At 39.1% G+C, this 144179-nt stretch overlaps 4 protein-coding genes and 1 pseudogene across 7 annotated transcripts; 4 read left to right on the top strand and 1 right to left on the bottom strand.

Moving 5' to 3' along the window:
* The first annotated feature begins 11384 nt into the window (after nt 1–11384).
* LOC132099138 (zinc finger protein 239-like) lies at nt 11385–30734 on the top strand. 2 transcript variants are annotated; one of them, XM_059505601.1, is made up of 3 exons: nt 11385–11437; nt 11994–12320; nt 29690–30734. In XM_059505601.1, exons 2-3 carry the CDS (start codon nt 12062–12064, stop codon nt 30616–30618), a joined length of 1188 nt encoding a protein of 395 aa, XP_059361584.1. In that variant the 5' UTR covers nt 11385–11437; nt 11994–12061; the 3' UTR covers nt 30619–30734. The 2 variants fall into 2 exon arrangements, with proteins under 2 accessions (XP_059361584.1, XP_059361583.1); XM_059505600.1 differs by lacking the exon at nt 11385–11437 and adding an exon at nt 11477–11623.
* Nucleotides 30735–37635: 6901 nt separating this feature from the next.
* LOC132099143 (gastrula zinc finger protein XlCGF8.2DB-like) lies at nt 37636–63966 on the top strand. Of its 2 annotated transcripts, none has more exons than XM_059505608.1 (3): nt 37636–37692; nt 38323–38479; nt 63157–63966. In XM_059505608.1, the coding sequence occupies exons 2-3, from the start codon at nt 38395–38397 to the stop codon at nt 63777–63779; spliced, it is 708 nt and encodes a 235-aa protein (XP_059361591.1). In that variant the 5' UTR covers nt 37636–37692; nt 38323–38394; the 3' UTR covers nt 63780–63966. The 2 variants fall into 2 exon arrangements, with proteins under 2 accessions (XP_059361591.1, XP_059361590.1); XM_059505607.1 differs by lacking the exon at nt 63157–63966 and adding an exon at nt 49877–50889.
* Nucleotides 63967–69504: 5538 nt separating this feature from the next.
* LOC132099251 (THAP domain-containing protein 6-like) lies at nt 69505–71634 on the bottom strand. Its single transcript, XM_059505690.1, has 6 exons — nt 71449–71634; nt 70930–71107; nt 70729–70833; nt 69952–70162; nt 69721–69874; nt 69505–69644 (listed from the first exon to the last, which is right to left on the bottom strand). Exons 1-5 carry the CDS (start codon nt 71526–71528, stop codon nt 69834–69836), a joined length of 615 nt encoding a protein of 204 aa, XP_059361673.1. The 5' UTR covers nt 71529–71634; the 3' UTR covers nt 69505–69644; nt 69721–69833.
* A 2941-nt stretch (nt 71635–74575) lies between these two features.
* Nucleotides 74576–77001, top strand: LOC132099148 (C-type lectin domain family 12 member A-like). Of its 2 annotated transcripts, none has more exons than XM_059505613.1 (5): nt 74576–75744; nt 75878–76144; nt 76269–76396; nt 76630–76735; nt 76820–77001. In XM_059505613.1, the coding sequence occupies exons 1-4, from the start codon at nt 75618–75620 to the stop codon at nt 76726–76728; spliced, it is 621 nt and encodes a 206-aa protein (XP_059361596.1). In that variant the 5' UTR covers nt 74576–75617; the 3' UTR covers nt 76729–76735; nt 76820–77001. The 2 variants fall into 2 exon arrangements, with proteins under 2 accessions (XP_059361596.1, XP_059361597.1); XM_059505614.1 differs by having other exon boundaries at nt 75884–76144.
* Nucleotides 77002–86623: 9622 nt separating this feature from the next.
* LOC132099126 (NACHT, LRR and PYD domains-containing protein 3-like) overlaps nt 86624–144179 on the top strand; it is a 476979-nt pseudogene continuing 419423 nt past the window's right edge.

The raw sequence follows: 144179 nt of genomic DNA on the forward strand, positions 1-144179 counted from the left end.
GAAGTGCACACACACAGAGCAGTGAACACACACACACACTGTGAGCACACACCTGGAGCAGTGGGCAGCCATTTATGCTGCGGCGCCCGGGGAGCAGTTGGGGGTTCGATGCCTTGCTCAAGGGCACCTAAGTCGTGCTATTGAAGGTGGAGAGAGAACTGTACATCTGTGCACTCGTCCCCACCCACAATTCCTGCCAGCCCGAGACTCGAACTCACAACCCTTCGATTGGGAGTCCGACTCTCTAAGCATTAGGCCACGACTTCCCCACAAAGTTATCACTTCCTTCCATTTTGCAGGCTGTGCCTGCTCCCTCAAATCAAATCTCCGCCAACTCCTTGCATCTCCATATGCTTTGTGGGTGATGTAAGCGCATTTTGTCACAGTAAAAAAATTTAGGACCAAAAGGTCAGGAATAAGTTTAAGTTAATACATTAAATATATCTCTCTAAAACCACATAGGCCTATTTAATTTTTGATCTACAGTTTTGAAATATTCAGAAGCTCTCCCACATGAAAAACTACTATAGTAATTCATAGTGAAGTACTTGAAATAACTTGTTGTGGTAATTCTAAAGATTCCTGTGGTAATATAACAACCATACTAATATAAACAAATTACTTTACCCAATACTGTACTACGTTTTCTACAACACATCCGTAACGCACACGGACTGCATACGCACTGCAGACGGAGTATGTGTGAAACAGGCGTGAGCAGGGCCGTAGCTGGGGTCAGAGGGGCGAAGGGGTGAAGGTTGTACCAGTGGGCCCTGTTTGAAATTGTTTAATTTGGATGTTCGTTTATTTTTATTTATTTGTGCTATTTACACAATGTTTAAGTTTTTTTTCAAGTTTGTAGGTGTCCAGGTACAGAAACCAAATAATTAAATGTAAAATAGCACTGGATAGTCTTCAATGTAAAAATGAAATATACAATCAAACCTACATTTATTCAGACACCTTCAACATTTCTCACATTATTACAGTTTTGCTATATATATCAAAAAATATATCTGATGTCTGAATAATTTTTGGTTTGACTGTTAAAACTACAAAGTAATTCAGTCAAGAGCAGTGAGTGATTTTCATTTTCTTGGATTAACATTACAGCAGCCAGTAGCTAAATTAGGCGCGGTCACTTTAAGAGACAATGAACGCATCCAATATAATACACATCCCATTTTTTTCCTCAACTGTTTACTTTCACTTAAGAAATAACTGACAGTTTTTTCGAGCATAATTTCCAAGGTGGATATTTCGACATGTTTTGTATGTATTTGTCGACACAAGAGCAAAAAGAAGCAAAGTCGGTGTTCAAGTGTTTTGAGACGCCTTTCTCTGCGTGAGCCCTGAACACCAGAACACGGCGGTGCTGAATTGGGCTCTTTCACATCTTTTTGTTTGTTTAAACTGCGATTTGTATTTGTTCGTTCAGGTGCAGGAGGGACTTCGAGGAGAACTTCGCAGAAGAGAGCTCGGTTCAGTGTCGCTGTCCGTGATACGCGGCTCTCAATCTCTCTCGTGCACACCGAACACAGCGCACGAGTGACCAGCTACTCTGTTCAGCTTTTCCGCGTCTTGTTTTTGGATGCTTTAATGTTTAAATCGGTAAGGCTTAAAAAGATAAGCTTTCGTGACGATGCGCAGCAGTGGCCCGTCAACTGTCCTGAGAATCTTTTTAGGCTGGCCTCAGCCAGTCGGTTATATAAAATATCAAGTTGAAAGTCATCATAGCTTGCTTAGTGTAGATCCAGCTCCCAACCCAACTTTGAGAATAGATTAACGGCGATATTTTTTTTTTTAATCGCCTGATAAGAGTCTCACGTTAACGCAGCACGTTAATGCCGATAACGGCCCACCACTAGTACTGATACAACTGAACAGATGTGAAATAGTAAGCACTTTAGCTGCTGGGTTTTGAACCAACTAAAGCCTATTTATTGATCCTGCAACATTTCTATGGTGAAAGAAGGCTGTCTGTTATAAATCTGTATGTTTAAATCTGTCATTTATTTCTTCCATTAATTGAAGAATGAAATGTGCTTCCTTTTCATTGTTTTCTATGTAAACATGCTACAAGGACATTGAACATTGTGTCTTTTGAAGACTTATGCTTGATACCGCTTTCTAAAAATGTGTGTGCGCCAAGATTTTTATTTTTATTAACTTTTTTTTTTTTAATCACAAAAAAAAAAAAAAATTGTGAACCTGAACTTAATCTGCACTTTGTCACTATTAAGAAACCCTTAATCACTTCCATATAATTGACGTTGTGTTACCTTTTTTCAACAATTTTACTGCATTGACATTGAAAGTTCTGGTAGTGATACTGACTTGCATCTAAACCGCATGGTCTCATTCTGACTTGTTTCAGTAATTACTGACACTACCATCAGATATAGTGGCGGAAATTGATTTATTCCATTCTTTTGAATATGATAACCAAAAAAAAATTTGGCTACATATTTACATGTCATTTATTACATTTTTACTCCCATAGGTCACTAAAAAAGTAAATCAGAAAAACCTTGATCACAAATTCGATTATTGATTGAGGAGCCTTCGGCCCTGATTACACCTGATATTAAGATGCATTTCGGTCGATCGGATCACAAGTGGATGACACTGAATACAGATGTGGACAGGGTCTAAAATGTTCTTGTGCTTGTCCACATTCAACCACTTCAAGAGGTAGTCAAAAACATGTTTGACTGAATAGCTTTTGCAGTGTAGACGCTTATGTGGACGAATAAGTTTAAACTGTTTAAACTCTCTGTATGTTTTTCCTTCACCTCCGGCTACATTCATATGTAAATTGCAAAAGCTAATTTTGTCTATAAGAATGAAAAAGATCCGATAAACCCCATCCATTTACCCACCCATAGAATCTTTCCACAAAATAATTAGGACAGAAGTGGTTGAAAGTGGACAAAAGAGACTAAATTTAAACACCAGCTGTAAAAGGAAATCTCTTCCTTGTCTACTTGTGATCTGATGACAGAAACGCTGCTTAATTCCAGATGTAGACCGGGCCGTAAGAGCCCACTGGCCAATACTTACACACTGACACAGCCAAATCTGCACCATCATTTATCAAGACTGCATGGACAGGTGAACTTGTGACCTGGGGTTAATTCGTTCTTGTCTCTTTGTTCACCTTAGACCCAATGGCGCTGAAAAAGGAGAGTCAAGAAATCAATGAAGTGGAAGAGAAAAATCAGTATGAGATGCACCATGATTTCTCGACTGGTGAAAAACCCAGACAGACCAAAAAGATTTCGTCACGAAAAGGAGCTCAGAAGACCCAATCTAACAGTTCTAATCAAACACGAAAACAAAACCTTGAAATCCACAGGAATTCACAATGCATGCAATAACTCACACGGGAGAGAAACCTTTCATGTGCCACCAGTGTGAAAAGACTTTCCAATTCAATAAATACCTTGAAATTCACATGAGAGTTCACACCGGAAAGCCTTTTGGTGACGATTCGCACATCAGAGAGACACAGGGAGAGAGCGAGATCCAATCGCAGATGTTTATTCAAGGGGTAATCCAAATCGTTGTCAATACAAGCAGAGGTCAAAGCCAAACAGACCGTCCAAAAATAAAAAAACAAACAAATAGGGAACAGGAAAGGGAACTCGGAAGACGAGAGGTTAGGGTCAATCTCAGGAGACGAGAAGATGAAGGGGAAACTCGGATGACGAGAAAGCTGCATACACGACTGGTAAGGACTCCATACAAACAACAGGGAAAGACAGGTATTTATAAGGAGGCTAATGACAATCAAGTGACTGCACCTGGTGCAATTAACCGGAGTGCAATTACTGTGAAGACAGGACCAGACTAGAGGAATTCTAGTGCTTACGGTGAAGTGCCTAAGGGGAAGTGAGCCCACTAGTGGACACCCAGGGAAACAGAGACTAGACAGCGTGACATTACCCCCTCCTCCACGGAGCAGCTGCCAGATGCTCCTCCCGAACCCAAGGGTAAACCAAACAGACAAAGAGACCAGGAGGGAGGTGGAGCGGTGGAGGATCAGGGGGAGGGACGGAGGGCCAGGTCCATAGGAGGAAGACAGACAGAAAAAACAAAAAAAAACAAAAACATAAGTCCATGAAGGACATCACGTGACGCCCACCAGGGCAGAGCAGGAGACCACCACCTCCGTGTGGTCAGGGCGGAAGCCCCCCAGGGCGGAGCAGAAGACCACCACAACCGTGTGGTCAGAGTGGAAGCCCCCCAGGGCGGAGCAGAAGACCACCACCTCCGTGTGGTCGGGACGGATGCCCCCAGAGCGGAACAGAAGATCACCACAACCGTGCGGCCAGACCAGCAGGAGGACAAGTCTGGTTGGGCAAGTCTGAAACATAGAACAAGAACATGTTAGGGGTAGCCTCCGTGGCCACAACAGGAACAGTCGTGTGCTCAGAGAGTTCGACTGAGACTTGATGACTCTCTGGAAGTTCCGCAGAGGCGAGGAGAGACTCTGGTAGTTCATCAGAGCCGTGGAGAGGCTCGGGTAGTTCCACAGAGAAGTGACGAAACTCTGGGAATCCCATGGTGTTTATACTGGATTCCAGAAGATCGGTGCTGACTTGACTCTGCTCATGAAGATTATTGGTGACTTGAATTCTCCCATGAAGAACCCTGGTGACTTGACTCTGTCCTTGAAGATCACCAGTGACTTGACTCTGTCCTTGAAGATCACCAGTGACTTGACTCTGTCCTTGAAGGTCGACGGTGACTAACCCTGACTCTGGAAGGTCGACGGTGACTAACCCTGACTCTGGAAGGTCGACGGTGACTAACCCTGACTCTGGAGGGTCCATGAGCACCTGACTCGACTCTGGAGGGTCAACCGGAACCTGACTCAACTCTGGAAAGTCAACGGGCACCTGACTCAACTCTGGAAAGTCAACGGGCACCTGACTCAACTCTGGAAAGTCAACGGGCACCTGACTCAACTCTGGAAAGTCAACGGGCACCTGACTCAACTCTGGAAAGTCAACGGGCACCTGACTCAACTCTGGAAAGTCAACGGGCACCTGACTCGACTCTGGAAAGACAACGGGCACCTGACTCGACTCTGGAAAGTCAACGGGCACCTGACTCGACTCTGGAAAGTCAACGGGCACCTGACTCGACTCTGGAAGGTCAACGGGAACATGACTCGACTCTGGAGGGTCAACAGTAATCTGACTTGATTCTGGAGAATCAACTGGAACGTGACTCGACTCTGGAGGGTCAACGGGACCCTGACTCAACTCTGGAGGGTCAACAGGAACATGACTCGACTCTGGAAAACCCACTGTAGCTGCCATCCTCTGCAGTGGCTCTGGGCTGGCGGCCACCTTGTGCAGTGGCATTGGACCGGTGGCCATCTTGGGCAGTGGTGATGAGCTGGACTTTAGAAAAAGACTTTCCAATTCAATAAATACCTTGAAATTCACATGAGAGTTCACACCGGAAAGCCTTTTGGTGACGATTCGCACATCAGAGAGACACAGGGAGAGAGCGAGATCCAATCGCAGATGTTTATTCAAGGGGTAATCCAAATCGTTGTCAATACAAGCAGAGGTCAAAGCCAAACAGACCGTCCAAAAATAAAAAAACAAACAAATAGGGAACAGGAAAGGGAACTCGGAAGACGAGAGGTTAGGGTCAATCTCAGGAGACGAGAAGATGAAGGGGAAACTCGGATGACGAGAAAGCTGCATACACGACTGGTAAGGACTCCATACAAACAACAGGGAAAGACAGGTATTTATAAGGAGGCTAATGACAATCAAGTGACTGCACCTGGTGCAATTAACCGGAGTGCAATTACTGTGAAGACAGGACCAGACTAGAGGAATTCTAGTGCTTACGGTGAAGTGCCTAAGGGGAAGTGAGCCCACTAGTGGACACCCAGGGAAACAGAGACTAGACAGCGTGACATTACCCCCTCCTCCACGGAGCAGCTGCCAGATGCTCCTCCCGAACCCAAGGGTAAACCAAACAGACAAAGAGACCAGGAGGGAGGTGGAGCGGCGGAGGATCAGGGGGAGGGACGGAGGGCCAGGTCCATAGGAGGAAGACAGACAGAAAAAACAAAAAAAAACAAAAACATAAGTCCATGAAGGACATCACGTGACGCCCACCAGGGCAGAGCAGGAGACCACCACCTCCGTGTGGTCAGGGCGGAAGCCCCCCAGGGCGGAGCAGAAGACCACCACAACCGTGTGGTCAGAGTGGAAGCCCCCCAGGGCGGAGCAGAAGACCACCACCTCCGTGTGGTCGGGACGGATGCCCCCAGAGCGGAACAGAAGATCACCACAACCGTGCGGCCAGACCAGCAGGAGGACAAGTCTGGTTGGGCAAGTCTGAAACATAGAACAAGAACATGTTAGGGGTAGCCTCCGTGGCCACAACAGGAACAGTCGTGTGCTCAGAGAGTTCGACTGAGACTTGATGACTCTCTGGAAGTTCCGCAGAGGCGAGGAGAGACTCTGGTAGTTCATCAGAGCCGTGGAGAGGCTCGGGTAGTTCCACAGAGAAGTGACGAAACTCTGGGAATCCCATGGTGTTTATACTGGATTCCAGAAGATCGGTGCTGACTTGACTCTGCTCATGAAGATTATTGGTGACTTGAATTCTCCCATGAAGAACCCTGGTGACTTGACTCTGTCCTTGAAGATCACCAGTGACTTGACTCTGTCCTTGAAGATCACCAGTGACTTGACTCTGTCCTTGAAGGTCGACGGTGACTAACCCTGACTCTGGAAGGTCGACGGTGACTAACCCTGACTCTGGAAGGTCGACGGTGACTAACCCTGACTCTGGAGGGTCCATGAGCACCTGACTCGACTCTGGAGGGTCAACCGGAACCTGACTCAACTCTGGAAAGTCAACGGGCACCTGACTCAACTCTGGAAAGTCAACGGGCACCTGACTCAACTCTGGAAAGTCAACGGGCACCTGACTCAACTCTGGAAAGTCAACGGGCACCTGACTCAACTCTGGAAAGTCAACGGGCACCTGACTCAACTCTGGAAAGTCAACGGGCACCTGACTCGACTCTGGAAAGACAACGGGCACCTGACTCGACTCTGGAAAGTCAACGGGCACCTGACTCGACTCTGGAAAGTCAACGGGCACCTGACTCGACTCTGGAAGGTCAACGGGAACATGACTCGACTCTGGAGGGTCAACAGTAATCTGACTTGATTCTGGAGAATCAACTGGAACGTGACTCGACTCTGGAGGGTCAACGGGACCCTGACTCAACTCTGGAGGGTCAACAGGAACATGACTCGACTCTGGAAAACCCACTGTAGCTGCCATCCTCTGCAGTGGCTCTGGGCTGGCGGCCACCTTGTGCAGTGGCATTGGACCGGTGGCCATCTTGGGCAGTGGTGATGAGCTGGGGCCACCTTGTGCAGTGGCGTTGGACCGGTGGCCATCTTGGGCAGTGGTGATGAGCTGGCGGCCATCTTGGGCAGTGGCGTTGGACCGGCAGCCATCTTGGGCAGTGACGATGAGCTGGAGGCCATCTTGCGTTGTGACGCTGGGCTGACGGCCATCTTGTGCTGTGGCACTGGGCTGGCGGCCATCTTGGGCAGTGGCGCTGGACTGACGACCACCTTGTGCTGTGACACTGGGCTGGCGGCCATCTTGGGCAGTGGCTCTGGGCTGGCGGCCATCCTACCGGAAGAGACAGGAGTGGCTGGGGCATCCCACGGAAGCCGATGCTGCAAGTAGCACACAAACTCCCAGAACCCGAATGTGTCCAATTGATCCAGTTCCTTCTGAGGAACCGGGTCATCCAGTCGAGTATTAAAATAGTCCTTAAGGGCCGCATCATTGTACCCCATGCCCTCGGCCAGGGACCAGAACACCAGTGCCATGGCACCCACATCATTGCCCTCTTGGCGGAAGGAGGTTAACTTAAAATATTTTGCCCTCCGCTCCACCATGCTGGTTGTAAGGGGAAGTGAGCCCACTAGTGGACACCCAGGGAAACAGAAACTAGACAGCGTGACACCTTTCACCTGCACTCACTGTGGAAAGAGTTTCAGATTTAAAGGAGACTTTAACAGACACATGAGGTTTCATGTGTTTTCAGTATGAGAAGAGTTATACAAATCAAAGAGACCTCAAACATTTATAAAATCATCAGGGAAGTAAACTGCAGTTTTAGTAGTGTGTCAAAAGGTTTTTGAAATAAAGCAATATCAATAACATCCTGCTCATTAACTTTGGAAATTTGGAAGTTTATAAATATATATATACATTTTTAATTAGGATATGAGTAATTAAGATGTATTTTGCCTTCACATAGAGATTGTTGCATTTGGACCAATTAGACACACAACTATTTGTTATATTTAACAAATAATATCTAACGCTTCCTCATCTAACCAAAGGGTCTATGGACCCATCCCCCAAAAGGCAGCTATCACCTCTAAATGGACAGAACAGGCCTCTGGTTCTCTAGCAACCAAAGGCCCACTATCTGATAACACTAGGTTTACGACGCCCAAAAATGTGTCTAAGCCACTCTTAACTCAAGTCTTTCAGAAACAGACACAAAATGCACATAAAAAGGGACTCTTCTCTAATAAAAAAATAATAATACACTTTAGGGCATTGTGTATGCTGTTACTGTTCTTGTATATTGTTTTTTATGTAATGTATATGTTTTATATATGCTTATGATGAATCACTAGTTAATATAACCTCATCTATATGATGTTTGGTATCTATGAGTTGGTATTATCATGATCTAAATGAGAGTGTACACTCACCTAAAGGATTATTAGGAACACCATGACCCCCTTTCGTCTTCAGAACTGCCTTAATTCTCCGTGGCATTGATTCAACAAGGTGCTGAACGCATTCTTTAGAAATGTTGGCCCATATTGATAGGATAGCATCTTGCAGTTGATGGAGATTTGTACATATATTTGCACATCCAGGGCATGAAGCTCCCGTTCCACCACATCCCAAAGATGCTCTATTGGGTTGAGATCTGGTGACTGTGGGGGCCATTTTAGTACAGTGAACTCAATTGTCATGTTCAAGAAACCAATTTGAAATGATTCGATCTTTGTGACATAGTGCATTATCCTGCTGGAAGTAGCCATCAGAGGCTGGGTACATGGTGGTCATAAAGGGATGGACATGGTCAAAAACAATGCTCAGGTAGGCCGTGGCATTTAAACGATGCCCAATTGGCACTAAGGGACCTAAAGTGTGCCAAGAAAACATCCCCCACACCATTACACCACCACCACCAGCCTGCACAGTGGTAACAAGGCATGATGGATCCATGTTCTCATTCTGTTTACGCCAAATTCTGACTCTACCATCTGAATGTCTCAACAGAAATCCAGACTCATCAGACCAGGCAACATTTTTCCAGTCTTCAACTGTCCAATTTTGGTGAGCTCGTGTAAATTGTAGCCTCTTTGTAGTGGAGATGAGTGGTCTCTGTCCGTGCACCAGGGTTCAGATGGCAGTGTTCACACTTAATTAAACGAACCGCACTAACAGAGTAATTGCACCAGAGTTCATTTTAATTGAACCAAACATGACAAGTGTGAACACATCCTGAGTAGGTGCAGCTGTACACACACATAAGTACTGAAGTACTGAATTAAGTTCTTTTTCACCTCTCTTTGACCAGTAATGGTTTAAATTAATTTGAATGTGTGAGCTTTGACCAACCCCACTGACATTCTGCATACCACCTTCCAGATAATGTCAGGACAGTCCTTCTTTCCCAGTGACAAAAAATAAGACTTGAGGGCAGGCCAACACTCCAGGATCCGCTGAATTGCAGGCAATAGAGATAACCAATGGGTTGGAACATGCCTCAGTAACTCTTTGTACTGTACTGAAATAAACTCACAAAACTGCTTCAGAGATTCTACTTTTTTGGCTGGGCATGAGAATTCATTGTAGATTTTTAGGACAATGGATTCAACATCATAACCTGCGGCACTGAGAATTCTGTTCGTATTTTTCAGGGTGTTGTGGATCAAGTGGCATTTACAGATGTTTGATGCATTAGAGCAGACCGAAAAATATATTTATATAATATTTTGACAGAAACAGAAACAAAATCAAATTTTATAGTTCCGAATCGAAAATTTGAAATGGCCATTAACCAGTTAATAACGTTGTTTTATCGTTCCATTTAATATTTGAAATTTGCTGTCAACCAATCACGAATCCAGCAGTACAGCATATGCAAATGTGACGCTGAAGCCAACAAGTGGAATGTCCGCTCAGCTGTGAACTCATCATAGCTAAGTCTCAATGGCAATGCACCGCTTCAGTGCCAGATTAAGACCAAATTGGGCCTGAGATGCTGCAGTGCAAAAAGGGCTTATTTTTCTCGGCGTTGGTGCATGTGCATTCGACGCTCAAGCGCCGGCGCATGCTTAGCCTTTCCTGCCCAACTGAGGACCGCAGCTCTCCTTTGATTATTCCCAACTCCACTCGACGGAGGCATTGGACACCATCATGCACAGATAAATGCGCAACCCGATTTCGACATTTGGAAACGTCTGAGAAAGATTCAATGATGATAAAAGCTCGTACTAGCTCTACTGATTCGTTTACAGTCACCGGTTTCTGAGTGCGCATGATGCAGCAAACTGTATCAGCAAATTTTGACCGATTTATAATCAGTTAAAAGGTTTAAAAAGTCATTTATTTTCAGTAAATTATCAAAATATTTAAAAAGGTTTGCTGCATGGTTAAAATACGCAACGCATATATATATATATATATATATATATATATATATATATATATATATATATATATATATGTATCCTGATGTATCCGAATTCCTTAGCATATCCAAAACGTCAGAACAACTTGATGACGTCCCCTTGGAATTATAAGGTTATATCTGACATTTTTGTCAAAATCGAGTTATTCACATATTCTTATTCAGTGACAACTTATTTATATTGTGTGATAGATTTTTTTAATGTTATGTGCATTTTAGGACTTTTTTAATGTTATGTGCATTTTAGGACTTTTTATTTAAATAAACAACATCTATACAGTTGAATGGAATGCAAAAAACTTTGAAGCTTGTACTGGCTACTGTATACAGTATAGAAGCTATATGATATGTACTTTTAAATGTATTATTATTATTAATAAACAGTTGTTGCTAATTGTTATCAAGAAAAAAATAGTTTTAATCTGCCTGTTTGCAACCCCAGTAATGAACTGTTTCTGCACCTAAATATGACTTTTTCTTTTTTTTTATGGCCTTTTAAACATAATTCAACATGCTACTCTTTATTTTTAATAAATAATTATGCTTTTCTGTAAGTTAATTTCTATACACCATTCCGGACTTTTAATTTGGGCTGACGATGTGACGTCACAAGGCTGCGCCGCGCTGCGGTTCGTCTGAAGAAAGGTTTGTGTCATTAGCATTGACAGTGTTTAAATCGATACAGAGCGCTCAGTCTGTCTTACTGTTTTTACAAGCGCTGTAAAATGAATTACATTTCATTGAATGTAACGTTTTAGTGCTTTGTCTAGTGTTAAAGCACGTATATATATTTTTTGTGAGTAAAGCGCATCCACACATGAGTAACAAAAGGTGCGTGTCATTTCGCTCCTTATATCGTGAATCAATTCATCATAAACACGAACTCGGTGACGGGCGAGTAGTGACGGAGAAATTGAGTTTAAAATAATAGTAAAAAAAATTGTATTGAATGAACTAATTTTCAAATCGTTTCAGTGATTCGAATCACGTTGACCAAAACAGTGTAAATGCAACGAGAACAACAACAACAAGGGGGTCTAATGAGAGTTTAATGCAACCAACTAATCATTCAATCATGAACTCTCACTGTGACAGTGACTCCACTTACTAGTGTACTGATTACTGAGCAAGAGAGCAGATTGAGACGCACAGATGTAGACCTTAGTATTTATTATTAGTTATTTTTCTTCATCTTAAACAGGACAGTGTCCAAACACAGAAAAACTCCCGCTGAAGCAACTGAGATCCACGTGACGCACCATTATAAAGATGGAGTTTATTAAGGATGAGACTGAAGAGGAAAGGATTGTAGAAGTATTCCGTGTGAAACAAGAAGATACTGAGGAACAAATAAAGATTGTGTTTATTAAAGAGGAGAGCGAAGACACGAGTAATGAAGAAGCTTTCGGAGTCCAACATGAAGATATTGAGACACAAACAGAGATGGTGTTCATTAAAGAGGAGAGCGACGACATGAGTGATGAAGAAACATTCAGAGTCCAACAAGAAGATACTGAGACACAAACAGGTTGGTTTTCAAAGCTGAACTCATTTGATTCTTATTGAAATGTCCAGCTGTACAGAAATGTCACATGAGTGTCGTAATCGGAGTGGTTTTGATTTAAATGGAGCCTCGTGGACAGACATGTTGGGATCACATGACCCGACAAACACTAACGCTGCCTTCAACCCATCCGACTTCCACAATGGACATCAGGTATTATGACGTTCACACATTTAAATCTAAGAAGAAATACATACGTATAAACAAAATAAAAAACTTAGAAAACAATTACTTTGAATAACATTAAATTTAGTATCTACTTTAGAAACAAAAACCATTCATTTCTATTAATTCTAACATTCTTTTGCAATAAGCAATGTGAGTAATTATATTTTATATGTCGAGTTACTGCTGCTGTCTACATTTGCTATTTCTTTGAAGGGCAAATAAATGGCCAGCAGGCACGAAATGGGTGATTTCAGCTGAATGTGTGTTACTTAAATGATTCACTATTGAAAACATCTGTTGTGACTTTCACATCTTCTCTTTGGTCGGTTAACCGATTTAATGTTGGGTTGCGTCGGGCCCATGGGTACTCAACACGTGAGAGCGGCTGTGAGTGATGGTGACACATCATCATTCACAATGTACAAATTAAGCTTTTAATATGATTTAAACTTTAATAGTACATTAACATAGAAACAACACAAAAGTTATTCAACATGGAAAGCAATTGAAATGTAGTAATAAAGTAATTTCACCAGATAATTATTTCATATTGTGCGCTCTGCACGGCTGCGGGACACATGACAGATGGACTATTCATTCCTACAACTTATTTTGTTCCTAAGACTTGTGAATTTGTGGCAACTGTCCATGTTTCATTAATTTTGTTCCCTAAATAACCCATGATTTAACTGAAATAAGTTAACGAAGGTTTTCAAGCCCTGGGACAAAATGGGATGCTTTAAGGAAAATGTATAGCCTATGTAAGTAATAGGACTTACATAAAAATAACAATTTGTTTTGTCATAATATATGTATTTTTTTAAATATGCAAAAATATATCAGACTTAATTAATATTGGATTGGATTTAAAACAGAAAGTTAGTTCACGGAAAGAAAATGATGATAATGCACATTCTGTTTGTTTGCTTTATTTTACAAGAGCACAAATCTTCTGTTTTTTTTGTGAGTAAACACTTTTGCAGAAAAGTTTTGTTTTTTTTCTGTCTCAGTTGTTGATATGAAGACGATCATCTTTTCCATCTATATGCGAATGTGTGTAAAGTACAAGCCTAGTTTACATTATAAATAATAGTTTAACATTCAAATACATTGCGAATATGGAAACATTTGGATTTGTTGCGAATGAGACATGAGCAATAACCTCCAAATAAATCTAAAAAGCTGTGCTCGCTCGTCCTCGTCTGCACCCATGCACGCACTGTCACGATCTAATTCACTAGATGCTGGATTTTTTAAAAACAAATAGGCCTACTTGAATGCGAAAATAAAAAATCGGACATTTTCCAGAACAGAATCCAGCAGGATTAGATTACTTTGAGCAGCTGCGCCAAAGGAAGCGGTTCACTTAAAGGGTTAGTTCACCCACTAATCAAAATTATGTAATTAATAACTCACCATCATGTTGTTCCAAACCCGTGAGACCTCCGTTTATCTTTGGAACACAGTTTAACATATTTTAGATTTAGTCCGAGAGCTCTCAGTCCCTCCATTGAAACTGTGTGTACGTTATACTGTTCATGTCCAGAAAGGTAAGAAAAACATCATCAAAGTAGTCCATGTGACATCAGAGGGTCAGTTAGAATTTTTTGAAGCATCGAAAATACATTTGGTCCAAAAATAGCAAAAACGACGACTTTATTCAGCATTGTCTTCTCTTCCGTGTCTGTTGTGAGAGAGAGTTCAAAACAAAGCAGTTTGTGATATCCGGTTCGTGAACGAATCACTCGATGTAACCGGATCTTTTTGAACCAGTTCACCAAATTGAACTGAATCGTTTTAAACGGTTCGCATCTCCAATACGCATTAATCCACAAATTACTAAGGCTGTTAACTTTTTTAATGTGGCTGACACTCCCTCTGAGTTCAAAAAAACCAATATCCCGGAGTAATGCATGCACTCAAACAGTACACTGACTGAACTGATGTGAAGAGAGAACTGAAGATGAACACCGAGCCGAGCCAGATAACGAACAAAAGACTGACTCGTTCTCAAGTCAAGAACCGTTTGTCAGACGCGTCCGATTCGAGAACCAAGGAGCTGATGATACTGCGCATGTGTGATTCAGCGTGAAGCAGACCGACAAACAGGGCGTTTGAAATGAACTGATTCTTTTGGTGATTGATTCTGAACTGATTCTGTGCTTGTGTTATGTGTAAACCGAAGGCTTGAATCATCGGCAATGACGCCATTATGTCGAGCGCAAAAGAACCGGTGAACCGTTTTCTTCAACCGGTTTATTGAATCAAACTGTCCGAAAGAACTACTGGTGATCCGAAAACCGATGCAACCGGTTCTTGAAAAAGAAATATCCGCATCCACACGAAACCACAAAACGATGTAGTATACATACCAGACCAGCATGTGGTGCTGTAATTCTGCAACAGAGATACACTTAAAACGGAGAAGACATGGACTATGCGCATAAGGCAAGGCAAGTTTATTTATATAGCACCTTAATCATGAAGAAAAATAACAAAAATAAAACAAGCAATTTTAAAACTTTAAAAATATTTAAAATGTACTTAAAATTAATTTAAAAGCAGTTAGAAATAGAAAATGATTTTATATAAACAGTGCAGTTCGGACATTGCACAGTGCTCATTCAATAAATGCACAGCTAAACAGATGGGTTTTGAGTCTAGATTTAAATGTGAATAGTGTTTTAGCACATCTGATCTCTTCTGGAAGCTGATTCCAACTGCGGGCGGCATAGTAACTAAAGGAGGACTCCCCTTGTTTTGTGTGAACCCTTGGTATTTCTAACTGACTCGATCCTAATGATCTGAGTGCTCTGTTAGGTTTATATTCAGTGAGCATATCTGCAATATATTTCAGTCCTAGGTCATTTAGTGACTTATATACGAGTAGAAGTACTTTAAAATCAATCCTAAATGTAACTGGAAGCCAGTGTAAGGACCTGAGGACTGGTGTGATATGCTCAGATTTTCTGGTTCTAGTCAGAATCCTGGCAGCAGCGTTCTGGATGAGCTGCAGCTGTCTAATGGTCTTTTTGGGAAGGCCGGTGAGGAGCCCATTACAATAGTCCACCCTGCTGGTGATAAAGGCATGAACAAGTTTCTCCAAGTCTTGGCTGGAAACAAAACATCTAATTCTTGCAATGTTTTTTTAAATGATAGTATGCTGATTTAGTTACTGCTTTGACATGACTACTGAAACTAAGGTCTGTCTCCAGAATCACACCAAGATTCCTGACTTGATTTTTAGTTGCTTGACCCCTGGAGTCAAGGTATGCATTCACCTTGAGAACTTCATCTTTGTTTCCAAATGCAATGACTTCAGTTTTTTCCTTGTTTAACTGAAGAAAGTTCTGGCACATCCAACTATTAATTTCATAAATGCATTGTTAGAGGGAGTCAATGGGGCTGTAGTCATTTGGAGATTTTCCAGGGCATTTATTCATATTTCTTATCAGAAGAAATCATAATTGTGTATCAAAAAGAGCAGTGACACACGGTAGTACTTTTTGCCTTTTATTTTTCAGTGATCAAACATTTTTCACACAGTAAATATATCAAGAATGAGCAAATGTACATGAAGAACAATATTCAAAGATAAATAGGGTAAAATTGTAAAAATTGTTTTAGGGTCATTTACCTCAAATTAGAAAAACAAAAACTGATCTTATTGTAAAAAATAATTGTTTTGCAAATTTGTTAAAAATAATACTACTAATAAAAAAACTAAAAACAAACACTGTGCAAACATTTCTTTTTTGTTTACATAAAAATAAACAGCAAGAAAAGAATAAAAAGTAGTTCAGACTTCTGGAGTTTAGACACATCAGTTGACTTGAGTGTCCCTCAGTGCTCCAGCGCTGGAAGCATTTCCGAGATGAGACAAAGCACAGTGGAACGTTGCACTTCACACAGTATACAGGAGTCTTCACTTTCTTATCTTCTGTTTTGCACAAAACACAGATTCTCCTGGCAGCTGTGGTATCATTGCCAGTTCTTTTGGGTCAGAGGGGTCTTGTTCTGGAGTTTTGACAGTTCACTGTGAATAATATAGCTGTTCACAACAGCAATGTCAATGAAATGAAAGAAGAACGTTTTATACCAATCATGTTTTGTGGAGCACATTGTAATATCCAATGAGTGTGTCCGAGAGGTCGACACAACCCATGTACTTGATGTACTCCATAACTGCTAGTCCAATCACCCTCTGCAGTCTTTACCCGACGGTTTACATTGTCACCATTGTACGATTTGTGAACTGTGGAACACATGGTGACCTCCCTGGTGTCCTTCCATCTTACAAAAAGTAGCTTCCCATTTCTGATCCAACGAATTTCCCCTCTTTTGGCCTTTCTGCTGAGGTCCTTGACTTTAGTTTTTGGAAAGCCCTGCCTGTTTGGACATATGGTGCCACATGCCTGGGTGTGCTTCAGGAGCAAATCAGAAAAGAGGGTCAGGCTGGTTTAAAAAATATCCATAAAAATGTGATGTCCAAGAGGATTCAAATCCAGAATTTGCATCACAGATTCATAGCTCAAGCCTTTTTATGAAGAGGATTTTCCTTCGTAAACATAAAATTTCCAAATGTATCCTCAAATAGAATCCCCAAGGACAAACAATTTGTAGCCCCATTTGGTAGGCTTGTCCTTCATTTATTGTTTCAGTCAAATCCTGGCTTTAGGAGAAACGTGGATGAAAATATACCTGGCAAGCGGAAACAATGTCAATATAGAAGGGGTTTATTTTATGCAGTCTATCATAGTCCAGGGTTCCCTTTTTTCTACCATTTTCTTCTTCATCTTTTAGATTGGAAAGATGAAGATTCCAAAAAATAGACTGGAAATGTGATCTGGACATTGCAAACTGTGGGAATGGAAAATTATAAAAAAAATTTAAAAAAAAAACTTCTTTGCCCAGTAGTTAGCAATAGTCTTTGCATTCACCAATCCCATATAGATGACACTGCCAATATTAGTATAAAAGTCTTTCACAGAAAGCACTCTCCAAAGAAATTTCTTACCAGCCTCAGGCCTCTTTGCAGCAAATTCATTTGTATTTTTTAGGATTAACCCTATAACAGAGTATGTGAAAAAGAGCTGAAAAAGCTCAAGAGGTGAGAATGTGGCTGTTGTGATCAGCTGAAGCCCTGGTGCATGCTTTGGAATGAAGTTGATGACAGCTGGGTCCTCGTCTGCATTTGATATGTCATGCCACCATTCATCAGAAGAAGCAGTCTGTTGTGCACTTCTCCCCTGTACTGAAAATCCAGCTCTGCCTCTGCGCTGCCCAGAAGGTGGTTGGAGTTGTGGTGGGGAAGGTGCCGAGGCCAGGTGTGCTTAAGGGAGCTGAAGGACTTGTGTGTCGTGGCCTTTTTGAAGGAACCCACTCCTCATCTGATGAACTCAGACTGTAATACAAATAAAAAGTTTGTGAATGTGTTCATTTGCAAATGATAAACTAATAAACATCTAAATTTTGACCCATTTCTGTGTTGTTTTTGAGGTTTGTGTTTGGATTATTATACAGTTATACAAGGGGAAGTTGTGGCCTAATGGTTAGAGAGTTGGACTCGCAATCGAAAGGTTGTGAGTTCGAGTCTTGGGCCGGCAGGAATTGTGGGTGGGGGGAGTGCATGTACAGTTCTCTCTCCACCTTCAATACCACGACTTAGGTGCCCTTGAGCAAGGCATCGAACCCCCAACTGCTCCCCGGGCGCCGCAGCATAAATGGCTGCCCACTGCTCCGGGTGTGTGTTCATAGTGTGTGTTCACTGCTCTGTGTGTGTGCACTTTGGATGGGTTAAATGCAGAGCACAAATTCTGAGTATGGGTCACCATACTTGGCTGAATGTCATGTCACGTCATGTCAGTTGGAAGATGCAAACATGACCCATTATAAGATTTCTAACAGAGTCAGTCACTTACTGATGTTTTATCTGTTGGTATTTGATAGAATCCATGATGCCATGTGTCTAAACAAGATGTCCAAGACCTCCAGCAGAAATATAGGCCAACAATAAAAGTTCAGCTGTATATTTCATTTTACACGTGGTACTTTTTATCTCTGTGTTCACCAAATCCATCTTGAGTTTTTGCTGCTAAAAAGCTCATTTTTAGTTTCATCTGATCATAGAAGCCAGTCCCATCTGAAGATCCAGTCATGGCTGATAACTGAATATGCTTTAGTTTGTTTTTGGATGAGCTAGGATACTTTTTCTTGTAACCCTCCCAAACAACATGTTGATGTAGGTTCTGTTTGACAATTTTTTTAAGGTTTTCTGACCCCGAGACTCAACTATTTTCTGCAATTTTCCAGCTGTGATCCCTGGAGAGTCTTTAGCCACTCAAACTCTCCTTCTCACCGCATGTTAGGACGATATAGACACACGTCCTCTTCCAGGCAGTTTTGTAACATTTTCTGTTGGTTGGAAATTCTTGATTATTGCCCTGATGGTGGAAATGGGAATTTCACTGCTCAAGCTCTTTTCTTAAAGCCACTTCACCAATTTGTGAAGCTCAATTATCTTTTGCTGCACATCAGAAATATATTCTTTGGCATTTCTCATTGTGATGGATGATTCAGGAAATTTGGGCTTTGTTTTCCCTCCTCTTTATATTTCTGTGAAACAGGAAGCCAGAGCTGGATGATTTCATGTTTATAATCATGCTGGAGTGCTCAAAATTGTGAATATGAATGGGAATATAATTCAGAGATATTTTACTCATAAGAATTTCTAAGGGGGCCAATAATTGTGTCCAATGAGTTTTTGAGAAAAACATTTATTTCTTAATGGTCCCCCCCCCCCCCCCCATTATAAATTCTTATTATCCAATGAAAGGATACATTTTTGTGAATTTTTTTAAAATAAAAAAATCAAAAGGATTAACAATGCAGATGAATTTTCACAGCCTTCTTTGATCATATTTACCAAGGGGGCTGATATTTTTGGCCACGACTGTATCTAGGTGTTGATGCACCATCTGGACTGGATATGTACTGGATCTGGGTGACCGCAGGGACAATCTGATCTGGATACAGACTGGTGGCTACGGTGACCTCGGAATAAGAATAAAATGGGTTAATATCTGAATTCTAGAATTTTATTTTAGAAAAAATAATTCTGAATGCACATGTGATATTTTACAAATAAAAAAATCAGAAGTTAGGTACAGATGTACAGGAGATCTTATGTGTTGTTCAGCTGGAATATGGTCTGGAGAGAAAAAGCATTTTTTTTGTCTGAGTGTTTTGGTGCACAGTGATCTGTAGTGCCGGCCAAAAGGCAACAATTCAAAGAGGAAGTGTGCTGGGTGTGAGGGGTCCAGAGTGATTCTCTTAGCCCTTTTCCTCACTCTGGATGTGTGAAATTCTTGGAGGTTGGGGAGGGGTGCACCGATAATCCTCTCAGCTGTCCTGACTGTCCGAACCAGCCAAACCAGACTTTTATAGATGAACACAGGACAGACTCAATGACGGCTGAGAAGAACTGGGTGAGCCATTAGCCATGTTTCCACTGTCGAGCTTAAAGCGGGCGTGCCAGGGCCAGTCACGTTTTCACTGTCACTTCTGGGGTTTGATCGTGCCTTGTCGGGGGTTCCTCGGGGCCAACGGTTGGGGTTTTTTGGCCCGACGAAAGCCTTCTGAATAATGGTTCTGAACAATGGCGGAGTTTCTCCGCATCTGGAGAGCATCAGCCGCGGATCATTTCAGAAAAATAACAGCTTTAACACCAGCATTAAAGACTTTATTAAATAACTTGAGCTCAAAACTCACTCTTAGTCAGCAGAAAGTGTTTGAAATAACTTGATCTGATTTGGATTATAATCACTAAACAAAGCAGAAATATTTATAAATGATGCAAAAGACTATGCACGGTAAACATTAACGTTACCATAATAAACATGGTCAATGCAACCTTTTATCATGTTCGTTTTGTGATCGCGCATGTTCCATTGATTTATTTCTTAGTTTTCTGATAACTTCTCTTTGTTGGTGAAATGATGGGGTAACGTGACGTTCTGAGAGGCGTGTAAAGGGCGTGTTTTAGTGAAGCACAGTGGAGCTTCAGGCCCTGACTGTGGAAACTCTGCGCTATTTCGGCCTTGGTGCTACTGGCCCGAGGCTATGAGCCCCGCCCAGCCCGCTTTAAACCCTGACTCGCACTGGCCCAACAGTGGAAACACGGCTATTGTGAAACACGCATTTATATTTTAGATGTCACTTCCAAATTTATGCAGCATGTAACTGGCCATCAATTTTCATCCGACAGCATGAAAAACAATAATTTTATTTAGTGGATTATAGATACACAGCCTCAAAAGTGCAAAAGACCGCTCACTCTACAATCACTAAACAGCTCTTGCTCGTTATCTGCACTGCATAATGAATCTCTTAAGTCATGTCACTGTTTTTTAATGAGAGGATTCGCAAAACAAAAACCATGACAAAACACTTGACATTTTGAGAGGGGAGTGGATTTTAACTTGAACTCCTCCGATTGGCCATTGCATTCAAGAGCGCAACAAACATGTCTGTGATTGGCCAAATTTCTCACCACTGCAAAAACACGCTGTAAATAAGAACTTTTTTTTCCTCTATCTATAGCTCAAATGCAAAAATGCAATGGAGCATTTGCTAAATCTGTTTTGCTAGTAATATTTTATAACAGTATCAACTATGCTGATAACTAAGGCTTTTGTTTCATTGTTTTATTTTTCACCCAAGTTTTATTATTCTTGAACAATAAATTATTTGATCAAACACTAATTGGCGGACCCTGATGCACTGCTGCAGACCCCCAGTTGAACACAAAAAAAGTTAATAATTAGCAATATGGTGAAGTGCATCGGTTCTCAACTCTGGCCATCAAGGTCCACGTGTCTATGTTGTGGCCAAGTATCCCCCTACCAGGTATCTTGTGATAAGCTTGTTTTTAGGAAATTTCTTACTGCACCTGGCAGTGGTGGATCCTGACATGTGTAGGCAGCTGCCTTTCTTGTCTTCTTTATACTTCATTTTAGGCAGTTTCTATGGCAAATATCGAGAGCCCATAAAGTTATGTGATCCAAATTATGTTTCTACAATATTTAGTAGTAGCTCATAAGTGGTGACTGTCAGTTTGTGCGCATATGACAGGATTTGTAGAAAAATTAATACAAGACGTAGTCAGCCAGATGATGAACATTATTAATATTATTAATAATTATTATATGATGCAGTCATACTTGTAGCAATATTTGTTAGTTCTGTTGTTGATTCAGGGTTAGCATCATCTGGGGTCCTCTGAGGGTCAGCATCATCTCTTCTCAGGTGTTCTGGATCCAGACTGGAGCTTGTGTAAATCCCGTGGCAAAACATAGAAACAAATAGAGACATCATTAGCATAGCTGCTGTTCCAACAAAGTAAAATTAATTAGTTTAACCCAAGCTAATGAATAAGAATGCACATTTGATCAGATGCAACTACACTCACAAAAGATACATTATTCCAATGCTTGGCGAAAGAGATGTGTTTTTAATCTAGATTTAAACAGAGAGTGTGTCTGAACATTATCAGGAAGGCTATTCCAGAGTTTGGGAGCCAAATGTGAAAAAGCTCTACCTCCTTTAGTGGACTTTGCTATCCTAGGAACTACCAAAAGTCCAGCGTTTTGTGACCTTAGGGTGCGTGATGGGTTGTAGCGTGGTAGAAGGCTAGTTAGGTACGCAGGAACTAAACCATTTAGGGCCTTATAGGTAAGTAATGATAATTTGTAACTGATACGGAACTTAATAGGTAGCCAGTGCAGAGACTGTAAAATTGGGGTAATATGATCATATTTTCTTGACCTGGTAAGGACTCCTTTTGGATTACCTGTAGCTTGTTTATTGAAGAAGCAGGACAACCACCTAGAAGTGCATTACAATAGTCCAGTCTAGAGGTCATGAATGCATGAACTAGCTTTTCTGCATCAGAAACAGATAACATGTTTCGTAGCTTGGCAATGTTTCTAAGATGGAAGAAAGCAGTTTTTGTAACATTGGAAATATGATTTTCAAAAGACAAATTGCTGTCTAATATAACACCCAGATTTCTGACTGTAGAGGAAGTAACAGTACATCCGTCTAGTTGCAGATTGTAATCTACAAGATTCTGTGTGGTGTTTTTTGGTCCAATAATTAATATCTCTGTCTTATCCAAATTTAATTGGAGAAAATTATTTGTCATCCAATCTTTTACATTTTTAACACACTCTGTTAGCTTAGATAATTTAGAAGTTTCATCTGGTCTACTTATTGTAGTTAAGTGTTTAACTTGTAAATATGCATTAATAATAATAAAAAAATAATATATATATATATATATATATATATATATATATATATATATATATATATATATATATATATTAAGTGCCTTTTTTATTTTGTTGTTATTGTATGCAATAAAAGCGTATCAACCAGTTTCCAGAAATAATCACTGAGGGTGCTTCTGAAATTAGTGAGGGTGCTCTCTTGAATTCATATATTTTGTCCTGTCTATTGCTATGGTTATCACTGTCAATAACTGATACTTTGAGAGCAAATCCCACATAAATATGTATTTCCTGAAACTTTGCAATGTGTGTGTGGTCAAAAAACTTCTACTTTTTAAATGGATTATAGACTAGAAACCTTGCAAAGAGTGCTCATACACTACATACTGTATTATATAACATACATTGTGTCGCAAACTCTGAACCCCCCCCCCCCCATATGATCTAAATTTCATGTTAATATTTTGATATCTGTTGTCCTGTGCTATTAAACTGCTGTTGACTTTTCTTTGTTTTTCACCTTAGACCTAATGATACTGAAAGAGGAGAAAGTAGTACTTAAAGAAAATGAAGAGGAAGATCTATATAACAAACATCATGATTTCATAACTGGAGAAAAATATTTTTTTGTTGCTCACGAAAAAGAGCAAGTTACTTTAATTGCATGCAGTTTGGAAAGAGTTTCACTCAACAAGGAATTCACACTGGAAATAAGACTTTCACCTGCGAACATTGTGGATAAAGTTTAAATCAAAAAGGAGACCACAACAAGCACATGAGCGTTCACACTGGAGAGAAGTCTTTCACATGCCCTCAGTGTGGACACAATTTTGCTCAAAAAGCACACCTTACTGTTCATATGAGACTTCACACTGGAGAGGATCTTTAATCTTGTCCTCGGTGTGGAAAAAGCTTCTGTCAGCATGGAAACCTTACAGTCCACATGAGGATTCACACTGGAGAGAGTCCCTTCACATGCCAGCAGTGTGGACAAAGTTTCAATCATAAAGTTAGCCTTTAAAACAGGCACTTTAGTGAAGTGACATTCAGCCAAGTATGGTGACCCATACTCGGAATTTGTGCTCTGCATTTAACCCATCCGAAATGCACACACACAGAGCAGTGAACACACACACACTGTGAACACACACCCGGAGCAGTGGGCAGCCATTTATGCTGCAGCGCCCGGGGAGCAGTTGGGGGTTCGATGCCTTGCTCAAGTCGTGGTATTGAAGGTGGAGAGAGAACTGTACATGCACTCCCACCATCCACAATTCCTGCCGGCCCGGGACTCGAACCCACAACCTTTCGATTGGGAGTCCGACTCTCTAACCATTACGCCACGACTTCCCCTCACACTAGAGAAAAGCGTTAAGAGATGCCAAAAGAGTAAAGAGTGTGCTTTGCCCCTCATGTAGAAATCTCCACGTGAGAGTTCACACTGGAGAGAACTTTCACCTGCCAACAGTGTAAAAATGTTTCAATTGAAAAGGAAACCTTAAGTAACACATGACAGTTGCCTCGAGAGTTGCCTTAACCCTTTGAAATGTCATTATTACACGGCTCTGTGGAACCGGTAAAAGCTAATAACACAGGCTCATCTGGGTAACAGCAGTCGGCACTGTACTCTTGCTTGAACTTTTTTTTTCTTTATAAAAATCGCTTTGCATTTGTTTAGCTAATAAAATATTAAACCCCACTGCTGCCATTTTGCTACGATTGTTTTGTACGCTGTAATGGATTGTAAGAGAACTAGTAAACTGGTAAGGTTTTAAAACATTTTCATCTTAATAATTTGTTGCCTTAATTATTTTGTGGATAAATGTTGTGGTTTGACTGCACCGTTTCCCTTAAATGTCTTGACTATAATCTTCACTATTGACAATTGAAACAACTTCCTATTGTCAATATTCAGGTGCATCTAAAAAAAATTGAATATCATGGAAAAGTTCTTTGTTTTTTTGTAATTCAGTTCAAAAAAGCTAACTTTCTTAAATTCTAGATTGATTGCACACAAACTGAAATATTTCAAAAAATATATATATATTTTTAATTCTGATGGTTATGGCTGAAAGCTTAGGGAAAACATTTATTCAGTATCTCAAAACAAAAACATTATCAATCAAAAAAAAAATACAAAACTGAACTGTTCAATATCTCCAAAGCAGGTTTAAATATGCACTCAATACTTGGTTGGGGCTCCTTTTGCACAAATTACTGCTTCACTTTGGCGTGGCATAGAGGCGATCAGCCTGTGGCACTGCTGATGCGTTATTAAATCCCGGGTTGCTTTGATAGTAGCCTTCAGCTCCTCTGTATTGTTTGTCAGATGTTACTTACCTTCCTCTTCACAATACCCCATAGATTCTCCGTGAGGTTCAGGGCAGGGGAGTTTGGTGGCCAATCAAGCACAGTACTATCATGGTCAGCAAACCACTTTGAAATGGCTCTGTGGGCAGGTGCTAAAGTTCTGCTGCAAAATGAAATCAGCATCTCCATTAAGCTTGTCAGCGGATGGAAGCATAAAGTGCTCCAAAATCTCCTGGTACATGGCTGCATTGACTTGATAAAACACAATGGACCAACACCAGTGGACGTCACCGCACCCAAATCATCTCTGACTTCGGAAACTTAACATTGGACTTTGGATTCTGTGCCTCTCCAGTCTTCCTCCAGACTCAAGACCTTGATTTTCAAATGAAATGCTAAATTTACTTTCATCTGAAGAGTTGAATGTGGACCACTGAGCAACAGTCCAGTTCTTTTTCTCCTTACTCCAGGTGAAATGCTTCTGACATTTTTTTCTGGTTCAGGAGTAGCTTGGTTCTAGGAATGTGACAGCTGTAGCCCTTTTCCTGAAGATGTCTTGAGTGTGGTGACTTTTGATGCACTGACTCCGGCTTCAGTCCACTCATTGTGATGCTCTCCCAAGTTCTTGATTCGGATTTTCCTGACAATCTTCCCAAGGCTGTGGTCATCCCTGCTCTTGTGCACCTTTTACTACCGCACTTTTCCCTTCCAGTCAACTTTCTATGAATATATTTTAATACAGCACTCTGTGAACAGCCAGCTCTTTCAGCAATGACCTTCTTTGGCTTACCCTCCTTATGGCGGGTGTTGATGATTGTCTTCTGGACAACTGTCAAGTCCATAGTCTTTCTCGTAATTGTGGTTGCATGTTCTAAACTAGCACAAGAGGTATTACCCAGTAATATCTCTTTAATTACCCAGTATTTACAATTAAAATTAATCAAACTAATCAAGCTCAAAATATAATATTCAAATTTTTTGAGACACTGATTTTTTTTATTTTCCTCAGCTGTAAGTCGTAACCATAAGAATTAAAACAAAAAATCTCTTGAAATATTTCAGTTTGTGTGCAATGAATCTAGAATATAAGAAAGGTTTTTTTTTTTTTTTTTTTTTTTAAATTACAAAAAAAATTGACATTTTCCATGATATAAATTTTTTTGAGATGCACTTGCAATTGGTTTGTCAAAAGTACAAACATCGGTACCAAGTATGTACTGAAATTTAAAAAATGTGACAATACCAGTGTTTCCCCCTAGCATTTTTATTGCTGTTGAGCGGAGTCTTAAATATCTCAGATTGGCCATTGTGTTTAAGCACTCAACCGTTATGTCTGTGATTAGCTACAATGATCAATAAAATAAAACTATTTTTATTATTTATATTTAATTTTTCATGATACAATCAGGGTGGACATGAAGAATTAACTAAAAAGTAACGATAAAAATAAAAATCATGACAAGTAAAAATGGAATAAGTAAAATAAATATAGAAATGCAGATAACAATAGAAAGTTGAGAAACACTAAGATAAACAAAGTAGTATTTTAAATATCAATGTAAAAGGAAATCTATAAGTTGGAATGAAAAGTGTTAAACAGACAAATTTAAGATTTCATTAATTTTTTTGTATGATAAAAAGGACTTCCAAATTTTTTGAGAAATGATTTGTTGGGACGGTGAAGATACATTTTTTTATTTATATATATTTTTAATGAAATATAAGAAATCTGAGATGGAAGTTTTTCCAATTATTTAAGCAAAATTTGTCATCTGGCCAGCAATGTGAGGAAAGCAATAAAATCAGCAAAATAGTCTCGTGTTTTGTGTGTATTTTTGCTCCTTTGTTTTAATTATTCCCTTATCAAGTCCCTTATAAATAGTGTTTCTCGTTCTTCATCTGGTATTGTTTGGGAACATTCTGTGTGATAATTAAATTCTGTGAATTGTACTTCTGGGGCCCGTTTAACTAAGGAGGTTCAACCAACTAGTGAAAACTGGCAGAACGTTAGATTATGGTATTTCATGGGCAAAAAATTAATAAATAAAATAATAATATTAATAATAATATTTTAAGTGCATTTTTCTTATTTTACAAATGATCTGCCAATAGAGTAAGAAAAATACGACAGTGGCTATTTACACTAAGTGGAATTAACATACTTTCTTAGCGATAGATCCTATTTACAGTAGGCTAAGTGCAAGTAGCTCTAGATGCTATTTACAGAAAAAATGTACAGTAAAAATTGTGATATATTCTATTTACCAAGAAAAAGTAGCAGTTCTTTGCAACAGGCTAAGTGTAAATAATAATTAGATGCTAGTTATACTTTATACTGGCAGATACATTTGCACCTCAGTATTGTTATACATTAACAGGATGCAATAATAACAGATTGTAAATTATTATATTTATTACAATTATAAATAGTTGTATCATTATTAAACACTCGTTAGGCACTTTACTTCCACTTTTAGAACATTTTGTTTGTTTTTATTGAAAAAAATTTCTAAAGTGAAACGTGATGGGAAAAGTGAGAAGAACGAGGTTGGCAAAAGCCGGTCTCTAACCCAATCAATCGCGTTACAAGCTAGTTTTCAGTGCCCAAAACATTACTGCCTACACCATTGAAGCTGTTATTCACGTGTGTCGTATTTAACCTTATGTGTTGATGGAAGGCAGAGCTACAGTAGATTTGCTCTTAGTAATAGACACTCAGAATAATCTTGTTTTCCATTTGTATTAAGATTATTTTTATTACCACACTGGCATATAATTTGACTTAATTAAAATGCACTTAATTTAGACCCCCCCCCTCAGGAAACAAGACAAAATTTCTTATATCATTTTCTTATATAGAAAATCAATCTTTATTTTTTATTATTATTTTTTTATATTTATATTTGTACTTGGGAGAAAAAAGAAAAAAAAACACTTAGTAAGAAGAGCATTTTTCCAGCGTGCATCAATGAAGTGTTTAAAAAGGGGGAGGAGAACGAAAGAAACTAGGTTTATCTAAGAAAACCTGCTCCTGACCAGGTTAGGTAACTGACTCGAAGTATAAGTTAGCGCTCTTTCAGAAACGGGCTTATCTAACCCTGCTTTCTAAGGTTTGACAAACCTCCCATTCTGAAACAGAAAACGTAGAGTTTCCCACATTTCAGATTTAACATACTCAGAATTTTCACTTAACCTCCTTTGTAAAACGGGCCCCTGGTCTCTATGCTCCTTGCTCTGTGAGCCTCACAGTTGCTACCCATGACAGAATATTGGACCCAAATTATGATGGCTGAAGATAAACTGTGGGGTTAATGGCAGGCCGGTTGGAGTTGTATGTGGAGGATTTAATTGAGCTAGTTTACCAGCTGAGCTGCTCTTGTTGTGTGCTTTTCAACTGGGACTGGATGATGAGATTATCATCCGGTCTCTGAGTTTTCCCTGATTGAGCTGATTAATATTGTACTCTTTTTGAATGGTTCTGACATAGTTCTCAGTCTGGTATCGTTTGTCAACACCCTGTGTAATGTGTGATTCCCTGTGTGATAATTAAATTCTGTGATTTGTACTTATGGTCTCCATGTTCCTTACTCCGTGCTCCTCACAGTAGCTACCCATGACAGGTAGAAAATAATCATTGGGCAGGACACCAGGACAATGAGGGTTGAGGGTTGAATATTGAAAAAGGGTTGAAGCAGCATGTAAACGTGATCCACATAATGTTAGGTCTTATTTATTTTTTAATGGACTCTTATTTATTTTTTTAAGTTTGCAATGACCTTAAGAATCCAATTGCACAAAGTGCTGATCAACTTCAGTAGAGTTGGATTCTAGGGAGTTGACCAGCTGGGTAAAGTCTGAGACTGTGGATTGAATGTTATCCAACCAGGCCGGATTTACTAACAGCTTGCACCACCGCAAATGGCCTTTTTTGTGTTAAAATAGTACTGTCAGGATTTACTAAAATCGTGCAGTGAAGAATAAGCACTGAAAAGACATGGACAGTTATTTTTGCTCTTGACCTTATTGAATACACATTTATAGGAGTTTCCCTTTCAGACGTAAAGAGTATTAAAATTTATCATGCAACACTATTTACTAATGTTTTGCACTAGTCAAATAACTGATATTTGCACCATTATTTAAGGCTCCAGAAAAAGCATGACTTAAAGCAGATATTAATTCCTTAATTTTCCAATTATAAAGACAGTGAAATCCCACACCAAATAGAATGATCTGTGTCTAATAGTCTCCAGCAAACTCCACCAGCAATGAGCAGTATGCATTTCATGTTGAAGTAAACACACGAGCCAGATGATGTTAGATGTCAAATAATAAGCTTGTGTTAATGTTAAGTTTTGGTAAGGTTGTTAAATAATAAAAAAGGCTTTTTAATCTAAATGTCTTAATCTAAACATTTCTGTGTAACAAAAGGAGTCAAATATATACATTTCTAAAGCATCTTGTATTGTCTGTTTCTTTTCTGTTGGTGTTATGTTGGTTTTGATGACTTGCTTTGTGCCATTAAAATGTGGTTAACTTGTATTTGCTTTTGTTTTTCTTTAGAACTGAATCAGCTAAAAGAGACGAGTCACGAACTGGAGGCAATGGAAGTGAATAATCCACGTCAGAAACATGATTTCATAACTGAAGAAATAAGTTGCTCATATACAAAAAATAATTCCCAAAAAAGAGATCAGAAGGCAGAAGCTAAAAGTCATTTTACCTGCCAACTGTGTGGAAAAAGTTTTGCTCGAAAAACAAACCTTAAAGTCCACATAAAAAGACATACTGGAGAAAAGCCTTTCGCATGCAAAGAGTGTGAGAAAAGTTTCACACACAAAGCAAGCCTTAACGTTCACATGAGGAATCACACTGGGGAAAAGCCTTACACCTGTCAGCAGTGTGGAGAAAGTTTTAAACGTAAAGGAAACCTTAATTGCCACATGAAAATTCATTCTGGTGAGAGCCCTGACAACTGCCAACAGCATGGAAAGAGCTTCGATCAACAAGGAAAGCTTAAAGTAAACATGACATTTCACACTGGAGAAAAGCATTTCATCTGCCAACAGTGTGGAAAGAGTTTTGATCAACAAGGAAACCTTAAAGTCCACATGAGAGTTCACACTGGAGAAAAGCCTTATACCTGCCAACAGTGTGGAAAAAGTTTTACTCAAAAAGGAACATTTAATGTTCACATGAGAATTCACACTGGAAAGAGCTCTTTCGCCTGCGGTCTGTGTGGGAGGAACTTCACACGAAAGAACAATGTTAAAACTCACATGAGAATTCACACTGGAGAGAAACCTTACACTTGTAAACAGTGTGGAAAGAGTTTTACACATAAAGGACACATTAATACCCACATGAGAGTCCACACTACAGAGAAGCCATTTACATGCGATCAGTGTGGAAAGAGTTTCAAATGTAAAATACACCTTAATAATCACATGGGGATTCACACTAGAGAGGACTTTTACATGCCATTATTGTGAAAGGAGTTTCACAGAAAAAAAACATCTTAAGAATCATGTAAACATTCTCATAGCAGAGAATGTGCCATCATTGTGGACAGTTACACAAACATTGGAAAACTTATGGATAGGTAATTCACATGCACACACACACACACACGTATTAATTTAAATGCTATAATCCCCCCCAAAAAATTTGCTCTTATCACACTACTTCATCTCTTTGTTTGATATAAAGCATGTAGAATGCTACATCTAATAAGCCATAAATGATAAAAATATTTTTACACTTCTGGTCATATATTGTATTGCAAACATTATTAACAGCTGGGAGATCTTAATGCTTTGCGTTCTGGTGGTTCTTTGTCTCTAAATTGTGCATTAAAGTTGTTTAATGCACAGCTAGTCATGGAATATCCCTTACAAATAGCGGAGTTCATGGCATTTTATCATTCATTCCTAAGGCAGGTTCAAGGGTTCACATACTCCACCAGCTACGCCAGGCTAAAGAAGATGCATACAGGAGTGGGGATAAAGCCTTGTACAAACAAACAAAAACACGCTGACAAAAGACATCAGAGCGGCTAAGAGAAGCTACTTGAAAAGCTGAAAAAACAGTTTTCTGTCCATGACCCTGCATCAACGTGGAATTCCTTCAAAGTTATTACCAGCTACAAGATACAATCCCCCAGCACTGAGGTGAATCAACAACTGGCTGAAGACCTGAATGAGTTCTACTGCGGGTTTGAATAGCCTGGTCTCACACCTCTCACCCGCTCTGACTGTCTCTCCACACAACCTTTAAACATACACTCTAGACCTGCACTCAAGAGCTGTGAGGAAGATGTAAGAGTCTTCCGAAAAGGTAAAAAAAAGTAAAGCCTAAAAGCCTTTGCTGACCAGCTGTCATTCATCTTCACACATTCAGTGTGATACATCTTCAGATCACTGGAGCTGTATGAAGTCCCCTCCTGCTTCAAGTGCTCTACCATCATCCCCATAATAAAGAAACCAAAAATCCCTGGGCTAAATCACTATAGACCTATTGCCCTTAAATCTGTGGTCATGAAGACATTTTTAGTCATTTGGTTTTTGGCCCACCTTAAGGACATTACTGGACCTTTGCTAAACCCTATTAAATTAGCGTATCAAGCAAACAGGTGCATGGATAAACTTCCTGAAACACGCAACTGAACACACACACAACTGTGGAGATGATTGCAGACTTTAGGAGAAACCTCCCTGCACTCCCCCTACTCACCATCATATACAGCGCTCACCATCATATACAGCACTGTGTCATTCAGGTTCCTGGGCATGACCATCTCTCAGGACCTGAAATGGGAAACTCACAACGTTTTTTTCTTGGCACCAAGAGTTAAAGACTGTTAACTTTTGGTAAAACAGCACTCATCACTGTCACTTTTTAGTTATCTGAACAATTACAGTGAAGGAGGGGCGGGACTAGGGCTGCATGATAAATCACATGCGATTGTCATGCGCATCTTGTCAGTAAAGCTGGTTCTGTGATTAGTAGTAAATCTCCATCTCTCCATTATGTGTGCTCAGATGGAATGGACTTTAATACACAGAGCCGTAGTTCACTGACCAGCTATGCAATATCGAGTTCATAATCGCAGGTTAAAAAATAATGCTTGGAGAAACATTTCATTAATGATTCGTCTGCCATATTGCTTCAGCATACTGTATATTCCATATCATACCAACCACAACGTCTCATTTTTTTAAAAACGCGGCACCCTCAAGTGCTCACAGCTTGGTGTTTTCAGCTGCCTTTGGTGGACACACGGCCCTACTTGCAGCTACACATATAGCCTGTTATTTACATTTACATTTAATTATTTAGCAGATGCTTAAATCCAAAACGACTTACAAATGAGAACAATAGAAGCAATCCGATCAATGATAGAACAATAGTATACAAGTGCCATGACAAGTCTCAGTTAGTCTAGGGCAGTACACAGTGTTTTATATATATATATATATATATATATATATATATATATATATATATATATATATATATATATATATACAGAATAGAATAGAAAAGAAAAGGTATGTGCTAGTATTAGTTGGTCATGTGCTGGTCATGTGCTGATATCTCTTTGGGATGGCACCACAAGGCGCCGTTTACTTGCAGAACGCAAGCTTCTCGAGGGCGCATAAATTTGAACTAGTGAGTTTAGGTATATTGGTGCAGTGTCAGTGGTCATCTTGTAGGCAAGCATTAGTACCTTGAATTTGATGCACGTGGCTATGGGTAGCCAGTGTAACCTGTTGCTGCTGCATTCTGGATCAGTTGCAGAGGCTTGATAGAACATACAGGAAGGCCCGTAAGAGAGCATTACAATAGTCCAGTCTGGAGAGAACAAGTGCTTGGACAAGAAGTTGGGTGGCTTGCTCTGGAAGGGTATAATCTTCCTAATGTTGTATAAGGCAAATCTGCAGGACCAGGTGATTGTAGCAATATGGTCTGTGAAGCTTAACTGATGATCGATTGATCTCCTAGCTTTCTGGTGTTCCTGGAAGGAGTTATGGTTGACGAACCCAGCTGTATAGATAAGTTGTGATGAAACGATGGGTTAGCTGGAACCACCAGGAGTTCTGTCTTAGTAAGGTTGAGCTGAAGGTGATGGTCCTTCATCCAGCTAGAAATGTCACTCAGACAGGCTGAAATGCGAGCAGCTACCGTAGGATCATCTGGTTGGAATGAGAAGTAGAGTTGAGTGTCATAAGCCTAGCAGTGATAAGAAAAGCCATGTTTCTGAATGACAGATCCTAATGACGTCATGTAGATGGAGAAGAGAAGTGGTCCAAGCACTGAGCCTTGAGGAACCCCAGTAGCAAGAAGTTGTGACTTAGAAACATCACCCCTCCAAGACACCTTGAAGGACCTACCTGAGAGCGGTTAGAGATGCTGATCCTTCTGAGGGTGCACAGGAGAATCTGGTGGTTAACTGTGTCAAAAGCAGCAGACAGATCCAGCATGATGAATACTGAGGTTTGGAAGCTGCTCTTGCCAGTCGCAGGGCTTCTGTAATTGAAAAAGGGCAGTCTCAGTTAAGTGGCCACATTTCAAGGCAGATTGGTTGCTGTCCAGAAGGTTCTGTACTAGAAACATTGGTTGAACACAACTTGCTCAACTGTCTCAACTTGAAATTAATGGAAGAAGGGATCTGTAGTTTTCTTAAAGTGCTGGATTTAGAGACAGTTTCTTAAGCAGTAGGCTTACCTGACCCTGCTTAAATGCTGTGGGAAATGTACCAGAGTGAAGAGAAGTGTTAATAATGTGAGTAAGTAAAGGTATGAATGAAGAAGAAATGACCTGAAGGAGGTGAGTGGGGATAGGATCAAGTGGACAAGTTGTAGGATGAGGATAAGTTTGGAAACTTCCATCTCCAAGAGTGGAGGGAAGAAGGAGAGAGAGTGTATTTTATTCGTTATGAAGTTATCATCAGTCTGCAGTGTGGGGAATTGTTTTTTTCAAACTTAAAACTTAATTGAAAAACTAAACCTACATAAATTTTAAAAACTACACTTAAATAGAAATTAAATTAAAATAAGTTTTTTTATTTAAGTTTTATTTACCTGAACGTAGGCAAAGAGCAGTGTTAATGTTCAAACTGTGAATTTTACAATGTTCAAAGTGGATGACAATAATAAATAGTCTTATTAGGAATATTTTTTTAAAGGGGTCATATGATGCAATTTCAATTTTTCCTTTCTCTTTGGAGTGTTACAAGCTCTTGGTGTATAAAGAAGATCTGTAAAGTTGCAAAGACTAAAGTCTCAAATCCAAAGAGATATTCTTTATAAAAATCAAGAGTCAACCACACCCCCCTAAAACGGCTCATTCTAACTTGTTCTATCATGATGTGGGAAGATTTGCATAATGCCACTCAAACGTTCACGCAAAGAAAAAAGGCGTAACTTTTATTATCTCTATTGCTGCTGCCGTCATGTCGTGGAGTCGCTGTGTGTTTCATTGTGAAAGCGAAACTACTTGTTTTTCCTTCCAAAAGAGGACAAGACTAGAAATCATTGGTTAAGTTGTATTTCAACACTTTTTCCAAAAACAGTCCAACCCAAATATTCAGATGTGTGCAGTGTATTTTATGAAAGAATGGCCTGCAATGTGTCTGTGGCACAACAGCTGTTTCTATAAAGTGGGGCAGTTCAAACCTTGCAAGGACAGTCTGGCACTTCTGACTCACAGCCTGTAAGTACAATATTTATATGTAAATAATTTGTCAAAGTCATTATAATCCGTAATTATGTGCCTAATGGATGCAAAAATGTCTCGTTTGCCATGGGTTTTATTGTTTTTGTCTCGTCTAGTGATGTCCAGAGCGCGAACAAGTCTTTCCATTTAACCAGATCTTCTTAGTGAACCGGTTGAAACAGTTCACCAAATCGAACTGAATCGTTTCAAAAACGGTTCATGTCTCCAGTACGCACTAATCCACAAATTACTTAAGAAATTACACTTCCTCTGACGCAAAATAAACCAATTTAAACTAAATAAGTTAGTTACTCCTAACAGTACATTGACTGAACTGCTAAAAGAGAACTGATGATGGGATGTGTACAAGCAGAGCAGCTGGACTGAGTCTCGTGCTGCTGGGGAGACGGCATGTGTTAAGGGCCATGTAACATTTTATTCACACTCTTGAGGCTTTCAGCCAATCGCAACGCACTGGATAGCTGGCCACTCAGATCACATCTCGCTTTTTTTTAGAACGATGAGCTTTGTAAAAATCCACACGTTTCAGAAGGCGGGGCATAGAGGAGAAATAATAATGTGCATTATATTGAAAATAATGTGTTTTTTGAACCTCTAACTGCATGAACACTTTGCATTACACCAAATACAACACAAAATAATGTTATTTTTAGCAGCATCATATGACCCCTTTAAACTGCACATAGCGCTAATGTATGTTAATGTTGCTCATTATGGTGGTACTTTGAGAGCCAAATATTTTCTGGGGTTGTACTTGGTGTAAAAAGTTTGAGAACATAAAAACGTCCCACCAATTTGCTACCTGCATTTGGTTAATTAATGTCAAATTAAAATTTGGTTTATTTGCTACCTTCTTTTGTATAATTCAGTGGTTTTGTGGTGTTAGGCATTATACAAATACAGATTTGTATCAGCATATATATATATATATATGTGTGTGTGTGTGTGTGTGTGTGTGTGTGTGTGTGTGTGTGTGTGTGCGCATTTATTTATTTTACTTTTGTACTTATGTAAGTGTTTTATGTTATAATGTCTCTCGTGTTATATATGTATGTACCCAGAGCTCCTGGAAACCAAAACTAATTCCTTGTGTGTTTGTGAAAACTTAGTGAATAAAGCTCATTCTGATCTAATGATGTCCCATATTTTGAATTTGTGCTCTGCTTTTATCCCATCCAATTGCACACACACAGCAGTGAGTAGTGAACACACACACTGTGAACACACACCCGGAGCAGTGGGCAGCCATTTATGCTGCAGCACCTGGGGAGCAGTTGGGGGTTTGGTGCCTTGCTCAAGGGCACCTAAGTCATGGTATTGAGGGTGGAAGAAAGCACTGGTCATTCACTCCCCCCACCTACAATCCCTACTGGAAAAATAACCTGTAAAATAACACTTTATAGTCTTCACTGTATAAATAACACTAAGTACACACTAAAAGATTTTTAAATCTTATAAGAATTTAAAAATGTGAGAGACCAGAAACACAAGGATAAAAAAAATCCTAGTTTTACACTAGATCCGAGTTTATCCTTTGGGTTCACACCACACCTCAGGATTTTTTTCCCAAGCAGATTCAGTCACTCTTTACACACTTTACACCACAGGGAAATCTGACAAGATAATCTTTAGAAGTAGCAAGATAATTAGGACATTACCTAGGATTGTCATAAGGAATGAGCAGCAGCAGAAGACAGCCTCTTCTGAGGGAAGTACAGGAAGGTGACACTTCACTCTTGATATTTTCATGGAGGATTGATGCAGTGTTTCGCTCTGGAACGAGGCTCCTCCTCAGCTCTTGATCTTCCAGCTCTTGAGACTCCAGATTCCTTGCAAACTGGAAACTTTTAATACAATTTACCATATTAATGTAGTTAGGTTTATTTAGTTTTGTTAGAGCACATAGATAGCCAAAGGTATGAGAAAATTATTTTAAAATGGTTTCTCTGCATCCTCATCATCCTGAGTCTGTACTGTCATCATCCTTATCTGAAAGGGAGGATCACCTTGTTAATGTTGCTAATGTACACAAGTCTCTTCTGCTAACTAAGGCTGCATTTATTAGATTGTTTATTAGATTTATTATATATTCGATGCAATATTTCTGTGATGCAAAGCTGATTTTTCCAACAGTTGTGCTATTTAATGTTTGAACCATGAAAACTTTTCAGGATTCTTTCATGAATACAAAGTTTAAAAAGTTCAAATAAAAGTTTAAAACATATAAAAACTTGTATAATATTATAAAAGTCTTTACTGCCACGTTTGATCAATTTAATGCATCCTTGCTATTAATGTCTTACCAAAGAGGGGGAAAATAAAATAAAAGTCTTATAACATTTGAACTATTTACAAAGATATGAAACAGTACTGCCATTTAAAACATTGGTAATAAGACACTGAAGGCTGGATGCTGAAAATTTTACTTTGATCACAGCAATTAAAATACGCTCCAGAAATGTCTGTGCAGCAGTGTAACTTGTTTATTACAAGGTATCTAAATTGAGAATGTGTACATTATTATAAGAACTTACATTCCGATGATTATTTGCCTCCCAGACTTTTTTTTTACCTTTGTCCTGTATCTCTTTTCCAGTAGGTGATAAACCATTATTTTATAAACACTATCATTAATGGACTCTACACTCAAACATTACTGATTTGTATTTAAGACAGAATTTTACTTCGTGTTCTTTCACTGATGCATATTTGCACATTTATGGGCTCAAAACTCAATGAATTATACAGGACTTTTATTTTGATCTGGTGAGGTAACGTCATAAGGCTGCGCCGCTTTCCTGAATCTGTTGTGTTTCGACCAAAGGAAGGTTTGTGTTTTAGACATTTTTAATGTTTACATCGATACAAACCGTTCAGGAAGTTTTTTATGTGGGTTTTTTTTTTTTTTTTTTTTTTTACAATCGATGTAAAAATTTACAAAAAAGATTTGTTCACCAACGAATGCACAATTAAGTGCGTAATGTAACATTGTTGAGAGTCATTTTGTGAAAGTAAAGTGCGTCCACATGATTAACAAGTGAAGGCTAGTCTCATTTCGCTCCCTGTATAGTGCATCGTTTTATTTTAAGCACGAATTCAATCACTGCCAAGTAGTGATGGCAGAAACCGAGCTGTTCGAAACTACGAGTCAACTGAATCAAATGAGTAACTAATTGAATCGCTCGAATCACCGCTGCTCGAAACCGTGTTATAATGCAACGAGAACAACAAACAAACACTTGTCATGACAACGTTTACAAACCAGCAACAAATGAATTAGAATAAATATTACGTTTATTTAAAGTTGTGTTCTTCTTTTGGATATGCATGCTAGTTTTGAGTGTTTTGGGACTCCCTCACTAGAGTGCGCAGACTGAACAACGGAGATGAATGAGGCGCATCCAGAGATTTAGTTTGGAATTATTTAACTTTCTTTTAATTATTCTTATCTTGAACAGGAAGAAGTGGCTGAAAACACACACAAACTCCTGGTGAAGCAGCCAAGATCCACGTGAGACACTTTTATAAAGATGATGTTTATTAAAGAGGAGAGTGAAGATGTGAGGATTGAAGAAACAATCGGAGTCAAACAAGAAGATACTGAGGAACAAACAGGTTAGTTTTCATCCTCATAGTTGACCTCGCTCATTTTAATGTCCAGGTCTACTGAAATAGAGAGATGAAGATACAGAAGTAGCCAACAAAACAATTATTTGGCATAACATTAAATCCATTATCTACTTTTAATTTGAAAACAGTCTAATATTTTAATGACAATTGTTTTCACTTGACATTTGTTTTATTTTTATTCAACTCGTCCCAAAAAGTGCCATACTAACGTTAATAGCAGAGAATTAGATTAGATTCAACTTTATTGTCATTGCACATGTAAGATGCAAGGCAATGAAATGCAGTAAATGTTCATTACAGCAAGCGATAAATAAGTTATATGTCAGAAATATCAGCTTACTTATGAAATAAAACATTTCGCCAGCTGACACAGCTTGGTAGAGTTACTGTTTATCTTTATTCTTCATTTGAAGATCTTTGGTGAGGACATACAGTCAGTGACCTGTTACCTTTATAGACCAATTTTAGGTTTGTAAACATTCAGGATGTGCGCACATCGTTGTTGCAGAAAACCCTGGAGCGAATAGCCTTTACGGATAGAGAACTACACAGATACAGTATAAAATTGTTAGGTTTAAATTGATTGCAGATTATATTTATTAAAGTTCATTTTCAAAATGTTCTCTGCATATTACAAGAGCTTGTCACTCAGCGATAAGCAGTTATTCAATGAAATTGACGTGAGATAGTGGGATAGACTTACAGATCCGAAAACAGGGATGACGTTTTTTTGTGTGCGGAGACTATCTAATGGCAGAAAATGATGGTTTTCAACTGAAATATAAGAATAAAAAAAAAAAAGCACATTTGATATTTTATTTAAATGTTCTGACTTTATTCTCGCAGTTCCGAGATTATATCTCACAATTCTAGTAAGGAAAAACAACTCGTCATTCTCTTCCCCCCCCCCCCCCCCCTCGGTTCTTCATTTTTATTTTTTTTCCTCCGAATTGACAAACTTGATTCAAACTATTTTTTGGGTTTAACAGAATGCATATTTAGCAAATTTTCCATGTAAGCCATGTAAAATGAATGCAAGATCAACTTTGAAAAAACATATCTCGAGAATTAATGGAGAGTTTTTTCCCCCATCCCACTGCAACTCGTGTTTTTAGATGAAAAGTGTACTCCATGTGATTGGCTTTCGGCTCTTTGTATTAAACTATGAAAACATGCATGATGCTGTTTTGTTTATATTTGTTTAAGCAACTTAATTATAATTGGTCTATAAACATTATTTTAAACACCTTATTTTAGCACTTTTTCCACAGATAGTCATGTTATCTTATGCTCGATGCACCCTCTTGTGGCCTCGGGAGAAAAGCCAAAAACTCTTCTAACTCAAGTTATGCATTTTAAATTTGAATATAATTTGAATTTGAATCCTATTTAAGCACAAAATTCGAATTTAGTTTTTCAGTCATTTTGACATCCCTACTAGCTTATGTAATATAGCCGCTTTTCCACAGACGGGCCGAACGATAAGGAACGGTTCCGACAGAAAGCATGTAATGACGTTGCCACTTCGGATCAGTCTCTTGTTTGTTGTCTGGCTACAAAAGCCTTGTCAGATCTGATTTTTCTACATAGCCGATTGGAGTCTGATCATATTTAGTAAGACTGAAAATAATCACATTAAATCTTTTTTACAAATCCGTGGTACGTTCATTTGTGGTTTGAAATCCTATTTCTTAATTTGTTTGAGTCGGAGTGCTCGGATCGGATTTAGCATACGTTTTTCTCTAGGGGTGTAATAACATAGTGGTTCGGTACAGCAGGGGGGAAAAATGTAAACAATTTATTTTTATTAAACAGTGGTTTACTGAACAAATTGCTCTTTCTTTAAATAAATCATAATTACAATTTTCTTAGGGATAAAAATCTACCTAGGCTTATTCTCTAATGAGCCCTTTTACATTAGGCCTACTAGCTTATAAAGTTACAGTTAACAACAGAACCCAAACTTACATTTAAAAAAAATAATTAGCAATTAAATGTAACAAGCAACACTCAACTTACAAATATATGCAAACCTGTGAATTGCACATAATGAAGTTTTTAAATTAACTTTTAAATAAGTTATATTTATTGTTGAAATATTCATTTACACTGCTTCTTATAACACGTTTCCTAAAATATTTATTTAAACATCAAATAATAAGACATCACTAACAAAGTAAAGTAAAATGTAATGAGTATATAGGTCTAATATTTTGCGAAATGCTCTTCTTTAGACTTCATTTATAGTGAACTAACAAGCTGTAGACTCTGATGTCTTACCTAAGGGAAAATAATTGGTATATGATGGTCATGTGTTTTATTTCGCGTTAAAATAGTAGTAAATAGGAAGAGATGATCGCGCTGCCGCTTTAAGTAAGTGCCACACTCTGCTAAGCTCCTGTCCCCGAACCTCTAAAGTGCATTATACATTATATTAAACTGCCAGAGATCACTGTCCATGAGAAAAACAGCAGAATTGATTCTCTAGCCCTGTTCACATAGGATTACATTTAATCATTTAGCTGACGCTTTTATCCAAAGCGACTTACAATTGCTATATATATGTCAGATGTCACACACCTCTGGAGCAACTAGGGGTTAAGTGATTTTCTCAGGGACACATTGGTGTCTCACAGTGAATTCGAACCCGGGTCTCTCACACCAAAGGCATATGTCTTATCTACTGCGCCAACACCACCCATTAGTATTAGAGGTTGTCTGTGATCTTAATCAATCTAATCGAATCAACCATGTCTGTAATTTGTGGAGTAAAAATTCCCCCTGCAAATGACCTAACATATTTCGCAGAACACCAGTCCTCTGATAATATTAGTCCCGTGCTAAGTGACATCTGTGATTTGGTGGGTCGTATATAATTTTTCAAGGTTTTTGTTTTCTGTGAGCCTTTTTAACCATCTTTCACAAAAGAATGGAGCTGCATCGTAGTGTTTGATAGTATTTTGGTTGCGGTTATATCGCTATTCCTGTAATGAGTATTCCACTGGCGGTGAGCTTAGATGAACCCAAGTGCAGTTTATTTACAAGGTGTAATCCAAACAAGACTTGACGAGATGAGATGAGAACAGACTTGACTAGAACAGAATAAACTCGCCAACATCCGGTACATATGTCATACGGTGGCTCCTGACACCCAAACAAACCAAACCCAAGAAATTCAGGAGGGCGGTGGAGCGGAGGCAAAAAAGGGGAGGAATGGAGGGCCAGGCCCGTTTAAAAGAACAGGACCTGGGGCTTGTACCATGATGGTAGCTGAACAAATTCAGAGTTACAGGATTAGTTTTGAGTTGACAAAACCAAACCTCTCCAATCCAGCTTTGTTAGTACCATGACGCTGTTCATCAACTTTCTTTGTCAACTCAGGCTTTGATCCTGAGTTTGTGGAGCGCGTGCACATGAATGTGTGACATCACTGGCGAACAGCCAATCACGAGCCTTGCAGCATAAAGTAAGTCTGATCTACTTCTCCCGAGAGACCCAGCGAGATTCAAAACTAAAAGGTTAAAGGTTTTGCTAAAGGTTAAGAGACTGAAGAATATGACAAATTTAACCCTTGTGCATTGTTCAAATTCACTACCCTTTCGTTATGTTCGGGATGAAAACATCCACTCAATTAAACTGCTGTAAAAATGTATCAGATTCATATTTTTTTAATTTTTTTTGCATAAATCTGTTAATCAACTTCAGTCCTGATCAAAACTACCAAATGTTTTAAATTGCCTAAACTTTAATTGGCAAGTTCATAAATAATGTCACTGATTTGGGGGGGAAAACACACAAAATGACTTATTTTCAATATAAAAGTAACTGTGGCTGGATTTTTTTAAAACTTTTTTATCACAGTCTTGGGCATGTCAAAGATTAGTAGCAACATTGGCTTTGATGTATTTTTAGTTTTTGTGCAGCATTAGATTTACATTTTTTCTCCCTCATTTACTGTTCGTGGCTGTTTTTGCCCCATTGACTTCCATTATAACGACATTTTTTGATTGCAAAGCCATGACACCATATAATCATGCATTCTTGATTGTTTGTTGTTTTCCCTTTTGGGAAGAGGTAAAATTTGTTATTTTTACAGTTGATCACTAGGTGGGACCATTAACCCTTCAGATTGGCCTGTGCAAAAAAAGCTTAGTTTCTGACTTGTATATGAAGCTATATGGAGTATAACAGCATATTATATTGTGTGTGAGAAAGTTGTGGCCAAAATAAGACTCAACTTTACCCCCTAGTGGACGAAAACGTCCCCGACAACGCATAAGGGTTAAACTTCATAAGAAAAATGGAGGACAAATAAGATAAATAATCTTGCTCTATCAGTGCAGTGACAAGTGAAACTTATTAACTTAGTTTATACATTTGAAAATGTATAGTGATAGAGACTCGAAAATGTAAGGTCAGATTTTTTCTTTTTTAAATTAAATTTTTTCTTTAGATAAATTTTAAGCATTAGTGACCTTTAATTTGGAGCAAGATAAACTGGAATGACTTTGTGTCAGACATGTGTCACTTCTCTCACATCTGATTGGTCCACCTTCAGTTTGAGATCTCTAACCCAGAACATAACCTGGCGTGGAGTGTAAGTTACTATGGCAATGAACGCTGCTAAAAGGCTATGGACACAAAATTTCAACATTCTGGTCCCCGAGCCACTTAGTTATCACTTTTGCCTTATGGCACGGTGCTCCATCGTGCTGGAAAATGCATTGTTCTTCACTAAACTGTTGTTGGAATGTTGGAAGAAATTGCTGTTGAAGGGTGTTTTGGTACCATTCTTTATTCATGGCTGTGTTTTTGGGCAGAATTGTGAGTGAGGCCACTCCCTTGGATGAGAAGCAACCCCACACATGAATGGTGTCAGGATGCTTTACTGTTGGCATGACACAGGACTGATGGTAGCCCTCACCTTTTCTTCTCCTCTCAAGCCTTTTTCCAGATGCCCCAAACAATCGAAAAGGGGCTTCATCGGAGAATATGACTTTGCCCCAGTCCTCAGCAGTCCATTCACTATACTTTCTGCAGAAGATCAATCTGTCCCTGATGTTTTTTTTTGGAGACAAGTGGCTTCTTTGCTGCCCTTCTTGACACCAGGCCATCTTCCAAAAGTCTTCGCCTCACTGTGCTCTGCACTGGTGGCACTCCGATCCCGCAGCTGAATCCACTTTAGGAGACGATCCTGGCGCTTGCTGGACTTTCTTGGACGCCCTGAAGCCTTCTTTACAAGAATTGAACCTCTTTCCTTGAAGTTCTTGATGATCCTATAAATTGTTGATTTAGGTGCAATCTTAGTAGCCACAATATCCTTGCCTGTGAAGCCATTTTTATGCAACGCAATGATGGCTGCACACGTTTCTTTGCAGGTCACCATGGTTAACAATGGAAGAACAATGATTTCAAGCATCACCCTCCTTTTAACATGTCAAGTCTGCCATTCTAACCCAATCAGCCTGACGTAATGATCTCCAGCCTTGTGCTCGTCGACATTCTCACCTGAGTTAACAAGACGATTACTGAAATGATCTCAGCAGGTCCTTTAATGACAGCAATGAAAAATGCAGTGGAAAGGTTTTTTTGGGATTAAGTTAATTTTCATGGCAAAGAAGGACTATGCAATTCATCTGATCACTCTTCATAACATTCTGGAGTATATGCAAATTGCTATTATATAAACTTAAGCAGCAACTTTTCCAATTTCCAATATTTATGTAATTCTCAAAACTTTTGGCCACGACTGTAGCTAGGAGCAGTGGTGGATCCGGATCCAGAGCAGTATGGGAGCCATGGTGGAGCAGGCATAGCTGGGAGCCATGGCGAAGCAGGACGGCAGAGTGGCACTGGGAGAGCAGGAAGCCAAGGTGAAGCAGAGACATGGCCAGACCAGTTGTCTTTGGCAGAACAGGCAGAACGTTTTTGAATGGCCTCCGTGGCCTTGACAGGACAGACAGTCAGTTCATGAATAGGGCTGGGTTCAGATTCACATTTCAGATTCTCGATTCGATTTCAATTAGATTTTCTATGCAAATGCAGTCGATTCAGTGATCTTTTGTGCACGAATTGTGAGGAATTTTGCTTGTGAATGCATTTGAAATCTACGGAGCCCGGCACGTCACCTTTAGGAGTTTTGCAATCCGTCCCCTCAGTTCATAAATCATGCTCACGAACTGTTCCTTCAGGTTAACAAACCATACCCACGAATTTCCAATCTGTGCAATCAGATTTTGCAAACCATACCTTTTGGTTTTTGAATTTCATGCTTTCACCATCTGTTCCCTCGGATTTGTAAACTCACGAATTTGTGACTCCGCTCCCACCGGCAGATTCTTTTCTGTTTATTAAACAAGGACTTTATTTTTAGCATTTATTTTACATCAATTACCAATAGGATAAGACACCACTTCCTGTGCTTTATAGCCTAAAATAGACACTAAAAAATAAGAATAGAAAATTCCCTGAATTTTCTAAAGGAAAAAAAAAAGGTAAAAAAGCAATAAAAAAAAAATAATGTCCCATTTATGTTGTCATTCCTTTGCTCTGTAACTGAATGCAAATGTCATATTAGGACTAATTGTCTAATAATAACAACAACATTAACAGCGAAGCGTGCATATAACCCTGGGGAGTGGAAGCTTAGTATAATAAAATCACCCAAATAAGTCTTCATGTTAAGAAATAATAGCCTACACAAACATTTCCAAAAATGTAAAAGGTTATTTTAAAATAAAACATTCATGAGTTAATTTAGGAAAAATATTTTTACTGTCTTAAGTGCACTCATTTATTTAGCCTATAAAAATAATAAAACTTTTATCATTATTATACAGGTTATGCGAAAGAAACTTTTATCCAAAACAACTTACGAAAGAGGAACAAATTAATCCAGACTCAGTCACAATGGCAAGTTTATTATAGAATAATAATCAAGTGCTAAGATTATCACAAATTAAAAAAGATTTTGATGCACATCTTTCTTAATAAATCGTTGTATTCCATCTCGTGCGCACGGATTATGAATTCATGGGTACAGATTAAAAAACCGAATGTACGGTTTACAAAATCTGAGCACACGGATTGGAAATTCGTGGGTATGGTTTATTAATCCGTGTGCACGATTTGTTAAACAGAGGGAACGGTTTAAGAATTTAAGTACGGTTTATAAACTGAGGGGGGACGGATTGCAAAACTTTCGCCATGGATTGTATTTTTTTTCTTTATAGGTGATGTGCCAGGCTCGGTAGAAATCTTCAGTTGGATGCTCGGCTGTGGGGTGTTGTAACGTCTGGGTGACGTCTCATCAAATGGTTCCGCAGATTTGTAGTATTACTACAGCATTTTGACCTCTGCATTACAAATCACGCAAATAGCTTTGTTCTTGTCCACAGCACTATCATCGTTGTCTTGCAAAATCTAAAATGCTTCCATACCTCTGACTTTTTATGTGAAGTTGGCATCAACGTCGACAAAGCACCTGAAACCACCATTTTAAGCACTGAATGAATGACAGGTTCGCCTCTCACTCCTTGGTAACAATCCCGCAAGGCAAATAAGAGGGTGACATCTAGTGGAGAAGACTAAATGTAGGATTAATATTAATCTAATTACTAATGGCCTTTGAGAATCGATTTTGAATCGACCACATTTTAAAAAATGATTAATCAAAAAATATATATTATTTATCCAGCCCTATTCATAAACGGCCTCTTTGGCCATGGCAGGACAGGCAGAGAGATCAAAGGTGGGTGCCACCACCTTGGGAGGTTCTGCAGCGGAAGCTGCCTCTGGGGCAACTTGAGTGGATTCACGGTCAGGAGCGGCCTCAGGAGCAGACTCGTAGACAGAAGACATCTCAGCAGCACAGTGTGCAGCCCACACACTCAAAATGGCACCAGTACTTGAAGCACTGAAGTCACGGGAACAGTATCTGTGATAGCCATGACTTGGCGAGACTCAGGCTTGGCCGGGGACTCTGGCATTGAGGCCATCTCAGCCGTGGACTCTGGCGTGGCGGCCATGTTGTGACGAGGCTCTGGAAGTTCAGCTGAGGTTCAGCTGAGACGTGGCGAGGCTCTAGAAGGGTGGCCATTTTGTAGAGAAACTCTTGTGTGGCAGCCATCTTACAACAAAAATCTTCAGTTGTGGTAATGTTGAAAAGAATCTCATGAGTGACCAGCATGATGTGAGCAGGTTCTGGCTAGGAAGACGTGATGTCAAGAAGACTTGGCGTAGCAGGCGTGACGTGAGCAAACCCTGGCATGTGAGCAGGTCCTGGAGTAGTAGGTTTAACGTTAACAGGCTTTGGTGTAGTAGACATCACGTGAATAGGCTGTCTTGGCAGGCATGTCATGAGCAGGCTTTGGGGAAGTGTCATGTTCCTCCTTCATGACACCCACAGTGAAAGCAGACCCACTCAACTTCAATGCATAGTCAATATACTGGTCGAGGAACCAATGAATCCTTCCCCCAGGCAACGGAGAACTAATGGGTTCACTTAAACTAGTGATGGGTCGTCTAGTTTCTAGGATCTCTCATAAAATAAAAATATAATCAGCATTGTGTGTGTGTGTTAATGCTAGTTATACAAAACATAACTAGTGAGATAGTCAATGCTGACTATATAACATGCCAAAAAAGAGGGACCAGTTTAATCCTTTCAGTTATTAATTTTTCTTTAATATGGGTTCTATTATGTTGTTCAGATTCAGATTGTATTTGTTTTGTAATGTTTTTGTTTCTATACATTCAAAAGTTGTAATTTAAATGCAAATGTTTAATAGCATTCTTTTTTATATAACAAATCAATGCATTTTTAAAGAAATTGTGAGTATGATTTCATTTAATAATTTAATTAGAATTGTTTTTTAAAGAGCCGTTTGTGAGCCAAAAGAGCCGGCTCTTTTCAGTGAGCTGAGTCAAACGAGCCAGCTCACGAAAAAGAGCCGAAATGCCCATCACTAACTTAAACCCATTCGAAAAAATCAGGGCCACATCATTAAAAGCCACCAAATGGCACAATCCACAGAAGTCCTGAACAAAATCCTCAATGGCCTGATTACCTTGACGAAGGTGAAGACGACGAATAACTGCTGTGTTCATTTTTAAAGGTTGTGCATTCTGTAATGAGTATTCCACTGGCGGTGAGCTTAGATGAACCCAAGTGCAGTTTATTTACAAGGTGTAATCCAAACAATAACCAAAGACTTGACTTGAACAGAATAGATTCACCAACATCCGGTACATACATTAATACACGACAAGGCACAATGGCAAAAACATGACTACTTATAACAAACAATACAGGTCACATGACAAGAACAAACCAATGGGAAACAATACACATGACTAAGACAACCAATCGGAACATGACACAATAAAAAAGAGGAACCAATAGCATGATGACAAGAGGGCAGGGGAAGCATGACACTAACAGCATGAAACAAACTACAAAATAAAAGACATGAAAACAATGAACAAGAAACAAAACTGAAAACAGACCTTTCAATACCATACAATTTGCAGAAAGCAAAAGCTGAAAAGCTTTTGAGGTTAATGTGTTACAAATAATTAAAGTATAAGGCTTTATATATTATTTGGTGGTTAACCTGGTGAAATGTAAATGACACAGGGCACGAAACTAAGCCTTGATATCGTACCCGGGAGATAAGTCATAAATTTGAGCAAAATCACAAGCTTCGACTAACCTGTGTGAATTCACCATATGAAATTCAGATATGGGGGGGGGGGTCCATTGATTTCCTATCTTTTTAACTGACCAAATTGCCTCCCGTTATGTGTTTTCAGATGTGGAAGTAAAATTTGCTCATAAAAACAACTCCAGAAGCTCCCAGTAGCATATTTATAAGATATTTAAAAAAAATAGATTTCCTACATTAATTTTCTATATATTTAGTGGACCATAAATCATAGGCCACTGTTTCCCAACGTGGTGCCATGTAAACAAAACATTTAATATCTTTATATAGCTAAAATGCACAAAAAATCATCTATTACATTACATATCAATTTCTGCTCCCCTATGGCCTGCCTTTCTGAAACGCATTGATTATTATTCTTTTTTTTTTGAAAAGCCATGTGTGTGCTCATTAATCAACTATCCAGTGTGTTGTGTTTGGCCAAATTCCTCAAGCGAGTGACGGAAATGTTATGCCCCTTACCATACTGTGATGCTGTGTGCCCTGTTGCGACAAATCAAAACCCATTGTAAATGAGGCATTTGTCACATCCTGTGGGGACATAATTACGGTTTAGAATGACTTATTATTGTATTTTTATGCGTTGCATATTGCTCAGCATAAACATAAAACCATTTCTGCATTTATCATTGGAGAAACGACAAACAACAAGCCTACTCTACACTACTCAAAACTCACATTTGAATCATCAGTGGCAAATTATTTAAATATGAAAACATACAGACTGTGAGTCAGAAGTGCCAGACTGTCCTTGCAAAGTTGGAACTGCCCCACTTTATAGAAACAGACAGTAGGCTACTCGTTATGCAGCGTTATGCAAATCTTCCCACATTGTGGTGGGGACGTGTTAGAAGGAGCCGTTTTTGGTAGGAGTGGTTGACTTAAATTTCATAAAGAATATCTCTTTGGATTTGAGACTTTAGTCTTTGCATCTTTACAGATCTTATTTATGCACCAAGAGCTTGTAACAACCCAAAGAGAAAGGAAATATTGAAATTGCATCATAATTGAATTGCACCCCTTTAAAATAATTTGTTGTAAAACAGTTTATGGTGAATGACTGTTTGTTTGTGAAAACATGCTTATTTAACCAAATATTTTTTGCATACTCTTGATTATCGAATGGGACCCACAGGGGAAACATACAATCATAAAAAGAAGTCGACTTGACATTGATCCATGTGGCACTCCATACTTGTATTTGAAGAGATGTGTCTTGATTTACACAAGCAAAGTTGTAGCGGTCAGATATACGCAATGTTAACCATGGCATTAAACCATGCTAATTCTTGTCCAGAAATGCCAAAAAAAAAATTCAAACTGTCTAAGAGAATGTCATGGCATTTTTTGTCATAATGTTTAATAGCACCTGATGAAAAGCATGTAGCACATGAATATGTGCAAAAAAGTTAATTAATAGCTTTAATATGCACAGTCTCTGTACTACAATGGGGATTAAATCCTGATTGAAACATTTATCGACTGATTGAATACATTTTCCCCTTCAAAACGTTTATCTTCTAAAATTATAGAGGAGAGGAAAATATTTTGGCAAAGGTGAGATATGTCTGTAATTAACCAGTCCTTCTGAGTTGAGCTTTTTCATATGGGGTTTGATAAATGCCTGCTTTAAAAGTATTGTCTCTTTCTGCTTTAGACCTGATGTCACTGAAAAAAGAGAGTCAAGAACTGGATGAAATGGAAGACAAAGAACATCATTTTTTCAAAACCAGAGAAAATTTTAGTTTCTCACAGACTAAAAAGACTACAGGAAAAAGAGCTCAGAAAACCGGAGCCAGAAGTAATTTCACCTGCCAACACTGTGGAAAAAGTTTTACTGAAAAAAGAAACCTTGAAGTTCATAAGAGGATTCACACTGGAGAAAAGCCTTACAAATGCTCTCAATGTGGAAAGGGTTTCAAACATAAACAAACTCTTAATGCCCACATTAACATTCACACAAGAGAGAAGCTATACCCCTGCCAACATTGTGGAAGGAGTTTCACTGTAAAAGGAAACCTTGAAATCCACATGAGGTTTCACACTGGAGAAAAGCCTTACACCTGCAAACTGTGTGGAAAAAGTTTAGTTAAAAAAGGAACCCTTCAAAGGCACATGATGATTCATACTGGAGAAAAGCCTCACACCTGCAAACTGTGTGGAAAGAGTTTCATTCGAAAATCAGACCTTGACATCCACATGAGAATTCACACTGGAGAGAAGCCTTACACATGCCCTCAGTGTGGAAAGAGTTTTACACGTCAATATACTCTTAAAGCCCACATAAGAATTCACACAGGAGAGAAGCCATTCACCTGCCAACAGTGTGGAAAGAGTTTTACACGTAAACAAACTCTTGAAGCCCACATGAAAATTCACAGTGGAGAGAAATATTTCACCTGCCAACAGTTTCAGATGTAAAAAATTACTTAATAACCATATAAGGTATCATTCGATAAAACGAAATTGTCATCAGTAAAAGTTTCACAGAAAGGAAGCACTGTAAGGATCATGTAATAACTCATTACAGAAAAAAAATAATTTATTGTGCTATCACTGTGGAAAACTGGAAAAAGAGACAAAGCAAACCTTGATATTTACTTGATAACTTTTACATGCTGTCACGGAGGAAAGAGTTTCAGATCCAGATAAAAATTAACTGTCATATGATTAGGGATGGGTACCGAGAACTGGTATTTTTTTGGACCGAATTGGGTCGATTCCGTATGCTTCAGGACAAACGATACTAATATAGATACTTGCGTTGTTTTATCTTTGTATTACAACAAATTACAAGCTGTTGCTTGAAATTTCCCTTCACTGAAATATGTGGCCGGCGTTTGCTCGACGTGCATGTGATATCCAGCGCATGTGCTGTGTCTGTGTGTATGGGCTCTCATTACAAAACTAAGCGATAATGTCAGATGCAATATATGCAGTAGAGTAATAGTGAACCAAAGAGGCAACACAAGTAATATAATGAAATATTTACTAACAAACACAACATACACCTAAAACAATGCGCTGTATTCTGTCTCGCAGTTCTTGCTCCAACTGCAACTCGCAAAACACATTCACATCAAATGTTAATTCGGCGGTAGAGTTACTGCAGACTGCACTTATTTGCAATCACGAAAGTACATTATTTGCATGTGCTTTAAGGCCTTGGCGGTGAAACATTATATTTGTGTGCTGTTCTGACATGTGCTTATTCAGATCACGTCCACCTGAAGCGTCCATAGTCAGTTATATTAGTAACCATCTGATTGTGCTAATACTGTCAAAAACACACAAGGTTTATATATATACATAGTTAATTATTTATAAAGTAAAAGTAAACAGGCAAGAGAGAAATGGTACCTGCATCTTTTAAAGTGTACAATATACCGCAGCTTGTTATTAAAGGGATGGTTCACCCAAAAATTGTAATTCTGTCATTATTTACTCAGTCATGTTGTACCAAACATGTATAAATGTGTATTTATTGTGCTGAACACAAAATAATATATTTTGAAGAATGTAGTTAAGCAAACAGTTGCTGGTCCCCACTGACTGGGGACCAGCAACTGTTTAGTTTCCCATGTTCTTCAAAATAACTTATGTTCAACAGAAGAAGAAACTCATTCAGATTTGAGAGTGAGTAAATGATGACACATTTTGTGCAAACTATTTCTTTAATGTTGATGAAATAAAACACAAATAGAAAAATAAGTCACTGTTCTTGACTGAAGGACATTAATATAGTTGCTAAAGTTCAGCAGTAATAACATAAATTGAAATTTTCAACAACCTCATATCTTTTTGCACCAAACATTATCAAATAAAGTATCAATAAGTATCGGTATTGATAAAATGTAAACGACACCCATCCCTACACATAAGGCTGTGGAAAGAGTTTTACACGTCAAATACTCTTAAAGCCCACATAAGAATTCACACAGGAGAGAAGCCATTCACCTGCCAACAGTGTGGAAAGAATTTTACACGTAAATATATCTTTAAAAATGTAAAAAATGTAAAATGTAAACGACACCCATCCCTACACATGAGGCTTCACACTAGGGCAGTAATGTTTAGAGACTCTGACTTGTAACCCGAAATATTTACAATCAGGGTCGTGTAGGCAAGGTCGGATCCAATTGCAGCTTTATTCAAACAAAGAGCATAGTCAGACAGGCAAAGGTCATATACCAGCAAACAGTGTCCAGAGGGCAAGGCAAAAGAATAATCCAAAAGTCATGGGGAAGTCGTTGCCTAGTGGTTAGAGAGTTTGACTCCTACCCCTAAGGTTGTGGGTTCGAGTCTCGGGCCGGCAATTCCACGATTTGGGTGTCCTTGAGCAAGTCACTGAACACCCAACTGCTCCCCGGCCGCCGCAGCATAAATGGCTGCCCACTGCTCAGGGTGTGTGTTCACTGTTGTGTGTGCACACTTTGGATGGGTTAAATGCAGAGCACGAATTCTGAGTATGGGTCAGTATGAGTATGGTTGTATGTCACGGCTCTTCACTTCAAAAGGCAATCGATAAAGGCAAGCAGCAAAAGATCAGAGGCGAGATAAACAGGCTAGGGTCAGAACAACAAGACTAGAAAACGGAGTACAAGGCTAAACAATAATCAGCAAAGTCTGTGTGGAAGTGTGCAACCTTTATAGTGCGAGACTGATGAGGTGATGAGAAACAGGTGATTGCAAATGATGAGTCCTGGCAAAGGATTATGAGAAATGGAGTCCAGGGTGAAGTGGCAAGAGTCTGGAATGGAGTGCCCTCTAATGAAGCTCACAGGCACTCCAGCTAGAGATCGTGACATAGCCACTCCCCACAAGGAGCGGCTTCCAGACACTCTATACAGTGATGGAGGGCGGTGGAGTGGAGGCGGAAAAGGAGGAGGGATGGAGGGCCAGGTCCAGGTGGAAATGGAATGGCTGGAGACCAAGGCAGAGCCGATGGAACTGGAGCCCACCGGGGCAGCGCAGAGGACCCCCACAGTCGAGCAGATGAAACAAAAACCCACCAGGGCGGAGCAGAGGACTATCACAGTCGAGCAGACAGGCCAAAAGCCCACCAGGGCGAAGCAGAGGACTATCACAGTCGAGCAGACAGGCCAAAAGCCCACCAGGGCGAAGCAGAGGACCACCACAGCCAAGCAGCTGAGCTAGAAGCCCACCAGGGCAAAGCAGAGGACCACCACAGTGGAGTTGATGACACAGGAGAGCAAGTCTGGTCAGGTAGAACTGAAACTGAGAACATTGCTGGGTGCAACAGACAGGATGTGACGAGGCTCTGGAAGTTCAGCTGAGACATGACGAGGCTCTGGTAGATCTGTGGTGATTGGACTGGGCTCATAGAGATCAACGGTGACTTGACTTTGTTCAGGAAGATCAACCGTGACTTGACTTTGTTAGAGGTTTAATGGTGTTTTTACTTGACTCGTGGGTGTTAACGGTGACTCTGGATGGTCAGCAGGGACCTGACCTGACTCTGGATGAGCAAGTGTGGCTGCCATCTTGTGCAATGGCGCCGGGCTGGCGGCCACCTTGTGCAGTGGCGCTGGTGGTTCAAGCTCCACTGCCGACCGCACTTGACACTGTTGGCCCCCTCCCAAAAAGTTGTTTGGGGTTTCGATGCTGTCCTCTGCCACTCCCACAGTGAACGGAGAACCACACAAAATCAAAGCATAGTACATAAAATCTCTTAAACTGCATTTAAACTCCCCTCCAGGAAACCATGATTTTGCAGGCTTGTTCAGTCCAGTTCAGTTAAATGCGAGATAAACAGGCTAGGGTCAGAACAACAAGACTAGAAAACAGAGTACAAAGCTAAACAATAATCAGCAAAGTGTGTGTGGATGTGTGCAACCTTTATAGTGCAAGACTGATGAGGTGATGAGAAACAGGTGATTGCAATCGATGAGTCCTGGCAAAGGATTATGGGAAATGGAGTCCAGGGTGAAGTGGCAAGAGTCTGGAATGGAGTGCCCTCTAATGAAGCTCACAGGCACTCCAGCTAGAGAACGTGACAGAAATGTTGCGGGTTCCAGAATTGTCAGTGGGGGAAGTGAATGACTGAGGTGAGACCATTGAGCACGGCACCGAACCCACAACTGCCCTCCGTGTGTCACAGCAATGTGGCTGCCCACTGCTCCGGGTGTGTGTTCACAGTTTCTGTGGGTGTGTGTCCACTACCGCGGATGGGTTAAATGCAGAGTACAAATTCTGAGTATGGGTCACCATACTTGGCCACACTTCACTTGACTGAAGAAAAGTCATTTACTTGTCTTAAAGGTATAATTATTAAAGTCATCATTTATTCACTCTCAAGTTGTTCTAAACTTATATAACCCCCTAATAGGACATACATGGACACACCTGCTGACGTCACTTGAAATACTCCTAGAATGTTGGAGGGTGTTTGAGATGAATCTAAGTGTAGTAGAAAAAGCTCCTATAATATGGTGTTGAGTGATTTTATTTTTCAAGTCCATGTGTTTATTTATTTTCTTATCAGTCTTTTGATTTGCCCCCATCGTTTTTTTTTTTGTTTTTTTTTTGTCAATTTGTTTGAAAGGGTGGTGCCCTTTGATTTCATTATAAATAATGTAAATATTACCAGGTTCATAACTGAGGTGGTGTATTAGAATGCCTGTGCTTGCTGTAAACAGGAAGTCAGGGAAGTCCATCCTAATTTATTTTCTTTACTTTTCCTGTAGGTCAAGTAGGGGTTATGTTTTTATTAAGTAGAATATTTTGTTTGTTGTTTTGGCTTTTACCAATCCTGCGATTCATATTTGAATGGTGTAAAAGAGAAACAAAACAACTCATGCAAACAGTAAAAGCAGTTCATTGCTGTCCAGGTCATTTTCATGTCAAACTAACAGCTAACATTAACATGTAAGACATTTAAAACAATTTAAACGTTAAAACGCACTTTCAGACACCAGCAAATATCTGAATTAACTTACGTTTGTGGCCCAATGGGATTTGACCACCATATGACACTGTATTTTATGTGAAGCTAAAGCCTATTTATGCCAGGGTTATTCAAATCTTGCCCTGGAGGGCCAGTGCACTGCAGAGTTAAGCTCTAACCCTGATCAAACCCACCTGAACCTGTTAATCAATGTCTTTGGTATCATTAGAAAATAACAGATAGGTGGGTTTGATCAGGGTTAGAGCTTAACTCTGCAGTGCACTGGCCCTCCAGGGCAAGATTTGAATAACCCTGATGTATCGCCATTATATATACACATTATGCTTATGAAAATACCAGACACCACTTTAAGATCTTGTACAAATCATGTATGATTATAAGCATTTATTTATTTGTTTTCATATTTGTTCTGTCTTTTACCCGTGTCTTTGTTGATACTGGACAACTGCGATTGAATGTGTAAGTGTGTTTGATTTTAAAACGAAATGATAAATATTAGTTTGATTTAGCATGCTGACACAAATGAATAAATGGCTATTTGTACTGTAAATTATTGGTATATACATTTTTTATTTATGGAGTCTTTAGTTAGTTGATATACTGAAATGGTGGGATTGTATGATGTTTGCTTCAGAGAGGCATGTTAAGGGTGGGGTTATAGAGCAGCACTGGTCTGACAATGGAAATGCATCTCGACTTTGGCCTCGCAGCTTGGGGTACTCAGTATGGCTTGTTAGCACTGGCTCACAGTGGCCTGACAGTGGGAAAGCAGTTATTGTTTTTAAGGCACTCCATAGTTGTTTATTTATTTAGCCATGCTGATATAGAGTGATATCACATGGCTATAAGTGTGATTGCTTATATATAAACACCATCCTGTTCATCAATATTGGCACCCATGAATTTTAGTAACATACTTTATCTGTCACAAGCATCTCGAGAGTTTAGCTCTGCATAGCCTGTCATAAAAATGTAATAATTGTTTTTGTTCAGGAGCTTTTATAAAAATATAGGAATGATCATACTTTCTGAATGTGATGTATATAGGCTATTGTGACTAAACATTATAGTAAAACATTTGATATTTTTGGATTTAAATATTTAACAAAGCATGCAAACAAATGGCCGATTTTATCATGTTCATTTTCTGATCGTGCTAATTCCAGTGATTTTTTTTTCTTTACAGTTTTCTGATAACTTCTCTATGTAAGAGAAATTATTTGCGTGATGTTGTTCCTGTAAAGGGCGGGTTTTAAGTGCAGTGGAGCTTCCGGACCAAAAAAATTTGGAGGATGTCATTGCTGCGAAAGGGTGTGCAACCAAATATTAAGGAAGGGTGCCTTTATTGCTGCCCATGCAATTTTTGGGGGGTTTCTTATTTGAAATGACTACATGCAAGTTAAAAAACAATATTCTTTGTTTTAATACTTTGGACCTCCAAATAAAAAATTCTGATGATATAATTTTGGTACATTTTAATTTATTCCTGAAGATATTGTACAGTTTCTGCAAAAAAATGAAGGGGTACCAATAATTGTGAGCAGGACTGTATATATCAGGGGCAGTCTCCTCAAAATTTTGGATGAGATTTTTTTTTTTTTTTGAAAAATAAACCGGAAGAATGGAGAATGGTTCCCCTAAGAGAAGAGAGGGTGCTGGTCCCATTTCTCCAGGACATTTCCTGGTGCATGTTGATTTGAGGCAGTATCACATAATGTAGGCAAATTACATGAATTTCATTGTGATTGTCCAGAGAGCCTATTTCCTCCAGGTACTGGAAGTCAACATAATAATTAGAAATGAGTGCACACAATACCGGGAGTCCCGTCAAAGACGCTCAATCCTCTGGTTGTGCTCACTTCTGCCAGTGAAAAACTTATTTTCTAGAAAGAAAAACTCATACAACGATCATCACCTGGTTGCAAAGCATTTGAAAAAATTATTTGATAACATTTTGTTTCTGATACCACAGTGAGTAACCTTTTTCTTTTTCAGATGACCCATTCACTAAGCAGTTAACACGTCAACCTGCTTGGTTGACTTGCCCAGTCAGGGTAATTCTTGGCATTAACTCATTTGTGCATCTGAAGTTTTAAGTTTTTGTCTTATAGAAATGTTGTTAACAATAGCCTTGGATTTATATAATAATAATAATAATATACAATAAATGCATTGTAAAAAGTGCAATGGTCAAAGTAATGTAATAGAAATCCTATAAAATGCCAGATGTTTATCGATGCACAGGGTAAATAATGGTTTAATGCAGTGTTTCTCTTGATTAATATGGGCTCTGTATTTGTCTCTGTTGTATATTTTTAATAAAATGTAATTTATAAGTCAATCATATTCCCTGATTTTTTTCATGTTAACCGAAGGTTAAAAAAACAGCTGGAGGGGACATATGCTTGCCCTGAGAAAAGATTGCTGAGTATTTACTACATTAAACATGCTACAAGAACCTCTGACACATGTTTTGTTACTTGTGTGTTTTCTGAATGTATATATAATGTATTTCTATGTATCTTAAATTTCTAATGCGCTGGAGGACATTTATTTTGGTCTGGCGATGTGACGTCATAAGGCTGCGCCGCCCTCCTGCTTTTGAAGAAAGGTTGGTGTTTTTCAGCATCTGGAGTTTTATTATTTTTTCCAAGCTATGTAAAATGAATCATTTATTTTGAATTAATCGTTGTAACGTCTCGTCTAACATTAATGAGTGTTTTTTTTAGTAAAGCGCATCTGCATGCATAGGCGCCGATTTATGTTTTTCTCAGTGGGTGCTCAAGGGCGCACGCCATTTAAAAAATAAAAAAAATAGACTAGGCTATTCAAAAAATATTGCATTTCAGAACCTTAGGCTAATGGACAGCGGCCGATACAAACAAACACAACAGCATCACTTCTCAAAAATACAAACAGGATTGGAGATGAAAAGTTTAACTGACACGTAACCGCTAATGCGTTCAGCTTCTTGGGAAATTAATGTTTTGTAAATATTGATTAAAAAACTATTGCGAAAGGACAGCGTTTCCATTAACCGATTGTCGATCACAGTGTGGCAGACGCATCATAGCGCCAACTGCAATGTTTAATTTTAAATAAATGTAGCCTACTGGCAGTCTGGCACTGGCACACGTGGGTGCTCGGTATTTTCCGTGGGTGCTCGAGCCCCGGAGCACCCACGGTATCGGCGCCTATGTCTGCATGTGATTAACTAATAAGGCGCGTCTCATTTCGCTCGTGAATCAGTTTATCGTAAACACGAATTCGGTCACTGGCAAATAAACGGAGCTTTGGTTTGAAACTCCGATTCAATTGAATCAATTGATTCACTGTTTTGAATCGCTCGAATCGGCGCACTTGCTCAAAACTGTAAAGGCAACGAGAACAAAAAACAAATGCATGACTTTTACTAACCAACAGTAATGTTTTCATGAAAGTGGAAACTAATCTGCATATTATTAGATACAAAATATAAACCTTTAATTTTTAAATATATTTTGGTGTTTATTGGCTCATCAGTTCATTTAAGGCCATTACTCTGACTCTGGCTGACTTTATCTTACCAGTGTGCTGATTGAGACGCACCCAGATTACAATTATAAAGATGGAGTTTATTAAAGAGGAGAGTGAAGACGGGAATATTGAAGAAGCATTCAGAGTAAAACAAGAAGATACTGAGGAACAAACAAAGATGATATTTATTAAAGAGGAGAGTGAAAAAGTGAAGATTGAAGAAACATTCAGAGTCAAACAAGATACGGAGACAAAAACAGGTTCGTTTTCATTCTTAAAGCTGAATTCATTCATGTGATCCTTATTAAATTGTCTAGCTCTATAGAAATTAATGATATTTTTGAAGAATGTTATATAAGTGTTGTCATTTAAAGCTGTTTAATTTGTCATGAAGCCTCACGTGGACAGACATGTTGAGATCACATGACCTGACAAATACTAACACTGCCTTTAACCGGAGAAGATCCTGCTTATAAGTTAGATGTTTTTATGACAGGACACACACATTAGAAAATTATAGTATGTGTTTTAGGATAATATACAGATTCAGCCTAAACTAAACCATTATCGTGTGTAAAATGCTTTCTTCATTTACTCACTCTTTTGCTGTATGAGATGTATACTTACTTTCTTCAGATGGACGCAAAGATTCTTAGAAAATAATGCGTCCATAGTCACACATGCATTCATGAGCTCAGACTTGATGTAAACCCAAACACTTTTTGAGATTCATACAAACTTTACAACATAAAGGTTTATTTTTTACAGTATAGAATTTTCCAGTAGTTTTACAGGAGATTATATTGTATAAAAAGTGTCTTGTGTTACCAAAGCAGATACATCAGAGGCTGCAGAAGTTAGCAGGGTTTACACTGCATGTCTTAATGCACAGATTTTTTTGTCCCGTCTGTTTACATTCAATTTAGACACAACTGGTATCCGATATCTGTGTTTACATAATTCCAACCCAAAATGATTGTAAGTGATTGCACATGGTAGATCCTTGGGTTTTGAATGGACGTGCTATTAAAATTCTTAATATAATTCATGTCAAATGGCCATTTGGCTATTATTTGCCAGCATGGACAACGACTGTCATGGATCTTTGGCAGCTCAAAATCTCACTGAATGGATAAATGACAGAAAATGTTGGTAATTTTCATTTTGTAGCTTTTAGTAGCTTAACTGTTGTAACATTACAACTCTTATCAGTACAGCCCTCCATTCAGGGTAAATGGTAAGAATCAGGAACTGTAACTGCATTGATCTTGCTAAATATTCCAACAGGCTTTGGATCAGGTAAACATGAAGAACTCCATGAACTTCCACAGTAAGCTCAGTCAACTGTCATTCAGTAGATGCTTCACTTCATTATCTGTATCACATTTATCTTCTTCTGAATAACTCCGTATACATGGTGCTTAATAGGAGGCCCAATGTCTGGTATGTCATGTTGAAAAACTATAATTTGTCTTGCTACACCCTTAAAAGTCAGGGAAAAATGTATGAATTAAATCAATCAACATCCTGTTTTTCATTAAAGAGAGGTAAAGTCAAGTTGAGCTTTATTGTCATTCCCCTACATGTGTGGACTTACAATGGAATGAAATGTCATGTCTCACAGGACCACAATGCTACATACAGACATACAAAATAAAACCTTATAAACCTATACACAACTACTCTACTGACAGATTTTGACTATAAATATATTATATATAAATGTTTACCTATACTTAAACAAAAAAATACTAACTATATGAATGCTTCACGTAATACTCTACATGTGCAAAGAGAAACATTGTAAGTCAAGCAGCTGATTAAGGGGACATTGCAAGATGATTTGTGGTGCATGAGCATGTAAACACACATTACTGAGTCTTTTATGGTATTATGTACACATGGCAGTGTGTGTGAAAAAGTGTCTAATGTGCATAGAGGAGAGTGTGTTACTACAGGGGGTTTGTACAGGCCCACTCAGCTGTGTGTAGCACATTTTGAATTGCACACAAAAAAAAGAGAGTTTCAGACAGTTTTTCTGTTATGTGGTAAAGTGGGGGGTACGGGAGATGGAGGAGGTGAAATGGTCCATGTTTAGGAGGTAGGGTGTCTGGGCTTTCAGAGGAAGAGATTTCAGAAGGGGAGATTTGCGTTTAGGGCTCTCATAGCCTGGGGGAAAAAGCTGTTGAGCAGTTCTCTGATGCTCTGGTACCGTCTTCCTGATGGTAGGAACTGGAAGAGACTGTGGGAGGGATGGGTGTTCTTCACGATACTGTTTGCTTTGCTGGAGCATCGTTTGATGAAAATGTCTAGGATGGAGGGGAGAGGGGCACAGATGATCTTTGCAGCTGTGTTCACTGTCTGCTGGAGGGTCTTGCAGTCTGTTGCACTACAGTTCCTGTACCAGACAGTGATGTCTGGCCAGCTGGTCAGTACACTCTTAATGGTGTGCCTTCACGGAGAGTGACATAGTGTTAGTGGTCCAGCTGAGATCATCTGTAATGTGCACCCACATGAATTTAGTACTGCTGACTCTCTCCACAGTCGAGCTGTCAATGAGCAGTGGGGGCTGGTCAACATAGTTGTCGTCCATCACAACCTCCTTTGTCTTCTTCACACTGAGGGACAGGTTGTTAGTGGCACACCATTCAGCCAGTTGTGCCACTTCCTCTCTGTAGTGCGTTTCATCACTGTTGCTGATGAGACCTACCACCGTTGTGTCATCCGCAAACTTGATGTGGTTGGAGATGAACTTGGCAGTGCAGTCATGGGTCAGCAGCGTGAAGAGCAGCGGGCTGAGCACACAGCCTTGTGGAGCACCTGTGCTCAGTGTGGTAGTGCTTGAGGTGTTGTGGCCGACACGGACTGACTGAGGTCTTCCAGTTAGAAAGTCCAGGACCCAATTGAAGAAGTGTTAGGACATCTGTCAGCTGTGCAGCACAGTTCTCAGTACATGGCCAGGTATGTTGTCAGGACCCGCAGCCTTTCGTGGTTAATCCTATAGAGGGTCTTCCTTATGTCTGCTGGAGACGGAGCATCTGGTCGTTGGGAGGTATTGGCAGTGTTTGTGCAATAAAAAATTCCATGTCTGGTCAATCATCTATTCAGGGCCGCTGCTGGCCAAATGGGTGCCCTAAGCAGGATTGTATTGTTGTGCCCCCCTTCCTCAAATATGACGATGGAAAAAAAAACACCTACTATAAGGGGTGAAAATAGAACTTAAATCAAATAAAAGAGTAAATGAATAAATTGTATTATTTACAAATTACAATTGTAGCTCTTACATTTACCTATGGCTATAACTTTATTATGACTCTAATTTATTGTATAGTCTCAAGCATTCAGAAATCATGCAAAAGGAAATTAAGCAGTTTTACTTATAAAACCATGGTTTATTTTTGTAAGGGTTGTGATATGCACGTTTTTTTGTTGAAGAAATTATAAAGGCTGTGTCATCTATAGCAAAAAGGTGGCCAAAAATAAAAGATTAAGTGAATATTTGAATTAAATGTTTGGTCAGTAGCCTAAACAAGGATTTGATTCTCCTGTAAGTGTAACTGAAGCAATTACATGGCATCTGGCTCCCTTTGCAGGCATTTGTAATAATGTACATAAATTGTTTATTTTGTATTTGCCTACATTATGTATTTTAACAGTGTTTTCATTATTGCCTCATAGTTTTTATATATATAATACATTATGCCTTTAAGTCATTTTAAATGCTATTGATGTCTTAGGTCTGTTTTTATAGCAACAACAAAAAAATATTACAGTATATTAATACGTCTTTGTAAATTATTATTTGAAATAACAAAACCATGGTTAATTTGGATTTACCATGGCTACAAGAACGATGATTTGTGGTGTTATTGTTAAAACCATGGGTAATTTGCGTAAGGCAACCTGAAAAAAAAAACTTTCAGAAGAATGTGCCTGAAAGTGATAAACGGGCCTTGTTTTTACCTAAATGATTTTAATGTTTTTTCTACAGGAGGAAAACACTTACCAGAGACTTTGTGCATTGCATTCATATTCTGCTGTTCTGTGGCCATGGATCTGCTGGTCTTGTCTTTTTCTTGCAGGACCCTGTATTTTATAGTACTAAATTAGTTTAAATCATTTAATCACCACCGCAGTGTCTTGTCTCCAGTGGCAACACGCACGATTTGTGTTGATTGCAAGTGATGTCGCAGGTAGCAGAGAGTGCAAGTGGTGATTGCAACTGACTTTGTAATTTAGTTTATTTTTTCTTGTCTTCACCACCTGGCTACTGTTGTAAAATTGTTGCGAGATTCAAACAAAAAGTTATCAATAAATAGAACAAAATAAAAAAAGACAACCTTGCAAGTCTTTTCAGCCAGACCCTTCTTGCTTGCTTGGACTGACACAACTCTGCTTTCACTGGCTTAGTGAATCTAGAATCTAGCAAGCATGTTGTTGGTTTGGAGGTCTGTTGCTGTGTGTTAAATTGTATTTGTCTTTTTTCACTTTAGAACTGATGGTGCTTAAAGAGGAGAGTGAAGTACTATCTGAAAAGGAAGAGAAAGATCACTATGAGAAAATAGATCACGATTTCAAGAATGGAGAAAAATTTGGTGAAACTGAAAAATCTTCCTCATTAAAAGGGGCTCAGAAAACCGGATTAAACAGTTACTTCACTTGCCATCAGTGTGGAAAAAGTTTCACTCAAAAAGGAACCCTTAAAAGCCACATGAGAGTTCACAATGGAGAGAAGCCTTATACATGCACTCAGTGTGGAAAGAGTTTTACATATAAACACACTCTTAATGACCACATGAGGATTCACACTGGAGAAAAGCCTTTCATCTGCCAACAGTGTGGAAAACATTTCACTCAAAAACAAAACCTTACAGTCCACATGAGAATTCACAGTGGAGAGAAACCTTACATGTGCCATCAGTGTGGACAGAGTTTCAAGCATAACAAAAACCTTTATAGCCACATAAGAAGTCACGCTAGAGAGATTCCTTTCACCTGCAAACTGTGTGGCAAGAAATTCTCTAATAAAGAAATTCTTAATGCTCACATAAGAATTGACACTAAGAACGAATTCACCTGCCAACATATGTGCTCAACGTGGATGTTTCACACATAAAAAAGCTATTTGAATGGTCGGCGAGGAAAGAGTTTCAGATTTAAGTAATTCTTAATTGCCACATGAAATCACAAATCATGGTTTTATGTCATCAGTGATGGAGGGAAAACTTAGGGACTCATTTGCAACTATTATAGAAGGTTCAAACCATCACTGATGCTCTAGAAAGGAAAACGATGCATTAAGAGTCAGAATGAAGAGGTGTACATTTTTCTTAGCCTAAATATCTTTTTTTTTTCATTTAGTACTTCCCTTTAGAAGATACTTGGATGTTTCACAGAAGACAAAATAAGTTAAAATAACCTGTTCTTCTGTAATAGTTGCATACAAGGGACACATCAACAACGATCACAAAACAAAAAAACTCAGCCGTGAATCATCCAGTTAACCACACATTATTAAGAATCAAGCATTTTGAATGGGGTGGTTTTTATAAATTCAACTATTATTTTCTCTTGTGGAATATTATGTCAATGTCTTTTATGTGGAAAATGTTACTCAGATCAGTACTAAATAAAAAAATAACATGCATTTTGTATGATCACTCTTATTTTGGTAAAATAATTAACATTTTGCAGATTCTGCAATGTCTACAGCAGTGGTTTTCAACCTGTGGTCCGCGGTGGTATTGCAGGTGGGCCGCCAATTACTATTAAAATAATTTTGTTAATATATGTAAAAATGTCTAAGTCATAACATAACATCATTTCATATATATATAATTAAAAAACAAAAAAGAAATATCAAAATTAATATGCTTCCACTATTCGAGCTCGCTGATTGGTTTAAGAATAAACCACCAATTTATCTTAGATATTTTTGGTGTATATGCTACAACACAACATATTCAAACATGCATAAATGGCTGTTGTATTCCCTCCTGACTGCTTGCTCCGGTGACGATCTACCCGTTGCCGAGCTCTGCCTGGATCTGGTTTTCCTGTTTTGCTGAGCGGTGCCAGCCCGAGTTATTTTCTGTTCATTTCCAGTCCATTCTAGGGCTATGCGATTAATAGAAATTGTCATAAAATCATGATTGAGCTTGCGCGATTTCTAAATCCCTTTATAGCACGATCTTCCGTGGCCCTGCCCTGCCGCAGTATGCTATCAGAACCCATAGACATATAAATACCTAGACAACTCATTGGCTGCTTTGAGCCGTTGACGTATCGCCATATTGGCGCGGGCAACAGTTCCCTGTAAACAAATGCAACGAACAGAGAGCTGCGGTTTTTCTGAGTAAAGATACGACAACGTTTGTTTTTATCAACTGATATCAGTGGTTTATGAGTGGTGTACAAAAAAATTCAGATACTTAAAATCTCGATTGTTAAATTATTGTTAGATTAAATTTATTTATTAAAAGGGAAATGCAAAAGCTCACACTTGTGTAAATTAAATCTTCACAAAAAAAGTTTTCTGTTTTTAACCTCAACATTTTAGCTTTTCTTGTGCTTTAGGTAAGAACATACCTCTCTCTCTTTGAAATACTGAAAAAAATGCCCATCTTAAGCAATAATTTACCAACATTGAGAAGTGGAACAAACTGACAAATACAAAGTCAATGTCAAAGTCACCTTTATTTATATAGCGCTTTAAACAAAATACATTGCAAAGCAACAAGCAACTGAACAACATTCATTAGGAAAACAGTGTCAATAATGCAAAATGATAGTTAAAGGCAGTTCATCATTGGATTTAGTTATGTCATCTCTGTTCAGTTAAATAGTGTCTGTGCATTTATTTGCAATCAAGTCAACGATATCGCTGTAGATGAAGTGTCCCCAACTAAGCAAGCCAGAGGCGACAGCGGCAAGGAACCGAAACTCCATCGGTGACAGAATGGAGAAAAAAACCTTGGGAGAAACCAGGCTCAGTTGGGGGGGCCAGTTCTCCTCTGACCAGACGAAACCAGTAGTTCAATTCCAGGCTGCAGCAAAGTCAGATTGTGCAGAAGAATCATCTGTTTCCTGTGGTCTTGTCCTGGTGGTCCTCTGAGACAAGGTCTTTACAGGGGATCTGTATCTGGGTCTCTAGTTGTCCTGGTCTCCACTGTCTTTCAGGGCAGTAGAGGTCCTTTCTAGGTGCTGATCCAGCATCTGGTCTGGATACGTACTGGATCCGGGTGACTGCAGTGACCCTCTGATCTGGATACAGACTGGATCTGGTGGCCACGGTGACCTCGGAACAAGAGAGAAACAGACTAATATTAGCGTAGATGCCATTCTTCTAATGATGTAGCAAGTACATAGGGTGTTATGGGAAGTGTTTCCGGTTCCGGTTTACCTAATTAATGCAGCCTAAAAATCCTTTAACGGATTTGGATAATAAAAGCATATTAGTATGTTATGTGTATGCATGTGTTATGTTCAGCAAATATATTTTTTAATATAGTATGAAGATGCAACAGTAAATAATATATGTACAATAGTATAACTCTAAGAATAATTAAGAACAGCATTCAATAAAAAAGTAGTAAGTAGTACAATAATATAATAGCACAACAGATTGATAATAGGGTATAGCATATAATGGTATGTATGTATTATCCTTTAATTATAGTTTGTAAAATACAACAATAATAATAGATTAATTATACATGGAATATGAAATATCACTTGCAGAATAGACAATAACAATAAAATAATTAGTGTGTAATGAGTAGTACCCTAATAGATTGATAAAAGCAGATTGTATAATAATAATAAATACATTAGAATGTAATATTAAATAGTATGTATTATGATATAGACAATAAAAAGGTAAACAGGAATTAATGAATAGTAAAATAAGTAATAATAATAATAATAAAAGCTATATAAAATCTGTCAATCATCTATAATCACTAATCCTTTGTATGGTTGCAGAGGGCAAGAGCTAAAACCCTTTGAACAAAACAGTTTTGCAGTGCTTTTTTCTCGAGCTGCCACTCTGTAGTGTAAGTGTGTTCAGTTTGGCAATGTGGTGCATCCTTAGTTTGTGGAAGACAGACACAACTAATGACAAGAGGAGAGAAAAATGATGGTTGTCAATTCCAAACTGTGTTTCCTCAATGTGCTCCTTGAGACAAAACACATCCTCTGAACCAATCTCAGCTCGGACAAGTTGACTGATCAAGGACACTTTGACGGCTTTCCCAGAGGATGACTGGCGAATAAACTGCTCAGCTGATCTGACAAACCTTCACTGTACCTTCAGAAGGAATCATCAGTCCTCCATTGTTTTTTAGTGTAAGCAAGTGATAGCTCTGATCAAATGAAGCAGAGATGGCATCTGTCACCAAGCTAACACAGCACACATCACAGGACAGCTTCCTCAAAATCTGACGTACAACAAACCCTGAAATGTACACAAGGGCATTGTCCACAAGGCTCCCAAGACGGGTTGGCAGGTAGCTGTGGTCATATACAAGTGCAGAGATGTTTACAAAAGGGGACGGAAGGTCTTCAGATTCTTCTGCTGCTAGAGTCGACGACATCTCAACAGCTGATAGGGACACGGTCTCATTTTGTTCTACCACATTTCCTGAAATACTTGGTGAGACATCACATCGGACCATGAGATGGCGGAAAATGCCCTGGAACTGGCCTGCAGTAGGATTGTTATTCCAGCCTCCTAAAAAAAACACACAGACACATTCACACAACACTTAAGGAATAGTTAATCCAAAAATGAAAATTTGCTGATACACAACCCTAAGGCCACCCAAGAGGTGTAAGACTTTTTATCAGACTAAAAAAAATCATCAGATGTGGAAAGTCGTACATATATATATCTTGGCCTTGGTGAAGAAACAGGTAGGTAAACGAGCAGATCGAGGGGCAACGGGATAGTAATCCAAAGAATGGCAGTAGAGCTTGGGTGAGACAAAGACACAGGCACAGACACCACAGTAAGACTGCATGGGTGTTTGAATCGGGGATCTGAATCAATCATGCATTTAATACTGATATTTGCACTTTTCAAATGATTTTTTTTATATATAATTGAAAATTTCAGAAATCCTTACCTGACGCCCTGATAGAATTGAAGAGGAGCTCCAAGTGATCCTGACTAAATCGATAGGTGCAGACATATCGCTGAATTTGTAGCAGCTCAGGAATCAACAACACGAGGGTATCAATGTTGATGATAAACCCCATGACAGACAGGTACCTTCAAATTAAAATGTTTTGTCAATATGTCAGTATTGTCAACATGGCAAAATCAAAATACTCCAAAGGTAGCATTGTGTAAATTTGCTCACTAAAAGCAGAAAATGGACTAACAACAACACAGGGTGACAGGCCAGGGCAGTGACCAATAGATGGCTATAATAATTGAAATTTTGCTCCATTGTAAGATCAGTCAACAAGATTGATAACAGGACAATGATACATTACTGTTAAATCCAAAATATTTGGGGCTTTTGGTAAAACATTCAGAATGGCTCCCAAGAAGCCACCCCACTGCAATGTCCCTGGCTGGTAACTGCATTTTCAGAGTACATAAAAGGTATAACATTTAAAGTGAATACTGCAAAATTACTGTATGCTCCTTAAGAGTGAAAATTAGTTAAGGGTTAGGATCGTTTAACATAAGTAAATTATTTATCTGTAGCCATTAAGCCGATTAAGAGAAACGTTAGAACAGAACTTGGAAGGTATGAAACATGAACATAGTGCCATACATACCATTCTGCAACCTGTATGAACTGAAAAATACTGAACATAGAAGAATACCAATCAAACAGAACAGTCAATAAAAAGAAAGAACAAGGGAACAGAGCTTCATATGAACTTATGAACTCTTCAAACGAACATAAACTTGACTTTTAAATGACCTCTTTGATTGGTGAAGGAGTGTGCCATCTTTCATCACCAAACTGATCAAATATTCCCTGGCTCTCAACAAGAACTCTACTCTATCACTCCAATTCCAAGCAGCCAGGGGACTTTTGAACCCTTTAGCTTGTGGATTGCGGCTGTTTATAATGTCAAAGAGCCTGTCAATTATCTAAAAGCAAATGTTTGCATTAAATGAAAGCATTTTATTCATAACCATGTTTGCATATAGTACTACCTCAATGAATTCAGCTGTTGCTTCACAGTGTTCAAACTGTGGATAGCCAAGGTCTCGCAGTGTTCGCAGAGCTACTGTCACGGAGCGACTGAGTGTCTGTGTGGCCGAGGAAACCTTCATCTTCTAAGAATCGAAATGTACATGCTTGTCTGTTAACTTGTTGGCTGCATGCAGTCCATCTTTGATTTGAATGTCATTTAACTGAACAATGTGTGTCCAGTTGATCTGGCCAGTACTGCTCTTTATAGGACTGTAAGCCTGCAACATATTCCGTGACAGCTTCAACATGTGGCAAACATCCATCATTACAAAGACCTTCTCACCAGTCACTGGATGTGAAAAAATGTCTTTAAGGGCTCATGTGGGTCTGCCTTTAACTGGCACCCAAGCTGGTTGCACATACTAATGTTGGAGGCATGTCCATCCATCGTAATGCAGAGTACCCTTATGCCACGCTCATGCAGCTCCTCCAATGCATGAAGAATTAACACCTTCTGTGTATCTGGTGACAAAGTGTTGGTGAGGTAGTAGGCAATTGGAGCCTTCCAATGTCCTTGTAAGCCAACCACCATGAAAACAAGAGCCTCTGTGGCAACATCGGTTTCATTCATACCATCCCCCATATCAACAAATCCAGACATGTTCTGTGTCTGAGGATTGTACTGGATGTGTTTCTTGATGGCCATGGCATCCAACATCAGAGTTACACATCCATATTTAGCTGGGTCTTCCTCTTGTCGTCTTTTCAGCATGTCCAACATCATCATGTTGAGGCCAGGCTTGGCATCCACAGAAATCATCCACCTTCATGAAATGAAAAAGTAGTTATGTAATGTATTAAAGTTTTTTGTAAAAATGCAATCTATGAAATGAAGAATACCTCTGTAATGTATGTGGATGTGGGAGGCCAAGATGAAGAGATTTCCTCAAATAATTGTAGGCTTTTGGACCATGTAAATGAAGAGTGAGGGCAAACTCCCTCTGCTCTTTTGTTTACTCATGGCCCTGTTTTGACAAGAGGTCTACCGGAAGATCTGAAATTAATTAAGAACAGACTAACTAGTAAGTGCTCTTCCCATTAAAAGAAGAAGAAAAAATATTTTCATTTTACCAGAGTAGAAACCAAGTCTCTCTTTCAGATCTTCATTTATGAGGTTCTTTCCCTTCAGATCCTCTAGAAAATCATGCACCGTCTTCTTTGCCCTCTGTTCCCGGTCTTTGACATTCCTCAACTCGTGCTCCAGACTCTCCACTCTAGCCAAGGCTTCACAGAGTCTAGTCTTTAGAACAGCAGGTGATGCAGGCAATGCATAGGAGTGATCCTATTAGAGAAAATAATGAAAATATTTGGCATAATGTTAATTTCACACGAAACACAGCATGATCTTGATCTTCTTAATCATGATCTAAACATTGAAAATCATACACATACTATCTGGGATAAAATTACAGCAAATAAATTACAACAATTTTTCATTTTTGAAAACATTTTTTTTTTTTCAATTATTTAATCTCATGACCCCTCAATCCCACTGCCATCACAGTGTTTGTGTCTGTATGTGGGTCAAGGACAAAAAGTGTTTCCAATAGTATCATTTTCCAATATTTTGACATTTTATTGTCTAAAACATTATTTAAATATGAAAGTAGACAATTTACTTGCGTTTAAGATGTTTTTATGCATTTAAAAATGACATTTGTAAATGTAATTTGATGAAAACAACAAAATGGTTACATCTCGTCTTTGACCCATGTATATCATTCAATGTGTGCAGGTGTATATGCGAATGTGTCTGAAAACAGTGGCAGAAAGAAACAGATATGATTTAATAAGACCACAGTCATAATGCTCAGAGTTGTTCTAGTCTTAACAAGTACAAATACTCACAACATTAGGCAGAGGAGGATCGATCTCTTGGAAATCCTGAGAACAGTCCACTGACCAGCTCTCCTCAGCTTTCCTTGAGGTCTTTGTTTTCCTGGTTTCCACAGGCTAAAATAAATATGAAATAATGTAACTAACTATTTAATGACACGCTATCAAATAATTATAAACCAGTGACCATAAAACCTACTCTTTGTAGATGACGGGGGATCTGAAAATCGATGGTTTAGCTCCATCCCTAATCCTCACAATTTGACCTGTCCTGTCAAAGTCCTCCGGCTTGAAGTGTTCACTGCATAGCACGGAGGACTCGCTTGCGGAAAAATCTTCTCTTCTTAAATCTACTTCCCACTGCCTCCTCAACTGTATGTTTTTGGGAAACCTTCAGTGTGTGAAAAGAGTTAGCTAGCCAACTAATTAAATTAGATTCATGTCGCTTAGTCGAAACGAGTAAGGTTATGTCAGCACAGAAAAAAACGGCAATATAAATAAATATCTCGATTACGGGCGATTTACCATATATAATTTACCATATGCTAAAACTATACAATAAAGAGTGTAAAATTTCTGGGTTCCTCAACTCAGCAACAAAATATCGATATCGCTAACTTAGCTAACAGTGTGACTCCGACGGTCCATTACCGTCAAGTTGTGTAGTCTACATAATGTTTTATTGACCAAATACAACCAGATCAGTGTCAGACAACAACTTTTCAGTCTTACCTGTGAAAAGTAATTCCCCGAGACCTATTTTCAATTGTGCGGCGGTTTGTACAGCCCCAAGCAGCACACGACTGAGGCATTTTCTCGATTCCACTTATGAGAATTATGGAACAGATGCCCGCACCAAGATGGCGGCGACGTTGACGTGCGGTCGAGCGGCCAACGAGGCGTCTAGTTAATTATATGTCTATGTCAGAACCAGCGTACCTAGCGCGAGAACAGAGACTGGGCATATGCCCAGGTTCACAAACTGTCTGTGATGCGCCTTTTTTCTGAGCCCATGTTGATGGATCAGAGCGTTCACACTGCATGCAGTAAAAGGCAAGGAATAAAAACGTGCGAAAATAATTCATATCTAACACATGAGCATAGAGAGAGTTGTGAGTGTACAGGACGCAGTTTAAGTGAGAGGAGACACATTTTAAGTGCGCACACTCTCTCCGGGCAGAGCAGCGTGTATTTGAGCAAGTACGTCTGGTTTTGTGTCAAAGCAAAGGAAATCTGCGTGCAAACAGAGTGATTCGTGCTCGTGCATTATTTTAATGTGCTTTCGCGTTATAATTATGCGCTCTCGCTGCTCACCGCATACAACTACTGTATACACACTGCAAATACCTGAGGCACCGCTACAATTAATGAGCTCTATGAACAATGCATGGCAAAAAAGAAAAAAAAAACGGGTGCTTAAAAATATTCTAACTGACCCTCTGATGTCACATGGACTACTTTGATGATGTTTTTCTTACCTTTCTGGACATGGACAGTATACCGTACACACAGCTTCAATGGAGGGACTGAGAGCTCTCGGACTAAATCTAAAATATCTTAAACTGTGTTCCAAAGATAAATGGAGGTCTTACTGGTTTGGAACGACATGAGGGTGAGTTATTAATGACATGATCATGCTGAATTTCTGACACCGTCAGAAAATAATCATAGGATATCCTTGGTTACAAGACCATGACAACAGCCCTCTTTGAACCTCTCTTTCTGTACGACATATGACCATGACCACAGAAATCACCACGATTGTTTCACAATGCCAATCTTTCGTCTGAGACAGCTGAAAATCTTGCAGCGAGTCCCGGGCTTTAAGTGTACATCGTATTACGTAAAAGGTACTTCCCCAGTGACAGCTTTTGTAATTTTTATTTACTGATAGTGTAAAAGTTAAAAGAACTGAGTTCTTTTTAGTGAGCAAATTAGGTATATTTACACTACAAAAAAAAAAACAATTCTAGGGGTTAATTAAAAACTATTTGTTTCTTCTAAATATTTTTTTTTCACAAGTGAACAAATTATGTTTTATTGAGTATAGTTAATCAGTAAATAAGTGTGGCATTTAAATGGCAGTGTTTCTCAAATGATACACAAGAGCTGTTAGATTTGAATCATGTGTCTAATGTACAGAAATGTGTTTACATTTACATTTACATTTATTCATTTAGCAGACGCTTTTATCCAAAGCGACTTACAGATGAAAACAGTGGAAGCAATCAAAAATGGGATTTTAAATAATATAATAAATAAAAAGAAAACAGATAGAATAAAAAAAAAGGATAGAGCAAGCTAGTTAGAGGTCTTTATACATACACACACACACATACAATAATGACCATTTAATTTAAAAGTCCGTAAAAGTGACTTTGTGCTTCTTTGGGATGGCACAATCAAGCGACGTTCACTTGCAGAACGCAAGCTTCTAGAGGGCATATAATCTGAAGTAATGAATTTAGGTAAATGGGTGCAGAGCCAGTGGTAGTTTTGTAAGCAAACATCAATGCCTTGAATTTTATGCGAGCATTTATTGGAAGCCAGTGCAAATTGATAAACAGAGGTGTGACGTGTATTCTTTTCGGCTCATTAATAATTAATCTTGCTGCTACGTTCTGAATTAATTGTAAAGGTTTGATAGAATTGGCTGGAAGACCTGCCAAGAGAGCATTGCAATAGTCCAGCCTGGACAGAACAAGAGCTTGAACAAGGAGTTGTGCAGCATGTTCTGAAAGAAAGGGCTTGATCTTCTTGATGTTGAATAAAGCAAATCTGCAGGATCGGACAGTTTTAGCAATGTGGTCTGAGAAAGTCAGCTGATCATCAATCATAACTCCAAGGCTTCTAGCTGTTTTTGAAGGAGTTATGGTTGATGTGCCTAACTTGATGGTGAAATTGTGATGGAACGATGGGTTTGCTGGAATCACAAGCAGTTCTGTCTTGGCAAGGTTGAGTTGAAGGTGATGGTCCATCATCCAGGAAGAAATGTCTGTTAGACAAGCTGAGATGCGAATAGCTACCGTTGGATCATCAGGATGGAATGAGAGGTAGAGTTGAGTGTCATCAGCATAGCAGTGGTATGAAAAGCCATGTTTCTGAATGACAGAACCTAATGATGCCATGTAGACAGAGAAGAGAAGTGGTCCAAGAACTGAGCCCTGAGGCACCCCAGTAGTTAGATGTTGAGACTTGGACACCTCACCTCTCCAAGATACTTTGAAGGACCTATCTGATAGATAAGACTCAAACCATTGAAGTGTGGTTCCTGAGATGCCATTTGCCAGTAGGTAGTAGTTTAATGTTTTAATTGCAAACTGAGTGTAAAGCAGATTTGGTATATGAGTGAATGGCTTCATTAAGTTTGCCTCATGTACAACTTTTAATATGTAAGTCATTTAAAATAAAAAGAAAAGAAAAAAGAAAACCTGTAACATAAATGGCCAGCCAGCAATGACATGTGGGGCACAGATGAGGGCTTCATGGGCGGCAAATGTGGGGCACAGATGAGGGCTTCATGGGCGGCAAATGTGGGCCCCATTATGGGCTTGCACCCGGGATCCACATTGGGGCAAGCCGTGGAACCCCAGACGTACTAAAAGTGGGACCTGTAAGGCCCCACCTGCCCAAATGGGTTTAAAGTGGGTTTCCACCTAGGATCCAGCCGTGGATGCCCAGATGGGCTTTAAAAGGGATCTATAAGGGTGTTATGTGGGATCTTAACTGGGCAATTTGGGCCCCACCTGCTTAAAGGGCGTTTAAAATGGGTTTGCACCCGGGATCCACATGGGGGCCTGCCGTGGATGCCAAGATGGGTTTTAAGGGGGACCTGTAGGGGTCTTATGTGGGTCTTAACTGGGTAATTCGTGTCAGACCCATTTGGGCCACACCTGTCTAAAGGGGTTTAAAGTGGGCTTGCACCAGGATTCAACCATGAATGCCCCTATGGGCTTAAAGTGGGCTCTGTAAGGATCTTTAAAACCGATACCGATATTTACTGATATTGAATTTTAAAGCCAATATCGGCTGATAATATCGAGCATCCCTAGTTTTCTAAATATGTGTTTCTGCCCCAAGGGACAGGCGTCTGAGATTGGGCTATTATTTGAAGTGTTACGGTAGGCCTGCAACCTTTTTCAGAGTCCACTAATCAGCATAAATCAACACAGCGTAAACTTTGACCTATTTTGATGTTTTTTACATTTTTGGGAAGTTACATTTTTCATTTTCTGCACAAATAACAAAAATGACTGATGGATTGTTTTGGCAAAAGATCTACATGTATGCAATGTTTGTTCTTTGGTGACTAGCGTGACTTGAAATGTATTGAGTTACAATTACTCAATCTCAACATGCTTGATTAGCCTACATGTAGAGTTACTACAAGTTGATTAAGTGTAGTTCAAGAATACCTTGTAAAAACTTTGCCAGTTCTTTTTTCTCTTGATTGAACTGTTTGTTTAGTTGAAATAAGCTGGTATTGTTAGTTAGTAGCTAATTTTAACAAAACAAACAGTTTAAACCATGAACCATGAAAAATATCAGCTGTCTTAACTTTTTTATGTGCCAGCAACAACCTGAAAACTTCACAAGCCATAAATGTTACTAATTGCTATCCAGCATCAAAATGAACGAGCCTCTGAAGACTTTATACAGATACTGAACCTCATTTAAATGAACACAATCAACACTGTAGATGGTGACCTTCAGAGGCGAGTTGAAGTGCCTTAATCCATAAATAACAGAAACGTTTCAAATGAACAGTTCCTTTCTGCAGAAATACTGGATTCATGAACACAGATGAGGAACACAACACAGTCCACTAATGTAACTGTAAGTGTAACTAAACTTGACAACACTAACTACAGAAAATTACGGAAAAGGGTACAACCTGCAAAATGCACAGAGAAGACGGAAAAAGGGATGATGCTGTGTACGAAAATATTGATAAAAATATAACTGGTCAATCTGGAAAAGAGATCACCGACCGTAACGCGATGAGAATCCAGTCATCAGAACTCAAAGGTACTGAGATTAATCATGAATATTTTTAATAGTAGCACAGATTTGATCAATAATCGATTTATTGCTCAGTTGGCATGTTTTCAGTTGCTGTGTTGAATGGACAAATAAAGAGAATAAAGTGATGTTTGTTGAGATTCAGGAAGTGATGGTGTGACGATCTCCAGAGCAGCTGGTGTGTGTTTGGGGCTGCTGTGTGTTCTTCTGCTGACTGCAGTCATAGTGCTGTGTGTCCTCATCTATACGAAGAGCACAAACTACACGGAGGAGAAACAACAGCTGCTGACTAAAATCACCAACCTCACAGAAGAAAGAAATCAGCTACTAACTAACAATGCCAGCTTATTTCAACTAAACAAACAGTTCAATCAAGAGAAATATGAACTGGCAAAGATTTTACAAGGTATTCTTGAACTACACTTAATCCACAAATATTCAATGACAGACTTGTTTCTCTATTATAAATATAATTAGGTATGTACAGTAAATGACAATAAAGAGCTGATAGTTAAGCTGGATGTTCACAGATGGATGGATTTACTATCAATTCAGTCTTTACTATGTTTCCACTGAGACGAAGAGCTGGACTGAGAGCAGAAGATACTGTAGAGAGAGAGGAGCAGATCTAGTGATCATAAATGACAGCAAAACACAAGTGAGTGAAAGGTACTTGCTTAATCATATTCTGGGGGCATGTTTGTAACTAGAAGTGAGCTAAAATTGACAAAACCTTCATCTGAGGTTTACATATGGACATCCTTTTTAGTAAAAAAAAAATCTGATGGTTTTCTGTGAGGGTAATGGGCATGTCTAAACTGAATATATGTGTATTGTTTGTGAAAGGTTAATTGAAGTAAATGTTTGATGTAATTTCTTTCAAAAATTTAGGATTTTGTAAAGAAAATATCCAGTGGATCTCAAACCTGGATTGGACTGACTGATACTAAGTGGAAGGCACATGGAAATGGGTTGATGGCAGCACACTGACCTCTGGGTGAGAAAATAACTGAATTTAACTGATCATTATGTGATAAATGGTTCATTACACATAGAAAGCAACTCTGAACATCTGATGCAGGTTTTGGAATGCTAATGAGCCCGGTGGATATACAGAAGAGAACTGTATTGTTACACATCCAAGAGGATGGGATGATTATCCATGTACTACCTTTTTTAAATGGATCTGTGAGAAGAAAATTTTAAAATGACTTCATTATATGCAATCACTTATACATAATACATGTTTATATTTAGCATAAACATTAAAGGCCATGTTGCAGGTTAACCACCACTTTCGATTAATGGGTACATAAATCACTCAAGATATGTATATAATTTTTAAAATGTCCTCAAAAGTGGTCTTAAAGACCAGTTTTTTAGGTTTTTGGTATTACCGTTTTTTTTACGCAACATGGTGATGACGTCACGTTGGGGAGAAGTCGAGGAAAGGTAGCCTCAGCCTAGTATGATGCCGCGTTCCAGGCAAACCGTAACCCATGTTTTTCCAACCTTAAACCCGTGAAAGTGCACTGGAACGGCAGTCAAACCCGTGACTTCCCACCCGTGAACTCGTGTCTCGTACTAGATCGATGTACTCCGAGTTCTGACGTCACACAGCACGCGAAACAACGATGGCAGCCCCTACGGATAATACTGCCTACGGATGCAGTGTTTATGCAAGTGCTACACGTTGAAAAAACGATTTTAGGTCAATGTAACATTGCAATAAAATAAATAATCTAGCTACAATTCCCTCCACTCAAAAAGTTTGGCGTAACTTGCCTGGAACGGTACAACGTCATTAGTCGTGGAATGAAATAGTGATTACGAGCTCAAAAACCTGCCTGGAACGCAGCATCAGAACTATGGCGACTGTCTGGGATGAGGAAGAGGTGGCAAGAGCCAACATGTATGATGGCCCGCAGCCGTATAATTTCGAACCTGCCAGACGTGAGAGGGCAAATGAGGAATTGCCAAGAACTGATGGCCGTCAAAGCTTATTAAATGCATGGTCCGAGGAGAATGAGTGGAGAGTTGGTGAAGTGTCCTGGTGAGTTGCTATCATTTAGCATCGCAGCAATGAGCAATGGAGCTTGTCTACGAGCATCAGTGCACAATAACGACACATATATTTTTTACCGTCATTGAATAGCACTGAGTGAAAAATCTAAGTTTTCTTTATATCTAGTGGCAGTGATCATGACGTTAGTTCAGATAAGTACCGGTAACCTTTGTCATAGTGTCGTAGTACTGGTAAACTTTGTTTTTGTCATCTAGAAATAGATGGCATCATGCTAGCTATATGGACGTTTCTAAGCGTTTATCTCTTCCTCCGGTGAAAATGTTGTTGCAAACGTAGCCGCGTGTGTGTCGCTGTGTTTGGCAGGTGCTTGTGTGGGTGCTGTCCCATGGAAACTGCGTTGGAAAGCTTGTGCTGTAGGGGAAGTGAGTGCGTTTGGGTCGCTGTTGGTCGATATCTATCTATCTGTCTGTCTGTCTATCTATCTATATATGTAGTCTATCTATCTATAAATATCTATGTATTTATCTATTTACCTATAATCTGCGCTATCTTAATACTCTCCTCTACCACTCGTGTCTCTCTAGTCACTCTCGATGCTCTCAAGGCGGGCTTTGGTAAATTCTATCCCCAACGTGACGTGATGCAATGCATTGTGGGGGAAAGGAGACCGCTGTAAGATAGTACCTACTTTTTTGTATTATATTCCGTTTTGTGATACCCAACAACATAAAATACAATGGATAACAGTTTAAATGTTTATTACCAACAAGCAAATTGCACAAATTCATTAAAAAATTAACCCTGCAACACGGCCTTTAAGGAACACTTTAAAACCAAGAAATTTTGAGTCATTTTGACATTTAAAATTTTGGTCTGCCACAATTACAAAGTAAAGTCTTGAAATTATTAACTTGCACATTTACCTTATTTGTCATCTCTATTTGTCATCTCATGTCAAAGTTGTATTTTCAGATTTATGACATTTCTTATGTAATTCTAAAACAATGCTGATCACTTTCAGAAGTTGTAGTGATGCTTTCTTTTCAAAGAAAGAATGTAAAACATATATTGGTCACTTATACATATATTGGTATTGTTAAATATAATTTCACACACAAAGCATTAGCGTAACACATAATGAATATCTCTTTATTTTTATTCTCATTTTTATTATTCTTTCTTCTGGCAATGCCAGTATGAGTTTTTCATGGTTATATTGCAATTAAAGCAAATTTCAGGTTCAGTACAAGTTTAGCTCAAATTCAGTAGATAGCTTAATGTTTATTTACATGTTCCTTTATTTGTAAGTGTTTATCTTGCTTAATAAAAAATGAATATGGCCAAAGTTCACCATTCTCCAGTTTTCTTTGCACTTCCGATAAAAATGCTTGCTACACAGAAACAGTTTCAATGTGTTGGAAGTTGATGGCCAATCAACTTCCCGCAACCAGAGTTTATCCCTGGCAGCACCGCAGGGAAAGCCATGCAATACACCCAAACTTTTACACCAAACACTTGCGACCCATGTACACCTCTCTCATCCAGGCACGTGCAGAAGGGGGGGGGGGGGGGCGTTGGGTGCTTGAGCACCTGCCCCTTTGCCCCTTGGTGCCCAAAGTGCCCTTTTGTCAAAGCAAAATTTCCTCAAATTTTTTTTTTTGTCATAACGTACCCTTTTGTGAATGCCTGCCCATGCCCAATCTAAATATTAGTAAAATTTCTGAATAATAATTTAGCCGTCAATAAGATGACCCACATGATGACCTTTAACCTGACGAAGACGACCTCATCCGACCGGGAAGATTCGTCACGCCGCATACGCATTTTTTAATTGCTAGATGATATTTTCAACACCGCGGAAGCTGGTAAGTGGTGTTTCATTGACTGCGTTTACATGCAGCCAATAACCCGTTCAAAACCGGGATATTAGCAATAACCCGGTCACGCACAGCCATGTAAACACCGGCAAAAACCCGGATATGCTTATATCCCGGTTTTTAAAAACCGGGATATTATACCTGGGGTACCCCTTTTCTAACCCGAATATTTGGTCTTGTAAACGCGTTTTGGCATATCCCCATTAAAATGTGTGTTCTGCGCATGTTCTATTCGCAAGGAATCTTGGTCTTTTGAGTAGAGACGGCGCATAAAAAAACCCAGCGTGCAGTATAGAGGCACAGTAGTGTCAAGTGCTGCTGGTGGATCAGTACCAGCGCCAAAGCGCAAACAAAGACTATCGCTATCTGCCCCAAACTATTCATTATCCGCCTGCTGCTGCTGTTGTTGTTGTTGTCTTTGGATACAGGAAGAAGAATCGGAAATGACGCATATTGCGTCTTGTAGTCTGTACGTCCAGACGCTAACCGTGCGTCGCCGTTTACATCGGGATTGGTAACTCTCTCTGCTCACGCATGTAAACGGGTTATCCCGAATGTTTCAGAAACCCAAATAGTGACCTTAACCCGACCATAACCCGAATTTTAACAGCATGTAAACGGTGTCATTCTCAGCGAAGTGATTTTGATATTTATTTACTTATTATTATTTTACAAGAATGACGTGATGTGAGAACATGCAGATATGTTGTTTATATTGCGGTGTGTAGCCTGTAGTGTAGAAGTAACGTTAGCGTGCTGTTTGAGGGAGAATCGTTTCATAGGCATCGAGGGCAGAGGCGTCATGCCCATTCAAAGATTTCTGAGCCAAGTGGATTTTAAATGCAGCTTCCAAATTCAATGCTAAATTCAAATCTGTGTTCGCTGGCTGGCGCTGAGCCAGAGACAGACGCGTTCGTATATCGCTTCATGATAACCAATCAGAAACGATTCTGTTGCGCTTATGAATGCAATGGCCAATCAGTGACGTGCAGAAGAGTCGTCACTGAAACGCGGTGTTTTGTTCACTTGCTCCATAGACATCATATAGGTAGACGCCCCATCGAACGCTACTGCCTATTGGCACGAACGAGCCGTGGAGCCGCCATCTTGGACCGGTCGCCAGCTCCACTCAGTGTAACTTGTTTGCCAGGTGCAATGAGCTGTCAGCGCATTAAATTAATCATATCTCACTGAATACCTAACTGATTTTGGCGCGTCATTCATGCAGCTATGATACAGGACACATGGTTCAGCGTATTTTAATATTCATAATAGGCTTTACAGTTACATATTATATTCTGATATAAGATATAAGTGACCAGACGCCCAAAATCTAAATATGTGAGGTAGGATATTTATAAATCACACACTATAAATATGATAGCAGAAACAGATAGTTGCAGTAAAATAAGATATTTTAATAAGTTGAAGAAACAATTTATTATAATTTGTGACATATACACTCTCTCTGGTTCTCTCTCTCTCTCTCACACACAGACACACACACACACTTCTCCCTCCCTCCCTCTCTCTCCATCTCACACCCAAACACACACACACACACACACACACACACACACACTCTTCTCCCTCCCTCTCTCTCCATCTCACACACACACACACACACACTCTTTTCTCTCTCTCTCTCTCTCTCTCTCTCTCATACACTCTCACACACACACACTAAAACCCCCGAAAGAGGACTGTTTTGCAGAGTTTCTTTCACGTGCTCCCTTTCTGTAGTTGAAGAGAGGAGAGTTTGGCAACATGGTGGAGCCTAATCTTTAGAAACACAGACACAACCAATGAAAACATATCAGACTGATGGTTGTCGATGCCAAACTGGGTCTCCTCAATGTGCTCCCCAGGAAGGAAAACATCCTCTGTCCCAATCTCCTCCCGCACAATGTGTGTGACTGTTGACACCTTAGGAGCTTTTATTGCCGAAGCCTGGCGGATCAACCTCTCTGCAGCTCTCAGCACCTTATAATAAGAATACAAATAATACATATTTATATAGCGCTTTACACATTACTCAAATACACTTTACAGAACAGAGAAAATATGAACAAAGCAACCTTAATATACATTACTTCCTGATATCACGTGCGCAAACACAAATAACACAAATAGCTATTATGTTCTGTCGAACAATGTATGTATTAACTTCAGATTGGATTGTGTTGGTAATAAGCACTCAAAGTTACCTAACGCTAAAAGTAAGTTTCGTGCATCTAATAAGTGCTTTTTTGAACTTCTTTCTGATCTGAATAGTAAGTTATGTGAGAAACACTTGAGTTGAGGGAGGGAGATACATAGTCTAACTAACGTTAGCTAGCTACGATTTCAGTACTATCAAAGATCCTTGCTCCTTCTCAATTATCTGGATTTAAGGACAAACTACAACCAATAGTACAATAGTAATGTTTAATCTTACTTGTGAAAAGTAATCCCGAGCCGTACTTGCGATGGTCCGCCGATTAGAACAGGAAAATGCTGCACAGTGCTCTGGTCTCTTAACTGCTGCTACACAACGAATCTAGGAGTACGACCGGTTCAAGATGGCGACCGCAAATCTCATCGCCCAGCGGCCAATAGGGCGTCTACTTATATGATGTCTATGACTTGCTCGCTGACTGAATTATTTAGCGAATTCTCTCATCAGAAACAACAAAAAGTGCAGATGTGCATAATGTAATGTAAAGGGCTTCAGTGATTTTAATGGGAGTTTTTGAGAGTGCCTGAACTCTGGCTAGACTGAATGAAAATGTTCTTTGACAATGTAAATTTTCTTTACTCTCTAAAATGAAAGTGTTAAAATAAGTAACTTACAATATTGTTATTAAAATTTACATTAAATGCAAATTCAGTCATATTGGAAATATTTTATGTCATGATAGTCGGGGTATTATGTGTAGTTAATAGATTACACTATCCCCCCCCCCCCTTTATGTTATTTGACTAAACTATTATTATATTTCAGTTTTTATTTATTTTTTAACACGTAGTGTGCCTTGAAAATAATTATCACAACACTGGTAAGGCTTATTCAGATTTTCTCATTCTCTGAATTATCATTATGAAAATAAAAACAATTCAGAAATTAATTAAAATATAATTATATTTTAAATGTGACACACATAGTTTTTTTTCTACAATAGCAACAGTGTTTACGACAGCAAGACCACTTTAGCCTGTCAACTCAATATCTCTCTGTAAATAAATTTACTAATATCAATGTCAATATAAAATGAATAATATACCTGACCTCCCATCAAAGTGCTGTGTCAAGGAGATTAATAACACATGTAGCCTGTCATTTGTTAACATTGCAAAGGTGTTCAATTTTAGACAACAAGAACTACAACAGTAATAATAAAAATAAAAATAATAATATTAATCACTATATTCCAGTGTATCAGTTTTAATGTAATGTTTTGTATCAATATTTAAGGTGGACTTATTGATTAGGTGCAAGAGTAGTAGTGATGGTTAAACTAATAGATTAATGCTGAAATAGTAAATTGAGCCTTGTTCCTAGATGGATAGAGAGTGGAAAGTAATAGATCAAATGAGGAGATGGAGATAGAGGAAGAAAAAGAGGGACATGTAGAGGCACAAGTCACAGAAAGAGAGCAGGTAACAGCAAGCCAGGAGACAGAGGCTGGTGAGAAAGAGGAAAATGTAGAGGCACAAGCGTTTTCTATAGTTTTTACTATAACAGCTGTTCTTAATTATTCTGTAGAACAGAGAAGAAAAAGCCATCAGGTTGGGGCAATTTAAGACATTTCAGTTTCTAATCCCTGAGTTATTATTAGGTGGAAATAATTTTTTTTTGTTTTACTTTTAAACTTAAAATTGTCTCTTCTAATCTGTTTCTCTTTCAAAACTGCATCACAGCATTTGCTGCCGTATCAATACATAATCATCCATATCGATACACGCATCGACAAGGAATTCATCACAATATATTGCTGTATTGCTATTTTGAACCGCGCTATTTAAAGCCTTGTTCCATGTGCCCCTTTTATACTTTAAGCACCTGCCCCTCCAAAGGTCTCTGCACGGCCCTGCTCTCATCTACTATGTGATCTCACAGTTTGACAGGTCTGTCATTGGAAAGCACCACGTCCTGTCATGAATAATTAATGTATTTGCATAGGATAAGAAAAATCAGTCTCATGAGTAAATATGAGACAACGACACATCTGCAAAGTATTACAGTGTATTGCCACATCACAACCTGTAATGTTGACACGGTGCAGATTTTATACACAGAAGACAAAAAAATATTTAATGACCACATAACTTGATATTGTACTAAACTAAAACTTCTGTAGAGTAAATAAGTATTTAACCTGTACAAGCAGCCTGACCAAAGACCTGAATATCTCCTACAGTTCTCTGATGGTGATGTAAAAAAAAGTTTAGCCATTTTGATCCATTTATTGTCATTATATATTGTGGACAAAATAAGCTTAGTCTCATTGAGGAGTTTCTTTACGACTTTTTGAATGAGTACAAGCATCTCAAAAGACAGTGGAATAAGTTATTAAGAAGACCAAACATAACATATAAATGCTTGTGTGAACATGAACATGAACAACATGCTTCGGATCACTAAATATTTCTCAGATTTCCAATCTCCCCCATTCATTTTCTATGGAAGGTCATATTTGACCAATACAGCTAACAATCATTCAGTATCAAAAGTAAATACAAAACCAGTCCTAATTGAAGAAAAACAGAGATTTATAAGAAATTTTTGGTAGGGAACAACACAAAATGTTCTTCTGTGCGATTTTCTTTTTTTTTTTTTTTTTTTTTTTTTTTTTTTTTTACAAAATATAATAACCATTTCAAATCAAGTTTCTTGGTTAAACATTAGAGCATGCTAGTGTGATAAACAGTGCAGTTTCCATATTTTATTTAATACTGACATAATTATCCACAAATAATGATTTTTTTCACTTAAAAACTGAGGTACATAACCTAAAATCAATGAGACCTACGATCAATCAATTCCAAAAATAAACACAAAACCAGTCCTTATTGAAAGAAAACAAGCTGACAAAAAGATTGATACCAGTAGTAGGTGATAATATTGCATAACGAGAATTATAAGCTTTGTGCCCCAGTAATTTTTGACCGGGTGTCAATGAAACCATGATCCTGGTTTCTTTTCCTCTTTCTCTGTCTCACACAATCACGCACACACATCCACTCCTCCACTCATTATCTCTTTCAGCTGTTTCCCCTTTCGTTCCCTTCTCCTCACCTGTCCCCTTTTTTCTCTTGATTGTCTCTGCTTCTTATTCCCTCTTCCTAGCCCTGTCTTGTTGTCGGATTATTCAGTGACCTCTCGTGAGAAACGTCTGTTCTCTAGTCCTGTCTTATCCGTGGAAAGTGAGATCATAAATTCTGCTGTGAGTTATACTGCCATCAGACTGTGTATTATCCAGCTGTGCCTGTTTGCAGAGTACCTGTTCAGCGCCTGCCCATGGCTGTTCACCCTTTCTGCTGTCTTCACTATTTCTGACTGGCTGAATGCATCTCGGGGTCCCTGCATCTGTCCTCGTGGAAGTTTATGTTGATTTTCTAAGATCCAGTCGTCTGGCAGTTTGTGTTCTGACTCTGATTAATGCCTGTGATTTTTGTGTTCTAATTATTCATTGAGGACCATTTCCTTTATTTATTAAAGACTGTTAACTGCATCCTGCCCTGGTCTTCCATCGTTCTTACCTAACACCAGAAACACCACAAGTGTTGTAGGGATTGGAACAACCTGAGGGTTAAATAAAAATATTTAAATTGTATTTTTGGGGTGATTATCCCTTTAATTCTTCTTGAATTTAATAAACCGCATGCCGTGTCAAACCACAGAGTGAAATACTTTTTAAGACCATGCCATGTGATTTTATTATTGGGCTGCAAACTGCCTCATTGAAAATAATTATAATTTATAGGTCAAGTCTACAGTTTATTGTGCTACCAAAGTACCTATAATAACCATAAAAAAATTAATACATAATGCTGACATTTAATAATAAACCTGAAATACACCAGGGCTCTTATTTTGAAATTTTATATGCTTCTTCCAACTGTAAAAATATGGGGGGGGGGGGGAATGCACTCTTACAACAATACATGACATCTTGCTATATAGACACAATATAGTAAACCCTGTAATAATTAATCAACAGTAGATCATAAGTAATTATTTGAAATAAATGTGAGGCAGTCATGCTTATTTAAATAAATCATAGCTTTTTGATTATCAATGATCACATTAAGCCATAGCCATTCCTGTTTTTCTGTACCAAAATGTAAAATATGCTTCTAAAATACATTTTACAAAGTCAATTTGTATTCATAACTATAGGCCCACCCACTGGAAAAAGAAGCTAGCGAGTTGAGATCAGACTCTTATGTGAGTCATCAGCTTCAGATGTACACACTGACGTCACCTCAGCTGAACAAACCGAAAGCGAAAGACTGATCAAACTCTTTACGGTAAGTTCATGTCATATCATGTTATCGAAACAGACAAATTTCACAATACTTTTAACAAACTCTATAAAAAAAAGTTGACCCAAAGATGAAGCAGATTGATTGTATTGATCTTCATAATATTATTATCGTTCATATTCAACAATAAGCAACATGACAATAGATAGTATATTTCAGGACATAGATCAAATAGTTATAAGTTTGAATCCAGACATGTCTTTAAATGGTTGTAAGTTTCTATTCATTCTCACTGGTACTATTGTCATTATGTTATGAGTTGATTTGTAGTCTGCTGAAGTTCACTTCATTTTACACATAAAGATGTTTACCCACACTTTCGAAAATGTGTTAATCTGTTTACTACTCATCAATACTGTAATGTGGTTCAGTGGTTCACAGTAAGTCACTTTATCAGGTGTTCAGCTGTGTGTTTTTCCTCACTAAATGCAGAACTGAAATCTTTATAGAGACATAGAAGAAGACTAGCTGGCTCTAAAATGAGTCTCTGTGAGGAGAGAGAGGAGGAGGATGTTGATCACTATCAGAACCAGAGAGGAGCACCTCCAGAGTCCAGCTGTTTGAGTGATGCATCCATGGGACGACCCATTTATTTCAGTAAAGGAACGGGGACTTTCAACCACAGGTGAGACAATAACCAGCACTGGAGACATATTATATCTTAATCTAGTGATGCTCAACTCTTTAAATTACTGGACCCTTAAATAAACCCTCAAAATATCTTGACTTTGTTTTATTTAAAAAAATATATAGTAGCATATTGTTCCATGAAACTTTCAGTATATTTTGTTATAATGTATATCACCATTCTTTTTTTTTTCTTACTGTACTTTTCAAACCCTTAAAAATGTCTCTGAAAAAAAAGATATAATATTAACACACCATATGAATCAGGGGTTTAATCCAGATTTGCAGCAGTTATACGATCACATTTCATGATACACAGGTTGAAATTTAAGCCTCACATTTAAACCTCGTTGGTTCTCATATGCCAACCAAATGTCATGACTTTTGAGGATCTTAGATATTCACAGAGAAAAAAACAACAACAGCAAAAACATAAACAAAACGGACATCCCAAAACACATTTTTTATTTCATATTTTTTATCATATAAATTGTTGATGTCTTTCCTTAGTGTCAATGGAAGAAAGAGAAAAAGAACAGCATGTCCAGAGCCCATATATCAGCCTCCTGATCTAAGTGATGGACCAATGACCTTTAAACCCAGGTGAGACAATAACCAGTACTGGAGACAAGAGACCGATTTGAACATCAGGGTAGGCTTGTAGCAAATAGTTTATAACTAACGCTTTACTCTGGTTCCAACATTTGTTCTTAAACTAGACCATAGCTAGTAAGTCGTTATCTCTCTATAATGTATAGTCACATAATACGATGTTTTACTTTCAATGATCCAATAGCAGCCATCAAATTCACAAGCAGAAGTTTTGTTGAAATACCATGAATTGGATTCTTTATTCTGTTAAAAATATTATAATTATAACTTATTTTGCCTGGCCTGACTAATTGGAAAATTGTTCACATTGAAATATTTTTAATTACGTAAAATAATAGGTATAACTAATTGGAAATAATTGGTATTTGTATGTGTACATAACATTCAGAAACTGTATTTGAAAAGGATAAGTAGCAAACATACATAAAAGAATGTCGTTTTTTGGCATTAGTATTTATTAATATACATTTTCTTTCCTTTGCATGCACAACATGGAGTGATGTGCGCAGATGTGCACTGTTTAGACTAGGTTTGTGTTGAAGAGCCGCGAGTCATTTTTTCACATAATGTACTTGCTGTTAATATATACACAAGTGCAAATGTCGACATCATAAGTCATCATAAAGGATTGTAGTCTGCCAGGTGAAACATGAGCTTACAGGTACAGTTCACTTTTACAGTTCGTTTTATTCCAGCTATTACTCCTGTGGCCTTTGTGTACTCCTGTACACAAAGCACATTAAAAATACTCTGAGTTTCAGAGAAGATTCAGAGTTGACAAAAACAAATCTGACCTGCTTTAGATCAGGTTCAGCAGGCTCACAATGCTTGCTATAAACATATTTTCTATCCCCTTACCCTAACCCTAGCCCCTCAGAGGAAACTACTGGCATTTTTAGCTTTTCCAAAAACTTCTGATTTATGATTTGTGTTTTTTTCCTCTTGGGTACCAAAAAAAAGGTGTCCGACAAGGATTCCGGATGTTACCGTCTTTGTGGGGATTTTGTTCTCATAATGTAGGGAATATCAGGACCAACTGACCACACACACACACACACACACACAATTGGGTTTCCATGCTTTATGGGTTCATTCCATAGGTGTAAGGATCTTTATACTGTACAGACTGTATTTTTTTTATTCACTTACCCTAACCCTACATCTACACCTTACAGTGCAACCTGGACACATCGTCAGTGATTGTCCCGGGGTCATAGGGTGTTTCGGGTCTTACATCAGACACCCTCACCCAGGCGACCCAGCCGGGGGTGATCAGGCCCCGACTTGTGTCCAGGTAGCGCCCTATGCCACGCGTCCCCCCTCCTTAACCAGAGCCACCGTGTAGCCTTCTCAGCAGCTCCCAGGATGTTCTTGATGGCTCTTTGCCTATGCAGTCCGCAAATACCTGGACCCGATGTAGAGACTGGCCTGCGAAGCCCCTACAGCCCACTTCGACAGGCTCACAGCGGGCCTTCCACCCATTCCTCCGACACTCAGCTACCAGATCAGCGTACTTGGCCCTCTTTCCTTCCTGGGCTTCCTCTATCCTATCTTCCCAGGGGACTGTAAGTTAAAGTAACACCACCTGTTTACTCGCTGGGGACATCAAGACCATGTCTGGCCAGAGTGATGTGACTGCAATGGTGTCTGGGAACCTCAATTGCCTCCCCAGATCCACAAGGAGGTGCCAGTCTCTTGCTGTTGCGAGCAAGTCCCCTTGGGTCCTTCTAGGGGGCTGCGGCTTCTCGCCTGCTCGAACAAAGGCAATTACAGACTTGGTTGGAAGATGCTGTTTGCTGATGTTAATGCCAGTGCAGATGGCATCTGCTACTGCCTTCAGGATCTGGTCATGGCGCCAACGATACCGTCCATCTCCTAAGGCTTTTGAGCAGCAGCTGAGGATATGCTCTAATGATCCTCTTTTCTGGCAGAGTTGGCAAGCAGGTGAATCTACCAGGCACCAGGTGAACAGGTTGGCAGGACTAGGGAGGACATCATACACTGACTGGACCAAGAACTTAAAATGGTGTGGTTCCGCCTTCCAGAGTTCTGCCAAAGTGATCTTGCGGCCAGCTGTTTTTTCCCACCTTGTCCAGGCCCCCTGCTTGGACATGCCCACCACTCTGCTGAAGCGAGCTTCCTCCACCTCGGCTCGTACCTCCTCCTGGATAAGCTACCGCTTCTCCTTCCCTCTGGCCTTGATGTAGCACGGCTTGCGATTGCTACCTAGCCCGGCCCGCCCAGTAGCCACCGTACCCACCAGGGTGCTATCCCGCAGCCTTGCCTCTGCCCGTTCCACTGCCTCCTGGGCTTGCCACTTCTTTCCTGTTCTGACCTCTACCCCTGCTGAGGAGACCTTGGTTTCAACTGAGTCTCGATAGAGCAGGACTTCTCTGGCTCGTGTGACCTTGAACTCCTCTGTCAGACTACTAAAGGGAAGCTGTAGCTTGGTGTTATGGCCAAAGAAAGCAATGCTGCTTAGGCTCTGTGGCAAGCCCAGCCACCTGCGCAGAAATCTGCTGACCTTTCGCTCTAAGCCCTCCAACGGTGGTAATTGGGACTTCCTAGATCAGCAGTGGCCAAAGGAGACGAGGAAGGATGCCATGCTGATAAATCCAGGCCCTGAACCTACCAGGAAGTCCTGACTTATCCAATGCCGAGAGTCATGTGTCAAGGTCATCGCTGGTACCCTGCCATGCAGCGGTGTCCTTCAGGTTGTGAGTGAAGACTTTTCCCAGGCTCTTCACTGGCTTTTCCAACACTGATGGAATTCTGGTGTCTCCCAACATAAAGCAGAACTGATCAGCTACTTTTCCTTTCCTCAGGACCAGGGACCTGGATTTAACTGGCTTAAAGCTCATTCTTGCCCATGTGATGATCCGTTCGAGGCCTTGTAGAAGCCACCTGCATCCAGACACTGTTGTTGTGGTGACTACAGCAATTTCTGAATTTCAGAAAACAATGTTTAATTTGTTTTTTAAAAAATTGGGAATGTGAAACAGTAAAAGTAGGTGTTTTTTCTTATTTACTTGAACAGGGATGCTTAAGCAGAAGGTGGGAGCATGTCACATCTTAAAGACGAACAAATCTAATTTTGGATACAAATAAAACAAGACATGCCAGTGGCTAAGGGGTCATTTACACAACTGCATTTTCAGCCAAAAATGGGAAACTTTTTATGTGTTTTTCCTGTTCATTTTCACGACAACGGCGTTTTGGTGACTGACAACGCATATTTTTGAAAAGGAGTTTCAAAGTGTACGTTTTTGAAAACACCACCGTTATCATTTCTGTGTAAACACCCAAAATGGGAATCTTCAAAATTGGAGATGTTATGCTTGTGCGTAGTACGTGTTATGTATATAGACGTGCAGTAGGCCTACATGTCGATTTTAAAAGCAAGCGTGAACGAAGATACACAATAGTGGCGGATGATATTGTACTGTTGTTGCTGCTCAAGCTTTTGCTAACACTTATTTAGTAAAGTGTGGAATTCTTAAATGATATTACAACCAACAGTGGAGATGCCTCATATATAACATATAATCATCACTTTCTTACAGGTACTGTTTAATAACAAGGTGACAGCGCCAACTACTGGCCTGGCATACGTAATACAGCATTTTTGGCTGTTTTCGCATTGAAAATGTTGTCTTGTATACGTGAAACTTTTCCCTTTTTTTGACTACATTGTCATGTAAACGTATCCTATGTCACAGTAATAATCATAATCAAGTACAGGTTTTATGTGCTACATTAAGAATTAAAGTAAAGAATTAAGGCTAAGAATTAAGGTAAAAACAATTATAAAAATAAAAAAAGCATTTAATTCAAACAACTGCTGTCATCTTGTGCCTCTGTTTGGTATTGACTTAACATTAATGGTAGGCCTATGGTAATATTTTGAAGTGTTCACAGTTACACTACTGATAAGAGGTAAAGTCACATAATCTGAATTGTTGATGTTTTTTTCAGTATCACTAGAAAAAGGAGAAAAAGAGCAGCATCTCCACAGCCCAGCTGTGTGTCTTTGGAGAGTGACAGATCAATAAATCAGCCTCCAAGTCTAAGTAAAGGATCAGTGACTTTTAAACACAGGTGAGACAATAACCACTACTGCAGACAAGAATTATTATTTTAAACTACTCAGAATTTTTTATTTACTGTACCCCCATCATATTTCAAACCGCTGTAGGGGTTGGAATTTAAGTAAAAGGGGAGAATATAAAGTTTTGATTTGAAGTCCCAAATGAACTCAGAATTCATAGTGAACACAAAGACATTCTCAACAGAGTGCCGAATCCAAGACTCACCATGCTTAGAAGCTAAGGTCACTAAAAAGAACCATGCCATAAACATTTTTTTTTTTATTAAACCAGTTAAATGCAAACTGCCCCACAGCTGATTTGACAAAACAAAATCACATCAAGAAAAGTTAAAATATTAAAATAATTTATGGTTTCGATCACTACAAACAGTAATGTTATTGTCACAAATCTGTTTTGAAGTTACGGACAAAATGGTTCATACTGGTCATCCCAGATAGCAAGAAGTTTTGGGAAAAAAGCAAATGATTTTTGTCACATCTGGCCTAGATATGGGATGGCTGAACACATGTGGGCCAAATATTCACTCAGGGTTCCCACTCTTTCATGAACACCAGATTCAAGGACTTTCAAGGACTTTTTAAAGCACTATTTTATTAAGTCAAGCACCTTTGAAATCCACACCCCCAGCACATAACATCATGAAAGTCCTTACTGTACTTACCATTTCACTTACACTTAATATTTATATAAAGAAATGTCAGAGTAATAATGATGTTTTGAATGTGTAGGTTTTATTAAATTAAACCGTTTTAGACAGTCGTGTTTAAAGGACTTGAAATCCATTAAATTCAATACTGGCAATATTCAAATGCAGTTTCTGAAATATTGATAAAAAATGCATTACACTGGTTTTTAAAGAGTTTTTAAATTAAGAATGAATTTGTCTCAGCTTTTCTTTTTTAATAAAAAGCTCTTAAATGTTTTAATAACATATTAAAACCTGTTTACATTAGACATTTGCACATTCACTCAATAGAGACGTGAGGGGGCATAGCCATCTTTTCAGAAGTGAGGGGGACATTACAAAATAATATAAAACATTACAATATAACATTTCTGTAATCAATATAGCCTACCAGTCTATAGTTTTTTAATATAAGATTTTTTATGTTTTTAAAGAAGTCTCTTCTGCTCACCAAGCCTGCATTTATTTGAACCAAGGTACAGCTAAAGCAATTGTGAAATATTTTTACTATTTAAAATAACTGTTTTCTATTTGAATTTATTGTAAAAAGTAATTTATTCGTTTGATCAAAGCTGAATTTTCAGCATCATTACTCCAGTCTTCAGTGTCACATCCTTCAGAAATCAGTCTAATATGCTAATTTGCTGATGATCAATATTTAAAACAGATGAGTAAGTTTTTCAGTATTCTTTGATGAAAGAAGGATCCAAAAATCAGCATTTATGTGAAACAAAAAGCTTTCGCAACATTTAGAAAGGATTCTTAAATTGAACAAAAGTGATGATAAAGACATAATTGTACAAAAGATTTCTATTTCAGATAAATGCTGTTCTTCTGAATATATTCTTGGAAATTTATTCAAATAGAAAAGTTATTTTAAATAGACTAGTAAAAATGTTTCAAAATTGAACTGTTTTACTGTACTTTGGATCAAATAAATGCAGGCCTGGTGAACAGAAGAGAAAGTGCAGGGGACAAATTTCTGTGATATAAAGTGGGGTGACATGTCCCCCACGTCCCCCGCATAATGAAATCCATTAAATTCAATACTGGTAATACTCAAATGCAGTTTCTGAAATATTGATAAAAAATGCATTACACTGGTTTTTAAAGAGTTTTTAAAATTATATGCCACATACAGGAGCAGGACACACACTGCAGGGAGGGTACAACGGGGCTAAAGACACACCTTAAGAAAAACTGCTCTATTCTCTGCGCCTAAAATATATTACAAAATAATACATACAAAATAATAAATACAAAAATATAATACAAAAATATGTTTGTATTGACTAACGGAGAAACTGATTTAGTGTAAAGATAATTAATTCAATGTATTTGTTTTGTTTAAAAATCCTATAAATGTATGAGGTGGCAAGAATGGCCTTTTACCCCACACATCGCCAATGACGGCATTACGTCGAGCGCAAAAGAACCGGTGAACCGTTTTCTTCAACCGGTTTATTGAATCGAACTGTCTGAAAGAAATACTGGTGATCCGAAAACCGATGCAACCGGTTCTTGACTCATGAACGAGTCAAGCGTTCATTCGTTATCTGGCTCGGCTCGGTGTTCATCTTCAGTTCTCTCTTCACAGCAGTTCAGTCAGTGTACTGTTTGAGTAAATGAATTACTCCGGGATATTGGTTTGTTTGAACTCAGAGGGAGTGTCAGTCACATTAAAAAAGTTAAAAGCTTAAGTCATTTGTTGATTAATGCGTATTGAAAATGCGAACAGTTTCAAACGATTCAGTTCGATTTGGTGAACTGGTTCAAGAAGATCCGGTTACATCGAATGATTTGTTCGTGAACCGGATATCACAAACTGGTTTGTTTTGAACTCTCTCACAACAGACACGGAAGATAAGACAATGCTGAATGAAGTCATAGTTTGTTATTTTTGGACCAAAATGTATTTTCGATGTTTCAAAATATTCTAACTGACCCTCTGATGTCACATGGACTACTTTGAAGAGGTTTTTCTTACCTTTCTGGACATGGACAGTATACCGTACACACAGTTTCAGTGGAGGGACTGAGAGCGCTCGGACTAAATCTAAAATATCTTAAACTGTGTCCCGAAGATAAACGGAGGTCTCGCGGGTTTGGAACAGCATGAGGGTGAGTTATTAATGACATAATTTTCATTTTGGGTGAACTAACCCTTTAAGCTAAAATAATGTTTTTTTTTTATATATATATAATGTTTAAGTTAATACTTGTTCAAAACAATCACTTTAGCAGAGTTTGTACTATTTTCTGCACATTTTGAAAAAAAAAAAAATTTGTTCAGTCTATGCGTATAGGCGTTGTGGCATATCGGCGAAAATAACTTAAATTGCACTTTCAGTTTTGATCGTACAGATAAGAGCAATACATCGATCGAATCTTTAAAGGGTCTACTTTTATTTGTATACACACATAATAAGAAAACTTTGTGCATTTATAAAATAAAGAAAATAAACAGAGTGCACTGTCTGCAGCCTTTGTCTGCGTGATCTTCTTTTAGAAATGCGTCATTAACATGAACTGAAGCTCAACAAATACTCTACAAAGAGATATGAGATATTTCTATAGAAATCTTGACATGTGTACTTTTAAACTAAGCAAGTCTTATCGACAACAAATATTAAGTAATAAAGTAATCCATATGAAACCAACGCGATGTCCAGTCTTTCACGTCTCCCTTCACTAACTCTAATGCGACCACGCCCACGTGCTATAGATATATAATCATCCGTGTGAAACCTGCGGTGCGTACACATTATTAATATCATGTTTTTAAATATAATGGTTTCATTCTAAACATGGTGATTATCTCCAAGGATATAATATGGTATTTAACATCTGAATCTAACCATATCATGTCAACAAATGGAAAAGTCAGCAGTCTATATATTATCATGTTAATCATGGCGCCTTTAGTCAGCGGGGGCGCTTTTTACCCCAAATACCATACATTTACATATTCTTTCGAAATTTAAAAACCGTTGCTTTAATTATCATAAACAAAACTGAAAAACATAAGGAAGACCTTTGTCTCAAAATATATGCATAGATTTTTTAGCTATTCTCATTTGCTACTTAAATCTACAACATAGAAAAATAATAATCATTTGATCAAGCAAGCACAGAATCAACTTTGCGGTGCTGCGCACGATCGCATCAGAGATCAAACAGATAACCCCCCGTGTTTAGTTGTTTTTGACAGAAGCACATATTGGACAATTTAAAAAATAGCAGCATAAACAAAACTGATTTCAAATTTAATTCAAGCACTTTCAAGGACCTATGTTAGTTTTCAAGTACTTTCCAGGCCTTGAATCCATAGGTCTGAAATTCAAGTACTTTCAAGTACTTTCAAGAAGGGTGGGAACCCTGTTCACTATATATATATTTTGCCATTGCTTTAGAATTGGAGGGAATTTTCTTTTAAATCACATATGTGAATAGGTATATGGTCCAGATGAGATCACTCAACTGAGAACCATACTGGAAGTAGCTTATTTATGGCACACCAGAAAGGCTACTTGTCTGGCCGAAACATTGGTAACAAATAAACAGTGTATAAGGGATTGTGCAATTATATTTCTTCTTCATTTAAACGCTTGGTTTTAACACATGAAACCTGCTATAATCATGTGTTAGGTTCATGACAGTGCACATCTCAGCCTATTCTATAATTCTTATTGGTTGCTTTCTTTGCTTTAGCATATCCCTTGAATTCCTATTTTAATATTGAATTAGCATATCCCTTGAATTCCTAACGTTTAATGTAATTTATATCATACATCCACCTAGTGGAGAATCTTCTTTATTTCTAACAAGTACAGTTTTGATTATATTGATGCTAAAAAAAGAAAGAAAACTTAAACACATAAGACCTTTAAACAAAATATTCTTAGAGCCATAATATTTGCATATATTTACATTTACATGTTTCCTATATATAAAAATATGAACAATTTACACGTCTACATGCTATTAATATTTTCACATAAGTGCACGGGCGTAATTTCCTATGGGGACAGGGGGGACATGTCCCCCCCACTTTTCAAAATCCCGTTCGTGTCCCCACCACTTTCAAATTAGTTTGTTATGATTTTTTTTTACCGCGCGCCGTCATCGTCACGGAGGAGCAGGACCGAGCAGAACAGACATCCTGCCTGTCTGTGTCGATGCGCGCGTCCGTGTATAGGCAGGGACGTCTCGTGCACACTCTAAATAGTGTAAGCGCACTGAAAGTTCTACTGAGCAGCCGGTATCGCAGTCAGTCATGAAACGCCAGCAACAAATGACTTTAATGTCTTCATGGATGAAAAAAAAAGAAAGGAGATGTGAGTTGGTTGATTCAGCAAATTAGCTCAGGTCAGGGTAATCAAAATGTCTGTCTACTTATTTTTTTACAGTCTATGGTCTACACCTGTTGATGAGCTAACGTTAACATACACTGTTGCTAGGTAACTTCAGACCGTTAGCTAGCTAACCTAAACATTTAATGTTGCCTAGAACATTCTGTGTCCACTTTAAACAGCAGCGTTTTCTGTCAGCAATGTATGACAAACAGATGCTGTTATAGGCTACTCAACTCATTATACTCAGATGCAGAAATAAAATAAGTCTTAATAATAAATGTTTTTCTAAACTTGAGCTATTGTTGTTCACTTACAATATTTGTTCATTTAAAATGGAAGTTAATTTGTAAAAATTGTTTAACTTGTTCAAAGAAAAGGCTTAATGTCGAGCTAGCCTGAGTTAGCCTATATTTTATATAGTGTTATGGTTATGTGGTGAGCCTGAGTATAGTTTTACACATCAGCCCAGTCTAGTCTGTAAAGTTATTGATATGCAGTCAGGGTTTTTTTTACACATTAATCTGAAAATGAATGTGGCACACCCAGTTTTTAAAATGTACATCCAGAGACTCTTTTCTGGCTATGTGGACTCAATATGATCATAACTCAGTTGTTTTCATATCAGAGCACAGATGAGGTGGAGCTGCTTCAGAACAGAGAGGGTGAGATAGGGAAAAGCAGTAGCAGCACAACGTTACAGGTAGGTTATGTGCTGTATGAAAGGCCAGGTGATTTTGATTTGTTGGTGATAAAAGGGAAGAAGTGTACATGATAAATAGTGAATACAGTTTGAATATTATCAAATTAAATGTTCTTCTTGTAGGAGCCAAATTGCGTGTTGTTATTTGTTTAGAATATTTTTTTAACATGGTCATATCATCACATGGGTGTGGTTTCATATTATTTACCTGCTCACTTGTGTGGTGGGAGAGAAACAGAATCAGGCCCTGATATTTTTCTGTTGACTGTTATAATATAGTTTCAGTTGTGATCAACTTTTGTTTATTTTTTTTATGCCATGCTTTCATATCAGAGAACAGATGAGGTGAAGCTGCTTAAAGACAGGGAGTGTGAGACAGGGAGAAGTAGCTCAAAGTTGCAGGTATGTGCTGTGTAAAGGGTCAGGTAATTAATTTTAATTATGTCATGTCAGAAACAGGCTAGCACATTTTCATATTTCATAGGTGAGACAGGGAACAGGCGCAAGCGAAGAAGTGCAGGTAGGCAGGCAGGATGCTGAACCCAACCATGCTAACCCGAAGCTCATTGCAGTGCAGCAGCTCACCAACAAAACGCTAAGGTTCCAAGAAAAGTGGTACCGCGAATTTCCTTGGCTCCACTACAGTTCAGGAGTCAATGGAATCCTATGTTTTTTCTGTGCTCAAGCTTTTGGGCATGAAAAATCAAATTTGGCCAAGAATGCAGATCCAACATTTGTCAAAACTGGTTTCCGAAACTGGAAAAAGGCAACTCAAAAATTTGCAGAACATGTCCAAAGCAATGCACACAAAGTTGCTATCACTACCCACTGCCAAAAAACAAAACCAGTAGATGTCCAGTTATCTTCAGCCAAAGCTGCACAGCAACAGGAATCAAGACGGTGTCTCCTGAAAATTGCAGGCTCTGTACAGCTCTTGGCACGCCAGGGAGCTGCTCTTAGGGGCCATGAAGCTGAAGAGGGTAACTTAAACCAATTACTGAAAGTAAGATGTGAAGATGACCCTGGCTTAGAGAAATGGCTGTCAACAAGAAAACATGATTACACATCCCCTAAAATCCAGAATGAAATTCTAAATCTATTTGCAAACAGCATAATTAGGGAAATCATTAGCTCAATTCACATGCTGCCTCTCCTCCAATATTCCATTATTATTGATGGAACACAGGACATTGAAGGAACTGAACAGGAAGCCATATGTGTCAGGTATGTAGACCATGATTTGGTCCCTCACGAGGTCTTCTTGGGGTTTTATGAGGTCTCATGCACTACTGGAGAAAACCTAGCAAAAGTTGCCACAGATGTGTTGTTGCGCTTGAATCTTCCACTGTCTGGTCTGCGTGGACAGACATATGATGGAGCAGCGAACATGTCAGGCAACAGAAAGGGAGCACAGGCCAGGATAAGGGAGATGCAGCCACTGGCTTTGTTTGTACACTGTGGCGCCCAATGTGCAAATCTGGTCACCCAAGCTGCTTGTACAGCATCATCACTGACATCTGATGCCCTGGATTGGGTCCACAAGCTTGGCTGTCTGTACAAAATGTCAGGCAAATACAAAACAAAATTTGTGACTATTGCAGCTGCAGCATCTGGGACAGTTAGCAACCTGCAACCCTTGTGTCAAACAAGATGGACGACCAGGACTCCAGCAATCTGGTCTGTGCTACGTCAGTACGAGTCCGTGCTACTCAGCTTAGAGGACATGGCCCAAACAGATGCCTCAAACACTGGTGTGACAGCAAGAGGGCTCCTGGAGAGGTTTGGAAAAGGTACCACAGTTTTAGGGCTCATGATGGCCACTGAAGTAATTCAAGAGTTGGAGTGCCTTAATTGCACACTGCAGAAGCGAACAGAAACAGTGTCTGGTATGATCTCTGCAGCAGATTGTGTAAGGACCACCCTGAGGGCAAAGAGAACTGAGAAGTTCCAGGAGATATATAGCCATGCAACAGAGATGATTACCAAGCTAAATATTGAGCCCATAACCATGCCCCACATCCGCCGTCCACCAAAACGCTTCATTGGTAATGTCACTACTGCACTCACACCTAGAACGCCAGAAGAACACTACAGAGCTGATTTCTTCAAGGTGCTGGATACTGTGGACATCCAGCTGAAGGAGAGGTTTGATCAGGGTAGTCTGAAAACACTGACGAAGCTGGAGGAAGCCCTCCTAACTGGGGATGTAGACACTGCTGTGGTGGACCAGTATCCTGAATTAAACGAAAGGTCACTGAAGGTGCAGCTGAATATGTTTAAGCTCCAATACTCATACACAACCACTTCAGAGGCCGCAACTATTCTGAGGAAGCAGTTGCCTGAAGTCCGTGGACTTTTCAACCAAATTGAAGCACTTGTTCGACTACTTATGGTTGTTCCTACTGCCTCTGCGGAAGCAGAGAGTAGCTTCAGTGCTCTGAGGAGGTTGAAGACCTGGCTGAGAAGCACAATGTTGCAGATTCGCATTAAGCAGTCTGTCACATCCACAAAGAAATGCTGGATAAAGTCAGCAAGGAAAACATTTGCCAGGAGTTCATCATGGCAAATGACTACAGGAAGCATGTGTTTGGTTCTTACATGTGAGGAGACAGGACAGTATAGAAGGTTGAATAGTTAGTATATGGAGAAATGGGATTTAATTGATAGATGGAGGACAATGAAAAAATATCTTTATATTAAAGTTACATGTTTGTTTTTATGTTTGTGAGATTGTGTTTAAATTTTGCATCTCGTGTAACAAATAATCTTGTGTACCTGCGGTTTGGTGGATGTGTCTCTGACAAATGTCAGATTTAACAGTTAGTTTGAAATAAAAGTTTGTTTAACAGTGGAAATTGTGTTTCACATTGTTTAAATTATATTCACACACAAAACGTGAAAATTTTTAGTGAAAGTTTTTGACTTTCACTAAAAATGATTCCCTCAATAATTATTCCCTCAAGTCTTGGCTATTCAACAATAAATAAAGTAAGACATCTTTTTCTTATACATAGTAGCCTATTATTCTTTTTGGCATAATTTATCATTATAAACAACTTAATTATTTCCTGGATTTTGTATCACCATAGTCCCTAACTGTATGTAAATGGAGGAAATGGGATTCAAATCGAAAACATTTTTCCCCATTTTGTGTCCCCCCCACTTCTCAAACCAAAGTTACACCCTTGCATAAGTGAATGTTTGCACTTTTTGCAATAGTTGTGTATGGGTCTCTTTTATGGAAAGATAGATCTCATACAGTCACTGTTGGAAAGGGGTCAAATATGCATAAGATGCTGGAAAACCAAATAATACACAGGTCAGGGAGGATCTTTCTGAAGAACTGTGGGCAGTTTAACTGGTCAGGATAAACAAGATTGAACAGGTTTGGGAAACACTGTAATATATATACCTAATTTTATGATCAAACTAGGGCTGAAATGATTTATCAACATTATCAACAACTAGTTGTTTGATCTTATTTTACCTAATGCAGTGTTTCCCAATTGGGGAATATTTAAATATTTCTTAAATTGCATATATAAAAAAAAAAAAAACATATATTATATAATATTCATTTCTGATGTCACCAACAATTAGAGATGGACCACAATTCCGGCTGCCGAAAATTAGTTCACTGCTCAGATTTTACGTGTGACGCTATGCTTATAATGTTCATTAAAGCCCTGCATGGGCCAAAGATTTAGGCCCTAGCCCGGCCCATGTCCAACAGCTTATAAGAATTATCGGCCGAAGCACGTTTTTCCCCACATCTGCCAAAACAGCTTATACTACTGTTTGAGCTATTTAAATAGTTCAGTTTTGTAGATATTGGCAGTTATTATCTTTTGTTTCTTTTTTATTAAGTTAATTTAGTAAAGCCTTTGAAGCAATTTTTGTTAATTAAATATAAGTTTTTGTTTTTTAAAGTAATGACCAAGCAGCCAGTGGCAGAGAGTTAGCCTATATTTCATTAATTTAGCCTGTTCAAATCATCACGACTTGCCTAAAATAAAATCTGTACATATAAAACAATTCAATCATATTGTCACAGACACGCCAGGCTACAACACCACCCAATCACAGCACACTACCTCACCGGAATACTGATCATGCACACCTGCCGCTCATCTACACACCCATCAGCCAACACTCAAAAGGCACTCACTCACGCTTCACCACTGTCTGGTCTCGTTTGCACATAGGACTCTCCTACCTGCCGACTTAAAGGACTCAAAGTGTTGTACTTACCTGTCTCCAAGTTCCCTCCTGTCTCTACCGTGAGTGTGTGTGTCTCCCTTGTCCTCTTCTCCATCTCCACTATCGCCTTTCGTATCACAACTCAGCTCTACACCTAGGACAGTATCACTTCCCGGTCTCCTCTCAGCCATTCATCTTTCATCTGCTTGTGTAAATAAAACCATTACCTGCCATCTCTTGTCTCCGACCTATCTGTCCTGTAACAGAAGACCAGACCAAGACTGTTTTACACAAGCATGAGCCAACCAGACCACTTCCAGGACCTCGTCGACACCTTACGGTGAACTCTCAACGCGACTCCATCACCTTCACTACCAGCGGACACTTCCGGTAACAACTTCACCACTTCTTCTCCGGAAGAACATACCAGTCCCATGGCCAAACCAGCGCCCTTCTTGTGTGGGATTCGTCAATTGGCGAGATATTATATAATTTAAAACAAGGTAAGATGTCTGTTAATGATTATGCTCTGAAGTTCAGGACTCTCGCTGCCGTAAGTGGGTGGAACGAACAAGCCCTCATCACCACCTATCGTCAGGGTTTGGATCCACAAGTGCGGTTGCATCTCGCTGCATACGAGGATACCATCAGGCTTGAATGCTTCATCCAGCTCTCCATCCGCTTCGCCACTCGTATGAAGTCATGTCTCGAGGAGCACCAGGGCCAGCTTCAACACAACTTCGCCCTCTACTGACCAGAATCCGTCAGCACTCCAGAACCATCCTCCAAACCCATGCAACTTGACACAGCTCGATTGTCAATGACTGAACGGCAGAGGCAGCTGACCCAGAATCTGTGCTTGTACTGTGGATCTCCAGGGCATATTCTCTCCACATGCCCCATCCATCCTCCTCGTCCCATGGTGAGTGCTATTATTCCTTCCGCAAATCAAATGAAGCCACTCACCACTATTGTAACACTCACTGCTGCAGATGTTTCCATTCCAGTTAACGCACTCCTCGTTTCTGGGTCAGCCGGCAACTTCATCTCCGGTGCCTTCTGCCATCAGCTTAACCTTACAACCATCTGCCTATCAAAACCACTCAATAACTGGACAACCACTAAGCAGGAGACTGGTTCGCCATTGTGTCGGCCACTTACATTACAAATCGGCATACTCCACAAGGGGAAGATTCATCTGCTGGTTCTGGAGGAGTCCACCGCTGACGTGATCTTTGGGCGCCCGTGGTTGGAGCAGCACAACCCAATCATGGCCTGGAAATCTGGCGAAGTCCTGAAGTGGGGTGTTACGTCCCTCGTTATTTAGATGTTATTCGTCTAGGAATATTATTAGACATAACAAGAGTTTTGCCTGTGTGTGTCAATATGGTAACGAGAATTTGCTATTGGAAAGGAACAGACAACCATCCATAACTGAGTTGAAAGATTTTAATTCTTCAACTGCAATAAAGTGAAGTAGTAACAAAGAAAAAATAATAATAATAATGGAGAATGAAGGTAATGAATATTTACAATTAGTACAACGTAACAAGAGTAAACAGATCAACAGACAATCTGGGGAAGAGGAAGGAGCAAGGGAGTGGTGCTTAAATAAAAAAACTGAATATAACAAAAAAAAACCTTTAACTAAAGTTAAAGAACTAAACTCACTATCAACAAAAAAGGTAGTAAGAAACATCTTCAGCATACAAGACGCTATGACTAAACTATACTAACTAAAACCAAAACATACATAATTAGCACCACTCCTAACACTAGTGCATCTAATACATCTCAATAAACTACGTGTGCAAATGTAAGTCGCGACCTGCTTACCTGACTCACAACCTCTCCCGTCAGTCTGCACAATGTTGAACGAGGAATTGAGATGAGGATTTCATGACAGCAACAAACAGTCAGCAAGCACCAAGGGCAACACAACACACATTCAAGCACAAACAAAGAGAACTGATCTAACTGCAAGATCACAAAAGCAGCGAGCCCCAAACAATGATCAGTCGCTCAGACTGGTCTCTCGAACAAGAGAGCCGTCTTCACAGCGTGTGCAAACTCTTTTCCCAACCCAGAGTCTGTTTTCGCCATTGAAGTTAGAGCCATTCATTAACTACCCGGCGACAGGCGATTGGTGGCGCGATCCAGACGTCAGCATCCTACGTCAGCTGATTGACAGGCGGACTCTCCGAACGAGCTTCACACCTGAAACAAATAAAAGTACACAGACATACACGACAAGCGTATGCAGCAACATACGCACAACAATTACGAAGCGCAGCGTACGTAGCACTCAGCCCCTTAAAACTCAACCTGAAGCAGTATTTAAGCTCTAGATAAGGTGTCAGCGATGATATTTTCTGAACCCTTTTTATGCTTTTTGATCAAGTTATAATTTTGCACAATCAACGACCAACGCATAAGACGTTGATTGTGATTGTACATTCTGGTCAAGAACACTAACGGATTGTGATCCGTGTACACCGTAACAGGCAGAACAGATGAATCCACATAAACCTCAAAGAATTGCAAAGCCAGAATTAGACCCAAAGCTTCCTTCTCAATGGTAGAATAATTTCGCTGATGTCGGTTGAATTTTCGAGAAAAGTAACAAATTGGATGCTCAAAACCGACATCATCCTCTTGAATAAGAACAGCTCCCATGCCTAAAGCACTAGCATCAACTTCCAATTTAAAACAACGTGTAAAATCCGGAGCAGCAAGAACAGGTGCACTAGTCAACAACAACTTTGCACCTTCAAAAGCTTGTTGACACGCATCAGTCCAAATAAAAGCATTCGCTGGGCTTAACAAACTAGTCAGAGGATGTACTACAGTGGAGAAATTTCGGCAGAAACTTCTGTAGTAACCAGCCATACCTAAAAACGACGTAACTCTCGTCTTGTCGTTGGAATAGGAAAATCAGCAATAGCAGATATTTTGGCACTAACAGGGCGAACTTGACCTTGACCTACTTCTTTGCCAAAATAGGTGATCGTTGCTTTACCGAATTCGCACTTCGCCAGATTAATTGTCAGGGAAGCATCAGCCAATCTTTCAAAAACTGTCCGGAGAACAGTCAAATGCTCAGACCAATCAAAAGAATAGATCACTAAATCATCAAGGTAGGCATTACAATTTTTCACTCCTGACAACACAATGTTTACAAGGTGCTGAAAAGTTGCTGGGGCGTTTCGCAGCCCAAATGCCATAACCCGGTACTGCAGGAAGTTATCCGGAGTAACGAAAGCTGAAATATCCGCAGCTAGAGCGGTCAATGGCACTTGCCAATACCCTTTCAGCAAATCTAATTTCGTCACGAACCTTGCAGAACCCAAGTTATCGATGCAGTCTTCCATCCTAGGAAGAGGATAGCTATCCGGCACAGTCACAGAATTTACTTTTCGATAATCTGTGCAAAACCTAAATGTACCGTCAGACTTTGGAACAAGAAGACAAGGAGAACTCCACAGACTATAACTAGGTTCAGCTAGGTCATTCCTCAACAAATAATCAACCTCAGTCCTCATCACAGCACGTTTCAAACTATTCACACGATAAGCATGTTGCTTAATGGAAGAATTACACGTCACTTCAATATCATGCTGCAATACATGCGTTTGAGTCGGCACATCACTAAACAGCATGGGAAATTCTTGAATTAGCCCCATAACGTCCCGTTTCTGTGACTCAAGCAAATTATCAAGGTTTTCAGACAATTTTTTTAAAATCTCAGAATTCAAAAGTCTACCACACATTGATAAATTACGAAGTGTAACACCATCATCAGGATCACACTCACCAGGAGAAAGCCGCAACACCTCGTCCTTCACTATCGTAGGATCAGACACCGCAACAACTGCAGCAGCTAGAACATCAGTAGGAACAGCAACAGGCTTTTTTTTCTCTTCCACAGATTTCTCAGACACCTTTCGAGAACAATATAATTTCAACATGTTAATATGGCATGTACGAAACTTCCGTTTGTGGTCAGGCGTGTGGATTACAAAATCAGTTTCACTCAATCTCTTTGATACCTTGTACGGACCAGAGAAACGAGCAGTCAGAACTGAACCTGGTACTGGTAACAGTACCAAAACTTCATCGCCAGGTTGAATTTCACGCACAACAGCTTTCCTATCATACCATTTCTTCATGCCCTCCTGAGCAGTGGACAACGATTTTCGTGCAAATGAGCATGCATTATGTAGTCGTTCTCGGAACCGACTGACGTAATCTAGCACATTTTGTTGAGATGACTTCGTGTCATTCAACATTCCCTCTTTCAACACCTTCAGCGGCCCTCGTACAGTGTGACCAAAGACTAAATCTGCAGAACTAAACCCCAGAGATTCTTGAGTTACTTCACGAACTGCAAACAACACTAATGGCACTCCATCATCCCATTCTTTACCAGAGCTTAGACAGTATTTTTTTAACATTGACTTCAGCATCTGGTGAAATCGTTCGATAGCACCCTGGCTTTCAGGATGATACGGGCTCGAGATCCGATGCGAGATACCCAAAGTTTTCAACACTTGTCTAAAAACATTAGAAAGAAAATTCGTACCCTGGTCTGTCTGCACGATTTTTGGCAATCCGAACGTGGAAAAAAACTTTATCAAAGCTTTGATGATGACAGGCGCAGTTATTCTTCTCAAGGGAACAGCCTCCGGAAATCATGTCGCAGAACACATAATAGTTAACAAAAATTGATTACCTGCTTTTGATTTCGGCAAGGGACCAACGCAATCCAAAATTATGTGCTCAAACGGTTCGCAAATGACAGGGATCGGAATTAATGGCGCTGGTGGAATCTTTTGGTTGGGCTTGCCCATCACTTGACACTCATGACATGTGCGGCAATACTTAGACACATCGCTCTTCAAGCCAGGCCAAAAAAAATGTTTGAGAATGCGGTTGTAAGTTTTTGTCACCCCCAAATGACCTGCTAAATCATGATCATGTGCCAAGCTCAACACCTGTTTTCGATAGACAGTAGGTAAAACAATTTGACATACAACATCCCACTCATTCTCCCCATCCCTGTGAGGACGCCATTTCCTTAACAACAACCCATTTTCGATCACGTATTCAGCCACGTTGACTTTATCAGGTTGAGGACTTTCCGCAGCAGAAAAACATTTAGTTAACGACACATCTTCTCTTGTTGCAGTCTTAATTCCTTCATGAGAAATAGGTTCAGCTAACAATTCAGACTCAGCTATTGCCGTATCAGAATGTCTGTCATGTCTAACATTTTCAGATTCTTTTGGACCTGAACCAAAATGTTCCTCGATGAACACAGGTGACATAAAAGTGTCGGCCAAATCTCCAATTCTGCGTTTTTGAGCCCGCGTAATTACATTAGCAGCAAATACCTCCGGAAAATTATCAGATATATCACCAACAGGAATAAAACAGTCAGGTTTATCAACGACTTCGAGCACAGGTGACACTTTACCTCCCGCCAAATCGTTCCCGAGAATGAATGAAACGCCTTTCACAGGAAAGGAAGAACGTATCCCCACCTTAACAAAACCTGAGACCAAATCACATTGCAAGTGTATCCGATGCAGCGGTACCTTTACAACACCCATCTCAATCCTTTGAACTAACACACTTGACCCACAAAATGTCTGCTCCGACAAAGGAAGTGCATCAGAGACTACAAATGATTGAATCGATCCCGTATCCCTCAAGATTTGTACCTCTTTCTGCTCTCCAGGTTTACCATTTACGGAAATCAACCCCTTCAACAAAAATGGTTTAAACCCTGAGTCAATCGCATCCTTCTCGAAAACAGCTTCAGGCACAGTCTTCACAAAAGTAACAGGCTTTAACTGTCCTTGCTGAGCCTGAGTCTTACGTCTCAGCACTAAACAATCAGAAATAAGGTGTCCCATCTTGTGGCAATAAAAACATTCTCGTGTTTCTTTACTCTGTGGTGTACTGGTTTTAACACGGGTACTTGAATTTTGAGTTGAAAACGAACCCACTATTTTCTCTGGTCGGGGTAAAGCGAACACACTCTTATGCGTTAAGACATACTCATCTGCAAGAATCGCAGCTTGTGATAACATGGTGACCTTTTGCTCATTCAGGTACGTGACTACTCGTTCCGATAGACAATTCTTAAAATCTTCTAAAAGCATTAACTCTCTCAATGAACTCAACTCTTGCACGTTGTTAGAAGACAACCATTTATCAAAAAGAATTCCCTTCTCACGGGCAAATTCCACAAATGTCTGAGCTGACTTCTTATGGTTCCTGAAACGTTGCCGATATGCCTCAGGCACCAATTCATATGCACGAAGAACAGCATTCTTTACGGTATCGTATTGCATGCTTTCCTCTAAGGTTAGTGAAGAACAGACTTCCTGTGCTTTTCCAACTAATCGACATTGTAGTAACAGACACCAAACCTCTTTTGGCCAACGAAGTGCAGCAGCCACACGCTCAAAAGCAGCGAAATACGCATCCACTTCGGATTCTCTAAAGTGAGGCACTAAAGCGATCTGTTTACTAACATCAAATGTAGTGGTCGAAACATCACTCACAGAATTTTCCGAATTTACTGAAATAACAGGATTAGACTGCACAGTTCAGCCCGAGACACCCGTCGCGGAATCCAACTCGAGCTGTCGCAGTTTCACCTGTGTCTCAGCTTCAATTTCCAGTTTACGAACTTCTAGGCGTAGCTTAATTTCAGCTTGGCGCGTCTCAGCTCGTTCCTGCGCTTCCATCTGGATTTTGGCTAGGCGGACCCTCAGTCGCGCATCACCCCCAGAACCAACGGAAGGCGTAGAAAGTGGGGACAAAGGCGGTAAGCCAGCCTTGGGCTCGGCCTCAACCTCCACCTCGGCATCCTCACCTTTTGTTTCCTCCACATTTCCCACACTAGTCAAACGTTTTTCCACAGCCGACATGCCAGCCCTCTCACTATCCGCATTTGGAAATAAAAAAAACTTTTAATTCGACCAAGTGTTTCCAAATTTCATTTTTAATAATGTGCTTTAGAGATTGCCTCACCACAGGAATGCGATAGTATTCAGCTATCTGCAACAAATCGTCTTTTCTACATCGATCAAAAATTTCTAAAGTTGGATCAGCAATAAATGATTGCAAATCAAAAGTACTCATTCCACAATACTCACTTCAACTTACACTAAGTCCTTTCCAGCGCAGTTTCCCGCACCACACACACACAAAAAAACACACACAAACAAATATTACACGAGATAATATTATAACCAATATAAAAGTTAGGACGAGCCCCCAAATATGTTACGTCCCTCGATATTTAGATGTTATTTGTCTAGGAATATTATTAGACATAACAAGAGTTTTGCCTGTGTGTGTCAATATGGTAACGAGAATTTGCTATTGGAAAGGAACAGACAACCATCCATAACTGAGTTGAAAGATTTTAATTCTTCAACTGCAATAAAGTAAAGTAGTAACAAAGAAAAAATAATAATAAATAATGGAGAATGAAGGTAATGAATATTTACAATTAGTACAACGTAACAAGAGTAAACAGATCAACCGACAATCTGGGGAAGAGGAAGGAGCAAGAGAGTGGTGCTTAAATAAAAAAACTGAATATAACAAAAAAAAACTTTAACTAAAGTTAAAGAACTAAACTCACTATCAACAAAAAAGGTAAAAAGAAACATCTTCAGCGAACAAGACGCTATGGCTAAACTATACTAACTAAAACCAAAACATACATAATTAGCACCACTCCTAACACTAGTGCATCTAATACATCTCAATAAACTACGTGTGCAAATGTAAGTCGCGACCTGCTTACCTGACTCACAACCTCTCCCGTCAGTCCGCACAATGTTGAACGAGGAATTGAGATGAAGATTTCATGACAGCAACAAACAGTCAGCACGCACCAAGGGCAACACAACACACATTCAAGCACAAACAAAGAGAACTGATCTAACTGCAAGATCACAAAAGCAGCGAGCCCCAAACAATGATCAGTCGTTCAAACTGGTCTCTCGAACAAGAGAACCGTCTTCACAGCGTGTGCAAACTCTTTTCCCAACCCAGAGTCTGTTTTCGCCATTGAAGTTAGAGCCATTCATAAACTATCCGGCGACAGGCGATTGGTGGCGCGATCCAGACGTCAGCATCCTACATCAGCTGATTGACAGGCGGACTCTCAGAACGAGCTTCACACCTGAAACAAATAAAAGTACACAGACATACACGACAAGCGTATGCAGCAATATACGCACAAAAATTACGAAGCGCAGCGTACGTAACATGGGGCGACAACTGTTTCCTGGAATGCCTATCCGGATTTCCTGTTCCATCCTCTCCACCTCCTGAACAGCTTTCTGTCTGCGCCACTTCCATTGAGAGCCCGAAAGGAAGATGTGGCAAGGGGGGGCGTGGTTTAGCGAACCCTGCAGCGGGGGAGAGTGTCAGGAGACGCGTGGTGAGTGAGTGGGTTACACGCAAATAACGAACACCTGTCTCTTGTTGCAGTAATTGGCGTGGAGAGAATATAAAACACCAGGAGAAACAGGAGCGAAGGAGAGAGAGAAGAACTGCTGGCTGCTACCTTTCGACGGAGTTTATGTTGATTGTTTTGTCTTTTGTTGGTGCCCGTTTTGCCCACTTTTTGTTATGAATTTATAGATAAAGCAGTCAGTAGTCACAGCCAACCCTGCCGTCTTCCTTCCCACACAACGAACATTGTTACAGAAGGATCTATCCTCTTTCCATCCCGGAGGAGAAGGCCATGGACGAATACATCGAGGAGGCTCTGGCCCAAGGTTACATCCGTCCGTCCACATCCCCTGCTGCTTGCAGCCATGCATCGACAACCGACCCCTTAACAACATCACTGTCAAATTCAGGTATCCACTTCCTCTCATCCCAGCAGCGTTGGAACATCTCCGTGGTGTCACTGTTTTCACCAAGTTGGACCTCCACAGCGCGTACAACCTCATCCGGATACGTGAGGGGGACGAGTGGGAAACAGCTTTCATCACACCCATGATTTCATCCATGAGGTGCTCCGGGAGTTCCTCCACAAGTTCGTCCTGGTATACATCGATGACATCTTAATCTACTCCTGGAGCTTGGCCGAACATCGTCTCCACGTTGCGGAGGTCCTGAAACGAATACCAACTCTACCTGAAAGCAGAAAAGTGCTCCTTCCATCAGCCCTCAGTGCAGTTCCTTGTATACAACATCGAAAACAGTGGCATCCAAATGGATGAGGGGAAGGTTGATGACGTCAGAAACTGGCCAACACCCTTAACCATCAAAGAACTTCAACTTCACGATCTCCTATCGTCCCGGATCCAGGAATGTCAAGGCAGATGCCTTGTCCCGTTGCTACTCACCCGAGGAAAGCCCTGAAGAACCTGACACAATACTTCCCGAAAAGCTCATTGTCAGCCCGATCTCCTGGTCCCCAGAAACCGTAGCCTCCTCTGATACTCCCACCAATGCTCCGCCGGGTTGCCCTCCAGGCTTACAGTACATCAGCACGACTCGTCGCACTCCACTCATCCACTCTGCTCACAACTCACTAATCACTGGCCACCCGGGGGTCAATGAAACCCTCTTGCTACTAAAGCCGCATTTCCACCGCAGGAACTTTACCCATGAACTAGGATCTTTGGGCTGGTCCTCGTTGTGTTTCCACCGCAGGAACCAGGAACTAAATAAAGTCCCTGCTGGCGAGGTAGTACTTTTTCAAGGTTCCGGAACTTTTGGGGGCGTGACTTGGGTGCTAAACATCCTGATTGGTTGAGTTCATGGAGCATTGTGATTTCAGCCACCATTTTTTCGGATCATTTTCAAAATATTACTGTTATTATCTAATGAAATGTAATTTTATAAGTATTTCAGATGAGAATTTAGTTGTTTAAAACTCAAATCTGTGGTTTATTCATAAAGACAGCGCCTATTTAAAAATGTGTTTAACCGAGCTCGGAGACGTGAGCTCCATGCGATCAGAGGGAGCTCAGTGCTTATGTATCCGCCGACAGCAGCCTCTCCTTGGCTAGACCTTCTGGTATGTGCCGCTGGCTCTGATTTCTCTTTAGTGGTTAAACATAAAATATCATTCATTTTGGGTAAAAAACAGGTAAACTTTGGATTGTATTCAATTTATCTATATGTTAAAATGAAAATTATAAAGGCAAATTGTTATAATTTTTTGTTTCATTGTAATGACTGCATTTCCCTGAACGAAGTACATTTCTGCGGCTATTATTATGTTCAAATGAAAACGAAAGGAGGCAGTGGTATTTGATATCCTATTTCGTTTTATTGTAAATATACAGTGAGGAAAATTGCAGTAGCCAAGACGAGCTGACTTATGTTATCAAGTACACTGTTGTTTTCAGATTTACCGGATTTGCGTCGTCACGGACATCACACTCCCGAGTCAAATGCGCAAAGTCTGAACTACCGAGGATGTACGTCCAAAATTGGAATACTTTGTATTGAAATAAAAAACGCACAGACCTATGTCACCAGCCTATTTGCCTAATCTTCCCGGTAGTTTAGACCGCGGTGGAAACACAGAAAGCAACGGGACTTGGGGGAAAAAAGTTCCGAAATGTTCAAATGTTCCGGGTAATTTTGGTGGAAACGCAGCATAAAAGAGTGCCTCTGGTGGCCCAAAATGGCATCTGACGTCAGGAGGTACATGCAAGGATGTAAGGAATCTCGCCACCTACAATCAGGGAAGCTCCTACTTCTGCCCGTTCCCTACCGACCATGGTCACACCTAGGAGTGGATTTCATCACAGACCTTCCTTCCTCGAAGGGATGTACTTGTATCCTTGTGATAGTTGATAGATTCTCTAAATCCTGTCGTCTAATTCCTTTAACCCTCTGAAGTCGATTAACGCGGATACACGTTTTGAGTCATTGTCTCCTGATAACCCCGAAAAGAACTTAAATTACACTTTCAGTTTTAATCGTACAGATAAGAGCAATACATCAATCGAATCTGTAAAGGGTCTACTTTTTTTGGATACAGACATAATAACTACAAAACTTTATGCACTTATAAAATAAAGATAACAAACAAGGTGTGCTGTCTGCAGCCTTTGTCTGCGCTGATCTTTATCTACAAACACGTCATTAAAATGAACTGTAACTCCGTGAATACTCAACGAAGAGACATGAGAGAGATATCTATAGAAAGCTTGACATGTCTACTTTTAAACTAAACAAGTGCCGCCGAAAACAGATATTCTGTGATAAATTAATCCATATGAAAACAACGTGATGTCTGTTTTTCATGTCTCCCTTCATTATATCTAATGTGACCACGCCCCCGCGCTGAACGCGGTATTCAGATTCAAACTGAAGCGCGCGGCTTGAGTACACCCATAACAGAAGAAAATGCAGCGAGACTGTTCTTCAAGTTTTTATTTTACTGTTTGCTCCGCGATGAGAGGAATAAGACATAATTCACCCCAAAAAGATGTCATGTGGTTGAGGATTTGAGAAATGGATTTCCTCAGAAAAAAAAGAATGAAGCACTTTATTCAGCAGAGATCATAAACATGAGTAAGTCTCTTTTTATTTGTTTATATACTTGTACTAGTTTTCACATAACGTGTAAACATTTTACTAGTTAGACTTTTTCCAAAGAATTTTTCCAAACTATAATTCCTGACTAAATATATAATCAAGTGAAACATTATGAAGTTTCAATAACAATATACAATACTATACCATTCAAAAGCTTGATGTAAATAATATAAATGTAACAAATAAATAACTGTAGGCTAACAAATGTAAAAACAATGCTGTTCTTTCAATTTATTCCCCCTAAAAAACCTAAAAAATATTCTCAGCTCTTTTCAACATTAATAATAATAATAATGATAATAATAACAACAATAAATGTTTTTTGTAGAAAATAAGATTGTTAAAAGGATTTCTGAAGGATTGTGTGACTGGAGTATTGATGCCAAAAAATTTGTTTGAAAGTCAGCTTTGATTGTTCCTGATAAACTGTTTAACTGCTCCCCCAAGTGGATATTAAAGTATGTTGTGGGATAATTAAATATATTCTAAATAAACTACAAACATAAAATTATATAGATTTATTTTGTTCTCACATTCTTTCTTGTAACTCCTTCCTCTCAGTGGCACAGATGAATGAATGGCTCATTATGCAGCTCATTATGCAGGTCTTTGTCTTCTCAGGTGTAAATCACAATGATATTCATGATAGTTGACGCCTACTCGCATATGACTTTTACCAACAAAAAGTGTCTTAGAAAATGTAAATCAATATATTGTTTTCTGTAAGTGAGTAAGCAAGATCATTTTCACATAATTTAGAAAGAAAAATTCTAGGCTACAAGCTCCAGTTCTCAAAAGTCCCGGGAACCAATGTTCTCTATGTGTTTTTTGCCTTTTTCAAGTGTTTTAACATTTTTAGTTTTTCACTAACCACGCATAATTTTTTTTTCTCAAAAACACAATCATGTACATACATGCATTTTACATATTATTATAGCCCAGTTTGTGCTGTTTACAGTGAGATTAGACTTTACCCATTCAGATATTTATAAGAAACTGAAAAAAGCACAAATGTCAGGGCATGACAAAACTTCTCCAGGCCCCAAAAATACCCTTAGACTCCAGAGGGTTAAAGGGGCTACCTACCGCCATGGAAACCGCAGAGCTCATGTTCAACCACATATTCCGGTACTTTGGCATCCCCGAAGACAACGTGTCTGACAGAGGACCTCAGTTCATCTCACGAGTCTGGAAGGCCTTCTTCTCGCTCCTAGGTGTGGCCATCAGCCTTTCATCAGGGTATCATCCGCAGTCTAACGGGCAGACGGAGAGAAAAATCCAAGAGATCGGTCTCTTCCTCCGTAGCTTCTGTCACGGCCACCAGGACTCTTGGAACCAGTACCTGGGATGGGCCGAGTACGCTCAAAACTCCCTGCGCCAGCCATCCACCGGACTCACACCTTTCCAGTGCATACTGGGCTACCAACCACCTCTATTCCCCTGGTCAGGGGAACCCTTGGACGTACCAGCTGTCGACTACTGGTTCCGAGAGAGCGAGACGGTCTGGGAATCTGCCCACCACCAGCTACAACGGGCCCTATGTAGATGCAGGATGACAGCAGACCTTCATTTTTCCGAAGCCCCAGCCTATCAACCAGGAGAGAAGGTCTGGCTGTCAACTAGGGACATTCGCCTGCGTCTACCGTGCCGTAAGCTGAGTCCCAGGTTCATTGGCCCATTCACCATCTCGGAGCAGATTAACCCTGTCACATATAAACTTCTACTCCCACCTGAGTACAGCATTCACCCCACATTCCAGGTAACCCTCCTGAAACCTCACCATCCTTCTGTTCCTCTCTCCACAGTGCCTGGCGTAGCCACAGCTGTAACCCCCCTTCCACTCATCCTGGACGACGGCGCTGCTTACGAGGTTCGCAAAATCATGGATTCTTGGCGTCGTGGTGGGCAACTCGAATACCTGGTGAATTGGGAAGGTTATGGCCCCGAGGAGCGCTCATGGGTTCCACGCAACGACATACTTCAACCTAACCTACTGGAAACCTTTCACACCACTCATCCCAACAGACCTGCCCCTCGAGGAAGAGGTAGACCACCATGACGTCGGGGTCCTTGGTCCTCTGGAACAGGCCGTGGAGGGGGGGGGGGGGGGTAATGTCACAGACACGCCAGGCTCCAACACCACCCAATCACAGTGCTCTCCCTCACCAGAATACTGATCACGCACACCTGCCGCTCCTCTACACGCCCATCAGCCAACACTCACGCTTCACCACTGTCCAGTCTCGTTTGCACATAGGACTCTCCTACCTGCTGACTTCAAGGACTCAAAGTGTTGTACTTACCTGTCTCCAAGTTCCCTCCTGTCTCTACCATGAGAGTGTGTGTCTCCCTTGTCCTCATCTCCATCTCCACTATCGCCTTTCGGATCACAACTCAGCTCTACACCAAGGACAGTATCACTTCCCGTTCTCCTCTCAGCCATTCATCTTTCATCTGCTTGTGTAAATAAAACCATTACCTGCCATCTATTGTCTCTGACCTATCTGTCCTGTAACACATATAACAATGTTTAAAATTAAACCTAGATAAATGTGCGCTATATCCAATAGTTTGCGGAGAGAGTGGAAGCTGAAGAGTACTTTCCAAGACATGGAGTTGTCAGTGCAATCACATTTTTTTTCAGTAGATACACCATCATATTTACTCATATAGGTAAGATTAAAATCTCTACTGATGATTCAGCAAACTAATTGATTAGTTAATTAATTGTTCTAATAAGCGTTAGATTAACCAATTATCAAAATAGTAGTTTGTTACAGCCCTAAAACAAAAATTATAATTTTTAGACTAAAATAATTTTCAGTAAGCTTTTTCTAGCGGATCTGGAATAGTTTCTCTATGAAAATAGTCTGGGCCTATAGTGTCTTGACTTGTTTTAAGAACAACATAGCTTTACTCAAGATCTTTGTTGCTCATGTTCTCATTCAGTCTTTTTCTTATTCTTCTTGTCTTTGCCGTGTTGATAGAGGTGATCAGACTGAAGACCTGCAGAATGAATCTCACCAATCAGTAGATAATGAACTACAGAGAGTCAAAAACCAACACAAAACCAGCATGAAGAACAAGTATGAGAGATTATGTGAGGGAGTCAAACTACAAGAGAATCAAACCTTTCTGAACACAATCTACACACAGCTCTACATCATAGAGGGAGAGAGTGAAGGAGTAAATGAAGAACATGAGATTTTACAGATGGACAAAAAAGCCAGAAATCAATCCTCACAAGACACTCCAATCTGCTACAATGACATCTTTAAAGCCTCACCTGGTCTAGGATATGAGGAAGAAGAGCAGATCAAGACTGTTCTTACTAAAGGCATCGCTGGAATTGGAAAAACGGTCTCTGTGCAGAAGTTCATTCTGGACTGGGCCGAGGGAAAAGCCAATCAGGATGTAGATTTCATGTTTGTGCTACCATTTCGAGAGTTGAACTTGATCAGAGATCATCAGTACAGTCTTCACAGACTTCTGCTTGACTTTCATCCTGAACTTCAAGATCTGGACTCTAAGATTTACAAGAAGTGTAAAGTTGTGTTCATCTTTGATGGTCTGGATGAAAGCAGAGTCATGATGTTTTCTGACACTCAGAACGTTTCTGGTGTTACTAAGATTTCATCAGTGGGTGTGTTGATGTCAAACCTGATGAAAGGAAAGCTGCTTCCCTCTGCTCTCATCTGGATCACCTCCAGACCAGCAGCAGCCAATCAGATCCCCTCCGAATACATCAACCGTCTGACTGAAATACAGGGATTCAATGACCCTCAGAAGGAGGAGTATTTCAGGAAGAGAATCAGTGACGAGCATCAAGCCAGCAGAATCATCTCACATATCAGAGGAGCAAGAAGCCTCCAGATCATGTGCCACATCCCAGTCTTCTGCTGGATCTCAGCCACTGTTCTTCAAAACATCATAAAACACAAAGACAGTGCAGAAATCCCTAAAACTCTGACTGAAATGTACATCCACTTTCTACTCACTCAGATCAACATGGGGAATCTGAAGTATGAAGAGAGAAGTCCAGGGAAACTAGTGCAGTCCTACAGAGAAATTATTGTGAAACTTGCTGAACTGGCTTTCAAACAGCTGATGAAGGGCAATGTGATGTTCTATGAGGAGGACCTGAGAGAGAGTGGCATAGACGTCACTGATGCCTCAGTGTATTCTGGGATTTGCACTGAAATCTTTAAAGAGGAATCTGTGTTTCATCAGAAGAAAATCTACTGTTTCATACATCTGAGCTTTCAGGAGTTTCTGGCTGCATTCTATGTGTTTTACTCCCATCTATTGAACAACATGGATCCACTGAAGTTGTTTATGAATGATAAACATAAGACACACACATCTGAAAAAAGCACTTTGTTTGAGCTGCTAATATCAGCAGTTAAAAAAACTCTTCAGAGTAAAAATGGACACCTGGATCTTTTTCTGCGGTTCCTGCTGGGGATCTCACTGGGGTCCAATCAGAGACTCTTACAGGCCCTTTTGACATGCACAGAGAACAGCTCAAAAACAATCAAAAAAATTAAAATTAAAATTAAACACAAAATCAAGGGAAAAAATCGTCTCTCAGCTGAACAATCTATCAGTCTGTTCCTCTGTCTGCTGGAAGTTAAAGATCAGACTCTTTAGAGAGATTCAGCATTTTGAGGAATCAGACAAACACTCGGAGAAGAAACTCACTCCTGCTCACTGTTCAGCAATCGCCTACATGCTTCAGATGTCAGAGGAGGTGCTGGATGAGTTTGATCTCATGAAATATAACACATCATCTGAGGGAAGATGTAGACTGTTACCAGCTGTGAGAAACTACAGAAAAGCTCTGTGAGTATTCATTCATGTCATCACATTCGTTTATGTCATCACAAAAAAAAAACTGGTTTGTTTTAACTAATTCATCTATCAAATCATGACCGTGTTTATTCATAGAACAATATTTGAATAAAATAATCTGTTCCTCCGAAGTGCATTAAAGCAGAAAGTTTATAACAGCTGAAAGCAGACTGAACAGTAGACAGTAGAAGCACAGTTGTGTGGAAAGGATATTTTCAACCATCTCACATTCAGAATTAAGAATTCAAAGTTTAAACTGTTATTACACCAAACAAAGCATTAGTGGTAAAAAAAAAAACACCTACAAGAAAAAAATATAAAGACTAGACTAGGAAAATAGGTAACAGTAGTGAAATAAAAGCTACAGACACCCTGTTGTTCACAAGAATGCTTGAAAAAATATGGATAATTTAATAAACCACATGTGTGTGGTTGCTACTGGTAGAGTAGAAGTCTGTTTGAAATGGATGACAGGTATTTTGTGGGGTGCATGAGGGCAGCTCAAATGAGTCTGAAAGACTGCTCTTCTATGGGCTTTGATGGTGAGTTTAATGGCAGCAGTAATGATGCCATTGTTGTGTTCAGAATGATTATTATTGCGTAATGCTTAGTTTTTAACCATCCATCTCCTCTTTATTGCTCTGCCATCCTGTTATAGACTTGCTGGATGTGGTCTCTCTGATCAACACTGTGAAAGTTTGTCTTCAGCTCTACAATCATCAGACTCCCAGCTGAGAGAGCTGGACCTGAGTAACAACGACCTTCAGGATTCAAAAGTAAAGCTGCTCTCTGTTGCACTAAAGAGTTCACACTGTCAAGTGAACAAACTGAGGTTTGACTTTAACAGTTACTCATTCACTCTGTTCAAATACTGTAGATTAACTAACTAACTATATTTACATATTTTCCAATAATGCAATTATAGCCAATTATCACAGTAAGAGCATCATGAGGCTAGAAAACAATGCACAACTTTGGCCCAGATTTTTGCCTTGAAGTGGTTTGAATAGCACTTCTACAAAAGCCATGTTTGTTCTGAATACAGGCTTATCCTTGCTATTCGCTACACTGTGAATCAGTGGTTCCCAATCATGCTCCTAGAGAACCCCTAACACTGCACGTTTGATGTCCTATCTGACACACATTTAAGGTCTTGGGCAGGGTTGCCAGGTTTTCACAACAAAAGTTGCCCATTGATACTCAAAACTAGCCCAAAACTAGCTCAATCGCATTTCAGGGATGATTCCACAATGTAAGGGAAACAGGTCAATTTAGCTCAAAGGGAATCATTTAAGAATTTAAAGGGAATTTGAACAGAATCACTGTTTCACGGCTGATCACTGAGATGCCCTGTGATTCACTGAACGAGCCGTTTAACATTAAATCTGCACTGTATACTACTATCCAAAGTATAGTGAAAATACTATCAATTAGCACAGTAACAAGATCGGCAGTTTAAGACATTAACTAGTAAGCACAAATCACAAGATAATTTCAATATGAATAAGGCTTTATTAGATAAATCTAAGACATATAAACTAATCTAACACATAAATGCACGCACTCACACATTCACACAAGTTGCAGGAAGATCGAAAGTTAGGGAAGAATGAGTTTAAGAGAATGGAAATGTGGAATCCCAAGTTTACAGCAATACGTGAAATTGCATAGACATGATCAACCATCAATCACTTAATTAACCCTCGTATTGAGTTCCTCAATGAGGTTAAAATTATATTAGACACACCAATACAAATGTCTGGAGGTCCTACTTGCGTCTCCTGTGTAAAGTTGTCGTTGAAAATGGGTTTCCCGATGTCGCTGATTGGCTGGAAGTTCAGTAGTCGTTGAAGTGACGTCTTGGGAAGCCCGTGATTGGGAGTTGGCTGAAGACGCGGAGTTGTGTGGGCTGGTTGAAGTTGAACGGGCACTAGAGTCAAAATTAGCTGATACAGTTTGCTGCATTTATGCGCACTCAGAAACCGGTGACTGTGAACAAATCAGCAGAGCTTGTACGAGCTTTTGTCATCGTTGAATCTTGGGTTGCGCATCTATCTGTGCATGATGGTGTCCAATGCCCCCGGCGAGTGGAGCTTCTCAAAGTTGGGAATAATCAAAGGAGAGCCACGGTCCTCAGTTGGGCAGGAAGGCTAAGCATGCTGGCGCTTGAGTGCCGAATGCACATGCACCAACGCTGAGAAAAAATAGGCCCTATTTCTGTACGAATTATTGGGCATTAAATCGATTTGAACCAGCAACTACCACCCACAGACCAACAGCCTGGTCAAACAATTTAAGCTCATGCTTAAATCAATGTTCCGTAAGTTCTTTCAAGAAGACGCCAAGCAAGAATTGGAATAAGTGGTTAGAGCCCTTGTTATTCGCTATGCGAGAGGTCCCACAAGCCTCCACGGGGTTTTCCCCCTTTGAGCTTCTCTATGGACGTCAGCCCTGAGGGGTGCTAGATGTCATGAGAGAAACTTGAGAGGGGGGGCCATCTCAAAGTAAGAACGAAATTCAGTATGCGCTGGACTTGAGAACAAAACTCCACACTTTGGGGCGGCTATCAGTGGAGAATTTGTTTCAAGCCCAGGGCTGAGAGAGGCAGCTGTATAACAAGGTAACTAGATTATGCAAATTTGCACTGGGAGAGAAAGTACTTGTATTACTCCCAACGTCAAGCTCTAAGTTAATGGCTAAGTGGCAGGGACCATTTGAGAGACCGTCGGAGAGCTCGATTATGAGGTAATACAGTCCGATAGGAATGAGGCACGTCAGATCTATCTCCTCAGTCTCCTAAAAAAATTAAATGAGGCAGAATCAATGATGTTGGGGACGGTGATTAATGGAGAGAACAATCTTGGACCAGAGGCGAACGTCAAACCACAATCCCTTGCCCTGGCCCCAGGAGGAGATATCATCTCGCCGTCCCAGCCAGTGTTTCCTTTAGGATTTTTTTTTAGCAGTGGGGGCAGGTCTGTCCAACCCCCAACACCCCCCCTCGCTGCAACACAAACAAGTATATTTATTCACACATAATGAGGCAGATTTTCAGTTGCGATTGAACTGTAACCTTAAACAACCAAAACCTTAAGTGCAAGTTGGCAGCTTGCATTTAATTTTTCGTGGTTTTTGGAAAAATAACTCCAAGGCTCGGTTATAGGGGAATTCGGAAAGAGGTGGCCCATTGATGCTGAGTAGCATACATGCTGCTAAATGGTCCCCCTGTAGCCTGTTCCTCAAGTCTGTTTTCACCTATAAAAGAATTTAAATAAAATAAGTGATGTGAGGTATATTGATAGCCAAACAACCTTTCATTTCACATAACACTGAAATGTCTTACCCTATTCATAGTGGAGAAATCTCTCTCACAGTTAACACTCGAGATTGGCACTGTGAGGGCAATGGCTGCCAGCTTACTGAGGGAGGGGTAGATTTGACACCACTCATCATGCTGAGAAACCAGTTTGCTCATTATGGTGAGCTGGTCCATATCCTGAAACATTACAACACAGACAGTAGGCGATTATGCTGGGTCTCAGTCATGTTTCTGAAGAACTTAAATTGTGTTTAATTTACCTTGAATGCCCCAGTCAGCATATGCTGCTTAAAAGATGACCATTCTAGCAGTGCATGACTGTCTGGTTGCTGCAGGAATTTGGTGGACAGGGTCTTGATGTTTTCAAAGTTGATGGAATCATCCTTCTTGACTGCTTGGGTGTGAAAACACGTGAAAGGCTCCCATGATATTGAGGTTTTGGAACCTTCTGTCAAGGCTGTCCTGGAGGCCATCAAGATAAGGTTCCATTACCTAAACATGGCACAAAGGAAATTATTAAGTTTTAATGATTGACTTCCTGTGGAAATAACATTTCAATCAAACTAAGACTTGGCTCTGTCATTTTATTTTTCTTAGACTGATACTACTTAGCAGCCAATCAAAACAAATGTACCTGTGTCCTGTACCGGGACCAAAGGATCTCTCTTGTGGGTTTCACCTGGCCTCTACCTCTCCTCTCCCTTTCCTCCTCATCGACGATGTTAAATGCACCCAATCCTGCAGGGTTGTCAAGGTCACTATGCAGTTGGGCCAAGAATGAGCCAGGGGGCTGTGCATCACCTGCATCTTTGATGTTCTTCAGGCATGCCATAGTCACTGGAACCTAATAAAGGCAGTTGCACAATCCTCAGCAGTTTTTTGCACTGATTGGACAGCACTGATTGAACAGCCTAGAATTTAATTGTACTGCTTTACAATTATGAGATACATGTTAAAAGTACCTGCTCTTTGATGGCCAGGAAGTTGACCGTCTCTTTCTGGAAAATCCTAGAAAGCCGGGCTAAGTGTGGTAGTACATCTGCCTGTAGGTATACTGAAGCCACAAAGCGGTATGTGCAGCAAAAACTATAGAGGCCCTTGGCTACTGGGCACTTATGGACCTCAGTCTCCTCAGCCAAGGCAGTCATGACAGCACTGAGATTCTTTTGCAATGTAAGAATTGCCAGGTGCTGTGATAGCCAGCGTGTATCCTTTACTTGCTGAAAAATATTTTAGCAGTAGTGTAAAAGATTAATAATAGCACACAATGCATCTGGAGTACACCATAATGACCAGAATTATTGTTAAAAGTGGAAAGTATTCACCTCTCACCTTTACTTTTAAGTGCTCAAGGCCTAAAGACTGTGATGCAGCTTTCAGAACAGCTGTTCTGTTGGCACTGTTCTGAAAGTACTGATGGAGCTGCTGTAAATGGTCCCTAAAGGTAGACATGTAGGGAACCTCGGATGAGGCATCCTTGCATGCCAAAGCGAGGCGATGGGCAGCACAAGCAACTGGCATCAACCAGGGGAAGTCATCCTGGAGCTGCTTCGCTACACCATTCAACCTTCCTGTTACAAGAAAAGAGAAAGAAAACAAAGCCATGCAATAACCATTTCATATTCAAGCCAACTAAAAACAAGTTCATGCAACTAAAATTACTCTTTGTTAACTCTTACCAGTCATTACAGCAGCTCCATCTGTTCCTAGCCCATAGAGCTTATGAGTTTGCACATTCTTTTTGTGCAGCACTTCCTTTATTGCTGCCACAATGGTTCCAGCCTTCCCATCACTTACATTGACCAGGTCCAGGAACTGGCTGAAGAGCTGCCCTTCATTGTCCATATATCTGAAAAATAAAAAGACATAAAAAATACATCACAAACATAAATGGTTTACTCCAGTCCAGTTGTTAATTATTCTCCTCTCAATTGACTGATACCGAATGTGCAGATCCAGTTGCCTTTGAACAGACACATCTGTGCTCTCATCTACCTCCAACCCAATAGCCACAGAGGACTGAATCGCTTTCAGAATTGGTTCTTCAACCACTCTGGCCAATATTTCCAGCATTTCATCAATAATGAGGTGAGACCGGTAGTTGGTCTTTTTTCCAATCTAAAAGTAAATTAGATTATACATGAAATAATGAGTTTTTATATTTGCTTAGCTTATTTGTAGATATGAAATGTAAATATGAGCAATAAAACAGTAGTGTGATAATTATTCACCTTTAGCTTTCAAAATAGTTACACCCAAGCAACTCAGCAAGATCCAGCAGAGCTGGATAGTTTGTGTGGTGTGCTTGTTCTCTTTTAGTTAGGTGATATAGGCATTTGAAGCCCCCAGTGATTGCCTCATGTTCAAGTGTTATGATGGGGTCTAAGGCAACTAGAACTGAAGAACCTATACATAGCAGGTAAAATATCTGTTATCATTGATGGATGTTGCAACAAAAACAGTCTATATTGGGTTTTGTCTACCCATGCAGGATCCCAGCCTGAGAGCCTGTGCTTAGCTTTCTTTGTATTGCCGCCATTATCTTCTCCTCCACTCTCCTCTCTTTCTGCCCTCTCTCCTGTTACACTGTGCTCTTCTGCTTCACTCTGGTCTCCTCCTCTATCCACCACCTGCACTACTCCTGTCTGTCTGCTTCTGTCGCCTGTCTAATATTTCATCAGGCAACCAGTAATAATTGTAAAATGTTGTAGGAGCCACCACTAGTGTTTCCTCCAGAAAGTTTTTTTAAAGCATTGTGGACATCTTAGCGGGAAAAAAACTCAATGCAAATTAGATTTAGACCGATCTAGTTTTTTTTTATATATTTTTTTCACTTTCCCAACTAGCGCTTTGAACAGCGCTACCCTCCACTACCCTCCAGTGCACACGTAGGCTATAGGCCTAGGTGTCTAAATGGGTTAGGTAGCCTAAGCTTTGTCTTTCCCTTAAACACTGTGTAGGTAATGTGAAATTAGCATACCTGGTTGTCTTCCTCATCAGGTGTCTTCCTTTTCTTGGAGAAATATTTTAACAAACTCATCTGAAAAATAAGTAATGAATAATAGCATTATAATTCAGAAATTAAGTTCACTATATATATCGGGGGGGGGGGGGGATTTTTGTTTTGCAAGATGCAAAACAAAAATCTTGCATCTTTCACAATACAATAAGTGTATTGTGATTGTCAAAACATTTTAGTAACTAGACAGAATTTCATTAGGTGTAATGACAACATGTTACAATGTTTACATGGTACAATTTCTGGTAAGCTACGGTTTTGTATTATTGCATGACACAAATTTCACGATTTAATTTCAATTTAATTCTTGTGATTTGATAATATTGACTCATTTGGAAAAAAAACCTCACCTAATACTGTAAACACAGAGAGCCCTAGCTTATCAGTTGGTATTATTTAAGGTTAAAAATAACTCAAATGAAATATAATGCTTTTTTTATTATAACAACTTTATTTAATGATATAAGTAAAAATATAATAAATATGTAATATAGTGCACATATTTAGCAAAATACTCTGTATAGCTATTTTCACTTTCTTGTCTGTGCTCTCAAGCTTATGCTTGCGTTGTGTCAGAGTACATAAAATTTTTTTTATAGCAGCTTGAAAGAACACATATTGAATGAGTAAACTAGACCAAAATCTAAAAACTGACCACTTTATGAAAAATCAATGTTTTTGCCTGCCATGTCTTGCCTTAAATGGCTTTCCTGAGGTAAATGTTAGGCCTATGTGACATAATTGTTCTCCATCTGTTTTATTGACTTCTTTCTGCGGTTGAAAAACACTGATTGATCGATATTATGTATAAGGAATATACGTTTCGGTAAGTTGTACTGTAACGTTATCTTTCAAAATTGTTCATTCGTGTTTATTTACTAGCGAGATGATCGGTTCACTGAGGCTAGGGATCTGTCACGTGACACGTCACATTTACCCCAAAACTGTATTTATTGTTTGAATTTTGTAATAAAATTGACTGATTCTGAGAGTTGAGACTTTGTTTATATATCATAAGTAACCTGCTCTGTATTGTCTGTCGGTCTTCACTTTGCTTCGCGATTTTTCTGTGCATGAGAAAATGGATGTGTGGCATGATAGCATGTGAAAAGTGTAAATTGTGTAAGTTGGCAGCCCTGACTTAATTCAAATTAGCAAGAACTATGACTAATACAATAACAGGCTTAAATGAACAACATAAGTTATACGACTTACCGTTCTCAAGGACGTGTACACCGATCTCAAGTTATTTATTCTCCAGAACGCTGCAGTCTCTTTTTTTCTCTCTTTCTCTCCCGTCGAGTGGAACCTTGCTTCGCAAAGAGAGTGCTCACACGCACGCGACCAGAGGGCGCGTGCTCTCGCTCGCTCTCTCTTGTTCTTTTAAACATGCGCCCAGCTGTCACAAGCGCAGCAGTTTATCTACATTACACATCGGTCAAATAAGACTTTTTGGCGGGACAAAATTCGCTTTGGCGGCCGCCAAAAAAAATCTTCGATCGGGTCAGTCGCACAAGTGCGCCTAAATATCTTTTCATGGTCGCACACAGACATATTTAGGCGCAAATGCGAGTGAAATGGTCGCAGTGTAGAGCCCTAACGTTACCGTGGCGGCAAAAATTTTGCCGTGGCGTGCCGCCATTAACTAATCAACATAGAGGAAACACTGGTCCCAGCTCACTGATCTAACAAAATTACAGGCAGAATTTGCGGACGTGTTTTCGCCCCTGCCGGGCCGTACTAACCTGATTCAGCATCATATCGAGATGGAGCCGGGCGTGATAGTTCACAGCAGGCCGTATTGCTTACCTGAGCACAAGAAAAAGGTAGTTCAGGCTGAATTAGGCGCATTGCTTCAGATGGGAGTAATAGAAGAACCCAATAGTAACTGGGCGAGCCCGATAGTTTTAGTTCCGCAAACGGACGGTTCAGTCCGGTTCTGTGTTGATTACCGCAAGGTGAATGCTGTGTCAAAATTCAACATGCATCAAATGCCGCGGGTTGACAAGTTGCTTGATCAGCTCGACACGGCTCCTTTTTATTCAACATTGGACTTAACGAAGGAATATTGGCAGATCCCCTTGTCTCCATTATCCAAAGAAAAGATAGTTTTCACAACAGCGTTTGGATTACACCAATTTGTTACCCTTCTATTTGGGTTGTTCGGGGGACCGGCCACCTTTCAGCGGCTCATGGATAAAATTCTGCGGCCCCATGCTGCATATGTGGCTGCCTATTTAGATGACGGATGGTGAGTGAGTGGTTTGGATGGAAATGATCAACACCTGTCTCTTGTTTAAGTAATTGGTGTGGAGAGAGAGTATATAATGCCAGGAGAAACAGGAGTAGTCGAGAGAGAGAAGGACTGCTGACGTATACCTGACCTAAGTGATTACGATAGTGTGTTGATGTCGGTGTAAGAGTCACCGTTGGTGTTTGGAAAATATTATTATTTATTAATAAAGTCGTCAGCAGTCAAGTTGACCCCTTGTCCTGTTCCTTTCCACCTAAGAACTTACTACAGTAAGAAAAGTAGTTTCTACTCTTCCAACCGAGCTAGGGATTGTAAAATTGACTGGAGCGATCACACTAATCAAATGAACCAGGCTTTGGGGCTTACCTAGTGTGACCACACCCCTTATTAGATCAGGTGTTGTCCCGCATCACACTCTGCTGCGATGGGTACCGCAATCATGCAGATCTCGAATAGGATGGTGCCTGTTATAATGTTATGATTGAGGCTCTGGACTCAAAGCATAACTTGTTTTTCTATAACATTCTATAAAATACAGGTGCTTCTCAATAAATTAGAATGTCAAGGAAAAGTTCATTTTTTTCAGTAATTCAACTCAATTTGTGAAACTCGTGTATTAAAAAATTCAGTGCACGCAGACTGAAGTAGTCTAAGTCTTTGGTTTTTATAATTGTGATGATTTTGGCTCACATTTAACAAAATCCACCAATTCACGATCTCAACAAATTAGAATATGATGACATGCCAATCAGCTTATCAACTAAAAACACATGCAAAGGTTTTCTGAGCCTTCAAAAATGTCTCTGACAATTATTGACATCCTTCACAAGGAGTGTAAGTCACAAAAAAAATCATTGCCAATAAGCTGGCTGTTCACAGAATGCTGTATCCAAGCATGTTAACCCTCTGAAGTCGATTAACGCGTATACGCGTTATGAGGCATTTTCTCCTGATAACCCCGAAAAGAACTTAAATTACACTTTCAGTTTTGAACGTACAGATAAGAGCAATGCATCACTCGAATCTGTAAAGGGTATACTTTTTTTTATAAAATAAAGATAACAAACAAGGTGTGCTATCTTCAGCCTTTGTCTGCGCTGATCTTCATTGGGGAAGTCGTGGCCTAATGGTTAGAAAGTTGGACTCGCAATCGAAGGGTTGTCTCGGGCCGGCAGGAATTGTGGGTGGGGGGAGTGCATGTACAGTGTTCTCTCCACCCTCAATACCACGACTTAGGTGCCCTTGAGCAAGGCTTTAAACACTCAACTGCTCCCCGGGCGCCACAGTACATATATGGCTGCCCACTGCTCCGGGTGTGTTTTCACAGTGTGTGTGTGTGTTCACTGCTCTGTGTGTGTGCACTTTGGATGGGTTAAATGCAGAGCACGAATTCTGAGGTCACCATACTTGGCTGAATGTCACTTTACTTTTTATTTAGACACACGTCATTAAAATGAACTGTAACTCAGTGAATACTCGAGGAAGAGACATGGGAGAGATATCTATAGAAAGCCTGAATACTACACGAAGAGACATGGGAGAGATATCTATAGAAAGCCTGACATGTCTACTTTGAAACTAAACAAATGCTGCCGAAAACAAATATTCTGTGATAAAGTAATCCACATGAAAATCCATATCCCTTCATTATCTTCTAATGCGACCACGCCCTCGGGTTGAATGCTCTATTCAGATTCTAATGTTTCACTGAAGTGCGCGGCTTGAATATACCCACACAACAGAAGACAACGCAGCCAGACTTTTCTTCACGATTTTTTTTATTTTACTGTTTGCTTTGCGATAAGAAAAATAAGACATAATTCACCCCAAAAAGATGTGATGTGGTTGAGGATTTGAGATTTGGATTTCCTCAGAAAAAAGAATGAAGCACTTTATTCAGCAGAGATCATAAAAATGAGTAAGTCTCTTTTTATTTACTTGTACTAGTTTTCACATGACATGTAAACATTTTACTAGTTAGACTTTTTCCAAATACTTTTCTAAACTATAATTCCTGACTAAATGTATAATCAAGTGAAATATTATGAAGTTATATTCAAAATCTTGGAGCACTTCATGCTTAATGCTGCTGATCAGCTTTTTGAAGATGCTGATTTTATTTTCAAGCAGGATTTGGCACCTGCACACACTGCCAAAAGCACCAAAAGTTGGTTAAATGACCATGGTGTTGGTGTGCTTGACTGGCCAGCAAACTCACCAGACCTAAACCCCATAGAGAATCTATGGGGTATTATCAAGAGGAAGAAGAGACTAAATAATGCAGATGAGCTGAAGGACACTGTCAAAGAAACCTGGGTTCCATACCACCTCAGCAGTGCCACAAACTGATCACCTCCATGCCACGCCGAATTTAGACAGTAATTAAAGTAAAAGGAGACCCAATTAAGTATTCAGTACATGTACAGTAAATTATCATACTTTCCAGAAGGCCAATAATTCACTTAATGTTTTTTTATGTTTTGTTTTATGAACTATTCTAACTTGTTGAGATAGCGAATTGGTGGGTTTTTGTTAAATGTGAACCAAAATCATCACAAATAAATGTATCAAAAACTTAAAGACTTAAACTACTAAAGTCTGTGTGCATTGTATTTATTTTATACAGAAGTTTCACAATTTGAGTTGAATTACTGAAATTAACTTTTCCCTGACATTCTAATTTATTGAGAAGCACCTGTATTTTCTATAAAAATGTTAATGTCCTTGCAGTGACAAATAGCTTGTTTTATTTAATAAAATGTATGTTATAAGTTAAGATTTACAAGAAATATTTAACTGCAAATTGCAAACCAAATTTTATTGCACTTTTGTTCATATGGCAGTACTTTTAAATGAAAAAAGTGCACAATACACTTTTGATTGCATTATCAGTTATGTGCATAAAAATGTGATTAATTGCGATTAATCACAGACAATTATGCAATTAATCATGATTAAAAAATGTAACCGCTGCCCAGCACTAATGTTGCTGTGACAGAAGTTAATTGCTTCCTCAATTTTTTTTCTGTTTAGATTGGTCAGCTGTAATCTCACTGGTCAGTGCTGTGAAAGTTTGTCTTCAGCTCTACAATTATCAAAAGCCTACCTGAGAGAGCTGGACCTGAGTAACAATGAACTGCTGGATTCAGGAGTGAAGCTGCTGTCTGCTGGACTGAAAAGTGCAAACTGTCAGTTGAACATACTGAGGTATTTAGTAACAAAGATAAAGATTCAAGGGACTTTAACACCAAACATGAATTTTCACATGAATGTTCATTGCAAGCAAGATTTTGTAGAAATAATCAGTTCCTATAGAGTCATTCATACCAGCCACAAACATTCACTCAACCACAGAATGAACTTTTTACCGCCATGGGTTCTGTCGCCCCCATGTCTGCAAAATGCAATTGCAGCTTTTAAGGCTTTTTCTCCTGATAACCCTGAAAATAACTTAAATTACACTTTCAGTTTCGATCGTACAGATAAGAGCAATACATCAATCGAATCTGTAAAGGGTCTATTTTTATTTGTATACAGACATAATAACAACAAAACTTTGTGCATTTATAAAATAAAGATAACAAACAAGGTGTGCTGTCTGCAGCCTTTGTCTGCGGTGATCTTCATTTAAAATTGCATCATTAAAATGAACTGTAACTCAGTGAATATTCAATGAAGAGACATAAAATATATATCTATAGAAAGCTTGACTTGTCTACTTTTAAACTAAATAAGTGCTACTGAAAACAAAAGTAATCCATATGAAAACAAAGCGATGTCCAGTCTTTCACGTCTCTCTTCATTATCTTCTAATGCGACCACTCTCACGAGCTGAGCTGCTCGCGGCTTGTAAATGCCCATACATAAAACAAAGCAGAGAGACTGTTCTTCAAGTTTTTTTTATTTTACGGTTTGCTTCGTGATGAGAGGAATAAGACATAATTCACCCGAAGAAGATGTGCTGAGGATTACCTCAGGATTTGAGTTTTGGATTTCCTCAGAAAAAAGAATGAAGTGCCCAATCCGTCAGAGATCATAAACATGAGTAAGTCTCTTTTTATTTATTTATATACTTGTATTAGGTTTCACATAATGTGTAAACATTTTACTAGTTAGACTTTTTCTAAACAATAATTCCTGACTTAATGTATAATCAAGTGAAACATTAAGAAGTTTCAATAACAATATACACTACTATACCATTCAAAAGCTTGATGGAAATAATAGAAATGTAACAAATAAATGTAAATGTAACAAATGTAACAGACAATGTTGTTCTTTCAATTTATCAAAAAAAAAAACCCTGAAAAAATATTCTCAGCTCTTTTCCACAGAGGAGTCTAAGGGTATTTTTGGAGCCTGGAGAAGTTTTGTCATGCCCTGACATTTGTGCTTTTTTCAGTTTCTTATAAATATCTAAATGGCTAAAGTCTAATCTCACTGTAATCAGCACAAACTGGGCTATAATAATATGTGAAATGCATGTATGTACATGATTGTATTTTTGAGAGAAAAAAAATAGTGCGTGGTTAGTATCGATTTAAATTTTCTAAGACACTTTTTGTTGGTAAAAGTCATATGCGAGTAGGCGTCAACTATCATGAATATCATTGTGATTTACACCTGAGAAGACAAAGGCCTGCATAATGAGCTGCATAATGAGCTGCATAATGAGCCTTTGAGTCAGCTTGTGTCACTGAGAGGGAGGAGCTACAAGAAAGAATGTGAGGACAAAATAAATATATATTTTGTGTTTGTAGTTAATTTAGAATATATTTAATTACCCCACAACATAATTTAATATCCACTTGGGGGAGCAGTTAAACAGTTTATTAGGAACAATCAAAGCTGACTTTCAAACAATTTTTTTTTGCATTATTACTCCAGTCACACAATCCTTCAGAAATCCTTTTAACAATCTTATTTTCTACAATAAACATTTATTGTTATTATTATTATTATTATTATTATTAATTATGTTGAAAAGAGCTGAGAATATATTTTTCAGGTTTTTTAGGGGGAATAAATTGAAAGAACAGCATTGTGTTACATTTGTTACAGTTACATTTATTTGTTACATTTATATTATTTACATAAAGCTTTTGAATTATATAGTATTGTATATTGTAACTGAAACTTCACAATATTTCACTTGATTATACATTTAGTCAGGAATTATAGTTTGTAAAAAGTCTTTGGAAAAAGTCTATAAATAATGTTTACACGTTATGTGAAAACTAGTACAAGTATATAAATAAATAAAAAGAGAGTTACTCATGTTTATGATCTCTGCTGAATAAAGTGCTTCATTCTTTTTTTTCTGAGGAAATCCAAATCTCAAATCCTCAACCACATCACATCTTTTTGGGGTGAATTATGTCTTATTCCTCTCTTCGCGAAGCAAACATTAAAATTGTATTAAAATAATGATACTAATAACAATAAATGTTTTTTTTTCTGCAGAAAATCAGTGTGTGACTGGAGCAATGATGTAAAAAATTCAGCTTTGAAAGTCAGCTTTGATTGTTCCTAATAAACTTTTTAACTGTCAGAGTCTTAATCAGAGTCAGCAGCACATGTGAGAAGGTCTAGCCGAGGTGAGACTGCTTTCAGCGGATACCTGAGCACTGAGCTCCCGCTTATCACATGGAGCTCGTCTCCGAAAATCGGTAAAACACATTTTTAAATAGACGCTGTCTTTATAAATAAACCAAATATTTGAGATTAAAACAACTACATTCTTACCTGAAGTACTTTTAAAACTACATTTCATGACACGATAACAGCAATATTTAGAAAATTATCCGAATAAAAATCGTGGTTGGAAATGCTCAACAAATTGTTGTTACAATTGGTGTGAAGGAGTGAAGGAGACGTTGTGAATCAGGAGACCACGGTGAGAAGGAAACTCAGGAGGCCATGGCAGATCAGGAGACTCAGATGGCCACAGTGGCCTTGGCTGTCTTTGTCTTGGGTATATGCTCCACCAAATTTTCTTGAGGAAATCTAAGAATCCTGGGGGACTGGCTAAAACAGGGTGCTCAGGGGATGAAGGAGGGCTGGATGGGACCAGCAGAGTAGATGGAGACTCAGGAGATGAAGGAGGCTCAGGAAAGTCAAGACAAGTCACCTTTATTTATATATATATAGTGCTTTCAACAAAAATTATTGCGTCAAAGCAAATGAACAACATTAATTAGGAAAACAGTGTGTCAATAATTCAAAATGACAGTTAAAGGCAGTTCATCATTGAATTCATTGATGTCATCATTTCAGTTCAGTTTAAATAGTGTCTTTGCAATCATTTGCAATCAATTTCGATGATATCGCTGTAAATGAATTGACCCCAACTAAGCAAGCCAGAGGCAACAGCGGCAAGGAACCAAAACTCCATCAGTGACTGAATGGATAAAAAAGCTTGGAAGAAACCAGGCTCAGTTGGGGGGCCAGTTCTCCTCTGACCAGACGAAACCAGCAGTTCAATATCTCAATAATTCAATAATAATACACCTCACATAACAGATCACGATCAATATCATATAGAAAGGTTTTTAAACAACAAAACACATACATTTACACATATTTGTGTATCAGAATTTCAGACTGTTAATGACAAGCAATGCAAAAAAATCTAAATAAAAGTGATCTGTCTTTCATAAAGTTTTATTTAGGCCACTGTGTTTTATGTTACAAGACTGATGCGTCACCATGGAAACAGGTGAAACATTCTAAAATAACGGTCGCCTTAAACTCACTCTGGAGGGACTGCTAGAATATTTTAGACTCACCACTAAAAAGGTTAAATAATACAGTGCTTATTACTGTAATATTTCCACTGATTTATTTCATTATTTTGATCTTTATATTTTATTTTTGTTCACAAGTGTTCACAGCAGTAATTGCCATTTTTGTTGACTACCTACTGTGTATAAAGCTTAAAAGCATTTATTGTCTTTGAACTCCACTGTCTAGAGGACAACCCCAAAATTGATTTTAAATAGAACATGTACATGCAAAAAACAGTGATTTATGTAAATACTCTGTGATTAGTAATTTGCTTAAAATAAATCTTAAATATAAGCCGGACATATACAATTACTTAACACACAGCATATACAGATTCACCATTAGACACACAATATAAACCGACACACAGAACAAAGTTTCACAGCATCAAGGGTCTCGCTAGTGAAATGTCTTCTATACTTTTATGCCACGGGGGCATGATCAAATTGGAGAGCTGGTCAATGACATCACAGGAACACGGACACAAGGTGTACGATGTGGGCCAATGGGATGTTACTAGGAAAGTGAAAGTAAAAAAGGAGAAAGACTTGAGGAAAGAAAAAAAGTATATTAACATAACTTAACATACAGATATTCATGAGTATTTTTAGTTGTTTTGATTGCCAAACTAATGTGATGTATACTGTTGTTGTGTGTTTGTAGATTGTCTGGCTGTATGGTGACAGAAAAAGGCTGTCGTTATGTGTCTTCAGCTCTGAGATCAAACCCCTCACACCTGAGAGAGCTGGATCTGAGCTACAATCACCCAGGAGATTCAGGAGTCAAGCTACTCTCTGAAAAACTGGAAGATCCAAACTGCACACTGGACAAACTCAAGTATGTTGAGCAAGAAAAGTTACACTGACGTGTGTTTACGTATTATGTCTTATGTGCAGAATGTGAACATTGTGTGTGTTTTATAGTGTGGATCATGGAGGAGAGTTCAGGATTACAGCAGGTCTACGCAAATGTATGTCTGCAAAATCACACCTTTAGTGACTGGTGTTGTGTTGTATTCTAAATGTTCTCTCTTCTTGTGTTCAGATGCCTGTTTTCTCACACTGGATCCAAACACAGCAAACCCTTGTCTCATTCTGTCTGAGAGAAACCAAAAGGTGACACGTGTGGATGAGGAACAGTCATTTCTTGATCATCCAGAAAGATTTGATGTATGTCATCAAGTTCTTTCTAGAGAAAGTCTGTCTGGACGCTGTTATTGGGAGGCTGAATGGAGGGGATATTCTGTTATGTCAATGACATATAAAGGAATCAGCAGGAAAGGACAGAGTCATGACTGTTGGTTTGGACGAAATAAAAACTCCTGGAGTCTGATCTGCTCTGATAGTGGATTCATTGCCCGTCACAATAATAATTCAACTGACATACATATCCCTTTACGTTCCTCTCATATAGTAGGTGTATATTTGGACTGGTTGGCTGGCAGTTTGTCCTTCTACAGCGTCTCGAACACACACACACTCACACATTTACACACATTCACCTCCACATTCACTGAATCTCTGTATGCTGGATTTGGAGTTTATGGTTTCTCAGTGTGTTTTGCGTAAGTTTGAAAAGCCTGTGAACAACCACAGAGGTGTCACATACACATATAAATGAAAAACTCACGTGTCTGCGAGATGTGCTAGAACAAACCTCATTGGTTCTCGTGTGTTAGCACAGACACAAACATTTCTGTGTTTTAATCAATGTATATTATAGCTTAACACTAGAATCGCCAGAGGTCGCTGTATACCTAAAACCGCCAGCGGGAAGATTTTACCCACGTACATTACAACTGTATTTATATGGCTAAAGAACATATTATTTCACTGTATTATGCAACTGTCTTCACAAAGAAGTGTCTAGAGTCATGAAATGATTATGTTTAGTCATCAACTATATTTTTATCCTGTTGTTTTATGTTCAAGACTTTAATACAGACTACACAAATACATAATGGTCAGTAGCCTAAGGTAAAAAATAAAAAAGGCATGCACTCACAGCGGAAATTAGAAGGTAGTACTCTAAATATTTGCGATGTTATCACAAACTTCCAGGATGCCATCAGTAGCTGTAATGATCTCAGATCTGTGGGTTACAGCTATTTTTATGCATTTTTCTTCAGCACTTTGCAGAAGACAAAGGAGACAACAATGTTTTTGATGCCAATGTTTGCTGGAGGATTGCACCAGACTAGTATTTATGTGGTCAAATCAGTGGGTATTAATAAAATATGTTGTGGAACATTCGTGCAGTCAATAAAATCAGCAAACTTTTATCGTAGACGTTTTTTTTTCAAACGTTTCTTCAGAAAACATAATGGTACATATGAACACAAGATTGAATGCAACATAAAACAAATCATTATTTTGTTAGGTAAGAACGATGGAAGACCAGAGCAGGATGCAGTTAACAGTCTTTAATGAATAAAGGAAATAGTCCTCAATGAATAATTAGAACACAAATCACAGGCATTAATCAGAGTCAGAACACAAACTGCCAGACGACTGGATCTTAGAAAATCAACATAAACTTCCACGAGGACAGATGCAGGGACCCCGAGATGCATTCAGCCAGTCAGAAATAGTGAAGACAGCAGAAAGGGTGAACAGCCATGGGCAGGCACTGAACAGGTACTCTGCAAACAGGCACAGCTGGATAATACACAGTCTGATGGCAGTATAACTCACAGCAGAATTTATGATCTCACTTTCCACGGATAAGACAGGACAGGACTAGAGAACAGACGTTTCTCACGAGAGGTCATTGAATAATCCGACAACAAGACAGGGCTAGGAAGAGGGAATAAGAAGCAGAGACAATCAAGAGAAAAAGAGGGGACAGGTGAGGAGAAGGGAACGAAAGGGGAAACAGCTGAAAGAGATAATGAGTGGAGGAGTGGATGTGTGTGCGTGAGCGAGTGAGTGTGTGACCACAAGAGGGAGACAGAGAAAGAGGAAAATAAACCAGGATCATGACATATTTATTCTGAAAATCCTTATGTATGCCAAACAATACTTTTATTTATTTGGGTCTCTCTACTTGCTCGGGTAGCCATGTATGCTGTATGTGGGGAAATTTATTTTCGACGTATGAACTAAGGTCTCAAAAAATCTTTGTTTGAAGGGCTAACTTTCCCTTCCACCTACCACTACCTCTACTCCTCCAGCCAAAAGAGAATTGAGAAAACCTTACTCCATTCATATGAAGGCGCGAAGCGAAGTTGAAGGGGAAAGTGAAGGGGTAAAGGGTAGAATTGGGATTGGGCCTAAGTCTAATTACCCAGTCACTTCCATTTTCCTTTTCAGGTCATCTAGTTAACAGTGATTTCAGGATAGAAAATGCTAAAAAGTGTAATTTTAAACAATACATTTAATTCAAAGGGGTAATGATGTTTTCTATTGTCTATTTTATTATGTTCTGACAGAAACAGTGGGTTTTAGGCTGTTTTCCTTTTAAGAGGTCAGTGTAACCATCCAATTTTATGACTGGCTAACGTCCATTACAATCATTAACTGCCAATACCATTTTAAAAATAGTTTTTACATGAAATATATTACTTACAGTTTTCGGCATCAATGTTTTGTAGAAACACAGTTTGTAGGATGGAAAGAAAAAGGTGGGAACTGGCAGACATTTAAATAAAACTTTAATAATAAACATAAAACAGCATGAAAGTGCCTCACGGACGACTGCTGTGCACAAACAACACCAAACACAAAATAAAATCCAGGTCTGGTCCTCTCTCGTCTTCACTGTCGTAACTCCTCCTTTTTGTCCTTCTGGGGCTCCCTGGGACTCAAGACCATTGAGTGGTGCAGGTGTTGATCAGTTCCAATTACTCCACCCACCCCACTCATCACATACCCCAATCACCCTGGGGGGTACTCTGACAAGACTGCGCTCTAACCCCCAGGCCCCCCCCACTTCCGGGGAAACCGAACACGGTGGCCACGGGTACCTGGGGGTAAGGACAGACAGACGAGGTGAGAGAAAAGGAAACAGAAGTATGAGTAGTGACAGAGAGGGGAGAGAGGAGAAAAAAATTTGTTCTGGTTCCCAGACACACTGCCACTCGGCACTCCACCAGCAGGGTGATCTCTTCTGCTGTGCCTGGCGGCAATACTGGATAGCCCTCGGTGGACGGCATGACACTCCTCCTCCGCCTGGTGGGATTGATTCCGGTACTGATTCCAGGTCGGGGACCTAGTAACATTTCCGCATTTAGATAAGGAACGAGCGCTGTGTGAACAAAAGCCAGAACTAATGCCATAGAAAGGTGTGCCGTAGTGATGACGCACGTTATCGCGCGACTCTTTTACCGGGTATTTTGAAGGCAGATCCAATCCAACCCAACGGCTCTTTTAAGAGAAATCATTAGCCAAAGCTCTAATTCTCTCTCTCCCACACACACACATGCATAAACTAACACACACTCTCTCTCCCACACTAACACACACATAAACTATCACAAACTCTCTCTCCCAAACATACACACAAACACATATACTAACACACATACTCTCTCTGTCACACTAACACACAAGTAAACTAACACACACTCTCTCTCCCACACACACATAAACTAACACAAACACTCTCTCCTACAGACACACACACACACACACATATAAACTAACACACTCTTTCTCACACACACTCACACACAGACACAAACATGGTACCTGGAGCCATAACAGATCAGTGTAGCGTTTGCTGCAAAGAGTTTGGCAGTGCCTCGAAAACATGCAAACACTTTGGAATGAAGGTTAAACTGAAGAAAAATCTGGAAGGCCAAAAAATTAAATTTAATGGCCAGTGGGCAGCCAAATTTTAAAAAAGATGGCAATACTTGCAAAATAATGAATTCTGTGGACTTGATTGTAAGCTTTATTTCAATATATGAAACTGATTTTTATTTTCTCAAGGCTCATGTCTATTAACATCACTATACTTAGAAAAATGCCCTATAATGTAACAAAGCTTATTGCTATTTGAGTAGATATGATATACAGTAGTGGATAAGAACATAGTTTTTAACTTGACTGTATACTTTTCTTTAAAATGTTTTGTTCTCTTTTCTCAGCTCTATAAATTGAAATTACTGGGCATCTCAACGATGCTTTTTATTACAACACAGAGAGGCCAGCACCGATCTACAAAAGTTTTGGTCAAAAGGTCATACATTCAGAACCATCCCTCAGTTCCAATCAGGGCCGGCCCGCGGCATAGGCGGTATAGGCAAATGCTAAGGGCGCCACTCATCCATAGGGGCGCCAGAATGATTGAACGAGTGAATGTTTTTTTTTTTTTTTACATATTTTTTTTTTTTATAATAGGCTACTATTTAAAAACCATTAATTCGAAATACTACCAAAAAAAAAAGTCCAGCTCTTCAATCTTCCCCCGCCCATCGAGTGCTTGAAGTGCGTCAGAAACAGAGCGTGCGCACGATCAGTTGTTGGTAATTTGTTGTGTAGCGTGCCCGACGCCGCATCCAATGTAGACAGCACTGCTTTTGTTAATACAGCTCGTAGAAACGGGCCTGGCAGCTCGCGTCAGTTCTAGACACGGTGAAAGTTTCCTGATTGTGACGGATGGCCAAATTTACATGACACATTATAAATGAGCATAGTCTGTGATGGATACAGTGCCAAAAAGAAGAGAAGAGGATAAAGACAGAGGTAAAGAGATGTAGTGAAAGAACAATTTATTGCATAGGAGTAAGATACTATAATTTCATGGCAGTTATTTTTACCTTAAACTTAATGTTAGCAGTTGTTCTGAGTTCTGAGTCCCCAGACTGTGATTTTGTACAATCATGTCAGTTTTAAGACGCATTTTTTATTATCACTTTTTTATTAATGTTTTACTCTACAGTTGTGCAGTTTTGGGGGGATAAAAAAGTTTGGAAACATTACTATTTTTAATGTTTTTGAAAGAAGTTTCTTCTGCTCATCAAGCCTGCATTTATTTGATCAAAAATACAGAAAAAAATGTAATATTGTGATATATTATTACAATTTAAAATTATTTGTTTTCAATTTATTATACTTTAAATTATCATTTATTTCTGTGATGCAAAGCTGAATTTTCAGCATCATTACTCCATTCTTCAGTCTCACATGTGACATCCAGTCTATCACATGATCCTTTAGAAATCATTCTAATATGATGATTTATGTGTTGGAAACAGTTCTGCTGTAATGTGTGTGTGTGTGTGTGTGTGTGTGTATATATATATATATATATATATATATATATATATATATATATATGCTAAATCATGAACACAATGACAGGGTGAAATGGGCTGTGATGCATAGAGAGCCAGGTAAAATCTTCCCTAGGGCAGCAAATTGGTCAGGGCCGGCCCTGGTACCAATCATGCTGAAACTTTATGAGGCTGTTATTAGAGGTATTTATTTGAACATTTGCAGTTACAATTTGAAAAGCTCTTCTTTTACTTAATCATTTACCCTTAAATTGTCCATAAGATTATAATGTCACACTAAATATGTTTTAAAGTGTGCATCCACTGGCATAACTTCTGGTAGTGTATTAGTATTTGTATTAGTATTTATCATTAGACATAAATCATAACTGTCTCTAAAAACTAATATGAATTTTATTTATGCATTATGCTTCAATGCTAAATTCATTTGTATCGCATATTTCAAGGCACATATTGTTTCAAAGCCACTATACAAAAATGTTTATATATATATATATATATATATATAGAGAGAGAGAGAGAGAGAGAGAGGATGTTTGTTATCAGCCATAGACGAGTTTCAAAATAATGTCAATTGAAAAAAAGCTGCAACTTTTGCCTTAGACTATAGATTTTTTTAATTTGTTATTTTAAAACAAGTAATGTTTTGGCCATTGTCATGGCCTTAATCAGATATCAATAACAACTATACCACACAGTGCTTTACACACTATTACAATCAGTGACTGGTATACCCCACTAATTCTGGGAGTGGCTTTATAACAAGATTAAGAGAGGAAAACAGAGCCTATTAAGGAAAACAGACTATGGTATTTTATACTGAGGTTTCCCTTTTCCCATCTTTTACTTGCTAAACACCTGTTGCTGATGGAAAGAGTGTAAAGCATTTGTGATATAGGTGTTATTGATGTCTGATGAAGGCCTTGAAAATGGCTGAAACGTTATTTATTTTAAGTTAATAAATTTCAGTCTTTTTTCTTCTAGGCCGAGTGTTGCAATTTTCCTTAAGTTGAGATGAACTTTTGATTTTGGTATAAACTCCTCTTCAGTTGGCTGAGCATATCTTTTGAACCTTTTTTTTTTCTTCAAATTATTATCCATAAACGTTATATGATACGTTTTATGGTTAATGTCATGTATTCAGTGTCATGTATTCAGTTAAGATAATTTCACTGAAGGAAAGTGTTTTAATGAAAGCAGTTTCTGCTATTCTAGGTGCCATCAACAGAGTTTTGTGATCTTAAAGAGCATTATGCAGTGTAGCATCAGTTAAATCAGTTAAACCCTGCTTCAACAAACATACCATATAGCTTTCAAATAAGCCTGAAAGACTAGATTAGTTGGATCAGGTGTGTTTAATTAGGGTTGATTCCAACCTATGCAGGGCTCAAAGAAATTTTTCAAAACAAGTTTTAATATAGTTATACATTTAGAACTGAGACAATATGATAAAAAACTGTAATGTTATTACCTTAAAGGTCCCGTTCTTCATGATCCCATGTTTTAAACTTTAGTTAGTGTGTAATGTTGTTGTTAGAGTATAAATAATATCTATAAAATTCTAAAGTTCAAAGTTCAATGCCAAGCGAAGTATTTTATTTAACAGAATTCGCCTACAAAAAAACGACCCATTTGGACTACATCCCTCTAGTTCCTGCAGTAATGACGTCACTAAAACAGATTTTTGACTAACCTCCGCCCACATGAATACACAAAAAAGGGGGCGTGGCCTTGTTGGGCTCCGACGGAAAAGAGGAAGAGCTGTGTTTGTGTTTGTCGCCATATCGTCGAAACGCTGTTATTTTCATCTCGGAGTCCAATCACCTTTGTTTGGGCTTCCCAGGGACGCTGTACTTGGAGATTAATGGTTACAAATTATGTTTAACTCGGTTCCCGAAAATTATAATCCACATGTAAAACTATGTGCAGCACATTTTGCTGAGGACAGCGAGCTTACTCAATCTCAGTCAGTTTAATGCCGGATTCGCACAAAGATTATTCCTGAAAGATGGAGCAGTCCCCTCTTTGTCTGGAGAAGGCGTTGTTTATGGACCACAACCGGTAAGTGTATTTTATTATTTAAGTTGGTGTGTTTAACAGTTTCTGTAACTTATTACACAAAGGGCAACACCGTTTAGCTTTGTTAACTAGATGTTAGGGCTGTGCAAAAAAATCGAATGCAATTTTCATGCGCATCTCATCAGTAAAAACGCTCCTGTGATTATAAGTACATCTCCAGCACGTGCGTTCTTTTACTGTCTATGGTTCAGATCAGGATTGCCAGGTTTTCAAAACAAATCCTGCCCACTTGCTTCTCAAAACTAGTCCAAAACCAGCCCAATCACGTTTCCACGTTTCCAGCTGCTGTCAAATGACAACACAAGAACCGCTGGCACAATCAGAACTCGTTACGTATTTCTGAAGGAGGGACTTTATAGAACAAGGAAGTCATCAGCCTGTTTTTATGACAGTGAAAACAGCGATATACAGATAGGTGAATTGTGTGAAAAATACTGCGTTTTTTTACACGCGAAACATGAACACATGTTATATTGCACATTGTAAACACAATCAAAGCTTCAAAAAAGCATGAAAAATGGGACCTTTAATGCTGGAAAGACCTTTATTTTATTTTATTATTATATATTAATTTTTATTATTATTTATTTTTTGTTAATACTAGCCCTTCATACATCTAACCATTCACTCGGTGTTAAGAGCTGTTCAGATTCAAACTGCAGGTCCGCAGCGAGTCAGTGTCATGGACTGAGGACAGAGCAAGTGTAAATATATTTTCTAGTCTATATTTCCATCTCCTTAGGCCGCTGGTTTAGGATTTTTTTTTGTTCTTTTATAAATTATTTGTAAATAGAGCAGTCACTGTCTGTGTCTACACCGGATGTAAGAGTTGTCGTGCGAAAAGTGTGTCTAAACTTGATGAAATCACACTACAGTGTCAGATCATCTGAATACAGTATCAGTACATTTCGTCATAAACAGAACGAGGCATCAGTTCACTGATGGGGATCGTGTCCAGTGTATCCATCACTGTGTTCTGTTGTCTTTTGTCTGATCACCCCACTTGTGTCCGGTGTAGACCTGGCGTGCATCTCTCTCACTCGCAGCAGAGTCTGTGAGCAGCAACAACTTCCCCTCCGCGCTCAAAGCATCAGCTGCGCACGCACTGATACCAGAAATACAGCTCGCCTTCACTCCGTGCATTAAGTATTTAATAAATAAAAAATAGCAGGAGAGTTGTGTGTAAGCTTTTTTCCCTATCACATGCCAAACTAATAAATAACATTGTAAGCATTAAATCTTTAATTGCTGCTTTCTGCTGTGAAAACTTTGTTTGTGAGGAAAATAACAGTACATTTTTGTCAGTTATTTTGTCTAAACAGATCGATGAATTTCTTCAAGATTTCAAAATCAGATAGCCTACTGATAATTTAGTAGCACTGTAAGACCACATTTGTTTGAATGCATTATTGCTAAAGCGATTACGTGTGAATGTGATGTATCTGTTTAAATCATGCTTTAACCTGAAAATAATCAGTAAAAGAAACAGACAAACTCCTTAGCCTTTAGGTGTATAAAATATGTGCAAGATTTGCACTGCACGTGTGATGGTAGATGTGCAGCTTTTATTCTTATTTATTTTATCTTCAGTACAAATCTTGTTTGGTTTTATTTTGGGTAATTGCATGTAAAAAATAATTTACATTGTAATTCATATGCAAAATGTGAATTAATATTCATATGCAAGTATTTGTGCAAAAATTATTAATGCGTATTAATGACAGGGCACATTAATTTTCAACATTCAACAATCTGTGAATGTTCCATTTCTCTGTCGGACAGAGCCAGCACTGTGAATTTCATCTTGCAGCTGACAAGAAAACATTTGTTTATTGATAAATAATTAAAATGTCTCATTTTTCACAATTATTAGGCTACTTCTGCATGTGCTTTGTGGCAAACTTAATGCATGTGCTTGAGCGCGGAATATATTAAGACTTGATTATGTAAATTTAATATAAACCTCTGATTAGTTGAATATAACAAATGAACGACTAGAACTAGAAAAATCTTACGTGGGGGCAGACCATTTTTTAGTCTATAACCAAAACAACCGTCCTATATAAACCGGTTCAGCCACTTTGAAAGCCTCATAAGACACTGTCCATATGAAAGAGCAATTCACACCTTTATCTCGACCCCCACAAGCCATACACAACTACCCCCCAAAAACCCAACCCCCTCCAGCTGAACAGAATTCGGTCTGTGTTTTGGCTCTGAGGAACGGTGTGTTACTGGGCTGAAAGATGCCTGCACTCAGCAGGACTACTCTCTGTATTCCTTATTTTCTGGCAGCCCATATTATTATTTTCACAAGACCATAATGATAATAACAAATCATCAATTAATAATTAATCATTATTTTACGAAAATCATTGTTATTTGTGATCGTGTTTTATTTTTATTTATTTTATTTTATTTTTTATTTAACCTTTATTTAACCAGAAAAAGCTCTCTGAGATTAAAAATCTCTTTCACAGGAGTGTCCTGGCCAAAATGTGCAGCAGTACAATCAATTACATCACAGATAAACATCACACAAACAGATTAAAAACACTTAAAAGCAGTTGAATATAGT

This window comes from Carassius carassius, chromosome 22 (genome assembly GCF_963082965.1).
Source record: "Carassius carassius chromosome 22, fCarCar2.1, whole genome shotgun sequence".
NCBI lineage: Eukaryota > Metazoa > Chordata > Actinopteri > Cypriniformes > Cyprinidae > Carassius > Carassius carassius.

Excerpts from the sequence above, each read along its gene's own strand:
- LOC132099138 (XM_059505601.1), top strand. The coding sequence starts at position 12,062 with ATGGAGTTTATTAAGGATGAGACTGAAGAGGAAAGGATTGTAGAAGTA. Across the intron at positions 12,321-29,689 it reads AGATACTGAGACACAAACAG|AACTGAATCAGCTAAAAGAG; the intron begins GTTGGTTTTCAA and ends GTTTTTCTTTAG.
- LOC132099251 (XM_059505690.1), bottom strand. The coding sequence starts at position 71,528 with ATGCCTCAGTCGTGTGCTGCTTGGGGCTGTACAAACCGCCGCACAATT. Across the intron at positions 71,108-71,448 it reads CGGGGAATTACTTTTCACAG|GTTTCCCAAAAACATACAGT; the intron begins GTAAGACTGAAA and ends CACACACTGAAG. Across the intron at positions 69,875-69,951 it reads GAGACTTGGTTTCTACTCTG|ATCTTCCGGTAGACCTCTTG; the intron begins GTAAAATGAAAA and ends AATTAATTTCAG.
- LOC132099143 (XM_059505607.1), top strand. The coding sequence starts at position 38,395 with ATGATGTTTATTAAAGAGGAGAGTGAAGATGTGAGGATTGAAGAAACA. Across the intron at positions 38,480-49,876 it reads AGATACTGAGGAACAAACAG|ACCTGATGTCACTGAAAAAA; the intron begins GTTAGTTTTCAT and ends TTTCTGCTTTAG.
- LOC132099148 (XM_059505613.1), top strand. The coding sequence starts at position 75,618 with ATGCACAGAGAAGACGGAAAAAGGGATGATGCTGTGTACGAAAATATT. Across the intron at positions 75,745-75,877 it reads CCAGTCATCAGAACTCAAAG|ATTCAGGAAGTGATGGTGTG; the intron begins GTACTGAGATTA and ends ATGTTTGTTGAG. Across the intron at positions 76,145-76,268 it reads ACTGGCAAAGATTTTACAAG|ATGGATGGATTTACTATCAA; the intron begins GTATTCTTGAAC and ends GGATGTTCACAG.